The sequence below is a fragment of the Epinephelus moara genome, chromosome 7 (assembly GCF_006386435.1).
Source record: "Epinephelus moara isolate mb chromosome 7, YSFRI_EMoa_1.0, whole genome shotgun sequence".
Lineage (NCBI taxonomy): Eukaryota > Metazoa > Chordata > Actinopteri > Perciformes > Serranidae > Epinephelus > Epinephelus moara.
Window position 1 is genome coordinate 19002490 of NC_065512.1, and position 144179 is coordinate 19146668.

The window sequence follows — 144179 nt, forward strand, 5'->3', positions numbered from 1 at the left end:
GAAACAGACAGTTTGTTTACAGTCACACAACTCATTTCCCCCCTTTGCACAATCTAATTTCCAGGTTCCACGATTGTTTCGTATTCCCAGGACCCAATGAAGTTTGAACAATGCGGCTTTCTTTGAAGTCTGGTTTGCATTCAGTGCTGATATTTCTTGGTTTGAACCAGCGAGAATCCATATCAGGCTTATATTCAGTGTATCTCTATGTTAACTTTTATTAGAAATGAAAAATAATTATATCTATTGTGTTTTTATTTACAAATTGTACATGGTCTGAATGCTAAAACTTTTCTAATTGCATAAATGAAAGCTCACTGCATCCATTCAGTTGTAAAGAATCTGTCCTATGAATTAAATTGATTAAATTAATAATGATTTATAAATAAAACAGATAAAGAAAGACAGACATAATCGTTTATTTATTCAATATATTTTAATCAGTCCACCAAATGTGACATATATCAGTGGTCAAAATCAACAATCAATCAGTATAAGTCATCATTCCTTTTATGGATGTATCTCCACTCTGCCCATCTCATTACAGCCGGCCCTCGCTCACTCTCAACCAATAGTCTTCTCTCTCCTAGGTGACATCACTGGGCTGGTGAACTATAGAAAGTCCACCTCTTGATGTCTGCTCCCTGATCTGTTGGTTAGTGGCAGATTTGGCCTCCACACTGAGCTTCACTGATCCCACAGCTTTTCACAAATGGATGATGTAATCTTAGAGCGATAAAGAAAAAAAAAAAGTGTGAAGCACTATCTCGTTAAATGTCCCCAAATCATTTGTGTCTCTCTGAATGACATCCAGGAGCATCAGTGTGTGTTAGCTGATTGGATAACTAGTCTCCACATATCCAGGAGCAGTGATATATTCTCATATTAAAAAAAAAAAATGTCCTCAACAAAAAGCGTAAATGCTCGCTCTCCTCTGGGCCCTGGATGGCACATGGGCTCAGCCCCGTTGGGTCGGAGGATAGAAGCCATGTTCAGAGCTCTGTGGAGGCATCAGGGTGTATCCACTGAGGTGGGGGACCAGGGGACTCCCTTTAAAGAGCTGTGTGTTGGTATAGTGGACGCTTGCATGCTAAGCCCTACAGTGGGCCCGTGAATGGCACCGGGATTTCACACAAAGACATGATGTCATGATGCAGGGTGCGGACTCTATTGAGCACGTGCAGTGAGGCGTGAGGCCAGATTAGACCTCCGAAGCAGGGCACCAACTGGCCGTTAATCAGAATGCTAACACGCTAACAAACATATCGTACGGCGATCTGCCTACGGCGCGATGGTGCCACGCGCTTCCTGCTCGCAGGGCCTTTGAAAGACAGGAAGTAACTGAAATCTTACTGTTGTAGCGACCTTATCAACGTGATGCAATTTAAGACACGTATTTCATCGAACAATATGCATTATGTGATTCTGACACGTGGTTTGTTTTGGCCTCCTGGTAACCTCTCACACAATGAACATCTCCCATCACTCCCTGAGGATAAGTACTTACAGGATGAGTAGCCGTTTTGTCGCTCGTGTGCTTTATTTTGAGTGTGTAACAATGTCCCCCTCAGAGCAGATGTAAACCTCATGATCTATACTGAGGGCACAAGGTAGTTGTGATAGTTTGAGGGTTTGTATTCACCCCGCTGCAGCGGTAAATCTGGTTTGACCACATCAAACAATCATGTCTTTGTTGCAACACATGCTCAGCCTGCCTCCTTCCATCTGCACTCCACTCAGGCCAACAGCAGGAGTTATCAGCAATGAGGACTGCAGCACAAGGGGAGCTGGCTGTTCCAAACTGCAAGCAAGCACAGGCATAGATTTGGGGGGGGGGGGACACATCCCCCTCACTATTTATGACATTGAAGTAGGAAAGGACTTTTATTTTGATGAAAATAAGGACATTTCCTTTATGAAGTGATGCAGAAAAGGCAAAAAATGGTGCATAAAAATTCACCAGAATGCAGGAAATTAGTGTTTGATGCTCAAAATTTTCTATCAAAGGACCCCCAAACCCACCGCCTCATATGTGTCCCTCCCAGTGTTGAAACAAAACTTACCACTCACAAGCAAGCATACAACTTTATTTATGAAGCACATTTTGAAAGAGAGGTTACAAAGTCACATGTGATAATTTGCACTGCTATGCTGGCATTTATTCAGTTGCAGCTGATCGTGTGTGCTGTGGGCTCTTTCTCTCAGCTCAGCTCTGAGGATGACGGTCAATGCATGCTTTAGTGACAGGCGAGGAATCACTCTGACTTCTCAGTCTTTTCAGCTGATGCTTACAATCAACCAGTACTAACTCTCATTTTGAGACAGCTCAAAATAACTGTTTTAAGTGTCTGAACGTCCTTTGAATTTGTGGACAGGCTCAAATCTGCTGGTTTTAAGTCCTCTATTGAGTAAAGGATGCCCCCTATCAGCTTCAACAGATAATTTAAATCAAGTTTAAAGTGTGTAATGCATGAAGACAGCAGTATCTCATGACCTCAGCATTTTTAGCTCACAGGAAAATCTCAGACAGACTCTACTAACACTCATTTTTCTAACTGCTGACAAATGCCATGAAAAGACCAAAACTAACAATACCTTGGTCATCCTCGCAGTACAGCACTCAGCTCTGAGCCCATTAACTCCCACTGAAAGTGCAAATCTTAAAATACCTGCTCACAATATATAGTTTAATTTCTGGAAGGGTTAATTTCGTGAAATAGCTGGGAGCTGTAGTTTTTCCTGCAAATCATTTAAACCCCTTTATTTGCATGCACCTGATCCACCACCTCTGTTCTGGTACCCACCAGCCTCTGAGGGAATTATCTGGCTTATAGGTGACTAAATGCTCCACTATGTTCCCCAGCTAGTTGCTATAATCAGAGCAGCATCTTTGACCCAGCACTGTATGTATCAGACAAACACACATAAAAAAAAGATACTTTTAAAAAGCCTCAGAGAGTTGGGGTAATGATACAAAATAAAAGCACAGTAGAATTTGGCCTCATTGCTTTGCTTTGATTGTCTTGTGTTTGGCTTGCTAGTCAAAATTTTGGAGATTTAGGGACAGGGAAATTAGGTTAGGTTAGGTTATATTCACTGGCTTTTAGCAGTGGTGGAAAAAGTATTCACAATATGTTGTTTTTTGCCACCAGGGGTCTCTCATTTAAAACAATAACAAAAGACTGAACAGTGCCATCACTGTTAGTTTGTCTCCTGGTAAGGATTGCATCAGTGTTCATCATGCAAGAGGTTTTTATTGGGAGCCAAAATATCTGCAGAGGTCTCTTTCTCTCTAAAACAAACTAAGTGATCAAACTTCATCTACTGAGAAATATTCACGATTAAAATCATCAAATTTGGAGATACATGATTTTCACTTGACAGGAAATGTATGAAAAATTGTAATCTCAAATGTAACTAGCATGCAGTGCTTTTACATTGAGGTATTGCTACTTCTACCTGAGTTTAATATATATATATATATATATATGTGTGTGTATATATATATGTAGCACCATCAAATGGTTTTGTATTTAAGTATACTGTTTAAAACAAAGATGCCCACACAGCATTTTAAGGAAAAGTCTGACGTCTCCAAGCTCATGATGTTTCTGTGTCTTTGTCCTCTCACTATTTTAATTATCAGTGTCATTCATAGTTACACATACACAGAAAGGAGGCATTCACAGCGGGTTTAAAGAGATGGTATCAGCGATGCCCTTCACAGATACAACATGACCTGGGGGCAGTGCTGAGTCCCATGACATAGCACAACACTAAGACCTCAATGGCATAAGGCTTACGGTTAAAGACAGAGATCCACTTGTTTCTAAACACTTGTTTGTTCAGCGAGCAAACATGAGACCATACACATCTGTGCACATATGTGTGCCATCATTTCTCTTTGTGTTTTAGTGACCTACTGCCTCAGTGACAAAGCCTTCATTTTTTTCCCCCACTTTGTAAGTTTTTTTTTTCATGCGTCATCTGTTCGGAGCCGCTTCTTTTGTTTTGAATGGAGCTATAATATACGTCAAGATCATTTACTAGGCAACTTTCTTTGTTATTTGTCCACTTTTACACAAACATTTCTCACTTTCGCAAGTGTGAACATTCTCCTCCAGCAATTTCTCATTTCCTCTGAGAACCGAGCAGTCGTATGTTTCCTGAGATGGTGAGAAAGTTTGAAACTAATCACAAAGGCATCCAAAAGTCACTGAGTAAACAGCAGTGACACTGCAGCCACTTACTTCAGCATTAGCCAACGGAAACTGGGGAACAGATTGATAAAAGCTGCAGTGACTTTGAATACATGCTTCTGTGTACTCACACGTATGCACAGGCATACACGCAAATGAATGTGCGCACACACAGGCCCTAAAACGTGTCACATTTGATCCCAGGCCACAGCATTGTGTTTCTGAGGGCAGAGTTCTTGCTGCCCAGCTGGGCTTGGGTTTGACCATTGTGTTCAGGAGGTCACATTTGTTGAATTTGGATCAGCTCACTGTCCCTCCTGTGCTCAACCGCTCAGACAGACGATAGTCTCATGGGGCAGGGTCGTTTGGAGCTAGGATGTGCATAACCAGGCCTGTTAAACACACTTTACTACAGGAACCGGTGCACAAAAACACGTACATAAAATGTTTTAGAGCTCATAAAGTAAAATGCGTCATTACGGAGGAAAAGTGGTGCTCGAAAATTAAAGTTTGCTCCTCCGTAAATATTTTTCACCGGCTATTGTATGACAGTTTGTTGGAGAGTTAAATACAGATTGATTGTTGGTAAGATTACGAAAGAAAGCGGTGCGTTTAAATGGTGAGAAGACTGGACTGTTTGGACTCACTACCTGCATTTGTGCTTAAGGTTTCCCCTTCAATGTCCTGTTACAACACCAGTGCACACCCCCCCCCCCCCCCCCCCCTTGTCTGTGAGGGGACTCGGTTGTTAAAAGGGGGCCACTATTGTCTTGTGCGTACGTTTGGGTGCTTCAGTCTGGTGTTTAGATCTCCACTGCTGTGACATATGTTTTGATTTGGTGTGTGCTTACTGGGTCACCGAGCAAGATTTGATACGAACAAATAGTAACTTTAGATGGTCACAAAAACCTAGTAGAGTTTAAATGATACCTGGCTGGTAGCTGTTCCCTCATTGTAATAGTTACCAGCTGTGACAACATGTCTCATGACTTTGTGTGTGTGTTATCATGGCAAACTGTGGTCCTGGTGACACCTATGGTAGCAGGAACTACCACAGAAGCTGTTTATTTTTGCCAGTTGTCTGTCTGTCTGTGGACAGATTTTTGTCAATGCGATTATGTCACAACAGTTCAAACTTTATAGGTGTGTAGCTGAGATCAAAATGAAGGTCGAGCTCGAAGATGGGTGTGGTCCGAGCAAGGGAGGCTGGAATTGTGGTGAAGGAAAAGTGAGTTCCATTTGCACTGTGTCGAAATTTACAAGTTCTTAATTGGGAATTTCAAGTGTAATGGTTTCCGAGGTCAGATTTCCAACTCAGAAAGTCAGAGGAACCACTCCAACCCTGACCTCAAAGCCAATATGGCTGCTCCGGGCATAGTTAGAGCTGTAGTAATTAACTGTTTATCAGCACTTCTGTCTCATTATAACAGTCGTTCACACAGTCCTCTCAACTTCCATCTGTGGACATGTTGCTGCGGTGTATTTATGTGCAAAATACATTGCAATGCTTTGGTGTGAACTGGCATAGCTAACGACAGCTTACCTGTTTTCCAACTTGTTGTGGTGGAACGTGGTCAACTCAAGTGTGACGCCATTACCAGCTACTACCTCCAAATTCTGGAGTAAATGGAGGACAGCAGAAGTAGGAAAGGGGACATTTCCCAGAACCTGTTATAGACTCTGTGCACCAGCTCCACAGGCATGAGTATTTCCTGTCCAATACTATTGGATTAAGTGATTAATCAGGTGTGCGGCACACCTGATTAATCACTTAATCCAATAGTATTGGACAGGAAATACTCATGCCTGTTACAACAGACAAGGGGGGGGGGGGGGGGGGGGGTGTGCACTGGTGTTGTAACAGGACATTGAAGGGGAAACCTTAAGCACAAATGCAGGTAGTGAGTCCAAACAGTCCAGTCTTCTCACCATTTAAACGCACCGCTTTCTTTTGTAATCTTACCAACAATCAATCTGTATTTAACTCTCCAACAAACTGTCATACAATAGCCGGTGAAAAATATTTACGGAGGAGCAAACTTTAATTTAATTTAATTTAATTAGAATTATTGCACATCAAATATTTTCAATATAAGTAATAGTGTGCAGATTTTTTGAGTTGCCTTCTGTGGCAGTTTGAGGGACTCTAAAATCTTGGCATTTCACCAGGGGGCAGTGCCGTATGTCCTGCATTACTCAAACTCATCTAACTAACTCGTCACTTTTTGGATAAGCTAGAAAAACTGTAACCTAAACAGTTTTTTATCAAACTAAGCTTCACCTTAACCCCAAGATTAAACCTACAGGAGACCTCACACCCAACTGTAACTTCAAACAGAGATGATTTTTGATCTTTTTTTGTGATCATTGATTGATGAAGATACACCAGATTGTTGCTCCTGTCACTGCTGGCACGGCTGCAATCACAACTAGACTTTCCTGCAGATGGCTGGGCTCAGCCTTAGAGATAGGGTAAGGAGCTCGGACATCCGGAGGAAGCTCGGAGTAGAGCCGCTGCTCCTTCGCGTCGAAAGCGGTCAGTTGAGGTGGTTCGGGCATCTGATCAGGATGCTTCCTGGGCGCCTCTTGTCGGAGATGTTCCCAGCATGGGCAGAAAAATACAAATTATAATAAACTGTATATGCCTTCATACTTGTAGTGTGTTATTCAGGCTATTTTGACAAATTTTCCAAGCTTTAAAAATAAAACTAGCCCAAACTTTGTCACTCAGTCCAATGTCTCATTTTTATCAAACTTTTTCTTCATTTTTCTTCTTCTCTCTTTCTTCTTTGTACAAATATGCATGCAGATTATTATATAAAGCATAATGTGCCCTCAGAGCACAGACGGAGATGGTCACGGAGCTCATCAAAGTGTGCAGTGTTGTTTTTCGGGATTCCCCTCCATCACCAGTGAAGAAATGAGTGGAGCATGATCATCACCTGCTATTTGCAACAATCCCAACATTTATGATAGTGCCCCTTTCTCCTTAAATGTCACTGTGCTCAGCTCACTGTGGGACGACATTTGGGATTTGGGGGCACTTTGGAGCACCGTAATTGAAACCAAAGAAAAGTAACAGAAACTCAAAGAGAGTTCACATTTTGGATTAGTTTGGAGCACCATTTTGGGGATGAGGAGCCCATATAACTGCTCACATTACACCTGTTTTGAATTCCCTGTTCATTTCAGAATTGTTTTTAAAATTGTATTGCTCACTAAGCATTGCATGGAGTGGTACCTAGCTACTTTACCAAACTGTTCCCATGTTACACTCGAGGCCAAACATCAGAACTGACCACAAGACTCTTATTCAAAACAATATTCCTATCACATAGTCATCCCTAACTACTTTTGATTTGAAGAGTGTGACGTTTTGACTCTGTTTGTGGGCAGTGTTTTTATGTGGTAAAAACAATTTTATTAGATTGTGGTCGCCCCAAGGAAGCTCTAAGGAACCAAATAGGGTGCAACAACAGCTGTCAAAACACACTACTCTCACATATTATAACACTAAAAAGGCATTTGCACTCTCTTTCCCAGAACTATTTCATCTCCTCTGGAGTCATAGTGGCTGTACATGTCACACAGACTGAGGCTTTTAAATAAATCCCTCTACAGTTTTACAGAAGCAGACCCTGCATCAGGAAACCAAGTAACCTGGCAGCTTCATGTAGTCTGGGTTTAAGAGAGAGAGAGAGAGAGAGAGAGACGGGGGTGAGAGACGAGACATGAATTGTTCTCACCAGTCAAAAAGGAAGTGGAAGGGCAGCTTCCTCTCTGTGTAACGCCGGGCACCATGGGACGGAGAGGAGAATCGACGTGTACACAATGGAGAAGGGCTGGGTGGAGGGCAGACAGGAGGCGTTAATGGAGGATGTAAGTGCTGCCTGGATATGAGAGGCTGGATGAGAGAGAGTGAAGTTCAGGGTGACTACAGAGGGGTTGAGATGATGGTTGGAGACAGGCAGGAAATCAAAGGACCACCTCACTTGGGCTCCTGTATATCAGCATTGTGTTGCGTTTCTTTGTGTTGTTTGTTGTTCCCACTTTCCCACAGCTTGACTCATCAACTAAGTGATTTCCTTAATGTTTCCCATTACAGTATGACCCATGCCCTTACTTCAAATGCAAAACAACTTAGGCTGTAGTCCTCTCAGCCTCTTCAGTGATGAATTCAACATATTTCTCCTTGTATAATTAACAAAAAACAGAAGAATGAATAAAATGATGATCCTAGAAGAAATCCATGATTTTGATGCTGCTGGATTGACACTAATATCTGACATTTAGTTTACCGCCAGTGAGATATGAGTGTTAATTCTTAATGGGTTCAACACTGCTGGAGACAGTCACCACAGAGGAATTAGCCTAGATTCATTGTTTAAGACCCTGAAAACATTTTTTCAGTTATCGTTTTACTATGAGTAATATGGCCCCATATGAACACACTATTTTCAACCACAAGGTAGAAAGATTTTGATTATTTAACGTGAGGTTTTTCTGTTTCCCTTTGTGCTCTTCTGTCTGGTTTAAAGTGTTGATGTCAGTAATGCCCCAATCAAAATTAGTTTAGGCACTTTTGCTACAATGGTTAAGAGGAACATTTCTTGAATAAACCAACAGGTGACAAATCATTCAAGTACAGCAGCTTGTATCTGGACAACATTTAACTTCCTCAGGATGTCTGGCACACATTAAACCCAAACCAGTACGTAATCCACGACAATTCCTCACGTCTGTGTTAATGTGAACCCAGTGGATGTGTAGGGAAGTACGCTGGCTGGCAACAGCAAACACACTGCAATGGCCCAAAACATTACCATCAGGAGTAACGTGCTGCAGCTTCAGGAACAATTCCACTTCATAAACAAATACAACAGAAACATACTGCAAATGTAAAAAACGAATGCAGAAAGCCATAATAAGTACATTTTGCAATAAGTACACAAGGGATGTTCTCAAGGCCTCAAGGGGGAGCTCTAAGAGCCCTAGCTTAGTTTTTCGACCTGGGTGATGGAGAGAGACAGATAGAGAGTCTGCTTGTTTTTGCAGTGGTAAAAAACTGGAGTAAAGACACAACATAAAAAGGTATGTATTCTTTTTTACAGTCGGCCTTTGCCTCCGAAAGAGCTGCTCCACATGGTGCTCCCCCTCTGGTTAACCGATGGTTAGCTGAGGCTAAAGAGACTTGCTAAGTGTTCAGCCTGCTCTCACTCCCAAATCGTTTAATACAGCCACTTGTCAGTGACATTGCCATCAGACACTGACGCATAGAGGCACTCTTCACAGCGGTATAGTAGGCACCAGACGATGGCAGTTTGTAACACCACCTAGTGCAACTACCATAATATAAAGAGCGAGAAAGTCCATATAGGGAGGTGAACGGGTCAAACAAACCCCAGACTTTTACCCGAGAGCCTGCTGTTTGTTTCCCATGTGAATTTTAAGCTAAACCATGATGTTTTTTCTAAACCTAGCCATGGACTTTTGTTGCCTCAACCTAAGGAAATAAACCTAAAAACAAAGTGTTTTACCTACGTTGTAAGTTTATTTTGAAAAAGACTGTGAGCATGTAACAAGCAGAAACTATAAGTGTCCTGAAGTTTAATCCTTCAGTACAACCTGTAAACACGTATTAGATTTTTAAGAGTAGTTTTGGGGTGATTTGCTTATTATAAGTCAGATCAAAATATACCTAAAGATGCTTTTGTTTTTGAGTGTTAAATTCCAATTTTTTAGGTTATTACTTGAAGTGGTTTTTTTTTCTTAATTTAACATTGATTGTTGTGAAGAGTGGCACAGAAAGGATCAACCAGAGGGAGGAGGAGCCTTTTTCACTGTAGAAATTTTGACTTCTCACTGCACAGGTGAAGCAAATTTTATTAACGATGACTCAGCTTCCTTAAATGTCCCAGTAATCCAGACCACACAGCCAACATGCACAATGGACCTTTAAGTAGCTCGCCTCAATGTAGAGGAATTGTTTTTTTTAATGTTATCAGTAACACCTATGCTCTTCCTGCTGAAGCATGCCAAAATGTCTGCTGTGAATGAGGTCAGTTGGTTGATCGATGGACGTCTAATAAAAGGCAAGGTAAGGCAGCTGTATTTATAGAGCACTTTTCAAAAGGAAATAATTCAAAGTGCTTTACACAGGCGACATAAATATATAAGAGCGACATTTAGAAACAATAAGTAATAAAAAAAATCAAGATAGTATAAAATTAGATATGCAGGTGAAGTGCAGTTTAATGTGTTGGTGGTTGTTTGCACGGTAATGTGAGTTAATGTGTTCTTTATTCATTATGTTAAACTCTGGGGCAACAGAAACAAGCTATAAAACAATGCTGACATTTTTTCATCTTTTTAGATTGATATGGCGAGCCTGTTAGCAGGTAGCATAAGCTGTTGCTTATTTACACATGCAGCAGATGCAGAGCAGCATTAGTATTGAGTTGGAGCTCTGTTTTGGTCTCCACCAACTCGTAAGGCAAATATTTGGCTCTTAAGCTGCTAAATGCCCCACAATGTTCACCAACTATTCACTAATGCCTCATTTCTACTGCATTGTCTGGCTCAACTCGGCTCAACTCGACTCAACTCACATTTGGTACCAGGTACTTTTCTTGACTATCCAATACCAAACAGAGAACCGTCTGGGCCTTATCAATTGACCACTACCTTGACCATTACTTACACATTTTGGTTGAGTGAATTAAACAATTGCGATCACTATTGACGGTAGCCTGGCTAATTAAAGATGTAGGGTTTGTGCAGTGATGATTCTGTTGATGATTTTAATCAGCTAGACTAGACTAGACTAATCAGCTGTCTGCAATGTTTTAACTCAATTTTCAAGCACTGGCTCAGCTCGCTTGGATCCTCGACTGAGGTGGTACCAAAAAAATGACCAGGTACTGTCCACATTTTTTGCCAATGGACGACCAAAAAAATAACCGTTCCAAGTGAGTTGAGTTGAGACAAGCTGTGCCGGTACCATGCAGTGGAAATGAAGCGTGACTTGGTCTGTCGATAGGTGCCGGACAGGTACCGTACAGTTGGTTTTTAGAGCTTTTTTGCTATGAATGACTGAAAATAAGGCTGATGAGAGCAGTAAGAGTAAATCAAAACAGTAAAGTTGCTAAAAAATACTTCACGGCACCATGAGGGAACTGCACTCATTACTATAAGTGACTCTTTACACATACAAAAAGTGACGTTAGTAAAGGAGTATTACCTAGAACAGATTCAAGATGTGAGAGGAAATTTTTGGTTGCTATAATACAATAAACAATAAACTTTATTACTTATTGGTGCTCAGTACCCTGGCCCTGGGAAGCAGTCAAGTGTCGTCAACAGACTTATACACTTTTGAGGAAACAAAACAAAAGACGGATAAAAGAACCTGGAAGATTTTTAATATAAAAGCAGCATAAAGCAAGTGACTAAGTTCTTGAGAAAATGCAGTGTAAGAGGGACCACTGTGGGTGTGCATATTGCTCAGGACAGGAAGAGCTGCCTGAAGGGTTGGAGGTAGATTTCAGAGGAGGGTAACACCCTCTTTGTCTCTATCAGGGGAACACATGGCCCGACACAGGATGATTTCATGCCTCCAGGTCCCCAAAGTCAGCCAGCCGCCCAACACAATGTTATCTACGGATAGGAGTGCCGGCACACACGGTCAGCCATCCACCAGCAAACACCCACAAGAGTTTCTCACACACGTTCAGTGGGTGAGAGAAATGATTTATTATTTAATGTTGTTTCCTCAACTGAAGCAGAGTCACTCTAACAATGACCAGGACTGATAGGAAGCCGTAAAGCATTGCCAAAGCAAATTGTATACGACAATGAACATGCTAAGCTCCCCCAAAAAATACAAAATGACCATTCATGATTTCATTTAATTTGTCAGATCAGCTGTAAAAGTGCCCCCTTGTCTTTTAATTGTTTGATTTAGAATAATTCCAGTCAAAGGTTCAGCAGGGAGGAAGAGGCTGTATTGAAAGCCTGAATGACCTGTTCGTTACTCTTGGCCCGTGACTGCATGTCGCATATCTGCCGGACCTAAAGAACAATACCGTCCTTTCATTCACTGTTTGTTTTCAGGGATGTATGGTGGCCACATAAACATACATACACCCCTCGTCTGTCTTTAATCATACACATAAAACATATATGCTGGACAAAGTCAATCTGTTCACACACACACATGTACGCACACACACAGCACCCATCTGTCCTCAGGTCTGAGTTAGTTGGTTTTCTTGGTTGAGGGGACTTGTCGATATCCCTCTTCCTGCATTTGTTTTGGCCGCTCCTTCTCCTCGGCTGCACACTGGGATGCTATAACTCCACAGGGGTGACTGGGTGAAAATACGGCATTAAGAATCCATGTTTCCTCGGCTCTCTCCACATCTTGATAGCCTTGTTCCAAGTAGGGCGGAGGAGGAACTAACAGGCTTTTGTTTGCTTTCATTTTGTTAAACCATCAGTTAGTGACTCGGCACAAAGAAACACAGTAATCTTATAAAAACTTTTGGAATAAAAATGTTGATAGAAGCTTTCAGCTACAGTGACCTATACTGGATGTGAGTGAGCCGGTATGCACGATACCAGGACCCTGAGACTGCAGATGTATATCACCAGGACAGGCCTCAATGTACACTCAGTCGTCACTTAATTAAGATCACCTGTACAAGTCAATGCAACAGCTCTGCCATAGAGTTTTTAAAATCAGTTTTTGTTGACATTGTTGGTAACATGTAAATCACTGAGGTCAGAATTAGAGGTCAACTGATCTGGATTTTATCAGCGCCGTTTATCTGGCGTGATTATCTGTGGTTATAAGCCTCACAGATGTGGGTCAGTAGGGCCCTACTGCATCTGCTGGTAGGTTTAGAAGGCCATTATCAGCCCATTCAATGGCTGTTACCATTTTTTTAGGTTTCACTTTCATTGTCCTGAGGTTAAGGTGCCAAAAAGATGCACATGATTTAGAAGAACATCATGGTTTGGTGGTTCTCATGGGACTCAAACCCCTCAACCCATTGACCCCCCCTCTCTATATGGTTTTCTTGCACATGGGATAAGTCCTATGAAAGCCCCGTCTGGCAGAAAGTTTCATTTCATTCCATGATAATGGCCTTCTCAACTTAGGTGTGGCAGGATCCTACTATATCTATAATGCTTGTCACCACTAATAAAAGTCCCTTAAAGACGTATTTCACCAGTGGAAAGATGGTCTTTTCATATACTTTCAAAATTAGTGCAACCCAACCGGAAAAAACAGATAAAAAAAGGCTTTGGCATTTATTTTTGCTCAAGAGGTAAAAAAAAAACCTTACAACTACCAGACCTGCACTGTTCCACAACGGACCAATCACCGCTCCTGCTGGTAATGGTGATGTAATGCAAACATGTCCATTTGACCCAATGGCAGCTGGCTAGACAAATTATCTCATATTACAGTTAAACAGTGAAAACATGTCTCTGAAAACATATGAGGCAAGAAATAGGCAACGCAGAAACAGAATCTTATATTTGATCAGTGCTGCTTACTTTTACTATTTAATCTCAGTGTTTTCAGGAAACAGTATGGTGGCCACTTCCTGTTCAAAAACTCCTGCTATTACAGCTAAACAGTGCACTAAAATGAGGTAATACAGTAACATAATCTTGGTTTATATTCCATGATATTTTGATTGGAGTTTGGTGTGAGTTTGAGAGAGAGAGGGGGGTGGTTCTCTCTCTTGATCCACTTCTATACTCTGTGTCCATGGTGGAGAAATAGGTGACGGCCAATATGAAAATGCATGCAAAGTACAGCCTGTAGTTCGAGCAACAGCCTGAGAGCCAGCGAAAATGCGTTGTCTGACTGAGTTTCACTGGGAGGGGAGCAGAGTCTAGGCACTGGTTAGATTGAGGGAAGTTTACCACAGTTCATTTACACACACTATCCACACTGAGTGAAGAGATAGAATTTATAGCCAACAAAAAAGCAATAACAAGGAAAGAGAGTAAATCTGACCCTAAGGGAAAAGAGCAATGGTTTGATGTTAGAGCTGCAACAATTAGGCCTATATAACCAATTAGTTTTCAACTATTAAATAAGTCGCCAACTAATTTGATAATTGTTCAATTGCCTTGTAATCTTCTTAAGAAAAAAAATTGAATGATCTCTGGTTTCTTCACTTCTATACGACAGTAAACTGAATATCTTTGGGTTGTAGACAAAGCAAGACATTTGAAGACTTCATCTTGGACTTTGGTCAAATATTTACACCATTTTCTGATATTTTATTGACATAACAGCTAATCAGTTACTCAAAAATTAATCAACAGAGTAATCGACAATGAAAATAATCCTCAGATTGTTTGGGATGTTTCTTCAGTGGACAAATTGATGTACATGTTGGGAGTTAAAGGAAATATTTTTGACAAGAATTGGGAAAAGTGGATCATTCACATTAAAGTAGTTGGTCATTGTTATATATTTTATGTGTGCTCATGTTTGCAGGTCTAAAAACCTAATAGGAATTAGTATAAAAGAAAATTGTGTCACTTAGTATACATGTCAAAAAACAAAAACACACCCTGCTGCAGTCTTATTTGCTCTGGTATGCCCAGTAGCTTATGGTGTTGACACACATAATATTGCGTGTGTGACCCATATATGCCCTCGTAAACTCTTCATCATCAATGGCTCCAGTGTGGTGTTTCAGTCAGGGTCACGGATCAGCTGGTAAGAATAGCATCAGTCTAAATCTATAGACAGTGTTGGGAACAGAGTCTTAAGTGACTGAAGTCTAAAATACACAACCAATGAGTGACCATCCCTCACAATCCCTCACCTGTTGCCTCCAAGCTTTGGCACCCTATAATGAGCAAATGGCACCAATAATCATTTGCTGCCTGTCACCACGTGCTCTCGTCTCTGGGTCGGCTTTTCAACAGAGCAGCACTGATTTAATAATAACCTAGTTTAACTGTAAAGATGATGATGAGAGTGAGGACTGATGGTGTTGTATGTTTAAATTAAACACTCGTATAGTTTGTGCCACTTGTTCTGCACCAACCTGAGAGACAGTAGGAAACAGTCTGCCTCTTAAAAGATTTATAAATGCTAACAAATGGATTTATTAATTGTTAAATCAATTATTCATACATTACGGATTAATGTATGAAATACATTTCTAAGAGCAGCATTAAATTTAAAGCAGCTACAAGGTGGTTATGAAGCAGTCTCAATTTAATACTGATGCCTCAATATGACTTACACAGATGGCAAGAATCTATGGTTACATTTCCCAGGCAAGTTTTACAATGTGAAGTACATGGGCCACTTAATAGATTTTTGGAGAATTTTCCTTGGAGAATTTTGACTTTTTATTTTGTGGTTATGGCTGATACTGGAGCAGGATTTGCCAAAAGAAAAAGAAAAGAATATACCAAAGGAGAATTGCAGGATTTAAAAGGATTCAAAGCAGATCCCGAATTGGCCCTCTTTCTCCTAGACAGGCATGTAAATAATATGATTATGTAATATGAAATATCTCAAGAACACCTTAAGGGAATCCCTACAGATTTTGCACACATTTCCGGTTTGACTTAACGCTGCAGTAGGTAGAAAGCCTGAAAACGGTTGATTTTTGAGTCTCATCTGAGTTAGGTTTCGTTCGTCTCCGCCCTGAGCCCCTCCTACCAGACGAGCACGCAAGTATTTTATCCTACTTGGTTCTATTTCTCCCTCTCTGGGAGCTTTGGCTCTCCCTCACCGCGCAGCAGCCCTCCTCATCCCTCCCTCGCGGACCCGCACATACCCCCGAGGCTCGGCTCTCCCTCTCCGCGGAGAGCCCTCGGCTCTGCTCCCACGGCCGACCCTCGTGCCCTCCGGCCAGGCCCGGCCCCACCTCACCCTTCCCCTCCCTCCGGGGCTCCGGGGAACCGAGTTCTGTCTTCCTTTTTTTGGGTTGTTTAGCCATGTAGGCAGTTGCTGTGCTGGAATAGCTATTTTCTGGAAGTCTGCCTCAACAACATGCCATTGCTGTGGACCATTCCTGTCAGTGACGTCAGCGTAGTTTGTGCTGACGTATACCAATGACTATGTGCGCTCAACATAAACAACTTTGAGTTTCTCTCCTCCTTTTATTGTCATATCAGTTGTCATGAGTTAGAGGGTGTTCATGAGTTCATGATAACTGTTCAGGAGCACATGTCCATCAAGCCTGGCTTCCTTTGGACACGGGTGAGGCAGGGCTGAAATGGGTTTGTGTCAGTCGTGAGCAGAATAGCAGGCAGGGGTCAGGCTGTTGGGTGGGCGGGGTGGGTTACACTAATGCATACTGGCAGTGTGGGCTTTTTCCATCACTCAAGTACACATGCACTACCTTCACACAGTCGCACACATAAACACACAGTTGTCTCCCTTCTCTTGATCTCTACGTTACACACACACACACACATTCAGACCTCATCCTGGCACCGCCGAGAAGCTGTAAGTGATGAGATTAAGTGAAGTCGTGGAACATTGCTTTTTTTTTTTTATTACAAATTACTTCACGCTGTTATTCTGCGTGAATGGTGTTCCACTTCTAAATCCACCCTGATGAGCAGCACAATGGAAACGTCAGAGTAGACTTTAAACTGAGGAAGGCTACGTAATTAGGAATTAGCAACAGCTTTCCATCCCTTCAAACACTCCATTAAATGGTGTCGCTGACTGAGAGGCCTGAGGGGATGTTAGGTGCTCCGTGGGCTTTTGTTTAAGGAAACTCAGAAATCACAGGAAATTCTTACAGACGACTGCAGACCTTTTTAGGATGCTAAAGGAAAGAAGGTGTTTTAGCGTTTGTCCCTGACACAGTTTTCACAAAGAGGCTCTGTCTTGTCAGAGCAATAAAGACCAAAAGATAACCAGATTAAATGTTTTTGCAGCAATACAGCAGAGATGAGGTGGTAGCGTCACAGCTCCTGGCCTTAGATCTGGTAAGGTTTGTCATGAGATACTGACTGGTTTGGTCTCTAATGCTATTTATGCATGCTAAAACATTTGCTCTGCTCCATGGTCAAAGGCGCAGTTGTTGGAGAGGAGAATTTAGCCATTCAGATCGCACATTAAGCCATGACATCTGAAAAGATCAAGAATAAGGGGTATCTTTGATTTGCCGAGAGCATTAATCAGTGTTCCCTAAACTGACATCATCACGAAATAAATAGTTTGGGGTTTCATTTGGGACGAAACACTTAATCACTGTCTTGCTTAGAGTTAAATAAGAAGTCCGACACCACTCTCATGTATGTTCATAAATTTATAGCTGGGAGCCGATTAGGTTAGCTTAGCATAAAGACTAGAAACAGGTTGAAACAGCTCGCATGGCTCTGATACAAGGTGAAAAAACAACAACAAGCTTTTGAGTCAAACGATGAAATACATCCTTGGTCCATGCTGGCCAGAAGATGGCCGTTCAAAAATAAAACCATTTCCTGATATTAGTGGCAGCTCAGTCACCAGAGGAAAATGTTGGCATTGTGCGTCTCTGCAAACCACGAATATGTTGCATTTGTACGTTTCATGCGTATCATATCAACACTTCTAAAGTGAGGTAGTATATGAGCTGATAATGTCATAGGGAGTCATGCCAAGCTGCAGACCACCATTTGAGAACAACAAACAACAAAACTGGTTGTTTTTTTTAGCATTTAAGACACCAAACATGAGTGTTTTTTAGCAACCTGCTGCTGTTTTCCCCTGGGGATTAGGGTTAGAGTCATTACTCAAAGTAATGACACATACATAATCAGTCAGACTCACTGGCTCACCAGAGCAGTGGCTTTATGGTAGATTCATCCAGTTTGTTTGACAAGTTCATCTCTAAAGCAGCTGTCATACTACATGAGAGGAGATCCTGAAATCAATTTTCAGGCAACCTGACGGCACAACAGCACTAACACATCCCAACAAAGGGAATACAGCAACTTCTCTTCACTGTTAAGCAAGAGGCATTCTCAGAACCTATCGACTGTATTCAGCGTCTGACTTCGGCGATACAGCCTCTGGGGCCAGACCCCGATTTTTTGGCATTCCGGTTTGATTTTGGCGGAGGAGGCTAATTTCCGTTTCCGACTTCCGTTTATATATAAGTAATTATGCTGAACCATTGCAATGGATTCAGAGTGTACAGTGACGCCAATTATGTTCACCACACGGAGCGTTTAACCTGGCAACAACTGCAGCCGGCTCAAACGTGATTGGTCAATATCACGCGGACTACAAACAGCCTACAACCGGAAGCCAGGGCTCTTCCGCTGTTCTTCCAGAGGCAAGATCTCCGGGGTTTGCCTACAGACTCTACATTCACTGAATGTAGAGTCTGTATATAGAGACTAAACAAGAGGCAGTCACTCTTGTGTATCACTCATATCTGTCCCCAAAACAAGGGCAGGTAGGAACCAATGAGCTCATAACCAAGGGAACACAATGACTCCACGTAAACACCACATGAAAATACAGATGAAACAATATACAAAGTGCCATAAATGACAGTGAAATAATAATTTACCAGTAACTCTATGATGCTCAATCTATTACTACTTAAATGTAAGTACTAAACCAGGTATTTTAAGTCAAAATATGATGTTTTTCTAACCAAGTGTTTTTTGTGCCTAAACCTAACTGTTGATGAAACAGAAAGAAGCGTAAAGCTTTAGCGCATCTGCTACATAAAAACATACAAACTTGACATATCTGTAGTTTGCAGAGACATACAATGCCAACATTTCTTCTGACGACTGGGTTGATGGTGAATCTTTGTTTTAGTTTAGACACAAAAACAACTTAGTTATGGCTTAAAGTAGCTACTTGGTAAAATTAGGGAAACATTGTGTTGAGCTGAGCGAACCAGCTTCTGGTGGCACCTTCCCTTTGACTAGGCGAGCATGAGAATGAGTCATTTCTCTCATCTAGCTCGTGGCAAGAAAGCCAACAAGCTTATTTTCCAAAATATTAAATCATACCTTTAGAGTGAAACCTGGATGGGAACAAAATCCAGAGGTTAAATCTAACACAGTTTAAGGAGAAGATAGATGTAATGTTGGACAAATCAAGGATGGATGCAAACATAGCATTAAAGTCACATCATTTGTGAACATACATCGTCCATGTGTGAGTGCTCATACATACTGTGTGCCCCCACCACATAATTACAGCCATTTGAATGCACGTTGGCCCTTCGGCAAGGAGAAATCAAACCTAAAAGATTCCCATTATATAATGCAGCATGTATCTGCAGGCACGCTGCGGAGCAGAGAGATTGACCTGGGTTCAACTTACACCTTATGTGGCACGAGAAAAAGAGGAGGAAGGAGGGAAGGTGGGAAGGAGGGAAGGAAGGAAGGAAGGAAGGAAGGAAGGAAGGAAGGAAGGAAGGAAAGAGGAGTAAGATGAGCTCTTTGATTTTTGTCTGTGACTCTTTGTTCACATCCCAGACTTTAGCAAGTGGTTTCAGACCTCGTGCACGAGGCCAGAGAGACGAACAGATAAACAAAGCAGGTACAGTATTTTGATGAAAGCCGTTAATGTAACCCCTGACTTCATGAATGTTTCTTTGTGTTGATGCTTGAGTCTCAAAAACAAGCTGAAATCACATTTTTTAGATAGATAGATTAAAATATGGATAAAAATTATAGAATTGTGTAATAAACTTTTTTAAATCTAGTACTATAGGACTTTCATTGTGAAACCTGGCAACACAGACAAGAGCACAGTAAACCTGAAGGACCACACAGTAAATAAGAGCACTCTGGAAGTTTACTCTGAGCGGAATTGCCATTGATCCCAGAAAACAATTCCACTTCCCCTCCCGTTGCCGAAGAATGCTTCCCAGCAAAAAATAGAGCACCAGGGATGTAAGAAGAAAGGGGGGGTGATGGGGAGGAAGAGGAGGAGATGGAGGAGGAGAGACAGAAGGGAGGGCCGTGGGGGGGAAACACTCTCTTGTGATGCCCCTGCTTTTCTTCTTGTGCCCCCTGCGTGAACTAACAGTGTGGTGTTGGGACGACACTGAGCTCAGATGCCGTCCTCCAGAGCCAGCTCCTGTTGATGTTCAAAAGAAGAAGAAGAAGGTAGTCCCACCATCGCACTGAGCCTGTGGTGGTCTGCTCACATCTCACATCGCATCATCACCTGCCATTTGTCCACTGAGTTAAAGGAAGACTTGTCTCATCAGGGGACAGATAAGGAGCCTATACTCGATCCTTCCAGACGTCCTGTCCTACAGCAGAAAAGCAGGTAAGCTTTCACAAACTCATGCTCAGACGAAGGACTAAAAGGATGCAGACATTTAAGTAAACATTGTGAGCATCCTACTGCAGAACAACTATAAGCCTCTTAGCGATGAAGTCTCCTAGAGGGAGATGATATCTTCAGGGCTTGGACGATGGAACAGGTTGCCTGATGTGTGTTAGAGAGAGGTACATCTGTCACCCTGCTCACTCTCACTCCTTTCATCTCGCTCTGTCTGTCTCCTTCTCCCTCCTCTCTGCTCATAACTCTCATAAGAGACAAATACATTCAAACAAAGTGCAGCACTGGAGACCTTAAAAACAGAGAGCCACCAGCAAAGTGTGCACACTGTTTGAGGAGTTGTGAACTCTGCTGTTCATACAGAAGTTCATTAATCTGAATTGACAAACTGTGTAAGCAAAAATGTGTCAGCAAAATGGAAATGAACACTAGAAAATGCATCAAACAGCAGAAGTAAGATGCATGCTAAAGAGGGTGAAAGCCACACACTGATAAGTCCGAGGCAATCTTTTTATCTTAAATTATATAAAGCCTTATCTCAGCAGTGGTGGGAGAGATATTCAGAGTCTTTGCTTAAGTAAAAGTGTCAGTATCACAGTGTCAAAGTCTTGCAACTGGAATGCTTAAGAAGTTGTAATATCAGCAATAAGTAGGGTATTTTAAGTATAACAAAAAACTACTTAGTATGCAGGTAATATGGCTGTGATCAGTCTTAAATTATTATATATTTTACCACTTGATTATTATTACCTATGCACCAATATGTGAGAAGCATTTGCATGTTGTAGCTGGCCGTCATGAAGCTGATTCTACTTACTATATACTGATGGGTAATTTAATTTAATGTGCATAGCTGACAGTGTGTCTTTTATGTGCTCATGTGGGTTTTTTACTTCTTAATTTGAAAAATAAGAGGTAACAAATAAATGTAGTGTAGTAAAAAGCATTATTTTCTCTAGAAATGCAGATAAGTGCAAGTAAAATGTGGCTGAAATTAAAAATATTCATGTAAAGTACAAGTACCTTGAAATTAACTTACTTTCCTCCTGCAGCCCTCTTCAGAAAACAGATATATATGACTCTAGACAAGATTACAAAAACTCAAATCTCAGACAAAGCAACCTCAATATTTTTGAGTCTTTATCAGTGACATCGGCACTGACAAATAACCAGAGCTGTGACATTAGCGTGAATCCCAACTCCCGGCTCAGTCGTAGAAAAGACTTTATGTCAGTTCATAAACTATAACATGCTAAACAATGGCTGAGATTTGTGTGCAGACGCCTCCCAGCTGAAGATATAAGATTAGAGGCTGACTAATCGAATGATGTTGTGTTCCTGCTAAGGATGAATTTACGTCACTGACAATGAAAATAGTCTTCAAAATAAAAAAAGATCTAAACAAGCCATGCATAAACTCTGTCACCCTCCAGAAATAGCAGCCATCCAGGAATTTCAGTCGGGAGTGTGTTAGTGAGAATTTTCCTCCATGAAACACCTTGCAGCTGTCTGGCCTGAGGACTCCAGTGTAATGCCATATGCAGCTAAACAATAGATCATAACAGGGCTGTGGGTCTGTGTACAGTAGTGGGCAGATGAAGAGCCAGACAGCCATGTAAGGTAGCAGGCAGCACATCGGCCCGCAGGCTTCTGCTGCTGTGACTGATATATGGCAGCCCAGATCCATTCTGGCCTGGAAGCAGAGGCAACAGGTGACTCACATGAGTGGGAAACTCTCCCCCCTGCTCATCCCGCTTCAGAGCCACTTTGTAGGTCACACTAACTGACCCCTCCACCACGCCAACACTACTAAACTTAAACACACTCAGCTTTGATCGTAATCCCGGCACACTTGGGAGAGATAGGCGCGCCACTCCTGCAGTCCAGTTGCTGCAGTGCATGCTGGGATTAACCGCACGTGTTGAAGTTCAAGTTTAAAAGCCATGCTTCGTAAATAATGCGTGCCTTTTAAGCTTTGACACGTATGAGCAAATAAATACACCTCACCTATTTCCATTACTCACTCCATTATTCCCTAAATAACCTCATGAAATGGCTCCAATCACCCAGAGAGCAAAAATAACAATCACCGAGCTGAATAACCGCAGCCTGGGTATGTTTGGCATCCTGCATGCAGGTCTGTTGATGTCAGCTGAGACTGATGCAACAAGTGTATAAATGTGTTAGCGCAGAGCAATGGTGTGGCTGGTTTGACATTTTCCTCATGCTCCGCTGTGAGCACCAACGTTGCTGAGCTGTCACAACACTGCAAAGTGAACTGTTACCGGCAAATATATTTTGGTTGTGGAGCTCCTGGCAGGAGGTTTTTGTTTGGGGTCATTTAATATCAGCTGTGATGTTGAGTTTATCTCCCGTAGAGCTTGGTTAGAGAGCCTCTTTTTCAGGAGAGAAAAAACATTTATAGAGTCAGATAACTAACAATTTGAGCCAAAAACCTTACAGAAATCACACAAGACTTCATATAATAAATCTTTAGTATCTCCAAGGGAAGTAAATGATTCTTGCTTGAGGGAAATTTGCAGTTCATATGCTCAATACCTGAAACTATTTCTTCCGAGATCAGTGCGTACATACAGTATGGAATATCTAAGGTTACATAGTTATCATATATTGTCCAAGATTTAAATGAGAGAACATAATAATGATAATAATTATCATGAAATAAAAATACATTTTATTTTTGATAAAGCAGAACCCGATTCTCAGATGAAACTGCTCACTAGCCATTGAAATTCTGGTTAAATCAATGTGTGTCAAGTAAATTAAGGCAGTTATTCATGAATTTAATTGTGATTGTTCAGTGAACTGGCTGTGAAAAATATGAACTTAGATGGATTGAAATTTATGGACTTGGGGGTGCAGGGGTCTGGATAGTATATCAATGTTTTTATTTAGTCACTTTTTATTATTTCTGATATAATATTTGCTGCCTCGTTGAGGGTTTTCGTGTGAGTGTTTTGTTTTTCATTTATTTGCACTGTCTTTATTAATTTGCATAGTGCATTATTAGTTATTTACCTAGGTTACATGTCACAATGGTGTCTCACATCTTGGAAAAAAAATTGTTAAAACGTTTTATAAGAAAAAAAAGAAGAAAGTTGGTGAAACATGATTAAGAGTTTTTAGTATAGTCAAACACTTAATTTTGAAAAACCAAAAAGTGCAAAACTTTTGGGGTCGACAGGTGCATAGGAGAAGACCATGGGCCAGCTATCATTGAACAAATAATTTCTGCACTCTCTCTGCTACACATGCAAGAGAAGGAAATGTATTTGGAATAAGAACAATGTTTCAGTAAGGACTGGGAGAGACGAGGCAACCTGCGGCTCCGAAAAATTCTATGGAAATGAATAGTGTTTTTTTTTTTGTTTTTTTTTTTAAATCCATTGTTGTAGGCCCAAAGAAATTCTTACATTCTCTAAATGTAAAAATGTGAAGCCTATACACAGAATTAAAATGTTGCTTGGGTCATGTTTAAATGAGCCTCAGTAGTGGTGGCTAGTCTTGAATCTCTGTAGTGAGGCTAGCTATGAACTCCAAATCCAAAAATGTAAAAGTCTCGTACAAAAATAGAGACATTAAAAATTGGTGGACAGATTCATTTGCTTTCACCACCAACTCTTACCAAATGTGACGAGCCACCTTGTGCTAAAACATATCAATGAATGCCTATTTAGACCTATTAGTAATGTTGATAGGCTTTTTTAGTCTGTGTTACCTTCATAATAAGACTCAAATATGTTTTGCGGCTCCAGATATATATTTTTTTAATTTTTATTTTTGGTTGAAAATGGCTCTTTTGATAGTAAAGGTTGCTGACCCCTGACCTGTGAGAGCCAGTCAGGTCCCACTGCAGATTTACATCACTCATTAAGTCAAGTACCATAGTGATCACAGCTTGGCACCATATGCCCACAATTAAAAGTACAGGTAATATTGTACACAAAATGCACTTTATACTGGCTAAAATGCATTTAGTAATAATAAAGAAAACTACCATACGCAGATAATAATATACAATACACAGATAGGTGTTTATAATATATGAAAAAAAAAGAAAAATCGGGTTGGAGTTTCGAATTAGAAAGAAAATGTAATTGTATAAATATGAAGAAGCCAATAAAGAAGAAATACAGCCACAAACATCGCCTGTATTCAAATTGTCTAAAATAGATGGTGTATCAGAGAAATCACAGACAAAAAATCATAGCACCACCCTTTTAAGGAGCTTACAATCCAAACCTTTGGATGACAAGGTCAAAACCTTAAAAGAAAAACAGCACCAGACACGAATATTTAGATATTAATCATGTAATAAATTTCTTAAAAGTGCATTTTTTGCTATTCTAATCCACTCACAGCAGAGATAATGCAGCCATACAGTTCAAATACACATCATTTATTCTGATGTGGAACACATATGGGGCCATGTAGCTATTAAAATACCCTACACCAGAATCTCCTGAGGCCAGCCGCCCAAATTTGGCTCTCCACAATTTTTTTTAGAATCTAACTTCGGGCCCCTCCAATGTGAGCCTGTGTGGCCAAATGTGTCCCTCTACAATATGTCAAATAGAATTTTCTAGGAAATAAATGACTTCTCTAACTGTGTTTTACTTTCCAATGTAACGATAAATTAGTACGTCAGGTAATGCAGTTTTTAAGCCGGCATGTTGAGATCATTTGTGAGATTGCTGAGAAATTTACTCCTCTCACACACACATAATAACACTATTGTACTTAATGCCCAACACCGCTGCAACACTTTTCCCTCCACCAATGTAAACATGTTCCATTAAAGAAAAACAGGCCGAGAAAATGTATACCTCACCATCTAATCGTCTTTGTGTTTATGGGGACAGTGCAGGGCGGGCAGTGTATCCTGGTCCTCGATGAGGATCTAGAGTCTGTCAAACAGGGCTTAGCGCTGAAAGGTGCAGATCACTGGAGGAATGTTTAAATCAACCCTGCCCCCTGTTGTTCCTGGCCCGTGGATACACTGCAGGCTGAGGGGAACCAGCTCGTGTTTAAACTAAAGGACTCAAATAGAGAAGAGAGATTTAATCATCAGTGCTTTGTCTGAGATTTAAAACTAAAGACTACATTGATCTATCTCTGCACTCTTATGACTCAGTTAAAACTATACTCAATGATTCTGCGAGATACATAAATCTGACACCGTTACTCCATACGCCAGCAATAAAAACACAACTTAATGATCCTATAAAACTTCATCCACGGGTTTTCTCCAGCTCAAGGCGCTGCCATAGTCCCGGCTGATTCTTGAACCAGAGTCACTGCCCTCTAAGGCAACACTGAGGCGGGCCCAACACACTGGAGGATTAATTGTTGTGTTGCAGGGGAGAGAAAACACACAGCATTTATTCCTGTTGCTCGGCAGCGAGTCGCAGCAGCAGCTGTCACTTCACAGTGATGCAGTTTAGTAGCTGCTATTTCTCTCTTCACGTCTCTGAGCTGCCTGGCTGCTATCCAGTCCGACTCAGTTTCAGTTCTTGCTCTGGAAAGCTAAATACAACCACGTTCAGTTAGTGCGGTTTAAAGGAATACTTCACCCCAAAATGATAATTTGTGTATCAACTACTCGCCCTGTGTTACCTTGAATTCATGATTGTTTTCCTTGCATGCCTCCGTGGTGAATGTAAGAATCCAGTACCTTCCAAATACATTCATTTTTAGTAAAACCTTACAGTTTAAATATCTTGGTTGTTCATTGGCCAGAGGTTTTGCTGTCGCTCACACGCGCCTGTCACTTCCTGGCCAATGAATGAGCTGTAAGGCGGAAAGCCCAGTTCAGACCAAAGAGTTCAGACCAAAGATTCACAACGAGACAAGTTGAAACATGCACCTACTTGCAATGCACCATTTTGCGAAGTTCTAAAAACCTGCCGGTTCATGCCGATTCAACTAGATGAGATGGTGTATCATCTCTATGCAACAACTTTCTGTACTTCTGTTCTGATTTTCAGCTTTTCAGGCTTATTTTGGGCTGAATATAATTTGTAGCTTCTTGAAATATGAATGAGGATAGTGATAGTGAGATACTGGCTACAGCTGCATTTGTAGGAGTGACAAAACGGCGAAAACCATAAACAAAACTGGCATCAGATACAGAGGGCTCGGAGGGGACGGAGCAACTACCGCAGCAAGCAAACATGCCAACCATGGCCATTTTGAATTGATCCTGAAACTTCACTACAAACCCATTGGCTAATAGGTGACGTGCGTTACATTCCAAAACCAGACACTGAAGTGGTGAAATGACTGTAGCTCTTGGCTGCAATTCATACGGACTCTACTTTCCTGCTTAGTTTATCATAATATCTCTCTAACACTTAACACTTTGTTTCCATGGAACTCTCCCCAACACTCCTCCTCTGTGCAGGACACACACACACAAACACACACAAACACACTCACAGACTCAGATATAACGTCAAAGAGAAATAACTCAGAGGTGCATAATACCCCACTTGCGCAGTTCACCGTTCTGAATACCTTCTAACCAGATTGTCCATTACTCTGCCACAGAGATTATAAACAAATATGACAGCCATGATGGTCTACAGGCAAACCAGACCGCTCAGCAAAGGGCACAATGTATCCTAGTAAATCCATGGTTATTGCCAGAGAGCCAACAGGAGCACAGGTATGATAGACAGCCAATAGCAAAAGGTGCTTTCACAGTCAGAGAGGTTCATTGGAATATGTGGGCTGTAACCTATCTGCCTCCCACTGCCTTTAATACCTTGTTCCTTTTGTCCTTCGGAAATCATATTGTTTGAGATTGCTTCCTCTGAGAACAGGAAAGCAGTCGAGGGAAGGAGAAAGAGACTGAGACCGTTGCCTGTCCCCAGCTGATCTGGAGTCCACTTTGTCTTTTGTCTAAAGCTCCCATTCCCACAACTGTGAATGGATACTTGTGTGTGTACTGCTTTACTTTGAGAATTTCTACTTTATATCACTTTGTACTTTTAATCCTACACATGTGAGAGATAAATGTAGTACAATTTTCAACTTTACATACAAAGCATCATCTTCTAAAATCAGATTTTTAGCCTTGATAGCAGCATGATTTGGTCCATCCACTTTGGCTCGGACTAAAATATCGCAACGACTGTTGAGGTCTTTAAATCTTGTGTAGACATTCATGGTGCCCAGAGGATGAATCCTACCAATGTTGGTGATCTACTAAACTTTCATCTAGCGCAAAACTTTGCAAAGGGGTTTGAGACAATTGTTTCAACAATAGGCCATGAAATTTGATGCAGACATTCAAGTTAAGTCAGTTTTATTTATATAGCTCAATTTCACAAATCACAAACTAGCTTCAAGGGGCATTCATGCTCCCCTCAGGATGAATTGTAATAACTTTGGTGATTCCTTGACTTGTCACCTAGCCATTTTTTTCCCCGAATACTTTATTATTATATAAGAAGAGGAGGTACTTTATTGATTTCCAAGGGGAAATTCAGTCTTTTCACTCTATAGTATATACACGCACACAATCTCAAAATACACACACATTCACAAACAGGACCTGTACATGCATTAAATGGGGGGATGTCAGAGCAGGGGGGCTACCTCAGGCGGGTGCCTCGGGCAGTTGGGGGTTTGGTGCCTTGCTCAGTTGCACTTCGGCAGTGCCTTCAGCTACCACTTCACGCTCCATTCTTGGTCCGTACAGGGACTTGAACCAGCAACCCTCCCGTTCCCAAGCCCCTATGGACTAAGTTACTGCTGCCCCAAATAATATTCTTTATATTAAGACCAAATACCTGCAAAAGCTAATGACATTCCCGTCAACCTCCACTGTACTGTTACAGTATTTAGCAAATGTTATCATGCTTGTACACTGGACTGTAAATGTAATAAGCATTGTGCCAATCTGACATTAGCATGGTAGCACTTTCAAAAGACACAGCAGTGCTTTGAGTTAAATGCTACACAGAGCCACCTGCACACTGTAAACTCTTTGTCTTGTTTATAGATCAAGCTAACAAAAGCTGTGTGAAGCTGACCAGCTACGACATTAAAATGCTGATGACATGTTAAAGGTAAAGACCACTATGCAGGCGACTGTAAGCAGGATTGCCAGCAAAAGTGAAAGTCAACCACAGCCTTGACACTTTGCCTTGCTATGTTTGTGTTTGCATCCGCAGTTTTTTGTAGCTTGGAGCTCTTGGATGCCTGCTGCTTACGGTCTGACACCTGGTAGCTACCTTTCACCTGTGCACTGTACCCAACAACACAGCAAAATAAGAAGAAAAAAGCAAAATACACCGCCACGCAGTTCTAGTGGGTCATAAGTGATAATCGAGCGGGTTTACGTTTAAATCTATATATTGTTGTTGGTTTTTTTTGTTTGTTTGTTTTTTAGGAAAATCCTGCATAGCATACTGTTAGTGCATCATTGACTGTTTTACCTTTGACACATTGTAAGGGAGTAAAAATTGAAAAGATTTCTGGGGGGGAAGGAGCATGGAGGCCAGCAATAAACATTTTTTTCCTAAATATAAGCATAATAACAATTTTTTTTTCACCATTACTAATAAAAACAACAAAAATAAACATTGTACTCACTGTTGCTTTTGTAAAATGTAGCATGTTTCATCATGAAAATCCCCTCTGCTGAAAATGGTATGAGTGTACATGACAGTGGGGGGAAAAAATGCACCATTTCTGTGAGCAGGCCTGAGTACGTTTACTTGAATTATGAAAATTTTGAATGTAGCAGAATATTTTTACATGGTGATATTGCTGCTAAAGGATCTGGATATGGCACACCCTCACTTCTTTTTAAGTTTTCATATTTAACGAGTCAAGGAAAAGATTAAAAATAAAGACATTGTTTTACAAAAGTAGTTTTGTCATCACATTGATTTAATGACCATATTATGTACTTGATGGAAACATTTAGAGCCGTGTCATTATTCAAATAATGACACTGTCACAAAGGTTGACTCTGAATTAGTCCAGGGGGAGATGTATTGTTAGTGGGGTCTGCACAGGTGAGGAAAGCCTGTTGTCAGTGTTCGCTGATAAGAACATGGCCGTTCAGTAACGTGTACCTCCTGCTATTGTGCTGGCTGGACTCTCACTCCCTTCCTCCTCCAGCTCTCTGCCTGTTTGTGATTTACTTCCAGTAAAGATCATCAGCCTTATCCAAGGAGGGCTTAGAGCCAGTTCCCTGAGTGGGACGAGGACCCGCTTCACTTACTCATGATCCAACTGGTCTCCAACTGTGACCGGTCTGACGTTAGCGGGAATTAGATGGTGCATGCTGGAAAGCAAGTGTCACACCAAACTTTCCTGCACTATGCATCGGAGTATGAGCCTTGTGTGTGGACAGAGGTCGAGCGTTTCCTCTCCCACATGTTCTCATAGGGGTGTTTTGCTTCCCGCCTCTTCATGCTTCACAGATAAAGAGCACAACGCTCTGATTTTCCATCTTATTGCCATATATATACTTCATAGAGTCACTGAGGGAGGGAGAGAGACAGACTGAGGGTCATTTAGACCGTCTCTCTCTCACACATAACTAGTGTCAGTGTCAGCCAGTCAAGTCACAGCCTTCCACAGTGGACTACACAATGGGAGTAACTTATTATGGAAGCAACTGCTCATGGATTAGACTTGGAAGGAGATGAAAGGTGGTAAGAGAGAATATTATCTCCCTGTTTGGCTTTTTTAATACTCTGTGATTGTAGTGATTATTCTGTATATCCTACCTGGCTCACCATTAAAATAACAGTTTGTCTTAACACACAGCTTTTGAGGAATGTGTACCATGTTTTCTATACGCTTGCCAAGTAGGGCAGTAACTTTAGACGTGTGACGTGTTGGAAAAACCTGTCAAACTGTTACTTTCAGCCCTCCTTCCTTACAGTATGTTATAAATCGTTTGTCTCTGATGTCTAATTGCATAGTAAAAGCTGCCAGCAGGCAAAGGGACACAGTGCATTTAGATGTCGGAGGTCGCCCCTCGATAGAGCTTGATGGGTTTTCTTAACCCCTCAATGATGGAGGTCAGTTATTGCACTCATAAAGCTGTCTGGTGAACTGCCTTATAGGGTCATTCTCGGCGGAGACTCGCCAGCTTGTCACTGCCATGTTTGGGTCTCACCCAACTCTCACTAATGCTGCAGGTGAAACCACACACACACACACACACACACACACACAGAGGAGGATAGATGGGGAGATCTGATTGACGCTCACAGATAGATCCAGATCGCAGCCTGTGGGAGGTTTTCATTACCGCAGAGAGGACAGGGGACATGCTGTGCTGTCGTTGTGAGTGAGGTCTGCTGGTCATGATCCAGAGGCAAGATAGTGTCCGTGCAGGTCACAGCATTAAAAGGACAAAGTCTCCCAGCTTTGACTTACCCAGTGGTGGCCTGTTACCCTCTCTGACTGTCTGTCATACGTAATTTGGAGCTGGACACGAGGAATGCAAACACACATAGCATATTATTGAATCATTTTTCTTTAAACAACCCTCTTATTTACTTTTACATGACTCCCAAACTTCCTCTCCCTCTAACTCACCCTCTCATGGGAAAATGGTTGTTCTCATGCCATGGCGTCCAGTCCTCAAGCAATTCACAAGCTATTTTTACACACATGATGCCACACACATGCCCAGGTCATTTCATCTGTCAGAAAATCCTCCTGAGACCCAGCAATTCATATTTGTGCGCTGTGGGGAACATGCCACTGAGGCCTTTATTTCAAACACAATACATGCAGGCAGTTTGAGCCCTGGTGTGCTGTGAAACAGACTTCCTGGGCCTTCTAGTGATGTAGCACACATGGAGGTAATGGCAGTAAGGGAGATAAGTGATGAAGATATACTGTTTTTGTTCCTCATAATGATGTTGCTTTTTATTTATGAGAGTTTTAACTATATTACAATAAGTTTTCCAAAGTGTATTTTAATGTTAGGCCTTTCAAAATACACATTTTAACACATGTCCTTTGTTGGGGACAGTTGCTTTTCTCATTTCAACCATTACAGGAAACAGAGCACTGAAGGAGGCGGAAAAGATTTTGTAAATATTACCGAGGAAGGGTCAGACATGTAGATTACTTGCCTTGATAACACACACCAACATGCACACATATGCACACACACACTAAGTAAAACCAGTGAAAAGCATGTACAATAGTGTGTTACAGGGATGTCGTTTATTTGGAGGCCAACACAGAAGTTAACATTGAAAAGCCAATGGGATTTTTTTTTTCCATTGGATTTTGGGTTATTGCAAAGAATAATTTAATTTGATCTGATTTGATTTGATTTGATTTGATTTGATTTGATTTGATTTGATTTAATTTAATTTAATTTAATTTAATTTAATCTTGTTTTATTTTTCATTCATTTTTATTTTATTTTATTTTATTTTATTTTATTTTTTTATTTTTCATTCATTTTTATTTTATTTTATTTTATTTTATTTTATTTTAATTTAATTCATTTCATTTAACCAGGAAGTCCCATTGGGATTGAATATCTCTTTTACAAGGCAGACCTGGCCGAGGTAGCAGCCAGTCAGAACACATTTAAAATGCAACATATAATACAAAAATCCACAATAAAACAACAACTATTAAAACATAGTGGCCTCTCAAGAAAAACGCACACATGTCTCTATCACCATATTTTCTTTATAATGCCCTTAAAATTCATTCATCAATGGTTGCAGTGTTTCCAATTTTAAATCTTTTTGAAGATTGTTCCATGTCCAAGGTGCAGAGTAGGAGAACGCAGTTTTCCCCAGATCTGTTAAAACCCAGGGTACATAAGCTCTGTGGCAAACAAAAGCTTGTGATACTTTCACTTTCTGTTCAGCAAGATAATCTTAACAAATAAACACACTTTTTTTTTAAAAAAAAAAGCCTGAATGCAATCGCCAGAAGTGAAAAGCTAACATTAGACTATAAACAAACAGCATCACAGTTGCATGACTCCAACGTCACCACCAAATTGAGGCTGTAAATCGATGTTCAGCATGGAGACATTCTGGAGTCCTTTTTAGCCACTTAATAGCAATGGCGTTGCCACGTTATGGCTTCAGAATTTATGGGTGGGCTTTTTACTGACCTATTTTATGTAAACAAAAACAAAAAAAAACAAAGCATGAAAGACCTTAGTTAAGGCATCTAACCAAAAACCCATTCAAAAAACCCATTGACGTCAAGACACGGGAACCAGGAGTGCTAAAATGCTAACTCATATCTAGGTTTTAGGACTCATCCCTGCAGCACTCTTTACCTTTAATATTACATTTCTTAGATGAGAATTTATTCATGTAATGTATTGTACCCTTTTGTGGAGAAGACTGACCTGATGTCCTCCAGAAGGGACGTTTGAAAACAAAAATACATTTCTGAGAAAAAAAATCTTTGTGATGTTTCTTACACCCCAATTACTCAGATTACATAAAAATATAGAAACCTTATTTATTCCATGTCAGAGGAACTGCAACTGTCTATGACTGATTGTCTGTATTTCTCTTTTTTCCTTTACCCCCCTCTGTGCTCCGTCTGTTCTCCCCCTCAGTAACTTCATCTTTCCACCTCTAGTGCACCCTCCATCCGCCCTTCCTTTCCTCCCTCTCCACTCTTTGTTTCTCAGGTGTGTGTTTGTCCTGTGAGCAGTGATGGGGGACTGGAGTCTCCTGGGAAATTTCCTAGAGGAGGTCCAGGAACACTCCACCTCAGTCGGGAAGGTCTGGCTCACCGTCCTCTTCATCTTCCGCATCCTGGTGCTGGGCACAGCAGCCGAGTCCTCGTGGGGCGACGAGCAGAGCGACTTCCTGTGCGACACTCAGCAACCCGGTTGCACCAACGTTTGTTATGATAGCGCCTTCCCCATCGCCCACATCCGCTACTGGGTGCTGCAGATCGTTTTTGTCTCCACGCCATCCCTCATCTACATGGGTCACGCCATGCACATTGTGCGCAGGGAGGAGAAACTGCGCAAGAAGGAGCAGGAAGAGAGGGAGGAGAGAGGGGAAGGCGGAGGAGACCTGGAGGAGGAGAAGGAGTACCTCCAGCAGAAGGAGAGTGGAAAAACAATGATGTCTAATGGGACTGGCCGTGTTCGCCTAAAAGGAGCTCTGCTGCAGACTTATATCCTGAGCATCCTGATCCGCACAGTGATGGAGGTGACGTTTATTGTGGTGCAGTACATGATCTATGGGGTGTTCCTCAGGGCCTTGTACCTGTGCAAGGCCTGGCCCTGCCCCAACCCTGTCAACTGCTACATGTCCCGGCCCACAGAGAAGAACGTCTTCATCATCTTCATGCTGGTGGTGGCCGGTGTGTCTCTGCTGCTGTCTGTGTTGGAGCTCTACCACCTTGGCTGGAAGAGCGCCAGGAAGTGTCGCCAAAAGATGATGCAGAAAAGCAAACACAGAGCTGTGACGGTGGCCGTGTCCACAGACTTGGAGCCAAACAGCCCACCTCGGCCCTCGGCCTCCTGCACCCCACCTCCTGACTTCAGCCAGTGCCTGGCAGCCCCGAGCTCCATGAACCCCATGACCTCTATGGCCTCTCATCCCTTCAACAACAGGATGGCGCTGCAGCAGAACTCGGTCAACTTGGCCACCGAGCGGCATCACAGCTGCGACAACCTAGAGGACGAGGAAGACTTCCTGAGGATGAGATATGACCAAGCGCCCACAGAGCTGCCCAACAGCTGCTCCCCATCACCTCTGCTGCACTCCGGCTACATGAAGGACAAACGCCGCCTGAGCAAGACCAGCGGGAGCAGCAGCCGGGCTCGCCAGGATGACCTGGCAGTATAGACTCACAACCAGAAAGAGTAGCTGGCGAGGGGAGACGAGGAGGAACTGAACCTTCAGGACCAACAGTAGGAACAGAAAGATCAGTTTAGGAAGAAGTTGAAGTGGTCAGAATGTGAGCCAAGATAATTATGCAAACTCTGGCACTGAAGCTTGACACATAACTACAGAGGATGAACTAAATGAGACACTGAGATGTGTGAGTGGACCACGTAAGCTTGACATACATGAGCTCTGTGAGCAGATAGTGTTTGTGAACCAGTCTGTCCGCCGAGCTCAAAAAACCAAACTGCAAAAGAAAAATAATTTTGAAATGAGAACAGGGTAACAGGTGAGACACCTGGCTATTGCACATTTTATGTTAGAGTTGAACCGTTAAAGCCAAAAACTATTCAATTAACTAGATTAATCATATGATCAAGTTGTGACTACAGTAGAACCAACTGTTTTCTCTCTCCCGCTGCAAAAAATGAGATACATTTAGAGAAAACAGGAACTTAAAGGTACAGTGAGTAGGATTTAGTGGCATCTAGTGGTGAGAACTGCAGATTGCAGCCAGGTAAAACTTCTCCCATGTGCCAAGCATGAACTCCAAGTTAAGGACTTTGCACACTGAGTCCATTTTTTTTAATCCAAGACTTAGCGTTGTGTAAATCACGTTTGCACACTGAGTCTGAAACTATTGTCCGTCATTAAAATTTTCGGATCAGGTTCGATTTTCTGTATTTTTCACATCCATCAGAAGCCTTTAGAGATGTTTGACCAAGAATCAGTGAAGAAAATGTGGGGGCTGGAAGCAGACACGACAAGACAGAGAAACAGGGGGCGCACAGATTCATTTAATAACTCAGACAGCTCACTTTCAACAGGTCAGATAGTTATATTCAGGTGAATGATGATGAGGAGGAGGAGGATGTGGACCGCACACAGAATGTGGGGGGCAGAGAGGGAGGACAGCTCTGCCCCTTCATGTAGCTGCAATACCTAATGAAAGACAGGGAAGGTGTGGTGACAGCCAGATAGGTAACTCCAGTGGAGAGAGGCAAAGGAGGAAATGTTTTAATTTTGTAACATATTGCAAATTTTCACAACTAATAGCAGGATAAAACGCACCATAATCAGTGTGCAAGGTTTCTGTGCATAATGATTTTATTTTTTGGATGATGGATTTAAAAAAACAGACTGAGTGTGCAAAGGCCTTTAGGATTTCTTCAGTGTTAATATTTGGGAGGTTTTTACCAGGAGCCCAATTATCCGTAGAGGTCTCTTCCTGTCCAACAAACAGACCCGGCAATTTAAAACGATAAATACACTGAATAAAACACATTATAAAATCTGTTTTCCGATGCTGTTAAGCTCGTTGAAGAGAGGCTGCTTATTATGGTGGCTGACATGAAAATGCAAATGGCCCTATCTAGAGCCAGTGTTTGGTTTGTCCATTCTGTGCTACTGTAGAAACAACATGGCTGACTTCATGGAAAAGGACTGGCTCTGTATGTAGATATAAATGGTTCATTATAAGGTAACGAAAACACAATGATTCTTATTTTCAGGTGATTATACACTAAAGAAAACATAATCATTATATTATATCTCAAGTCTGCCAATTAATCCCCCATAATCCTACACACTGGACCTTTAATATGCAAAAAACTGTGAAGCTTGCCGGTTTATAAATTGGAAGTTTTCATGCAGTGCATTTACAGTGAATTTCGGTAAAGTGCCTTAACAACTGTGGAAGATATATCTCTTTCCATTTAATATGTTTTCTATGTATATTTTTCCAAAAGCCATGTCAGAGACTGTAAACCTATATAAAGCCATCTGTTGACTTGCTTACCTGATTGCACTACACCTGCAAGTCAACAAACATAAAATGTAACTCAAGAATAATCACTTCACAATCACATCTGAATAAAAAGAAGTGTGAGTAAAACTGTATTCATTAGTTATATATCTGACGGGAGTCTTTGTGTACAGATCGAGAGAATGTAGCTTGTTTTAGGATTTTTCCCTTTGGAAGGGATTCAAGGGAAAAGAGAAAAGAGGTCCTGCTTGGATGCTGTTATGAGGAGATCCGGCCACTGGGTGGCAGCATTGCACTTAAGTTTTTCAGTTTCTCTCCTGGAGCCTTGTGCAACAAATTGTGAATTTGTCCCTATGCAATGTATGTTTCCGTTGATGTCTTTGAATGTATTATATTTGATTTTTTTGGTGTCTTGTTCTTACTATATGCAGGATAATTGTACAGGTTGTGTCATCCTACAGACTTTCTCCTACAGCGAATTTAAAACACAAAAATCTTGTCTATGTTTTTGGTTCTTTCACACAAACCTTTATGCAATAAATGTCATCACTAATCCATCACAAATAATAAACCATCATCTCTACAATATGCTCTATTGTCCTCAAGGTGTGTGATTGATTCTAGCACTCATTGGATCATTCTGATCATTCAGTTTACATTTAGACCAACAGATCAAAACTGTGAAGTGCTGTAAACTAAAGCATAAGTGGAAATGAGGAAGATGAGATAAAGAAGGGCACAAATAGATGAAGGGTTTCCTGCATTTTTAGATCAGTATCCTACCACTTGCATCTCCCAGTCTGTTCTCACCAGAGAGGACCTGCAGGAGACAGACTGGAGAGGATGTGCAGTATTTACACAAACAAAGACTGTCTCGCCATCTCTGCCAGGAAGCTCAGCGCTAATATCCAACTTGGTCTGTCACAAGCTGAGTGGGAAAGTGTGTTAGATGCTGCCATTTTGTTTGCTGCAAATCAGATTCACCCCTTTGCAAAGTTACCCTCATTTCATCATCACTGTATAAGATTATGCTACGGCATAATGTATGGCATATATTTAGGAGCAGTGTGATGACTCCACATATCTGCTCAGTAAAATCTTTTCTCTGTAAATCACCCAGGAGCAAAGCTGAGATGTTTTTATGCACTTGGAGGGATACTTGCTGCCTGTTCTCCTTATTGATTTAAAAATGTAGCCAAGATGAACATTCAAGATGGAAAATGCTTCTCAGATTTCAGTTTCCAGTCTCTTAGCTTTTTGTTTTGGAAAAAGAAAATGCATAAACCTGTATGAGATTTGATTTAATCGACAGACACCACATGGCTTACAAATTAGAAGAATCTGCATTCAGGGTGAGAGGTGGGAATCATTCAGTGGTGAAATCTCCCTATCATTCCTGATACATTGACCCGTAGCAGCTATTTTGTTACTGTTTTAAGCATATAATAAACAAAAATAAAAGATAGAATAAATTCAAAATAATATATAAAGTGCAAAATGCATCATTATGGAAACCCTGAGAGGTAAGTGACAACATTTGTTTCTGGTGACTTATTTTCTAAGTTTGATCTATTTTTTTTCTCCTGTGTTTATGACTTAATCAAAAGGTGGAAAAATGTGTGCCAGGGTAAATTTTCTAAGTTCCTTAAACAGTAATCTTGATACAGGAGGGAACAGGTTTTACCAGAATATTTTTTTCTTAAAAAAAAAGGAACATTTATAAGAAAATCCGATTAGCAACAATTAAAAAATATTCTAAACCAAAAGAAAGACATGACTTTAATATTGTATAACTTGCTAACACACAATATGCCATGTGTTTAGAGGGCATGGAGAAATTAATATTAACTAAAATGCTTTTAGTCCTATGTAGAACATGGGGTAGTGTTGCACTTCAGCCTCTTGTGGCCAAAATTAGTATTACAACAACAAACACTTAAGAAAAGAATAATCTGCCCCAAAAAAAAACAACTAAAAAACAAACAAACAAAAACTGCCAAAACTTTTCTTTAACTTAATTTTAGACATTTAAAAAAAGAAATTAAGGAATTTAGAAAGGGTCTTTATTAAAGTTAGTCTAGTGTATAGGATTAAGTGGTATCTAGCAGTGAGGTTGCAGAACCTAAACTTCCCCATGTGCCAAGCGTTTAGGAGAAAATGAGAGAAAATGCAAAAAAGCAAATGGCCCTATTTAGGCCAATATTTGATTTGTCTGTTCTGGGCTACTGTGGAAACAACAGGGCAGACTCTATATGATGGCTCACTGTAAGATGATGAAAACAGTTGTTATTTTCAGGTCATTATAAACTAATGAAAACATAATTGTGAATATTATATATAATTTTTGCCTATGATGCCCCTAAATCCTAAATGTACAAATGTAAAACAAAGGTAGGATAAATTTCAAAATAATAAATAAAGTCCAAAAGGCAAAGTTTGAGATGTTGTTTCCTCTCTTGTCTTTATAACTTTAGAACAGTTGAAACAAAAAAAAACTGTTTTGCCAGGTTAGGTTTTCTAAGTTTCTTCTTATAAAATAAAATAAAATAAATGTTAAAAAGAGGGGACAATATGGAAAAAGTAACATTTTTCAAAGTAACTTCTTAAAAATCTGATTAGTGGCGATAAAAATACATTTGTAGCCAAATGCCTCTTCGATTTCGTGTACACATCTTTTATTATGGCTGTGACAGATTCAATGTTATTTATAAATTCTATGATAAATAATTTGATAAAAATAGAATATTTAGTAAATTAAAATGACAGCAAATCGTGTATTTTCTGGTGATGGGAATATTCTTGGCTTCCAATTTATAAAAAAAAAACACTTGTGCGCAGAGTCATTAAAGCAGATGTTATATTTTGACTTTTTTTATTGTCACAAAAACCACTGTATTTGTTTGAGATTTACTTTATCATTGTGGCATGCAGATACACTTTTGTCCAGTAGGCGGCAGCAATACACGTTGATGCATCTTTTGCCCCACAACTATTTTAACGAGGAAGAAGAAGGTGGTGGAATGATGTATTGTAGGGAAATGTAGTTTTAAGTGTGTAGCTATCACCTTTACTTTCATTACCGAGTGGCATCTGCTGCCCTACAGTTCCCGACATGATCTCTGGCACGAACTGGTGTCAAGTTACCGACTGAGAGTTGAATTTATCATTTATTACACGCTGTTTCTTCCACCGAGACAAGGAGAAGAACTTCATTACATCATTACATAAAGTAAGTAACGTTAGCTAGTTAGCGGTTAGCTTGACTGACCGTTGAGACGGAGGTCAAACTCCATGTTATCGTGTTGTGTTGCAACTTGCTAGCTTTGAAAGAGTTAACGTTAGCCTGGTGCCGAGCGGTGTTTTCTTAACGTGCTTCGGGTAGCAACGAGTCTGTGTTGAAACGAGTGAAGCAATGTTTATCTGCTAACAGTTAGCTTAGGATATCAGCTGTATCAATAGACCCAATCTCACAATACTGGGGAGTTTTGTGGCATAGTTGGGTCACTCGTGGGGAAAAATTTGACTAGTAGTAACGTTAGCTCTACTGCAACATCATCTTCATCCTTGACATCATTGGACTTAACAGGAAGTTACATTTTATTAGGTAACTCAGGTAAGTGGAGCTAAAACCATTAACCTGAGTATTTCTATCTGCTTTTTATTATGTAAACTGAATTTGAGAAATTGTAATGAGCATTTCCCACATTGTTAACACTTCATATACCAATTTAAAAAATCTGCAAATTAATTAATAATGTAAAAATAGTTTGTTGCAGCTCATCCTAGCTGAAATGGTTAGTCCAGTGGTTCCCAGCCTCATTTCTAAAGGGACCCCTATCACTGATTGAGCTGAGGACCCCTGACTAAGTTACGTATTTTATGGATATATTATATTATAATTATTGCAGAACAATAAAAGAACAGAACAACTGATAAACTGTACAATTAACTCAAAAAGTACATACAGTAACTGCAAGAAGTGTGTGTTCTGTGAGCCATTTGGAAGAATTTTTGTCAGGGATAAGTTTTCCTGATATTTTTAGGTACTTTTTATACAATTATATATTATAAATCTATTGTATGAAATATTATGTATATTATGTACTATACATTTTTATATTTGTAATAATAACACATACTTATGAGGAGGAGGTTTTGTGAATATAGCTTGTTTTCCAGGTCATCACTGTGCCTCTACTCTATGAGATTGTTTTAAGTTTATATCTTGAATACAGGGTGTCTACAGGTCCTTAAAAAGTCTTAAAATGTCTAAAAAGTTTTAAAATGTCTTAAATTTTCATAATTCAAGGCCTTAAAAAGTCTTAAATTGTCTTAAAATCAGATTGGATGGGTCTTACATATTTTCAGTCACCTAACTTTGAAAATTTCTCCAGCCTGACAGACCCAATGACTGTTAACAATCATTGGACAGACCGAAGAAATGCAGTAATAAATAGCATTTATGACAGCAATGAGATTTTGTTTTGTTTTTACATAAAACATGTTAAACTTAAACTCACCCAATTGTTGTCATTTTTCCTTCTTAAGTCGTAAATTTAACTGGGTTATATCTGTAGACACCCTGGAATAATAACCTAAAAAAAAAATAAAAATAACAATTTAATTTAGTTTTCTTCACAGAAATGAATATAATACAGAGAAATTGGCGTACGTCATAATTTAAAAAAAGAAAAATCATACACCCCTTAAAATCAAGAAGGCTTCGAGACCCCCGGTGAAGCTTTGACGACCCTAAATAGGGGTTGGGACCCCCACATTGGGAACCAGTGGGTTAGTCAATTAATCAGTGATCTTAATAATCAACTCGACTGATCATTTATGTCAATTCTGTTAAGCAACAAAACTAAAAGTTCTTCTAAAATGTGAACATGTTGCTGTTTTTGTAGTTTTCTGTGATGATAAACTTACTATCTTCGGGTTTTGGAGTGTTGTTCAGACCAAACAAGCATTATGAATATGCCAGCTGCTGTTTACAGAATTGTAATGGGTCACACTTACTATTTCCTGGCATGTTTTACACCAAGATGAATTGGTAGTGAAACTTGCTGTTGCTGCTGTCTTACTACAGAATACAGAACAAACTTGAGCTGGTTTGTTGCAAGACTGTTGTGTAACAGTAGGAAGCCTGAAAGCCTTTCTTAAAGCCACCAGTAAAATCAGAATCTGCTTTATTATCCAAGTATGCAAACACATACAAGGAATTTGACTCCAGTTTTTGTTGCTCTCAATGTACATACGAATGAAGGCCTAGACATAGAGCTAAAAAGAAGGACGAACATAATACACAAACATTAATGTATGCAAGAAGTATATACTTATGTATATAAACAACTATAACATTTGTAGACAGTAAGATAACAGTGCAGTGTTGCAGAGTAAAGCTGCAATGATAGTCAGTTGATAGATTTGTTAACTGGAAAAAAAATAATTGCCTATTTTGATTGTCGATTAATTATTTAGGTTATTTTTCATTTGCTGGTAGCTTTTTAAATGTGACGATTTGCTGCTTTTCTTTGTCATTTATGATCGTCAATAAGGAGGTCTTTGGGTTTTGGACTGTTGGTTGGACAAAAGAAGCAGTAGGAAGACGTCATTTAGGGCCGTGGGAACTTGTGATTGCATTTTGACTTTTTTTTTTTTTTGCAGAGTGCAAAGGGTACTGGGATAAATGTGGAATAATTCGTGTAACTGGTTGCCTTACACATTAAGTTGGATGGTAATGACTTTACATCTAGTTTGCTTAGCTTTGTATTTGACAGTTATGATATTTACATGTTAAAAAAAAAAAACTGCACAGGGGGTGTTAGTGTTAGAAGGTTACTGCACAGGGTTTGTTCCTGAAAATGATTATTTCTGTTAACGTTACTGTCATCATAATAAAGTTCTTCTTGATCTTCCTCTTGTATTAACCCTAATGTGTGTAGTAGTAGTTAATTCAGACACTAAAACAATTTGTTTTGTTCACAGCGCAGCCATGAGGAAGGTTTGGACCAAAGCAGGTGTGTTCGGCTCGGCGTCAGTGGTCTTTGGTTCGATGTTGTGGTCGCAGAAGAAGACTAAACCAGACCACCCCGCTTCCGGTTCCTCTCCTGCTGACACAAACACCAGATCTCCCTACGAACTGAAACTGGTCCAAGTCGTGTTCCGACACGGTGCTCGAACACCGCTGAAGTCAATACCTGATGTGATGGAGGTAAAACTTTTCATCAGCTCATTAAGTGCTTGTGTCTATACAAAAAAAGATGTCTGTATATAACAACTTTGGACATGTTTGTCTTGTCAAAGGCCCAGTGGGTGCCGACTCTCTTGGAGCCTCCGGCACACACCCACATCAACTATAAAGTGACAGATCTTGATGGTGGCCCCAGGCCCCCGGCTCTTGTGGAAGAGAGCTACCGGAAAAACACGCTGACCGTGAGTAGGTGTGTTGTGTGGTGTTGAATGCATTGAGATAAGAAGGTGTGGACAGAACGAATTCAGGTGCAGGAACTTGTGGAGTTGGTTCTTGGTAAGAGGCTTTGTGGAATGATAATGGCCAAATAGCTGGATAATGGCAGATGTGAAGACATGTAGCAGCTAGAAAAGTGTCATTAGATATTGATGTGCATGTGCCAGGGCCTTGTGCAATCTGGCACAGTGACAGGTTAATACCTGCTGCGATGAAGGCCTGCTGTTTTATATGTAAAGCAGGTTGTGACAAGAGATTCTGGATTTAATACTTTTTATAGATCTGCATATGGATGTTCTTGCCCGTCATAGTTTTGCAGCATCGTGTGGATTCAGCAGCCTTTCTCCCTCTAGTGGCCACTAGGATTCATTACACAGCCTTACAGATGACATTAAAGTGCATTCATTCATTCACCTCCTCTCTGTAATGCTGCTGAACTGTGTGTAGAGCCTCCCAGTGAGACATGTCTGCCAGCCACTGTGTCCATGGAAATGATAGTTTCCTGTGCTGAGTTAGCTGCTTTGCTAAAGAGCTTTACTGCACTGGATTTAGCTTAGAAAACTAAATCCCACAACGTGGACTCCTGCCATCCTTGTCTCACGTTCACTCTGGCTTCCTGCATGCCGTGGCAGGTGTGTGTGTGTCTGTTTAGGCCACATCTGTGAGTAAAACCTGATCCTGTTTGTTGCACTTGGCAGGGTGGCACGTACCCCGGTCAGCTGACCACAGTGGGCATGCAGCAGCTGTATGAGCTGGGCAAGAGGCTGAGGAGGAGATACATTGAGGAGAGTCCTTTCCTCAGCTCCACCTTTAGCCCGATGGAGGTCTAGTAGGTGTTGTTATTGTACTTTTCCGTGCACTACAGCTTTGATACATTGTGTTTACGAGCGCAGTACAAAGGACATCAGCCCTAAATGCTTTACTATTTTGAAGCTGGCTGCCTTCCATGACCTGTTTTTCCATTTTTAGTGTTCGCTCCACTAACATTGTGAGGACCATTGAATCTGCCAAGTGCCTGGTAGCAGGGCTCTTCCAGCAAAAACAAAAAGGTAGGGTAGAATTCCATACAAGCATGATGTTATTTATTATATTCTGAATGCTCCTCTAATCAGTTTCTGTAATTTTCTACTTAAAGAAATTGTGCCTATAGTAACAACGGATGCAGAATCTGAAATCCTGTATCCTAACTACCACGGATGCAAGCTGCTCAAATCCCTCGGCAGGTACGTGGAGTGTATTTTCATACCAGGCCTCAAACATCCCATGCACTCTCTACCCCAAAAACAGGAATCCAGAATAATGTGTGGTGCAAAATTATTAGCAGAGTTGAGATGCCTCTGACAGCTTGTCATGGTGTGTCTGTGTTTCGCGGCTGACACTGTTTGTGTTCTGTGCAGCCACCGCTGGGCAGAGTCGGCCACTCTGCCAGACATTGCAGCAGACCTGCAGAGCATCCAGAACGCACTGGGCATCGCTGCTCACCAGCGCATCGACTTCATCCTCATTAGGGACGACATGGTTGCCAGAGAGGTGACACCGCCGCATCATGATTCATATGACTTTTATTCAGTCTCACCACAAGCTTTCAGAATACATACGATTATTATGAAGACTTGGCCTGGCTGGAGGCAGCAACCCAGCAAGCCGCTCATTATGTAAGATGAAACTCCACAACAGGGTTCATCAAGTTTTTAACAAGCTAAAATAACAGATTCAGCATGATTTGAGTTTAAACATTGACAGTATTTACACATAGCTGCAGTTGAAGATATCCTAAAATAAGTTCTAATTCAGTCAATGACAGAAATACATTACTGGAACCAGAGACTGCGTTTCACATATTAGACTTTAGGGCCATGTTTTGTAGGTGTTCAAATAACCATATTGTACTGTAAATGTGCACACTGGAGCGACCAGTAGATCTGAAACAAGACTGAAGGTGTGTCTTTATTGGCCTTTCCTGAATTTTCCCACGCTGTGCAAAGCCAAATACTGAAATCTTACCTAACATTCTGGCTGAGCATGTTCGGATTCAACTTTCAAACTAACAGACCAATTAAAGCAAAGTCAATGCATCTATAAAGGGTGCATTTAGAAATGCACCCTCCTCCCACTCTGCTCCTGCAGCTCACCTCTCTCTCCTCTCTGTCCTAAGCTCCTCCCACAACCACAGGCATATGCACGCGTTTCATACAGTAACACTGATTTATTTATTCCTATTTCACTGTAGAGTTGCATGCTGGTCTTCCGCTCAGCCCCTTCTTGCCCCGCTTTCTCTGCCTTTCTGTTTCTCACAGCACAAATGGGATAAGAATTTGCAAGCTAACGTTAGCCACCCCACCATCCCTCCATCTCACTCCCTGCAACTGTGGTCTGCTTTAGCGGGAGTAGAGCTAGCAGCAGCTCAGGAGCCGGACCTTTGGTCAGCAGCTGAAGCAGTTTGAATTCCGCCAGCCCCTTAGCACCAGGTGTCACAGTGGGTAACGGCAGCCACAGAAAGTTTGCTAATCCAGCAGGGAGTCAGGGATGTAAGCTCCCCTGTAGCTGGCGTTTGCGCGGTTGTATTGCGGTCGCTGCAGCTGCTGACTGGGGGTTCATCTCAGGAGCTGCTGCCTTGCTCTCCTCCCGATAGGTGGGGAGTGAGATGGAGTACACACTGTGGTTTGTGGCTCGAGCTGACATTAGCTAGGCCCACAAAAACATGAATATGAGCCGCAGCTGTGAGCCTTTAGCTCTGGTTAGCAGAAGGCTAAACTATTAGCAACATTTTCTGTCCATTACTGAAACGCCTTAATATTGAGACGTGTTTTGTTTCCTTTATCGTCAGACTCTCTTTTCTTTTTGAGAAGTGGGTCTTCCTTTTTTGGGTTGCTTTGCGGTGTAGGCAGTCGTTGTAAATGCTGGAATAGCAACTTTCTCTGCAGGACTGTCCTGCATTGAATCAGGCTTTTACCAAAGCGACGTACACACACATCTGCAACTCTCCAATCACGAGTTACATTTTCCAAAGCCTGAAAACAGAGCCAAGAGGAGGTGCAGAATTCTATTTTATTCCCAGAACAACTGAATCACAATATACTTGAAGTTTATTGTGGACTTTTTGCCCCATTAAGCCAAAATTAAACTGCCAACCCGAGCTTTAAATAGAAAATAAAGCTTCTGGTGCATTTTTCTCTCACGGCTAAAAATTGACACCCTGTCTATTGTAAGTCGTCCACAGTAGACACCACTTTGTAAAATGACTATGATGAAGGGGAAACTGGGTTAAAAAAAAATCACATAATAACACGACAACTCTGGAAAACGTTAGCAAACCTTCAGTCATGTTGGAAGTTTCCTTTCTGAGGCTTGTGTTGCTTTGCAGCATCGCTGATACTGACTGTGTCAAGTCTCTGCACATTAACAGACGCATGGCCTGCCCTGCCCATCAGTGCTGGACACCTGGAGGAATACAGTGGAACAGAGAGCAGTTGACATGATCTGCCATGTGTATGAACCCAGCAAGAGGTCAGATTAAGTCAGCCAGAGGAGGGGCTTTTGAATTTAGACCATTTGTTTCATGTGCAACAGACCACCATTAATTCTCGTGCTCTTTTTTTTCCAGGGAGAACTTGCAGCTGTGTGTTGGACGCCTCCTGCACACACTTTTAACCAACATAGATGAGAAAGTACAGGGCACCTCATCAGAGCCAAACAGGTTGGACACCTCTGGACAGACACACCCGTTTGTTGGACAAACTTGATTGTGTTTGTTCTTTATATGTCCCTCTGTTTAAATCCTCCCTACAACAGGAAGCTATTTTTGTACTCTGCACACGACACTACTTTGATTCCCTGTCTGATGGCTCTGGGGGTGTTTGACATGAGATGGCCACCGTATGCCGCTGACATGACTCTGGAGCTGCACCAACAGCAGCAGACCAACAAGTCCTTCGTTAAAGTGTCATACGTGGGCGAGGTAAGGGGTGAGAATATGTTTATTGATAAGCTGCTGCATTTTTCCCCGTTGTGTTTCACTCTAAGTTGCTTGTCTCTCTGTAGGATCTACTTATACCAGGTTGTAGTGGAGTCTACTGCCCTCTGGAGGAGTTCAAACAGGTCCTCTCAGCATACTCACTGAGCTCTGACCTCTACCAGTCACTTTGTAACAGCACAGAGGACCTGACCGATCCCTGAACCCTCAGCAAACGGTCACGTCTCAACACAGTGCTACTCATGACATTACACTCTAACAGGTATCACGCATCATGTTTTTTTACGTCCTCCGTTTCTCACTCCATCCAGCCAGCATCACCAGGGGAAACTTGTTAGGTGTAATAGTCCTGGATCACAGCCTGAAGTTTTTTCAGTTCATATCACTTTTAACTTCAATGATAATTGCTAATCTTGATGAAACCGTTGCAGTAGAATGTTCCACTAAGGTATTAATTTAATGATTATGGCATATTGACAAGTGTAAGTGCAGAATTATTAAGCTATACAGTGTTTACGTGATATCAGATGCTTTAGTTATTAAGCTATACAGTGTTTACGTGATATCAGATGCTTTAGTGCACAGGTGTCAGTTTGCATGCACTTAATCTGTTTGGCTTGATGATGAAGGATCCGTGTTTTTCTTATTGTCAACAAAACCCAAAAGACTAAAACCAACAATGTCTCCCAGTGCCGTCACAAATCTTTTAAAGCAAATGACAAATACATACTGAGTTTTTTTAAAAGTCTAAGTAATTTGTTAAAACAGCTAGATGCTACTTTTAAACTGGAGTAAATTGTGCGCTTGTTGGAGACTATTTTCAGCTGTGGATTGATAAACATTTGGTGATCTAGAGAGTGTTTATTGCATTAGGATCGTGGATGTGTAAAGAGAACTGGACACAGCGCTGGAGGCAGGGCTGCGTTCATTCCTATAGAAGTCGCTCAGTGGTGCATGCAGCAAAAAAGTTTGACTTCTTAGGTGTAAAATTACCCAGGTAGTCCGCTTTGTTGGACCCATAGTGCACACATCCTAGTGTTTAATTTAATCCCGCCTCCTAAATGGTCATTTTCAGGCTTACTATGTCAGTTCACAATAACTCTGGATCCTACTATGAGTGAATTTTACAAGTTTTAAGACATAATGATTTAAATAAAGGCTGTTTTTGCATTTGTACTAGGAAATTGATGTACCTTAAAACATGTCTGCTGATTTACTACAGATTTCTCTTTGTCAAATAAGCTTCAAAGCCTGGCACTGTTCCTGGGGGCTTCATCAGGGTAGTGTGCGGTATCTGTGATTGACTCAACAGAAACCTCTGTGCCATGTTATTTGCAGTAAAGGAACATACTCCTGCATGTATCTCCATTGCAAGGAGGGTTTGCCAACTCATGTAATACCCAATAGTAGGATGAATTAATTGTTGGTTTTACTCTTTTGGGGATCTGCTGAAAAGAAAAATAGAGATTATCAGCCTTTTCTTCAGAATTTCAAACCACTGCTGCTGTTTATGCTTACGCTAAAATATGGACGTCAAAGGTTGACTACTGTGGCATCATCAATGCTGGTAACTGCAAGTATTCTGCTTATTTGGTCGTCTTCATGAATCATGATCAGATCTTTCATTTTCCATAATTTCATTCCTCAGGGGAATACTAAGCAGCTCATGTACTGTATCTAATTTGGGGAATGTACATTAGTGTGTAGGTGAATGTCCTCATAACCATGTTGAATCTACAGAAAATGGAATAATTCTGCTATGGTATATTTCAAGAGTGACACATTATATCGCCTTCTTGTAGGGGTTTGTTGGTACCATCAAACCCAAGTATAATGTACGCGTGATTACATGCCCATTATACAGACCTGTGATACTACTGTGTTACAATAACACACATTGTACCTCATCAGCGGGAGTTTCCTGTGCCCTGCTACTTAAAGTGTAAAGGTTTGGATTAGTGAGTCATAAATAAAGGTTTTGATCACTGTTAAGTTTCTTTTTCTTCTTTGGGGCTTTTTTACTTTTCCTACCAGCAGAGTGAAACTTCAACATAGGTTAGTAAAGCACTAGTTTAGTAGAGTTGAAGTGCATCAACATGCTTGCATCTATTTTGGAAGTGTGGTGTCCTCTCAAAGTAGCTCAGAGTCGCTAAGTACCTGCTGATAAAATGTTAACTTGACAATGCTGCTTCTCGGTATGACTTGCTCTCTTTGTCCCAGCTCAATGTTGGGAAGGTGGTTTGACGTGTAGAATGACAAAGACACCACCTGGTCCACATGACTGACTAGATGTGAATAGTCAGGAGCCACGTGGACCCATACATGCACACACACACACACACACACACTCCATAGACAACATGTATATACCAAAACAATATCTTTTATTTGTAGTCCATCACCACAGCCCTGGTAGGCTATTCTGCACCAAAGCCAATGGAGAAACACATGACAAGCTTATACAATAGAGAAAAGAGAGGAAGTCAACTGGATGGTAAGCAGTACGTGTTTACATTTCTGCGTGTCTCGCTCCGGACACCACACCTGCCTTGCTAAATTTTTTACCAGATCTACCTAGCTCTAGTTCTATAATACCTGGCATACCTGCTTGTGGCATTCAGCCACTCCTGTCCCATTCTGCTGACCATTGGGGGGGATTATTGCTGTGGGAATGATTATTACCCAGAGTCAACAAGAGAGTCAAAACAAAACAGGAACACAACAGGAACAAGAAGAACACACATAGCACATCTGGGTATTAGCAGTTATTCACGCTGGCGAAAGTTGAGTCCTGAAAGTTTTGGAGCACCAAGTCAAAATGTCATCGACAACTTGAAATGGACTGGGGATTATCGTTGTGCTGCAAAGCTGCCAGGATCCTCACACTTAATGTGTTGCTCTCAATGGTAAAAATAGAGAAAGAAGACGCTTTCTGCAGACGGTCCATGTTTGTGCTTTTTTAATAATACTATTATCTTAATGAGGTCATAGTTTGGTTTGTTATACACTGGAGTTACAAAGGAAATTAAAATAGACTAAAATTCGAATAGCCCACCAATGGTAAACAGTACAGTATTTTTAGGGGGCGTTCCTCCCCCAATGAAAGTTGGGTAAGAGGAGTTGAGAGGTCACTGATAGAATGCCTATACATACAGACACATACATACATACCACACAAACATACAGCCTGTCAAGCACGCACACGCACTCCCACACGTATATACTGTACAGAAACAGTCAAAACAATGGAGCGAGAGACAAGATGGAGTTCCACTAAAGTCTTCACAAAGCACAAATTCTTCTTATTCCTTTCTCTTGTTCCATACCATTTCATGACAAATTTTGTTTTTTTAAATTTGAAAAAAGTAGACATATACTGTAGCATCTCCACGCTGACTTTGAGTTAGGTTGATTCCTCTTTGATGTTGAAATTCATCTTTATAGTCAGATAATCAAAAAACACAAGAACAGTTTTTGCGAAATTGATGCACAACAATCCCATACATTCTGAAGTTCATGAGTTAAAATTAAATGTTCTTGTGGCAAAAGTACTCCAATCTGGGCCTGTCCGAGTCTCCACTGGAATAGTTCCCACAGGACATTACTAGGTGACTGGTTAGCTCCATTCTGTTCGTTTCTAGGTACATCCTCTCTCTCGTATTATACTTCCTTTACTTGAGTCCATCAGAGTTTTCTGAACACTCTCCACACAACATCACCTTTACTCCATCCTTGTGTATTGTCCAAGAACATTCTACATACAAGGTTTCTGTTGGATTAGAACATTCCAGGGCCCGGACTGAACCCCATGTCCATGTCACGTGGCCTCATCTGACCCCCCATCATCATTGTCTGCTGTGGGGGGCCGCCCATGCCCTGCAGTGACATCATCATGTTAGGTGAGCCGCCAGGGCCTGGGTGGGCCATTTGTCTCCCCTGCATCATCCCTCCCGGACCCCCAGGAGACATCATCCGGTGCTGGGGGCCCATCATGCCTTGGCCCATGAATCCTGGTGGCCGCATCGAGTTGTGGCCAGGGTTGCCCATTGGCATGTCTTGGGGGCCCATTCCCCCACCAGGCCCCCCTGGCATCCCCCCCATCCCCTGCATGGACATCCCCATCCTCGGTGGACCGTCGCCCATCATGCCCTGCATGGGGAAGCCAGAGGGGTGTGGTGGTTTCCCCCCAGGGTTGTCTCCCCCACCTCGGGGGAAGTAAGACAGAGTCTGGCTGGGCTTCTCTGATGGGATTATCCTGGACAGGTCAAACTCAGGAATGCCAGATGCTCCTGGTCGCATCACCTCATGAAGATCTGCTTCACTGAATCCACCTTGCATGTTGTTGAACTCTGGCCCTCCAGGGGTATTAGGCTTGCACATACCCCCATCACCCCCTCCCCCATGAGGCATGTTCCCCATTCGTCCTCCCATAGGTCCTCCTTCTCCCTGGAAGCCCATGGGATGGCCAGGGAAACCTTGGGGGCCAGGACCGTTGTGCGGGGAGAAAGGGCCTTGCTGGGAGGGGGACTGGGTGAGGGGGTATGCCTGGCTTCGGTGAGGGTAACCCATGCGCCCCTGGGGCATCATTTGGGGGTTCCCCATACCAGGGTCTTGGGGATTTGGTGGTATCATCATGCCATGAGGCATCATGCCTGGGCCCATATTAGGGGCATTGGGAGAGGGCATCTGTGGGGGCATACCATGGGAGAGGGGCTGGGATCCCATTGGATTCATACCCAGAGGGCTGAGGGCAGACATGGGTCCGGCGTTTCCAGGTCCCATCATACGTGGATTGCCTTGATGATTCATTGCCATACCTGTGTGTGCAAGACAAAAAAGAGTGAATATATATTCAGTACACACACTTGTGAAGCAGATCAAATGAGGATTAATATAAATATGGCCCGAGGTGGGTGGAATTGGAAATAAAAATTAAACAACAAACAAAAGATATTTCAGATGGCTTACCATTATTGTTTACTGACGGCAGGTTAGGGGAGCGGGCAGGGGGCGAGTCGTCATCAGAACTGGCAACAGTCTTTATGGCATCATGGTAGAGTGGGGTGGAACTGGGCATTGCAAACTTGGACATGCGTGACATCATGATGGAGAGAGGGTTCTGGGATAGAGTTGGCTCAGGGGGTATGGTGTACGGACTGCCAGACGGGACGTTGCCTGGGAGGGACATGGAGCCAGATGGAGCCCCTGATGAAGGAGGAGCTGAGGGAGGGCCGTTACCACCTAGAGGACGGCGTGATGAGAAAGAGAGGACATGACAAAGAGATGATGAATCTTACCAGTTGAGACTTTTAATTCTCTGGCAGATTGTTTTTTATCTGTGAAGTTATGCAGCAACAGTGTGTGGTACTTGGGGCTCATGAGATCTAAATTCTGTGGCCACAAGAGGGAGCCACTGAACCATCACCCACACAACCCCACCCCTCACACAGATGTGTTAACTTGAATGAGACATGCACTTGATAAACAGCCTCCAGATCTATTTTATTTGCATTTTTCAATTTTGTGACTATTCCTATTTCAAAAGGAGAGTGAAGTTAGATATTTAACATGTGATATTAATGATCAATAACTAAAAATGCAAATAAAATTCAACACCAAACCATTTACAAAAAACAGCCTGCTATTCACTGATCTGATTTATAATATATAACGATACACTGAAAAAAAGGGGATGGGAAATAAAGCAAACCAGGTGCTGTTGAACACAAAAAGTAGAAGAGACTGTTTTACCTTGCTCCATGCTCCCCATCATGTTTGGTGAAGTGATACTAAGCGGAGGCTTGCCACCCTGAGGTGGTACTCCAGGACTCTGCATGGGTGGTTTTGGTGAGGATGCCCATCCTGGAGAGGGGTTTGGAAGAGAAGGAGACCTCATATGAACAGGAGAGGCACCAGCTGATCCCATCATGGAGTGGGGAGACTTCATTGGTGCTGAAGCTGGCGGAGGTGGAGGGGCACTGGGGCCTGTGGGACCAGTGAGCATACCAGCCAGCTGGGACGGTGTCTGAGGGGATTTAAGGTTTCCAGAGGGCGAACCCATCATGGGGGACTGCACTTGTCTCAGAGGTGGGGACTTAAGTGGGTTGATACTGGGAGAGTTCCCCCCTCCTGCTTGGACATTCAGATCTGCTGGCTTGCGGCCCCTCTGACCTTGTGAAGGGCCACCAGAAGGGGGGAGGTGGTTCATACGGCCGTTACCTCCTGTCGGTGTAGATCTGTGCTCTGGACCAAAAGCTTGGTCTGCATGTGGACCCCTCATTCCTCCAGGACCCCCTGGGAAGGGCCGCCCAGGCCCCATAGGAAAGTCTCCTGGCTGTGCCTGGTCAGGGAAAGGGGGACCCTGCATGGGCCGGCCTTGTGGACCCATGTTCTCCATTGGAGGTCCTCCACCTCCTCTCATTCTCATGATCTCGTCAGGACTCATATTCATGGAGGGATCTCGTAGCTTTGAAGGGTGCATATGAGGTCCTGGTCCAGGGCCGGGTCCCATGCCAAACTCAGGCCCCATTTCCCTTCCCCCCATTCCCTGGAGCCTAGAGGATGGACTCATAGGACCATCACCAGGCATTCTGGGAAACATGCCCATGCCATTACCAGGTTCCATTCCACCTCTTTGGTGCCCCATCATCCTTTGCATGTCCATCATCATCCCTGGAGGGAGGCCCTTCTCTCCACCCATACCTTGGTGAAACATCGCTTCTTGAACTGACTGAGGATTTGGAAAACGCTCACCACGACCCCCTGGACCAGCAAACATTCCCCCAGGTCCACCAGGGAAGCCACGTGCATCCCCCATCCTGGGAGGCATGTCGTCAGGCCAGCCCATTCCAGGCCTTGGGGGTCCCTCCATCTCAGGATTCATCATACCAGAGAAGCCAGGCATCCTCTGCATATGTGGCGGCATACCCCTGGGGCCAGGGCCCATACCCATGCGCTCCTGGTAGTGCTCTGGTGGACCACCTGGTCCTCCCCACATCTCTCCTGGGCCCATCTGGTAGGGAGGCGGTGGCCCTCGCATCATGCCCCGTGGACCATGGGGATGCATCATCATGTCTGGAGGAAGTGGCCGATGTTGCATTTCTTGTTTCTTCCTCTTCTCTTCGTAAAACTCTTGCTGTAGCTTCAACCAAGCCACCTGTTCTGGGGTCATCTGATCTCCATCTCCACAGCCCCCTGGACCCCCCATGTGTGCACCCATTTCATCTTGTGGAAACGGGGGCATGTCCCTGGGACCGTGAGGAGGGCCAAAGGGTGGACCTTGTGGACGAGGTCCTCCTGGCCCACCGGGTGGTCCGAGGCTCTGAGACTGCGCCATCATAGCCTGTAGGGGGCCCTGCTCAGACCTACGGGGTGCACCATCAGGGCCTCCATCATGAGGTCCACTATGAGACTGCGGGGGCCCAGCTGGTGGAGCATCACGGTCATCAGGGAAAAGCATGCGCTGAATATCTCGCAAGGTCTGCAGGGAGCGCTGGCGATGCTCCAACTGTTCTTGGGACAGACCCTCTGTGTTGGCCTCCATGTTCAACAGCTCCTGGGCCAGCTGCTGCTGTTGTTGCTGCTGCTGGGGTGTCAGACCTGCTCCACCAGAACCTCCACCCTGCCCTCCTTCACCTGCTGGTGGAGGGTTGAGGCCTGCCTCAGGTTGGGTGACAGGGGCCTGGTCAACTGGAGCTGTAGTGTTACTGGGGCTACTGCCGGGAAGATTTTTGGATTCCATGCCTGCAGAGGATGACCCTTCCTGTGGAAGAACACCAGATTGGGTCCCTTGGTTTGAAGGCTGGGATGGGGCTGGCTCTGCCATGCCAGGTAAGGACGGCTTGGATCCAGGCTGGTGGCTCTGATCTTGGGCGTGGGACGGGGGTTGCGGGGGAGGCTTGGAGTCATTTCGAAGGGTGCTTGCTGCATTGTTCTTTAACAGAGAGTGACACAAATAAAATTAAGTTGTGACACTCTTATGCAGGATGTTGATATATGAAAGCATATATGTGCATGTGTGTTACAAAAGGGCCTGTGTGTGTCTTTACCAGGAGGAGGTGAGCTTTGTCCTTGCTGTTGGAGATGTTTTTCATGTGGAAGGCAATGATGTTTTCTGTATGGCCAGTTAGGACTGCATCAGCTGCCCTGAGGACAAGAAGGCAGACAGTCAGATATCAGTCATCAGACACAATAAATATATATGTGAGTGTGAGTGTGTGTGTTTGCCCATTTGAGAGACGGTGAGCCGGATGAATGAGTACTAGATGGGACCATGAAGGTAAAACCAAGGTCAACAGACTAAGCAACCTATTGCACACACGCGCACACACACACACCTTCCACTGAGCATCCACATCTTTGATCTGTAATTCCCAACAGAGTGTCGATCTAAGTGTACATTCCCACTGAGAAACACACACGCTTGTGCAGATACACACAATGGATTTAGGCTATAACTGGGAAAGTTGGGGGAAGGAAGAGAAGGCTGGGGAAGCAAGTATCTCATTGCCATACACACAAACAGCTGCAACAAACATCAAAGACAACAACAACCACTGATGACACGGGCACAGTGATATACTTCAGGCAATTGACATTGTTAGTAATTCCATTTAATTCTGAACTGCAATTCCACAAAGGGTTTGACTGTGGGTGTATGTTTTGCTTATGTAAAAAAGGGGTTTAAGTATTGAGATGATGATTTCATTAGCCTGTCTACACATATTAATAGTTAAAACATGATGAGATAAACTTTAAATACTTATCACTTAACTGAGTTACAATAGTAAGGACGATACAAACTGCAACAGATACAAATGTGAACGCTCAGCTTCCTTACTTGTTGGCCATCTCTGTGGTGAAGACATAGACGAGTTTTGTGCCTGGTTTCTGGCCACTTGCAGGTTCTGTTGTGGAGCCCTGGCCTCCCAGTGTATTGTGGGAGGGCGTGGAGGAGCGACTGAGTCCAGCATTGGAGGTAGAATGTGTGACGGAGTCCTGGGGCTTCACGTCGCTGGAGTTACAGTCTACAGGGAGACAAAAGGGAAGACTTTAGGACCGGCACAGGCTTATGGGCAATGTAGTTCTACTGAGGAGTTGTCATGAGTCAAGTTGATCAGCGGAGGGACTGCTATGCATGCTTGGATGCACACGTTAACACACTTACTGAAGAATCCTTTGTCATCTTCGTCACTTTCTCCCCCAGAGCACCAGTCAGCTCCACTGTACGGCTGCCTCCTCTCTGCCACACACATCCTCTTCACCCTGCTGCTGTCTGTATACACACACACATACACACACACAATTATCAGAGGACTTGGGTTTATCTGTGCGAGTGAAATTGAGGGACTACAAAGTATATTTTCCAACATGTCCAACTGTTGCCTTCTCTAGATGAAGAGAAAATAAATATATGTGAAGCACTTTTCTAAATTAAGTTATGCAGTGGGAAAGGATAAAAGAAACATAAACCAACCATGGGCAGTAATTAGAGTTTGTGCCATTTCTGTCATTAATCACCACTAAATAAATCCTCTACAGGAAATAATATGTGTAGATAATCTGGTGAGAGTAAAAATATTTAAAATTGTCTCAGATATTTAAATTCACACCATCAAACTTCAAGACTCCTAGACTTTCTCGTAAGACAGGGTTGAAAAAATCCCATCACAATCTGATGTTACCCGTTTTTTTTATCTAAGATGTGATTCAAGCCATGGAGGTGTTCCTGAACATCACATCACAAATGTTTACAATTTAAAATGCATGCAGTGTATTGATGACCCCGGTCCTTGCCCCACTCTAACCCTGTTTATCCTGAGATTGCTGCAGGAGTGTGAGCTCTGGGCTAGCGACAGTTTGTGAGAGTCCGCCTTCACACACACACACACACAGTGACAGGGCTAACTGTTAGCAACACATGGCTAACACTACCTAACAGTTATTAACGGACTTTGCGACAGAGTCAAGCCTTTTTGTTGTCACTTCGTTGAAACAGCTTGGAATTGGATGTTAGCCGCTGCTCCTGTGTTAGCTTGTGCTAACCGGGCAGATGTTGAACTGACAAGCTCTGCTTTTTTCACCTTGTTTATCGATGCCATCACAATTATTTGGCTTTTTAAAATACGTCAGAAACTCAGCTGCCATGGCATTGTGTAGCAATATAGCTTACTGATGCAATGGCTACTGCAAAGAGGTAACCTCGTATGTGAGATCAAAGACAAGACTAGACAATAGCAGTTACTATACACATGCCATTAACTGGATGGGGGTTTGAATTAAAGTTACTATAGATCGCCTTCAGTGTTCTAATCTGTCAAAACAACAGACGGCCTTCAGATTTTTTACATCACTGTTAAAAAAACAATCACCCAGTGACAGGAAACACTGTTATTATCCTCTGCATTGAAAAACAATGGGTAGTGACTACGATGACACTTACCTTTTTCCTCACTTGTGGGTGTGCCACTCTCCGGCTGTTCAAACGACTCCACCGAGGTGCTTCTCTCCCTTTTGACTTTAACCTTGGAACTTGGGCCTGAGGTCAGGCCCTGGCCATTCTTCAGCCCCATGCCCCCTGCCACGTTCTGAGCCCCTTTGGAACCCAGGGTCTTGGGGTCGCAGGGTGAGGGCTGTGATTGGCTACCAGTGCTCCCTGGTTTACCCTGATTGGGCATTTTAGAGTCCATCTGGGTGGCAGTGGAGGGGGACATGACGGGAGGTGAGCGTACCATGGCCTCCGTCTTAGGTTTAGGGCTGAGACAGAGAGAAGGGGGGAAAAAAATCACAAGCATAATTAAATGCATCTTTTTTTTCCTTTGTTACTGTTTAACACTACGTCATCATGGCATCCAGCAGTTGGTATGGATGTTTATGAACTCTATATTAGGTTACTGGTATCAGGAATTTCTTGTGCACAGTTAAACCTGAACAAACAAACTGTAGAGACTAGGGCCATGTACAAATGACTGTTGCTTACTAGTTGTGAGAGCAGTTCAGTTCAGGCAAGCAGGACACATCCAACTGGCAGAGAACTCCCTTACCACACCCTAATCTCTTTCTCTGTCTCTCTCTCTCTCTCTCTCCCTCACTCACACACACACACACACACACACACACACACACACTCACACACACACGCACACCACATACACACTTGTACAAGTAGCATGAAACAAATGCCAACATGTCCAAAAAGCACAGTCGCATCCTAGCACACTTTACGTACGTTCACACAGACACACAGCTAGTAGAAAAAGAGGGCAAAGCCAGAATTTTGGCAGTCCAGACAGCTGTTTCCAGAGGCTCCAGAACCATGAGTCAGCAGGGAAAACTTCCAACCTCAGTGTACTCCCTGACCCTAAAACAGCTCTGGATCATGCATCAAGACCTTTCAGGTTAGCGGAGAAGCTGATCTTAGATCTGCGTGACACCTGACCTACACTTGATGTCTAAACAGCTCAGGTTTGCGCGCAATAAGACTCAGTTTCACTCCTGATCACATATCATGTACACCACAAGCCTTCTTGTTAAAACACGAAGATCTCAACCTCAGACCTTTGTGTGCGGAGATTGCGCATCCTCCCCAAACTTACATGGGTCCAGACCAGCATGCTATGAAATATGAAGCCTTCAGCTACTGACCAAGCCACTGGCCACAGAGATGGTTGCTCACTTTACTTCAGTAGTTGGGATGGGTAACATTTCCCCACAGGGATTAATAAAGTATAACAAAAAAATGCTGCTTTAGGGCCTTGGCTGAGGTTTTCTGTACACTTGCTCCTGTTCAGCTTTTTCAAAATTCAGACCTCAGCACATTATGCACCTTGCAACTGGTAAGATATGAGAGTTTCACAACATACCAAAGACTGGGATGAGGGATGCACTGATCACTTTGCAACTAATCATATCGGCCAAAAGACTGCTTAAACTGGCATCTGTACTTGGCTGAACGGCACTAAATATTTTATTTTTACAGAAAATGGCTCCATACATTACAAGTAACCTCAGTGTTTCTGTTTGTACAAAAAGACCTGTTTTTTTCCCACTTCATTCTGTTTTGAACAGAGGGTTGAGTGTTTGTATTTGTTCTCTCTTCCCAACTGTTAATAAACACTGACAGCTAATGTTTATTCATTTTTTGATATTGTGTGATGTTTTTTTTTAATTACTTGAAACAGGTTTATGTACTGGACAGAAGCTTGTGCGTCTCCAGTGAAGCCCGTTTATGTTTTATTGATGTGGGAAGACATGACGGAGTACTTCAGTCGTCAGCTGTTAGCGGTACATAACAATGCCTGGGATGAAAAACTTGATTTAGTGTCACTGACGACAACAATGTTGTGCAGCCATAAAAACAATCTGCTTAACATGGAGCAGTTGAAATTTTACTTCTGCTTGCTCTGCAGTTGTGCTGCTGTTCACACAAAGTCTAGATTAAATGCGTAATTTTAATCAACATTCAGATCAGTGTTTGGCTGATTAGGCTGTTAAAACAATCATCAGGATCTTACACACTTATACATACACACACACACACACACACACACACACACACAATAACAAACACCAGCGACTGCTTATTAATACCATCACTGCATCACAGCTCTAGACCCACAGGTGGTCAGTGTGAGAGTCCACTCACCTCTGCGTGTTGGTGGACGGGGAGTTCTTTAGCCTATTGGAGTGCATTGATGGGGCTCCCAGGACTACAGAACAGGGTGAAGTGATGAGCTGGTGAGGACTGCCGGTGTGCGTGAGCGGCGCTTTTGCGCGCACGTTCCTGGAGCCAGGAACAGGATTCCCAATGTTGGAGAGGTTTCCCCGACCGTCCTTGGCCTCCTCTCGCTCTTTCTTCCCTCGCTCCTTCTTATTGAAATGTGTCGCTGCTGTACCTGCCGCCGCTGGCCTCTCCTCTTGGACCTCCAACATTCTCTCTATGTCCTTGTCTGTGTGGATGTGTGTGCACGTGTGTATGTGTGGGTGTGTGTGTGTGTGTGTGTGTGTGTGTGTGTGTGTGGGAAAGTGTGTAAAAACAATAACAATAGTCCAGGAGTCTTTTCTTGTTCGGTGTGTATTTATGAAACTCCCCCAAGGGGGCTTTCAACGGCCCTTGGGCACACTGTTGAGAGAGAAGAGAGAGAAAAAGAACAGTTAACAAAACTAAAAAGAGAGGGCAGCAGGCTGAAAAAAAAAACAAAAAAAAACCTTACAGTGACACCCAAAATCTTTTTAGTATTAATCTACTCGTGTAGGCTTGAAAGGTGGTCGTTAAAATCTGGTCATTTTCTCTTTCACAGTGGCTTTAGTCAGCTTTAATTCATGTCAGTGAGAATGCACTCACATTTTGACATGTCCCAGTAGGGAAAGCACTGGTTTTAATAATAAAATCTGTGACTGAGACACTTGAATAGAACATAGTTAGTTAGTTTTTAGCAAAACCATTGCTTTTCTGGCTTTGACAAGTAAAAATGTCTGCTATAACCAAAAAAACAAATCCTACAGTGCTAGGTTTCACAGTATATAAGAACTATCAGGCCTAGTACACATGTACACACGAGTTTTTCCTCCTTTGTTACAGAAATATAATAGTACAAATATTAGTACACAGAAGCATACCAACCAAACACAAGGAGATATAACCCCAACTCTAAAGCCGTGTTGGTCAATCACGCAAAAAAGAAGATGATGTTGGCCAATCAGCAGCCTCAAAAATGACCTCCATGGTAATTCTGACGCCTCTGTTTCTCAATATAGTGGTAGAATATCTGTACATTTATATGTAAGCATGAAAAATGTCCTGTTAGTAAGATTAAAGCCAGCACTATTTTGAGCATGTCCTCCAGTACACATCAATCGTGACACCTAACAAAGAATATAACGGCGCACAATCTGACACTCCAAGCCCAAAACTCCATTTTCCCACTCTAAACGTTAACACTAGAAATCTTCACCATCCTGGAAGGAGTTTGACAAATGATCTGTTTTCAGTGATCAAAAATGCAGTTTGCGTGTGTACCTAAGGCCAAAAAAACACAGAAAAAGCTACGTTTTAAATCAGTGTTTCCCAACTGGTCCAGCCACAGGGTCCAGATCCCTCCTAAGTTATTAGTTTAAGGTCCACACAGTTTAATACATTCAGCATCATACTTGAATTTGGCCATGTCATCAAGCTAGTTTGCTGTATCTGTGGAGTAGCTGTCTGTTAGTCACTCACTCCACAGCAGGAAATGGGCCTTGACACATTAGCGAGTCACTTGCGCTCCATTCAGAATGGACCCACGACCCACTTTTCAGCCGCAACCCACCAGTTGGGGACCACTGTTTTAAATAATACCTGTATGATGTGGACTAGGCCTCAAAATGCTCACAGAAACTTCTCTCCTGCCTCACAATCTCAATCTGGACTGGTTATCTGTGTGCTTAGTATCACAAGTGGTCAACGTCAACAGCTAAAGGCACAAACCAAAGAAGCGTATTGAAACATATTAAGGCAAACATATGAGTATTTAAAACATACTGCCACCTTTAAACACTACAGTAAGACTTTTATGAAGCTAGACCGAAAGAATGGCCGTCAAATAAGTGTGTATGTCTGCTGTATATGTCTCACCATTACATAGTTCATCCACCAGAGAGCACTGACAAGTTTATTTTTCAACTGTAAATTGTCTCGCACAGTAGATATCATAAATTTTCTTTTAAAAAAGAAACAAAAAAAATGTGTTCATGTTTTGTGTTTATGTAAAAACATGACTACTGGCAAGATAATTTTAGATCTATCAATATTGGTGTTGGCCTCAAAAACACAAAATCAGTCAGGTTAGTCTCTGATACTGTAAAGATTTTGGGTGGAGTATCATTTTAACTATATAAATACCAGCACAAAGTTGTAACTGTAGCCAACAGTGCAGTGTGGTGGTGGTGGAGTGGGAGAGGTAGTGTTGTGGTCCAAACTAACCGCTGTGTGTTTCTGTTTGCGTGTGTTTGTGTGTGTGCCGAACACGAGAATCGCATGAGAATCCTGTTCGAGAGAGCGGCCCAGTCAGTCAGATTACATTGTCATCCTGAAAATATTTAGGAGCTCTTCCAAAACACTCAACATTGTAACTGGCTCCAGAGTTCCCCTGGGGAGAAGGAGGTGGAGTGTTTAGGGGGGTTTGGAGGGGGTGGGGGTGTCACTGGGAACCAGACAAATACACCGACTCCTGCAACAGCAGCAACACTCATCTCTCGCTGGTCTACAGGAGAAGTGATTTACAGCTATCAGGGGCCACAGATCACTGCTGCACACGAGCAGAGGCTGGCTCCTCCACAGGGACAGAGAGGGGGGAACACAGAGGCGCCTTGTGTGTCCAAATTACACTGATTCGGCTAACCTTTAAATGTAAAAATACACTTTCTGACACAGAACTGGGGGCTCCTCAGGGTCCAGTTGTTCAGAGGAATGGATTTCACTCAACCAAATGTTCAACATTGGTTGTTCACAAGATAAACGGATTCTGAAATTGTATTAGATGGTGTGATCTCGTTTTGATTCTGATCTGGATCAAACCTCCTGATCCCAGCAGAAGGGCGGACTCCTTTTACTACAAAACAGATGTGGTAGACATTAGGCCACTTATTAGGCCTTTAAAGGAATACTTAACCTACAAAATTACCATCTGTATATCAATTACTCGCTGTGTTACCTTAAACTTGTGAAGAAAACTTTGTTTTTCCCACATGTCTCCACAGTGAACGGAGAATCCAAAAAGGTGGACACTGTTTGTGAAGTAAAATTAAAGGGGGACCATGTTTAATAAAAGCAAAACTACATCGAAACATTAGTTCGCAAACTATCTAACAACTTCTGCAGTGTAGTCCAAATCTCATTCATCCAGTTGTATGCTCACTACTTTCCAAACACATGTATTTTTGCTATATCGTTACAACATGTGCATGCAAATAGTGTCATGCACAGTCTAGTATCATGCCCGGGCACATGCATGGGTTTGAACTCAAGCAGATCTCCTACACACGCGATAGTTCAAACACGCTCAGGGCGCGGTACTGGTAGGCGGAAGTGTTTTATACTGTAATGTTTTAACAAAAATTGTGTGTTTGTAAACAGATGTTTTGATATCTGATTTAACGGTGACAAACACATCGAGGTTTGCACTGATGCTGACTCTATAATGATGTTTTATACCAAGTTTTTTATCACTAATAATTTTGTACGGTTATTTTTATTAACTTATTTCTGTATAATACTGATTTGTTCAACTTTATGATCTATGGATACATTGCTGCATGTTTTTAGCAGCGTCTTATAAGGTGTCTTTGAGTGCTTTGAAAGGTGCCTATGAATAAAATGTCTTATTCTTATGATAGTTTCGCAGTTTTTTTTCCTTTTTTGGATTCTTCGTTCACCATGGAGGCATGCGAGACAAACAAAGATTTCTTCTTGAATTCAAGACCCGTGGTGAGTAACTGATGTACAATTGGTCATTTTGCTCTTTGAAGAACAATACAGTTAAAAAACAAAATAAAATAATGAAGGATTTTGTATCTGTATCTGTATCTGAATCAGGGTGATCAAATCCAATGAAACCGGCACAAAAGTAAAATTGATGAGCTGAAATACTGGATAGAAAAACATGGGATTTCCAAATCTAGATCATTCTGATCCAGATTTTATTTTTTTTAACAACTGGGCCCAGAGAAGTATTTGGGCTTATTATTTATTGCTGAACTTGTGACTTGACTCTGTGTTTATTTACAACAGAACTGCCTGAAAGACCTCTGCTCTGGTGAAATGACATGTTTCTATTTTGCAACACAATGTGCTTTGATACATAACTGTGGAAACAAGGACCGCAACACACAATTACACGAGTAATTCTGCAGACGTGAGGTGTAGCACACAGGGCTTTGGCTCAAACTACGGACTCGGTTTAAAAACATTCACAGTTTAAACTGTGTGTCTAAATAATGTCACACTATCAGCAGATCATATATTTTCAACAAGCATCAGATCAGTAGCTGTTTCTGGTGTTGTGGCTTTGTTAAAGCAGAGTCTGGATTAAGGGAAAGAGGACAATGTTTAAGGGAGGATGAGACAAAAAAGTGGCAAAGCAGAGATGCAGTTTTATTCTGCTGTTGGCTGTAATTTGCTCATCAAAGTGAAGCACTGATTTGCGTACGTCATAGTGGAAAAGACAATTTCAATATTAACTTTCAGGATTTAATGCTTTTTCCAAACGCAGGAATGCAAAACTCTTAACTACTTACAAGACAAATTTGACAAGTGGGGATTAATTATAATCATATGTTACATCCATTTGTCCAAAGCAACTTAACAATAAATGCTTTCAGTCTTGGTAGAGACAATAGGAAGATATCAAACATTTTAAGAGTGAGCCTCCCTCCACAACAACTAAGAGCGTGTTCAGTGCTTTTACACAAGTGCTGAGTAGTTGTTTTTTACTTGAAAAGTAAGTGTGTGTGCTAAATGCTTCAAACGTACTAGCTCATACAACATGCTGTTTAAAAACACCTGAGGACAAAAGTGTTCATGGCTACTCTGACTGGCTACATTAAAAGGCAGGTCCAGAAAGCTTGCTGTCATAGACAGGGGGAGGGCGCGATAATAACTCAAATAGGGGGATAAGGATGCACACTTTCAGAAAGATATTCCTCAGTCAGTGTCATTCAAGATGTTTCACTCACCAAAAAATGGTGTATTAGTTGTGTGAAGATCGAAGGAACGGAGCTTGAGAGAGAAATTTAAACCCTGCTCACTTTCTCAGCTCTGCACAACTGGCCGACCACCGTGTGAAGTGGGCGTGAATGTTGGATTTTTTTTTTTTTAAATTGTTGGACCACAGTCTCCTCTATTCCAACATCAGAAACAAGGTGGTCAGACAGCAACAGCGTTTAGATCCTCTATGTCCTCAACATTTGGCAGAATTGGCAATAAACCTAAAGTTAACTTTAGCTCCTTTCACACTGCCTGGAATCTTGTACCGTTACTCCTCCTCGCCATTCTGTGTAAAAGGTACAATAACAGAATCGGAGGACAACCATAAAATGACCATTGTTTAATCAGTTAATCATGCTTGGTTACATTAAATACATAAAGAACATGTTTTTCTCACATGCCTCAATGGAAAATGGAGAATAAATTTACAAACTCTCACACAACACAGTGTAATCCAAGTCTCGTTATCCAGTCGTATGCTCAGTACTTCCCATACACATGTATTTTTGCTCAAAACCTCAGTACTGGAGTCTGGCTTTGAAGAGAGCACAGGTAAGTTTCACTTTCAGTTCAGTTTTAAAAGGTTTTTTTGAAAACAAATGTGTTTGTTAGGCGCTGAGCATACAACTGAATGAATGAAGCTTGGATTATGCTGCACAAGTTGTGTGAGAGTTTGTGAACAGATTGTTTTGCTGTTTTTAAAATGGTCCCCAACCAGTCTTAGTGCTGCACGATTAATCTAATCACAATCGCGATGTCAGGCTGTGCGATTACATAACCGCATAAAAGGCTGCGATTTGCGTTGTAATGTAAATAAATGTTAACGTGTGTTCCTGTGAGCATGACTACCTCTCCTGTAGTGTGTGGAGTTTGTTGACATCACGCCCACAAGCTATCCTGGTGTGTGCAGCACGTATGGTCAGGTGACCACCCGGCGTGCAGCAGTAACCAACAGACGCTGAAGAAGAGCATGAGCACGACCAAGAACAGCCTGAGTTGGTGGCGGAAAAAACGCAACGTCTATTATATGGCGATACTTTGGATTCAGGTACGGTGACGTTGAACAGAAAGACATGCTGTGTAAAAGTTTAAGTCGCCACGTCCCGCAGCAACATGACCAATCTATGTCAGCATTTGAGACAGCACAGAGAAAAGTACAAAGCATGCATGTGAGAGAAAGCCGAGCCCTGTAACGTTTAAGATGAAAAGACAATTGAAAGCCGCCAGAGCCTCAAAACAACAAAGCACAATTACGCAAACATTTTCAAGCGTCACAGGGAAATCACGACTCCGTAACAAACTATATAATAACAAATGAAAAACTGAGCAATTTTGCTTGGTTTCGGCCCACTTGACATGCTGCTGTGTTGTGCTATGGCGTGCTGGAATTTGTCATTTACGTGACAACGCCTGAACGCAACACAGTGCCAGGCTGCGCTGCTGTGTGAGCATCGTGTTTGACTGTGCTCTGTCTGTTGATGGTTATTTACACTGTCCATAATAATAACTATGTCAGGTCAGGTCAGTGCCCCCCTAATATAATGTAGAGGAAACACTGAATCAAGCAAGAAGACTAATGATACCATTTATGTATTATATTGTAATCGTAATTGCAAATCGCGATATTGTCCATTCAAATCACAATCGTACATTTTTATCAAATCGTGCAGCACTACAGTCAATAAATCAATATGTTAACCATGGAGGCATGCGAGAAAAACAAAGTTTTCTTCACAAATTCAGGTAACATAGCATCGCTAACTGAAATCCAAATGGTCATTTAGTGAATTAAGTATTTAAGTTGGCTATGGAGGTAGCAACAGTGTTAAATCAATGTCTGTGTAATAAGTGTGAACCAGCAGGACAAGATGAGTGTGACATTTTGAGAACGTGTTATGTGTGTGACCCACCACCGGGAGATTTATAGAGCAGGTAGCAGCAGTTAGCAGCTAACTCAAAGATGAAGAACAGCCACCTTAAATGTCCGCAGAAGAGGGAGACAATGGAAGCTCCTTGCCTTCTAAGCAGAGATCAACTGTTGTTTAACAGGGATGGTAAATAATTGTTGTTGCATCTTATGTCATTGTTATTGTTTAAAAAGCACTGCCCAACAAGTGCTCTATGTTACACTAGTCGCTGGCCAAGTTGTGTTACATGTCATGCCACTTTTGCTTCTGGAACGCCAGCATGCTATCTAAAATCACACACTGGAGCAGCATTATGATGGTGTTGTTTGGTTCTGTATGAAAAAAGGAATGGTGGTGTAATGAAGGGTCTTCATCGCAGCAGTGCTGCTGAATCTCTGTGTAAAAAGGGCTACTGACTTTTAGAAAGGTGGGGGGGGTGGTTCAGAAGGTGTTTGACCATCTGAAAAGCGCTTTGTCAGAAGCATAACAGGGTGTCTAGGTACAGTTAAAAAGTGCAAGTGGCTGAATGTGGATGAGCAGCTGCTCTGCTGTCCAGACTCAAGTGGAGAGATTACTCCCTCACTGTGGTGCGAGGACAGAGACCAGCCTTGACCGAGATGCTGTACCAGAAGGGCCTTGAGACAGGGCGTCCCGTTGAAGTCCATTGAAAAATGTGTTCATTTTGCTAAGGGAGATTTCATTTTACTATATCAAAGAACCAGCCCCCTGCCTCACTCAGCCCTAACTAGCCTGCATGCCCTCGAGGGGTGTTATTTAAACCTAAACCCCAATCATACACCAATGCGTGTAATGTGAGTATATGCATGTATACAGACGCAAACAGCAGGACCTGTCAATCACCCCTTCCCTCCAATCGCACGCTAACGAGACACTAATTGGGGAGCTTGCTGACATGACTGTCATAGGGAACGCGTTATGACACACGTACACACACATCAGGCATGCACACTGCAGCCCACTGCGCGCGCACATAACAAAAACACCGTAGAGGTAATCACAGAGATTTCTCTTCCTCTTTCTCCGGTAAAGACGCTGAACTGTCTATCACAGCACACACGGGGAGCTGCAGTGCATGCAAGTTAATGGGAAAACAGTATAATGAGGCTCTAAAAATGAGCTTCTTGCCTCTGATATAAATATGAGGTTCCACATGAAAAGAGGGCAGAAAATAGTTCAATTCAATTAGATTTGGGTTTTCCAATGCGGGTGGCACTAAAAGGGAGCATTTCATTTCATGCTTATGTAACAGTGATCGTACGCTGGCTGAGCGCAGTGTAGAGAGTAGACCTTCCCTGCTACGTCACCCAAATTCCTCTGAAGGGGAAATGGGAGGCTTTATACTAGTAGAGTATCCACTGGTACGGTGGGGATTTAAAGGTGTGCGAATGAGGAGAGGAGCCTTGACCTTGCTGCCAACCCAAGCTTAAATTTTAAACACAGCAATACCACAAAGACATTATTTTTAAAAAGATGGGGAAAAAAACACACAAGTACAAACACACACACACACACACACACACACACACACACACCCCAACTCTCTTCTCCTCATCTCAGCCCTGCTGTTGGCTGTAAAAGGGCCTGCTGATGTTTCAGCCTTATTTATGCAAATCCCATTTTGCAGTTCAGTCACAATGGAGTATTGCTCTCTCTCTCTCTTTCTCGCTCTCGAGCTCCCCTACGCGCTCTCCGTCTGCTCTGCCTCCATCTCAAGAATTTCTTTCGTCCATTATTTGTTTAGGCCAATATCAGACACATTATTTTCACCTCTCCTCGCAGTTTTTCTGCGAGAATATAAAAAAAACGCACAGCCATCAGCGAGGAAGCGTGCAGTCTGAAGCAGCAGCAGCAGCCAGCTCTCTCAAACAGAAAAGCCTCTCCATCTCTTTACACGAGGGCGCAACTTGCATGCACCAAATAATCATTCACATCAAATGACACGTATGAACTATTACGCCAAAGCTTTGCGACAAAAGCCCAATCAGGTATGGAAGTCTAATAGCAGCCAGTCTGAAATTATGCATCAATTTCATGTCTGAAAATGCATTTCAGGTCAAACTACTTAAGAAACTGCTTTAAAAACAATGAAATAAATACAAATTTTAAAGTCAGCCAAGTTTCTTTGGTTGAAAAGCAGGCACAGATGGTAATTATGAGATAATGGCACATTGAAATTTAGTACATATCCAAAAAATCCTCCTGAGTCAACGCTTTATTGCCGTCATCAGTGTCTTGAGAGCAGGTGTAACGGGATCAAAAGCAGGAAACAAACAGACAAGTCTTCCCGCGAGGTACTACGTTGTGTTCCTGTTTTACTCCTGTGATATGAATCATGCTTTTTACTAGGTATGTTCCCAATGACTAATTTCCCTGACACTAAAATGGAACTTTGACTCTTTGACTTCCGAGTCTAAAAGTAAGAAAATACTGCATATATTACAAGAGCAATTTAAAATCACTGATCACATTTTTCAATAAGTGAACCATGTTATAAATGCAGCTGAGATGTGCGGCACTTTGCACCATGCTTTATTAACACTATATCAAAATCAAAATACTGCCAAACTGAGCTGGTGTTAGATAATGTCATCTTTGTCCCACTTTTCACCTCGCTACTTGTGGGGCAGGATGAACAGGCCAATTGGGTTTTGTGTTTTTTTACGCGTTGTTAACATTAGAAATTAAATTAATTAAAAGTAGAAAGACATGTGTAGGTAGTGTATATAAATTTGTGTATATAGATTTTATATAATTTTATTTTCAATTCATCTAATTTGTACTTTTTTCCCTTTGTTCTGGTGCTTCTAAATCTTGAGCTGCTCTCACGTAAATTTACACTTTACACAATTAACAAAGTCTTATCTTATGACATTTCAGTGCATAAAGTTAATCGACTAGGTACCAAATGGCGAGGGTATCAACGTTTAACTTATCGACTGATTGCACACATCCCTACATTTTGCCTGATGAGGATCTAAAGACTGAAACGTCATGAATAAAGTGAGTACAACAGTGAGCTGGATATAATTGTTCTTTCACACTGGGTTTTATTCGACACACCTGTATATAAAACTTTCTGGTGTGCAGAATTTAGTACTAACTCTTGATAAAACAACTAAATGTGTTTGTGTTTTTAGAGAGCAGGGTCATAAAGTCAGTAAAATGACTCATGAAGTTAACAAACATTGGTGACTGGTTGTACCCGAACACACACAAAGACTGTAACAACAAAGCCAGAGTCTATTGAATTGAGGCAGTGTGCCTTTTATTGTTGATAAATTAAACTTAACTTGTGTGAAACTGAATGTGGTACATCTTTATTCTTAAGTGGCAGAGGTTAGCTTTAACTTGGATAGTATCAACAGAACCAGCTTCCTTACTACAGCTAGTTCCCACACATACCTGTCTGGTGAAGCAGTAACTGACTACACACACAACAAACTGCAAGGATAGTAACAGAAAACAAGGTTTCTGCTGCCCTGCACATAAAGATCTGTTGGACATCCAAACGTGGCTGAGGAAACACCTGCATGCTCACCTGTTGAGGTGGCTTCCTGAGAACACTATCCCAACATGCCACACCCTGCAGATAAAACACGACTCACGCTTGATACACACAGAATGTTAGGAATGCTAAGTGTCTCTAAAGATAGAGCTATGACGCCACGGACGTAACATTTGACATAATGCATCTACCATGACAGGAACAAGGGCGCTCACACATGAACTGCACTCGCACAAGAATGACTGAGCTCAGAGCCATGCAAATATTTACAATGAACCTTTCCGCATTCTCCAAACTCTTAACTGCTCCCAGAGTACAATAGCTTCATATCTCCGTCCGTCTCCACCCAGGTTTTCTCTTCTGCTCACGTAAGTGTGTGTTAGTATTTCACCAACACTACCCCCTGTATCAGCTGTCTCTCCACTTGTCTGTGTGTCCTGCATTTGTACAACAACTCTCACTCCCCCATCCTCGGGTTCATCCTCTCCTGTGGTCTGCAGACGATGCCCCTCCATCCCCAGGGAGGTGACATGTGTGTAATGTCACATTTTGTCATATCATATCGTGGTGACAGAAGCCTCGCCGTGTCCATCACAATGATGGAAGTGGCAATGAAAGCAGGAGGATGGGAAAGGGGTGTGATACAGATTTACCCGTAGGAGGAGGAGGGGGGGGTTATTACACAAGTCGCTCTCTTCAGAGTGTGCGGGTGGGTGTTTGTGTCTGAGATACACACACACACACGCACACACACACACACACATACACAGCTGACTCACTAGTGACACATCTGCTGGCGTAGCCTGGGCATGGTGCCATGTGTGGCGGCCAGCTCCAGCAGCAGGACTGGCACTCAGCACTCCGGCCTGCTCTGATCTCCGTCTAACACACTTCACCCTGCACTTCCATCTCTGTCCATCTGCCCTGCGTCTCTGGATCTCTGGCTAAGTGGGTGTGTCTTTCTTACACACACACACACACACACACACACACACACACACACACACTCACCTTCCTATTCAATATGAGACAAAGAGACTGAGTATCCGGCAACAATGTGCCATTATTTCTCTAACACAACAAGCGTGGGTGCAAATTAGGGATGTGCTGATATCAAATGCTCACTGTCTGATTAATGTCGCCAAAAATTTAATGTAAAAAAATACAAGATTAATATCACATTTACCTTGGATTTTATTTACCATAAAAACTAAACCGTAAGGCATATATTTAAAGTTTTGGACTCTACAAAGGCATTAACATAAAAAAACATTTTAAAACAGCATTTGTACCAGAAGGTTGATTGTAAAACGTTTCAACTGACTGGACGTTGCTATAAATTCTCTCCTCTGCTAGCAGCATATGTGCTAGCAATAAAAGAGAGGGTGAAAAAATATAAGCAAAGTTGAGGCTGACTTGTGAAGAGAAGTACCCACACAATGTGCACAATCTTGAGGATGTAAGATTCCGTCTATAGATAGATAAATCACGCTGTCTTTTGCTTAACATTTTAACTGCTAACCCACAAACTGGTTGTATGCCAGTAGGTTGCAAATGTTAGCATAGCAAGCCATGGCCACGGTAGCTACAGAAAGATAGACAAGGAGTCATTAGCCTCATCAACAACGATGGCATAACATCAGTTACAATTATTTACCCTCTCTGTAATATGGCAGCTAATCTCGTCCTCTACTCGGGAGGTAAGGAGCTCCCAAATCTCACTGATTTGCAGACAGTTACGGCCATTGTTTCTTTTTTTAATTAGCCGCTAACTGCTAACAGCTGCTTTTTAACTCTCCCGCTGTGGGTTGCCAGCATAATACGTAATCAAAACCTCACACCTGTTCCACCCATGGTCACGTCCTTCCAGCTTTACAATTCACAAAGACCTCATTTCAAGGCTGTTACTACCTCAGTTTCAGGCACAGAGACGAGATAACTCTGTCCCCTCCTTTCTGCGATCGTACCTTATATACAAAACAATGTGGTGAAATACTGGCGCAATATTCCCGCCTTACACAGGCAGTGTAAATGTGGCTACTGTGAAGCACCAGGGTTTTCTGCCTGAGATTCATCAGTAGTAAGCGGAGCACTTCATTGGTCTACTCAGATACTGACCCTGTCCTTGGACCCAAGTTGAGCGAGGTTCAGATTATATTACATCTAATTGGGTTCAGATACAGTAGGGTCCTGGGTTTATAAATCAATATGTCTAATACACGAATGGATCCTAGCCAATTTGCAATCTGCTCTGATTATCCGGTGTGTCAGACTGCAGAGGAAAATGTTTTTTAGGTGAGAGAAAAACTGTTTAGACTACAGCTACTTGTTGACTTGTGGCCCATCATGCTGCAACACCAATTAATTGCCTGTGGTCTCTATTTGGGTCTGTTTAGGTCAACCACAATTTAGATACGGTCCTAATCATCCTCAGGTCTACTTCAGACTCGGTCTGAATCTTTTTGGATCCCTTTTGGATTGGGTGGCTTTTTTACATTGATTTATGCAGGGGTCAACAAAAAAGACTGCTGATTGCGCAAGGCAAGTAAAATACTATGTTTGGCTAATAGAGCTAGCAACTCAATTGCCCAATCAGGCAAAAGGTAAAAAAGAATTTAATACATTCTGGAGTCGATGACGGAAATAGCCAAGAAGTAGTGAGCCATCCTGCTTCCTTTTCACCTCTGATGAGAGTTGCATATGCACACCACAACTCGGGCATGTGCGAGACAATGGCAGGTAGTTATGGCAAAGTTTGAACTGATACACAAGCGTTTCAGTTATCCTGGAAACAGGAATCTAGTTGGACAGAGTTAAGAGGATGTGGGTGAAGTAACTCAGTACTGTGCAGCTTGCAAGTTCGAAAGCAAGGCAGATAAAACAGGGTTGTTTTTCATGATAGTTAACTTTAAACTTTGGTGTAACCTCTAATAAATAAAACAATCTGTGCAGGGGCGAGTAAAAATTGACTATGGGCAAGTGGATTTCTGACCAAAAACATTAACGTTGTGTTGGGGAAGGTTTTCTTCTGGATCCAAATTTTGAACACATTAAAACCTCCAGCAGAGCGACACTTCCTTTCTCTGATTTGTTGCTAAAAATGAGAAGCCAAACAGAAACTCCATTTGCTTAAGAGAAACTCTGCTGCCCTCTGTGCATACCCCTTCTTTCCTCCCTTCCCTTGACCATGCTCTCTGGTCCGTGACTCCCTCCCTCCATCCTGACGGTCGCTCCCACACTCGGGCCACATTCCTCCCTTGTTCATGCTGGGAGGACGTCTCCCTGTGGCTAAAAGCATTGTGGGAAATCCCAACGGCCAGCCCCTTCAGAGGCCGAGCAGACCATTGCGGTAAAGCGTAAAGGAGGCTTGCGTTCCTCGCTCGCTGGTCAAAAGGCCCTTCTTGCAAGCCACTTGCCAATATATTACACTCTTACACATGAGTGTCATTAATGTCTTGATACCGAAGCTCACAACAAACAGCACAGAAACATCAAATACCCACATTAGAGGCAGCAGTCAATACAGCCCACGCTGTGCAAAACCCCAATTTATAGCACTAAGAGCATTAAGCAAGAAAGGAATGAAATTTTAAGATGTGCAGCCCAAAATATTTTTTTCCATAGATTCTTTTTTGTACATTACAAATCACTACGCAACAGAAACAAAGTGACTTCTCAGCCTGTCAGACCATGTGACACAGTTCAGGCATCTCCACTGACCTGGCATGACATCAAACGAGCACAGATATATTTTACTCAAAGCAGAACACTCACAAACACGCGGCGTACACAATACGCGCTCCGTCTCCTCTTCTATCTTACAACAAAATTAGCACTCTAGAGAGAATACGAGCCAGATTGTGTCCCTGAATTACCCCAGTTTGCACTTGTGTGTCATTCCCGTGGAATTTTAAACACACTGGCTAAGACCTGGCGAATTAGATATACAAGCACAGAGCAATATACGTGCACATACCCATAGTATTGCACATGGAAATACCCACATGCGGCAGTTGTTAGCTGTCCTAATAATGTCTGAGATGCACTGAAAACTGCTCTACAAGTTTATGGCATCTGCTGTTCCCACGAGACTGAGCTTGCGTGCCTCTGAAACTATGAATGCTCTGCAACGAGACATGTCTACCCCGCCATTACCCACATGCTGTATGTTGAAAGCATACAGTATATTACCCATGCAACCCAACTATTGTGGCTTAAAATGCAATCAGTCAACTAATCCTGATGTTAGAGACACACTGGACTTTCTCCTTTACTCTTAACACCTTATCTACTCAGGAAAGATGATAATGTTGTTACACTTTGTTTATTGTACTACTCTTGTACAGTTGTTTAGCTCTCGTAGTTGCTCAAAACTTTCAATGGTGGCAGGAATAAGACAAGGAATGTGACAATTTTGTATTGCTATAAGGACTAAAATCTTTGCACTGAATATATGAGGCATATCATGGTTTTTCGTTACGTTCAAGTAAAGTAAAAGTGATTGAGCGGCGCAGAAAATACATTCACTTCCTCTGTTTATGAGCATAAGCACATGGCTCAAATTACTACACAGTGAGCGAAAACAAACATGGAGGATAACGATTTTAGCTGTTCAAATCTAAGGTGTGGCACTACTTTGGAAGTCACAAATTTAAAAAAAAGACCTGAATCGTGATAAGACTACAGTTGTTTGTAAGCAAAATAAAATAAGGGAGTAAAACACCCAACATGCAGGCACATTCAGCTCACCACTATCCATAATTAAACACTGTGGAAGCAGAAAGGAGGGCTTCTGTTGATTTGCCTGCCCAACAGTCTCCTCCTGACACATCCCAGTAACTTTGACAACACACTGCCTCCAATTATCTGCTCCACATAATCCAATATTAAAAAAGGCAACCAGGAAAACATCAAAAAAACTCATCAAACCACAACATTACAGGATTTTAGCACTCTAGAAATCACAATACATGTTTGAATGTTTGTGGCACTGGTACCTCATGGATCATAACATGCCTTATTGGGAGGTTCCTGCTGATTGCCACCCATAGTGATGGACTAATACTGTGAAAATAACTACTACATGTATTGTATGGCTTGTTCACGCCATATTGATCAGACTGTAATCACAAGCAGCTGAGTGGTAGGGTTGGGTGATATGTCTGTATATGTGGCAGTAGGGATTTGGCAGTAGCGTTTTTACCATGGCAGGCTATGTAGCAAATCAGGGCAGGAGTCGCGCATGATCTCATGACTGTCACGTGATCTTGTGATTCTTGTGAATGTAGCTGCCTCACAGGGTAACGCAATTTAGGCAGACATGGAGAGGGAGAGTGTTGTTGTAAGGACAGTAGCCTGACAAAGCCAAAACCTTTTTCATGCTGTGCCAGTACTGGAGAAAGTGCTAGCTGAACGCCTCATAATTTCGCACACTGTTTTGTTTGTATTTCTTTTAACCAATCAGTCATCTTGGGTGGCGCTAAGCCCATGATGTAGGGACGATACCCGCTTAAAATAATGTCAGAAAAGCACTTTTAATTTTGTATTGGTGGAGAGGTTACTGCTGGCATTAAAATGGCTAAATCCCTGCAAAAGAAAACGCCACATAAAACACTGAAAGACATCTTAGCGTGTAGATTGCTAGCTTGGAAGTTGTTGTTTCATGCGCAGCCCTAAAATGAAGTGTGGCTAAGCGAACTAAATTTTACATAGTGACGGATATCACGCAGGAAGAGTGTTATCATCTGAGATAGACGGAAAATGAGGTTTTATACCCACAATCTATATTCTATTCCATTTCTTCAAATTGAATATACGGAAATATACCATAACTGTTTGATAAAATGACATATACTAGGGTTGCGCCATATAATCTCCTTCACAAAAATTCATATTGTGATACTCACGATATTTAGACTTGTTGACACTGACGTCATACTGTTACCCATGGCAACAACAAGCATGGCTGAAAGCGAAATTAATAGCGACTACACAGTGGTTCCAAAAAGAGGAGCAGCTTCAGTAGTGTGGAATAAACTGTGGCGTCCCGAATGTTTTATGAACAGCCCCGGACTTCTCAGACTCTTTTATTGAGATATGAGGGAACTCATTCAGCGGCTCCTCTGGCAGCAGCACAGTGTCTCTCTCTCTCTCTCCTCTCTCGCTGTGCGCACACGGTAGTCGGTGTCGTCAAATGATTTTGTCATTAACCTTTTGTAATGTAAACCTACGAGACTCGCAGCTTGACAGCAAACTACATACATGTGAATGTGCGATAGTTCTGGCATCATAACAGCCTGCCACAGGTTACAGCGTGATGATTAGAGGAGAAATCTCAGAGCATAAAGGTGCTGGTGGGAAAAAGAAACCAACTCGATCACTTAGGATTTTGCTAAAAGAAGGAAATCACCTGTTGGTTTATATATATATATATAGATCCCAGGGGACATTTTTTGTATTTGGAAGCTGTTTAAATGTGTAAATTGTGGTACATGTTATTTCGTTTACCTATAAGTATTGTATACAGAATAAGAGTCTCACTCTGAGTTACTGTTGTTGTTTAAAAACTAATGATATGAGAGATCATTTTTGTTTAGTTGTAACTGAGTATCTGAAGGCAAACTGTTTGGTTAACATGTAAAACTATCACTTATTTTGTTGCTATTCTATGTTCTTTAATTAATAATAAAACAATTTTTTAAACTAATTTCGTTATCGCAAAAATACCCTGAAATATTGTGTTATTACTTTAGGGCCATATCGCCTACTCCTAACATATATCATGATACATATCACGGCCATATCACCCACCCCTACGCAGCTTCATACAGTTTTTTAGTTCTCTTTGCAAAACGCAAAGACGTGTCAACAAACTGGCGGCAAAATCAGAATCACTGGTTGTTACACATAAATAAAATCCAATATTAACCAGTTAACCACGACAATGTTTGCAGTTTTATTTGTTAACAAACAACTTTTAATATGCAACAACATAAAAGCTGCAAATTAAGGCTATTCAAATTAAGCCATCATCTAGTGTTTAACTAATTTCAAAGTTCCAAAAATCTTGTTGTGATATCGTTTAAAACATCAAAGTCTATGATAAACAGACAGCGTGTTTAAAAACATTCAGCCCAGCAAAACTTTGCTTGTTTTCTCACATACTGATGTGAAGACTTCCTACAAAGCACTGTCACATACACAGCATCACTTATCAGGCACTCAACCAAAGAACATAAAGGATTTAACATAGCAGAAGCTTCTGCTCATTTACACTGACAGTGTCGTCAAAGAACACTTGATAATGAAGATTTGACACAGTTGATGCTTATCACTGCTTCATAAAATTAGCAAACTCAGTCAAATTAAAACCAAGCTCTTTGAACCTTCTCACATGCACCAGATTTTACGGTAAATTGACAAATGGCAGAATATACAAGAACCTAATAGTTTGGGATCAACAAAGTAGGTCAGGAATCTCATCTTCTACCTGTTGCATAGCCACATGAACAAAAAACATTTTAAAATAAATCCCAGGAGGTGTAGTGGCCAAAATCTCAACTCAAACACTTCAGCCTGAGCAGTTTTCTCTCTAAGCGCCTGCTGGTTAACATGGAGTCATGGTGCTACGTTAAAACACTCTAACTAGTGACAACACGCAATCTGGTAGTTGTAGTGGACCTGGCTGGCTGATCTCAGCACAGATATCCGGGGTGATTGCAGGTCACCGTGGCCCCCAGGTTGCACCTGAGAGCAGCTCTGTTTGAGCGGACCACTCCCCTCGAGGCGGGAGGAGCAGCATGTCTGCGCAGTAACTGTCAATCACGGCAGAGAAACATGAAAGCAGAATTATAGGTACATTCTGACTCAGCCAGACACGTCCCTGTGGGTCCTGTATGGGCAACAATCCCACCACACATCCACATAGACGGAGACCTCCTACACTAAAAAAGATATGAAATGCAGCGAGTAGAAAAACACATTCATATTTATAGCTGCAACTGTTTGGAAAGCCACACTGAGCTGTAAAGACTTACTACGAGAAACTGGTCCTTGGAGTCCTAAAAGATTTGTTTTAAAATGACGTCCTGCAGCCTTGTGTAGCCAATTTCCTTTATTATTATAATTTATCTTTATAACATTTCTAAGAGATGACTGCTCTATATTGGTCAGCCCCGAATGTGAACAAATGAATAAATAAAGAAAATAACTGATGCACTTATTCTTCTACTCACTGAGAATGCTGCGTGGAATGAACGGCTATATATTAAGAATGGATATTTATGTCATTTGATCTATGTATAACATTTAACACTAGTTTTGGATTTGAATAACTGGCATTCTTGCTCCTAAAACAACACGGTCTTATTTATTAAACAATGATTTTTGTGTTATTTTAGTACCTCCATAATAATATCCATCCATCCATTATCTCTCTCTGCATATGCTTTCTATATTGTAATCACATTTTTACTTTATTGTCACCCATTTGTCTCCCATTTTATCTTCTTTTACATTTTATTGTTATTGGTGCCCTCTTTCTTGTGCAATTTGCAGCCTGGTCTTTCAATTATTTTATTTAGGATACATCGATTCTACTTTTTCTCCCTCTGAATTCCAATTCTAATACCCAAACTCTGGGTACAAGTTTATGCAGAGTACCCATCCAATACCAGTTTACTTTTTTCCTGTCTCAAAAGTGATTAGCTGACTTAAATTATATTGTTTTTAGGAGTAGGGGTGTAAATCATTAGTTTCATGCTATACGATATTATATACGATTATTGATGATATTGCCAAGTCTGCCATGATTGATTTGATTCAATTCAGTAGGCTGCTAGTACTGTTTGAAGGTTTAGGAAGGAGGTGTGCTTGGACAGAATTGGTGACACAGATGTACCACGGGAATTTCAAATAAAAGTGTATCTTTAAGACGATATGTAGCAATTTTTATCTTTGTATTGATAATATTGGGTCGTTGATCACTAAATAGATTTATCCATGCAGATCTATGTATTGTTACACATATATAGGAGGTCACATTTCTTCTTTCCCTCTGGTAGGGTCACATCTGGCCGATGTCCCCATTCATTTAATAAAGTCAATATCAGCGCAAATACCAATTCAATGCATCAGATCAAATCACTTCTTATTTGACTGACAAGGCAGATATGACAGCTGCTCATTATGACTATTGGCGGGGCAAAATGGACGATATTTGCAGCAATCAATAAATCAATAGAAATTGACATCCAATGTTTGTTTTAAGCCTCATTTGCCATTAACTTTAAATCTCACATTTCGTCCTCAAACATTAAGTTAAAGATATACTGTGTGGGATTTTCCTAAAAAACAATGTGTAGACTGATATAAAAGTAGTCTGCCTCAGACTACTCAGACTCAGTTATGAGCCACTAGAAGTGTGTGGTGGTGTATTTATCTGCAGAGATCCCGCCCTCTGCATGTATTTTCTTGTTTTTTTGCTGTGTCTGGGACGTTCCTGGGCTCAGCGCGCAGGTGAGGTAGGGACTTTATAGCTTGGTAGCTACCAGGTGCCAGACAGTAAGCAGTAGCAGTGAATCTGGGGTTGGCTTTCACTTTCACTTTCGCTGCTGATACCATTTGCAAACAGTAACCAAGAATTCGTGCATAGCATACCTTTATATCTAACAGTTCTTAAATATCTTCTACAAACTGACTGCAAAAGTCAAGGCAGACTTTCTCAGGACTGGGAAACAAATGTAAATTTTATTTTAAAAAAAAAGTGTCTGTAAATAAAATTTGTGAATTCTTCTTTTGTGTATTATAATAACATATTTTTAGGGCTGCTGCTTAAAAGTCAGACATTTGATTCAAATCTGAGACCCCTCAGTCAACTGAGATTGCTTCTAGCCAACCAGTCTTTTTATTTATTTGCTAGTCAGTGTGCTGTGCAGGTTTTGGTCGCTGATTTTGCTGCGGAGTAAGTGCTCTCAACTTTCGCGATAATCTTTGGTACAGACAACTGCAGACACGATGCAGCAGCACAGAGGAGGAGAAACTTTCCACAGTAAGGCCGGGAGATAACGTTATCTTCTCTCTTCTGCTTGGAAGTGGTGAATTTACAGCTCACAGCAACTTAATACGACATAGTCTCTGTTTTTGTTTCCTACCTAGTGTTCGCAAAAAATGTAGGTGCAGATTTCTGATCTGTCGCTAGCGATGTTAGCTTGTGTACTATATTAAGTGAATGCCGCTGTCATATTGAACGTCCTGCTGGGCCCTATTGAAACTTTAAAACAAATCAACAAATATTCATATTAAACAGACTTATCTGATTCAACTGAAATAATTCAGAGTCGGGTACAGCCCTACATATTTTCATGTTCTGTCATTAATGTCATAGTAGACGATACATCAGTGATGCTCCTTCGCCCGGGGGCCCCTTTTGCAAAATGACAGGAGGCCAGGGGCCTGTCACAGCAGCTCTGCACAGCTCAGGTCTACGCAGGGGCATTTCTAGGATTTAAGGACATTCAGGGTTTAGCCTGTACCTCTGGCATGGGGTGCAGGAGATCCTACCCTGGCACTATTTTGATTAACAAGCTCTAATTTGATGCTTTTTTATGCACTCTGACACCCTAAAGTACTTGAAAGTACTAAAAAAATCTCCACTGTAAATCTATTTACTGACATTGTGAATTGAAAAACGGTTCAGAGGGCCGTCTGGTATCCTTTCTGACCTGCAGGCCGCAAGTTATGTCCAGTAGTTTAGTAGTGTTGAAGTGTTGAAATTCCCTTGCAATACCAAAATAATTCAGCATCACTCGAAGCTTCAAAGCAAGCTGAATGTAAACTTGCAGACCAGCGATGGTTAAAAACCAAATTGTATTTTTCCTGCTCCATGGGGAACACTACATAATTACAGTACCATGGAGGCCTGACTATTGTAGGAGTCATTCAGCATTCCTTACTTGTGAATGGACGTCTTACTCATAACAGCAGGTAAAAGGGAAGTTGATTCTCTTTTTGCTAAATATAAACACTTCTTAGTTTATAAGCAAACCAATACACACAAAAAAGATTATAATGAAGCAACAACGTGAAAATAAACATTTCAAGCAACAGAAAAAAAATACGGACACACTTGGGTCTAATCTAGCGTATGAGCGGGGAGAGGAGCCACCTGCCACCCACTACACAGGCGATGAGACAAACCACCTCTCCAACACATCCCTCCACGTCATACACAACACAAGCCTTGCGAGTTTTAATTAGAAAACCCATGAAGCAAACAAATGCACGGAAACATGAGAAACCAATACACAAGAGGAGAAAATAAATCCTTTGCCGCTTTACATCAATATCCATTTCCCTGCGTCCTTCACCTCACTGTGGTTTTTGGTTAACACGCTTCGGATTAGATAGCAGATAAATAAACAGTGTGGACAGCGTTCTCAGGAAGAGCACCCTGACCGTGTTGTGTCCTCAGCATGTGCAGATCAGAGAATGAGACCAAACATCGCACTGATAGACCAAAGCAGCGAGGTCCTTTTCCTCAAGCCGCTTCCCCGAGCATCAAGAGTGGTTGCACAGGGGTAACCGCTCTACAATTCAAGGCCTCTCTCATCAGACTGCAGCTATCAATGTGGGCACATCCATAGATAAATGTCAAAGAGATAGTGACTGATGTTAGGAAGAGCCTGTGCCTGGCTTGTTACTGTTGCATCAGAGCAGTGTTAAGCTTTCAAGTTATGGCACCAGTTAAGTCTTTGAGTGCAAGAAAGAAGTGTTTGCTGCCACGTTTGATAATGTCAGAAAAGTTGGGTCTTAGTTTGAAAAACAGTAACAACATTATAGTGAGGGAAAATGCATTTAATGTGACTGAGGGAAAGATAGCAGACAGACATATTTCTTTCCGCTTCAGTGATTCCTGCGTATAATAAATAACTGCTTTACAAAATCCAAAATCACGACCTTATTCTCTCATTCACGACTCACAATAGAAACACAGCGGTTTACTCCATAGTAGGCGGTAAATTGAGATTTCGGACACTAATTAATCATCATCATTTTGCATCCACGCTGACAAGTATGGTGCTGCATGACTGATTTTTTCTCATATCTATAAATGTGATGCAATGCACTGTGGGATTCCCGGCAGATAGTATTGCTTTCTTTCTATTGTGGGGATTTGTGAGGACACAATATAGTAAATTCAACACTCAAATAAAATAGCTCACAGTAAATATCCGTGGTGTAACAGTACGAGTATTCGTCCTGAACCATTTGGTGCTGGGCATTCGGTTTGGTATGCGACATACGTTCGGTGCACCCTGTGACCTTAATAGTCGAAATCGTCTATCTATGTCTACGACTCGCACATGTAAAACAGAAATTCTGAGTTTTCCCTGGCAAGTTTTAGCAGTACACTAGTTGCTGTCTATCAGCTGTTGTATGCTAGTCACCTTAGCCCACTTAGTAATGCTCAATGGACTACGATAAGTGTCTAAACGTATGTCGGGTATATCTGTAGAAACACTTAGGACAGAATCATGTAGCCTCACTGCAGACGTAGACCACACCAGAGTAAAAACTAATACTATGGAGAATTTATCGCTGCATATATGTGACCAAACTCGCATTTAAACTGTAGCTTATGTCATAGAGAACACCATACTGAAGTATATGGTAGAAGTGCATGAGCTCTGCAACCATGTGCCTTCACAAGTGCATTGAAATCAGTCTGTTACGCCTGCTGTGTAAACAACTGCAAGCTGCAGTTCAGGAATTATCAATGGAAAATGTACCAAGCAATGACCCGAAAACCGAGGCGCACAAAACTGTGAATTTTGTGCACCGTCACACCCCTAAAAATGTACTGCAATACATGGCATACAGGTAGTGATTGGGGATATGGCCCTGACGTGTCATGTGGTGCTTGCTTCTTGTCATTTCTACAGTTATGAAGACTAAAGCAATGAAAAATGGGACTAAGAGCACAGCATTTATTCGCAGTCAGTCCCAAAACAAGGGGAGATGTGTATGCATGAAAGAAAACTCTGTGATAAAGTGTGGAAAAAAAAAAAAAAAAAAACAGAGAGAGCAAGAGTTGAGCTGGGTTACCTCAGAAGCCCCCCTGCCCTTTCAGCAGGGCCTCATATGGAGAACCAGGCCTCAGGTCCCCTGGGCACTGATGTCTGCTCTCCACTCGACTCCTCCCAGCAGTCAGCCGCGGAGGCTGTGCAGGAACCTGGCCCACTCACGACACCTTACAGCCACAAGTCATTCACACCTGGAACAGAGGGGAGACAACTTTGCTCATCGGGTGAAGCACCAACAAGCGGATGGCAAGGAAAAGCACTCAGTCGCTCGTGTTGACAAGGCCGACATGTAGCGAACACATAACCAGCGCAAAGCTTAGGTCATTAGGGGCTACAGCAACAGTGTATGCTCGCCTTTTTAACCCAGACACTCATTTATACTTCAGCTATCGACCGGTGTACACATGAGGGACTACAAAACAGCGTATGATACTCCACCAAGAGCTCCGTTGCATCTTTGCATCCTCCTTCTGCAGACTACAACTGTGGGGGCGAAATGTGACTTTTTTTACATCTCAGTAATGCAAAGAAAATAAGGTAGAAGTGGTGACAGTAGACGAGATAAATATGAAACCGCCGGAGGACTGTGCAGACAGCAGTGTTGCCTAGCAATTGATGAGACCAGAGTCCTGTAACAGGAAGGTCTGTGGTTCAATCTCAGCGACTGGCAGGTATGCTTCAAGATACTGAACCCCTACCTCCAGACTCAGAGGTCACCCTGGAGAACAGCATCAAGGAGGCAAAGCACAGAAGCAGCTCTTTGCAATTACGAGAAAGAAGTCGGGGAAATCTATTTTTGAGTCCACGCAAAATGACTTAGGGGCACTTACTAGAACTCATGAAAGGTAACAAGACTTTATTCATAAGGGGGGAGTGAATTCACAAAATTCCCAGGTATCAGATGTCTCTCACTAAAAAATTTTTACACTGTGGGACCTGTGGATTTTTTTCACTCACAAGCTAAAAAAAAAAGATTGGTAAAACTAAAAACACTGAACACATTCTTTGCCATGTTTAGCTGCCTTGGTCTTGCCAAGGTAACACAGCACAATGCCACACAAGTTACTCACAAACGGGCCTACTCGAGGAAGTCGTCCCTAAAATACACACACACACACATCTACAAACCCTAAAACTCCGCAAATAAACGTAAAGCACACAACAGCCACACAGACTACACTTCCCCCCTGAAATCTCAGCGCCTCACTGGACAACTCTTGGCGGACAAAGTAATTCCATGGCGCTTGAAACTCCAGGAACTTTTTTTTTTTCTTTTTCCTAAAAGAAGTTGTTCCTGTTTCGCCAGAGAACTGGGGGGGAAGGGAGGACTTCAGCACTTGCATTCATGGAGCGTCGGCCAGCGCAAACAAAGTCTTCCCCGAAGAGGGAGGCACTGGACGGCGGCTGAGAGCGAGAACAACGACGTCGGGCCACAAGCACACGAAAAACACACACGAAACGTTTCATTTCAAAGGCTTTGTGTGCCAATAAAACAATTCAGGCCCTCCTTAGGCAAACGTTCATTTTCAAGTTGTGCTAGCTCCGTTAACAATGTAACAATTAAATCGCTCGGCAGATGATAGGGCTGGCCGACACAATCAAGCAGCCGAGGCCTATAATCTCGCTACGCGTTTATAAATCATATCAAACACATTTTTAATAAAGCAAATACAATACCAGCGGTGTGGTACTCCCGAAGAATGCAGAACATGCATGCTGCATTGTATCCTTTTTTCATTTTCACGAAGCACGGGCGGTCCTCCAGTATAATGGGGTAAAAACCAATATTTCTCCGCGGGTTTTACACCACGCTGAAAACATCGTGAATAATCCGCTACTGGTGCGCTGGAGAAATCGGCATTTACGGTTGAAAGGGCGCTCGCTGTCTGCCAGGCCAGACACGACGTGGGTTTGCTAGCCAGCCTTCGGGGACAGAGGCAGAGAAGAACGGATACCGGAGTGAGATGTCCCCGGGAGGAGGACCCGCGTGTGCCCGTTGCCAGGAGGCGAGCTGTGGTACCGACACTTTCCACCTGGATTTGAGAAAAGGAGCACTCACCTGGAATGTCGGGTTAATTTCCGTTTTCCTCGCACGACGGATTCATATTGTACAACAATCAAATCACAACATTATCAGGGGAACATTATAAAATAGAAATATGTCTCCCCCCTTTCGCCCGAGCTTTCCAGTGGTCCTACTCCATTACATCCCAGTCAAGATTTCCTGTCGTCTCTCCCCCCTCCGCTCCGGCGCGATGGTTTCGCCCGAATTCTAAGTAGCAATTCTAGGTCAGGTCTGTGTGCCAGTGAGAATGTTACTGTCGGACAACAGCGAGACGCCAACGTCCACTCCATGTTACACACTAAACACTAAATAAAAACACTAATATACACAGCAGGACAAACACATGAAACGATAGTTTATAAACTGTTGCTGTATTGTGCGGAGTTGCAGCCTTGCCTTTGTGGAGGCATCGAACTTCCTCATATGAAAGAACTTGGGAGTACTAGCATCAGACTTGAGGAAGTTCTCACAGGATAATGATTTTAAGTTAAAGGAAAAAAAGAAAGTGTGGTGTTAAGACCTAAAATCATAAGTCGATTAACTGATTAGTTGACTAACTTAAAATTAATCAGCAACTAGCCTGTTTAATAATCAATTAGCCTAATCACTGGAAACTATTTACAAACACCTGCATCTCCATAATAAGACTTTGTAGATGTTTTTGTCTTAGGCTAAGTTTTGGACTGTTTGTAAAGACACTTGAGGAATTTGTCACGGGCATTTTTCAGTATGTTATAATAATATAGATTAAATTATTAATCAATTAAAAAAGAAAATAATTGTTGCACTGTCACTGCTGACATTTATCTATTGGTGTAAATACAATTCTGGTCTTTTTTTTTACTATCCAGATGTTTTCTCCATTAATGAAGCTGTCAATTTAGTAGCAGCTGTATCAAAGCTGTTGTCTTTATAAGATGCACTAACTTTGCTGCATCTGTATTTGTGTTAAAGGAATACAGTGATTCAATAGTGCACTTGTGTGAAGCTTTGTCAGTCACAGAAGAAAAGTAGCAAAGGTTTCAATATCTAGGGTGTTTTTTGGGGGGCCTGTATTATGGGTTCATCAAACCCTCCATCCTACGTTTCCCACAATGCAACCATCTTGCCTATTAAAACATGGTGGGGTTTGGGGTTTTTTTTTTGTTTTGTTTGTAAGTTTGTTGTTTTGTTTGCTTGTTGTAGTTTTAAGGAATCCCACAAAATGACCATTATGAATTAGTCTTGCCGTGTTACCTAAAATTTGTGAAGGAAACTTTGTAAACAGTAAACATATTGATTGATTTATTGACCGGGGACCACCTTTAACAATGGCAAAACAATAACAAAACGTCTGTTTACAAATTCTCACACCACTCATGCAGTGTAATACAAGATTTATTTATCCAGCTAGTGTTTTTTTGTTTGTTTGTTTTAGTGTAAAGGAATCCTTCACCCATATAATGATCATTATCGATCAGTCATGCCATGTTACCTTAAATTCGTGAAGAAAACTTTGTTAGAAATCCATCTTCAACTGCAAAACAATAACAAAACATCTGTTTACAAACTCTCACACCACTCAGGCAGTATAATGCAAGTCTCGTTTATCCAGTTGTATGCTCAGTACTTCCCAAACACATGCATTTTTACAAAAAAAAAAAAGCAACTTCGTATAGAGTCTGGCTTTGAAGAGAGCATAGTTAAGTAGTTAAGTTTCACTATCAGTTCAGTTTTATATACTAAGGTTTAAGCAAAAATGCATGCGTTTGTGAAGTACTGAGCATACGACTGGATATATAAGCTTCTGTATTAGACAGCCTGTGAATGAGACTCAACAGCCAACAATCTTTGTCAAGGGTTATACTGCACCTTTAAGGTTTTAGACTGATTATTAAGACATTTGAGGGTGTCACTTTGGGCTGTAGGAATCTGAGATGGGCATTTCTCAGTATCTCCATACCGGGGATACTGAGAAATGCCCATCACAAATTCCGTGACCTTGGTTTGCAGCCAGCTATAAAGCGGTCGGGATGAGAGTCAGCACCTTCAAATCTGAGGCCATGGTTCTCTGCTGGAAACAGGTGGATTGCCCCCTCTGGGTTAGGAGAGGGTTACTGCCTCAAGCGAGGGAGTTCAAGTATCTCAGGGTCATGTTCACAGGTGAAGGTAGAATGGAGCGTGAGATAGATCGGCAGTTTGGTGCGGCTTCTGCGGTGATTCAGGCACTGTGCCAGACCATTGTGGTGAAGAGGGAGCTTTTGATTTACTGGTCCATCTTCATCCCAACCCTCACCTATGGTCATGAGCTCTGGGTAATGACCGAAAGAATGAGATCACAGATGCAAGCGGCTGAAATGAGTTTCCTTTGTGGGGTGGCTGGGCTCAGCCTTAGAGATAGGGTGAGGAGCTCGGACATCCAGAGGGAGCTCGGAGTAGAGCCGCTGCTCCTTCGCGTCGAAAGGGGTCAGTTGAGGTGGTGCGGGCATCTGATCAGAATGTCTCCTGGGCGTCTCCTATTAGAGGTGTTACGGGAATGCCCCACTGGTAGGAGGCCCCGGGGCAGACCCAGAACACGCTGGAGGGAGTACATATCTCATCTGGCCTGGGAGCGCCTTGGGGTCCCCCAGGAGGAGCTGGAAAGCATTGCTGGGGAGAGAGACGTCTGGGGTGCTTTGCTTGGCCTGCTGCCCCCGTGACCCAGCCCTGGATAAGTGGATGAAAATAGATGGATGGATTTCTCAGTATCTAATGATAACAGAGATTAAATTGTTGATTAATAAATCAAGAATTTGGCAAATGAATCTTGAATCATGTGTTGCAGCCAGGTGTTACTGTCACTAGGATACTGACATTTAGCCATTTGTGGAATTAACATTCTGGTTATTTTTTTGTCCAGATGTTTGTCTCCATTAATGAAGCTGTCAGTTTAGCAGCAGCTGTATTAAAGTGTCTTGGTTTCTCCTTTTTTTAAAGATGCACTTACTTAACTACATCTGTATTTGTTTTAAAAGAATACAGCGCATCTATGAAGTTTTGAGAGTCACAATAGAAAAAGGAAAAATTAAAGCAGCAAAGGCGACAGTATCTAGGGTTTTATTGAATTTTTTGGCCCATAGTATGAGTTCATAAAATCCTCAATCCTACATTTCCCACAATGCAACCTTGTTTACATCCAATCCTCCCTGTCTGGCAAATGGCCATGTCTTTCAAACTCCAATGCCACCTCCTGACTCATGTTTTCTGTAATAAATGTGTAGCCTTCAAGCTCACACTGAGTTAACCTTGATGTCCTTTAATGTATGTGTAACATTAGAGAAACTGTAAGACACCTAGAAACATATCAGTTTCGGGTTTTGTACTTTAAGACATCAAGTTACTTTATTAATCATATAATTCATGAGTTCATAACCCTCAAAATCATCATTGCTTTATAATGAGGGCTGTATATAATAATGTATAATAATTTGTCCACCCAATTTATTTTACCCATTTAACGTTACAAGAGGAAAGAGGCTTAAAAGACTTAGTTATTATATTATATATTATATATTATTACATTAGATCGTCCTTCATTCCTTCTCTTTAAGCAGTATTACTCAGTGGCATCCAGTTTTATTAGTGTTCATGATGTGCAAAGTAGCTAATGACATTAAAATATAGACTGATACTGCTTGATAAATAAAATTATGTTCAGCTACAGCACACACACACACACACGCGTACACACTTATCAGACTATGGCAAGCCTCAGAGGATGAGTGAAACATTAAGAACATGCAATGTGAGAGTGGTCCTTCTCAATATTTAATCAAGATACATTTCAAATCTAACCCAAATGTATAATCACGACAACTGGGGATTGAATGAATTGGTGTTTAAGTGCACACAATATTAGCTGGCCTGAATATATGTGTGTGTGTGTGTGTGTGTGTGTGTGTGTGTGTGTGTGTGTGTTCCCGTTCTTCACTGAGAACTGATTTAGTCTCTCAAAGTGAAGACGTCTTTTCAAACTGAGACGCTCTTCTTCAAGTGGCTGTTTGAGGGCTCGGTTTTATGTGTGCACGGCAGTTTAAATGTACAAGGACAAAATCACGAGTGTATTATATCTTTTCAGTTATTGAGAGGAGTTGCGTCACGAAATTTGAGTTAGCAACAGGGCAGTTTTTCCTTTCAATCTTCAAAATGCTTAAACAGGCCAATGGTAGCAGCAGAATTCAACTATACATACAGAATAAAGAGATGCCGTGCTGAAAAGTCGTGTGGGCCGCAGCTCACGATTTTCTCTCAGTTAATCATTTGGTTAATAAAATGTCAGAAAGCAGTGTGAAATGTCCGTCACAGTTTCCCAAAGCCCAAGGTGACTTATTTGAATTGCTTGTTATGCCACAGCAATGGTCCAAATCCGAAAGGGTTGACAGCCATAGACAACTAAGGAAACTAACAGTATTCGCATTTTAGAGACTGGGCTCGCTGGATTTTTGGAACTTTTGCTTGAATATTACTTCAAACTAGTTCTTTAAAGGAATTTGTGGCATCTTTGTCTGCAGATTGCAACCAACTGAAACTTCTCCCTGGTTAAGATTCCTTCAACGTTCATTGTTCAGGAGGTTTTTACTGGGAGCTAAATTACCCACATAGGTCTCTGCCTCTCCAAAACAAACGGTAAATACCAGGTAAATAAAAGCGATAAAAACACTTCACATTTCAAATCAGTGTTTCTCTAATGCTGTTTGGCTCGACGCAGACAGGTCGCTAGCCCAGCACTTGCTAATGTGTGCCAACCTCTTTTCTCTGATAACTTAAGATCAAGATGTTCAGAGGGTTTTTACCAGGAGCTGAATTATCCACTGAGTTCTGTGAATCAGCAAAGCACTGAACAAAGCAGTTTCACGTTACAAAAATAAGTGTTTGTCCTACGCTGTTTGTCGTGGAGGGGCTGCTAACTACAGGGGCCGAGGCGAAAACGTGAACATCCCTATCCAGACCCAGTGTTTGGTTTGTCGTTCTGGGCTACTGTAGAAACATGTCGGTGCAACATGGCGGACTCCGTGGACGAGGACCAGACCCTTAGGAACAGTGTGCCACCTTGCAGACAGTTTTTTCAGTGGCCACTCATGGTATTACAGCAAAAAATCCCTTGCGGCCCGAAAAGCATTCTCCCCATAGAATCAGAATCAGAATCAGAGATACTTTATTGATCCCCGGGGGGAAATCGTTGGCGTTACAGGTGCTCCTTACAAGAGTAGAAAGATATATTGTAGTGGGCATTCCAATTGGACCACTTTTATAAAAGACACATCTGTAAAACTGTTGACAGGACACCTCGAACTTCAAGCAAGGTCAGTTATGACTCTTTTTATTTGGAATTTTTGATCCATGGAGGTTTTATATTTGTAAAACTTTTCTTGGTTTGATAATCTGTGACGTCATCACAATGTAGAAGTCTACGTTTCAAGTGCACTCATGGGTGGGGCCAGCAGGAGAAACACTACTGCTGTTTTTCAGTGGGCCACATACTGTGGAAGTAAACCCGGAAGCTAAAAACTTTTTTGGCATATGTGCCAGGTGAGCAACTCTATTGGAATGAATGGATGCCATCTTGGCATCCCTTATGTACTGTAGGTATTATGATGAGAACATGCCCCCTATGTAGATATAAATGGCTCATTCTATGGTAAAAAAACCCACATTGATTCTTAATTTCAGGTGATTATACACTAATGAAAACATCTTATCTTATTATATTCCATTTCTGCACTGGGCCTTTAAGAAGCTCTTTAACACTGTGTACACCCAATCAGTTATTTGGTTTCTTTTAAACTCGTCTTTCCGTCTTTCTCTCTTTCTTTCTTGTTAACATACCTTAAGTTTCCTGCATATTTTGCACATGGCTGTAGAGCATCAGCAACCTTGAAGCCTTTTACGGCAGTGAGCACTGCGGGATGACACACGGTACGTAGGACACAAAATCACGGGATGAGAGCTGCATATTTGTGACTTTTGACAAGCAGGCCATGGCTACGTTGGACATGTTTGTGCACGCTAGCAGAGATCAGTGACACACCACAAAGCTCTGTCTCTCTTTCTGTCTTACACTCCCTCCCTCTCTCTCTGGTTTTTGTGTGTGTAAGTGTGTGGGTGTGTGCATGTGTGTATGATAAACCCCACTGGTGGAGTAACAGTAGACTGGCAGTATTCCCAGACTGGGTTGCATTAGACATGCACACTAGCAAAGCTCTTCAGGTCGATGTTCTGGCTCTCTCCAGCACTGCAACTCTCTGGCATGACTAACCCAGAATACTTTGGGAACGGGAAAACAAAATCCAGATTCTGCCCGATGTTACATTAAAACAACTGGAGAAAAACTGAATCATATTCATTGCACTTTGAGCACTGTGTGTGAGTGTGTGTTTGCCCATCTGTCTGCCTGCATGCGTGGGTGTGTGTGCATCATCTGTGTGTGTATGTGTTTAAGCAGGACACCAACATTGACTGTTCACTTATCATATTACCATCTGCATTATTTAAAGCTTCGATAAACAGTCTTATGCTGAGGAGACACACACTGTAGACGCAGAGAGCAGAGATGAGGTGGTGGGCCGGAGGTGTGATACATTTTATTGATACAGACAGTAACTCTTATAAATGAACATACAGAATAATAATAAATTACAGTAATACAGACCAGTAGCTGTGTGGAAACTAGGATATAGGGTGTGTTTAGTGTATCTTTGGGGCTCCCATGTTGGCCTGCAGTTTGCTCATTAACACATTTCGGTGGCGTTGCTGCGATGAACGCCAGGACTGGCTGGGTTATCAAAATACTGAGACAGTGAGCTCACTCACACAGCGGTGAGGTCACTTACCAGAGTGTGGCAGCCTGACCAATCATCAGTCAGCCTATTATCATGGTATGCAGTGTTGCTATGAGTAACAGAGACAAGCACTGCCTCGCGGAGCCCTAACGATGGTTGATGCACTGAGATGCTACCACTTGGCCTATTCTCTTCTTTTGTGTTCTCCACACTTCCCCCCACCAGTCTCACGTTTCTCTTTGTGCTGGTCTCGCTCAAGTTGATTTTCAAACATAAAGATTGAGTTCAATTCTAAGTGTCAACATCATTTCACTGCCCTGCCGTCTCTTTTCCCCCCTCCTCTCCTTGTTTACTGTCCCCTGCAGCAGTGTTTTCTGACTCTTCCCCGTGGCAGGTGAGTGTAAACAAGCCGGAGGACTGAAACAATGTTAATTAACCAATCATTAACGAGTTGAGGCAGACCCCGGAGATCTAAGCAGTTGCCCACCCACCTGCGTCTCACCATTTCACTAACTGGACTGTTAATGACTAATCAGAGGCGAGAGCGATTAGATCGCCTCCTAACGAGAAGGATTTATGATTGCAGGAGTCTATTACGCTTATACGGCTGAGCCTTTACAGCATTTACAGCTTTACAGGAGCTGAGCTCAGGTCCAGGGATGACAGAAGTATTCAGGTCCTTCTTTTAAGTAAAAGTACTCATGTAACAATGCAAATATATTCCTGTAAGTAAAAGTCCTGCCTCTAAGCTAAGTGTTTCCTGCTAAATGTACTTGAAGTGTCAAAACTCAAAGTGGACAGACTGATATATTGCATTATTAAATTGTTAAATATGGTCGAGGTGGAGCCAGTTTCAACTTCTTTATGAAGATAGTTTAGTCCAGTGTTTCCCAACCTAGGGGTCGGGTCCCTCCAGATGGTCACAAGATAAATCTGAGGGGTCATGTGATGATTGGTGCAGAGGAGAGAAGAAGCAAAAAGTCCTGTTACACACATTTGTATTGATTTTTGGGACTATCCTGCTGTGTCCGCGACCTCCTTGGGCCTCAAACCATTTGAGAAGTTTAGTAGGAACATGTCTTTTCAGTGGAACTGCTAGTAACTTGTAGACATCTGAATTGGAAAACCCTAAATACATTTACATACTCATAATTTGCAAATATGTGAATGAAATATAATGCTGGTTGGATTACATTTTCTGTTAACATGATTTGTTTTCTGCCAAAATATCTGATCCAGCATTGCAATGCCTGCCTTTAGTGACTACAGCATTATTAAACTTTTTAATGGTTAAGTGCTCACAGCACTTGGTTAAGGTGAGGAAAAGGTTGTGGTCTACTTGATACAGAGAACAGTGATTAAAGTCACCAGACCCAATGTGACTGTTAACATTTAACCAAAACCACAATCTTCCCCTAACCTTAACCAGAGTGCTTTTGTTTCCCTAAACCTAACCACAGATGCAAAACACAGATGCTGGTGTCCCAGTCTACACCTTAACCCCAACCTTCTCAATCACCTCCCTGTAGGGTTGCAACGGTAGGAGATTTTCATGGTATGATAACCGCCTCAGAAAATATCACAGTTCAAATCAACTCAAATCAAGTTTATTAATATAGCACATTTAAAAATGACTGTAGTTGACCAAAGTGCTGTACAAATTAAAAGAATGACACACAGATATATAGCAATATAACATGTACACCAATATAAAACAGAATAATACCGATAAGAACAATTCGTACATAAAAAAGATTATAAAATATTAAAATCACCACAAACAACCAAAAGTCATTGAAAACAAGTATGTTTTAAGATTTGCCTTAAATTGTCAATGGAGGGGGAGCATTTGATTGAGAGCAGAGGGCTATTTGAGTGCTTTGGAGCAGCTACTGCAAAGGCACGAGTTTTACAGTGTCACAGTATACGGTCTAACAAAATTGTCATTAGTATTCGTATTAGTATTAAAATAGTTACAATGACCCTTAAAGGAATGAAATAAGAAGGGTTTTTTGGTTTAATAAACACTTTATCACTGACCTGACACTATTTTCCTTATAAAGTATGTGTAAAAAAGGTCTGACAGGCAGTCGAGGACACACACGTGCAGGTGACTGTCCAGTTGCATATATTTACAACACCATAGACTAGCAAATGGACACAGTATAATAACCATCAACTTTTATACCACGGTATACAATATCACAATGTACCACTGAAACCCTACCTCCCTGTGACTCCAGCGATTCATAAACATAAATTCTGCTCTTGTTTTTCTGAATTAACGAGATTATTCTCTTGTTAATTGAGAAAAACAAGGGCAGATTTTTCATATGAAAACCTTTCTATAATTCTGAGGAAATAATCTCATAACGTCAGAAAAATTAGCAGATTTTTTGCTGAAAAGGTGTTCTCAGAATTCTGAGATAATAATCTTGTTAATTCACAAAATAGACCCAATTGTATTTATTTTTTTCTCAAGTTAAAACATTACACTCATGTAGAAGCTTAACAAGTAAACACAATTGTTTGTAAGAGGTCACAAGCCAGAACAACCACTGGTTTAAAATATAAAATTGCATTGTATACCGTAAAGCCTAGTCCCAATTAAACACCCAGTCTCTTTTACTAGCCCAGTGTGGCTACACATTTTGACGAATAAACGCCTGTCTCAATTAGAGGCCTGGCCTGGTCACCAAGCAGCTCGTTTTTTTTATGGAAGTTCTTCAGATGAATAAAAGCAGGTTGTTGGCTACCTCAAATTATTTGTTCAGTCCTGTAACTTACCCTGTAAGTTATTCATACTCCTTTAGTCTGTAATGGTCCTCAGATCAATGCCGGGTGTTGTAATCCTCGAGTGCTGTAACACTCTCTCTCTGATGCGCTGTCTGTCAGAGCTAGATCAACTGAATGATTCATAATTGATAAACTATCTGATGCCTAATTTTATACAAGTAATATTCATGCTGGTTTAAACAGACAGTTTGATTGTATTTCCTGATCTTTGCTGTGAAACAGTTCTGCATGAAAGGAATTAGAGGCCTGTCACAAATATAGGCCTGTTGAGTTCAGTGATTTAAGCTAATAATAGCCTGAGCATTTATTTGAAGTTTTACGGTATTTTCTAACCGTATCATATGTGTTATATCCTACTCTGAAAGGCATCATGTAACAAACTGTTGAACAAATGTGGTGAAGTGACACGTACGATATTTCAGTATAAAGTAGTAGAAAATAAAAATAATTGTACTTGAGCACAGTAAATCTACTTAGTTACTTTCCACCCCTGCTGGGGGCCTCACAGGGGCTCTCAGACATCGGGGACATAGATGACGACAGTTGCGAGTGTGTGCACCCACCCTCAAACGCCACCCAAACAGAAGGACACCCTGACTCACTGAGCGTATTCTCTCCCCCTCTCCTATCTTTGTGTATGAATGCTTACAGAGAGGAAACGATAGATGCAGACATTCCACAACCCATATTCCCCCTCACTCTATCTTGTTGCCATGGGAACCAAAGCAGACGGGAGACAGGTTCATATCGGCCTCCCTCAGGTCTCCAGTCACAGTCTCCTTCTTTCTCTCCCTCCCTCTCTCTCTCTCTCTCTCCCTCTCTCTCTGTGTGTGCTGTCAGAGCCGGCTGCTCCTGTGTGGGCCACTGATACTCGCTGATTAAAGGAAGTTATAATTTGATTTTCTCAGCAGGCGCCGTTTAATAGAGCAGTTTAACTAAAGCTGTGCCATCCCCAGGGCTTATAGAAGGAGAGGGAGAGAAAGAAAGAGGGATATATATATATATATATATATATGGAGGGAGAGGGAGAGTGGGTGAGAGGGAGAGAAAGAGTCATGCTAATCCCAAACACTGAGCAATCACCCCACCACTAAACTCTCCCACTCACTCTCCCATTCTAATTCTGTTTGCCTATTTTACCGTCTCTCTCTCTCTCTCCCCCCTCCGTGCCTCTCTGTCTTTCTCCCTGTTTCTCTTGCTCTTCCTCCGCCTATTAATCTGTGCTTCCCTCTCCTCTCCCTCCCTCCCTCCTCCCCTATTTCTTCCTCCCTCTTTTTAGTGAGGCAAACATGGGAGGGCTGGCTTCTCTATGTACAAGCTAGCTGTATTACTGGCCCATTGTGATAATAGCGTTTAATTATCCTCTCAGCTAAAATCAGCCCCATCACTCTGCTTCTCTTTCCCTTACCCCGCTTCCCCTCCCCTTCCCCTCCCACTCCTCCCCCCCAACCACCACCACCACCCGTCTGTGATGTGTCTAATACTTCCCCTTACCGCCCTCTCCCCCCTCCGTGCATCTCTCTTCTTCTCTACCCTGCCGCCACCACCGCTCCCCCGCCCTGTTCTCCAGCTATTTCAGACCCATTTAGTGGGATAAGCATCTTGAGACAGACAGAGGGGTTTTTGCTCTCTTTCAGAGAGAAGCGAGGAGAGGATATGGAGACTGGCATCCTGGTGCCCGCCTCAGAATACCAAACAGGGGCCCGGGCATCTTAATATGCAGTGTGGGACAGAGGCTGAGATCAAAGAGAGGCACAGACAGACAGAGAGATGGGTTGGGGGTGGGAGGGTGGATGTGGTGGTGGTGATGGTGGTGTTGGTGAGGTGGGGTGGGGGGGTGGATACGGAGACAGAGGAGAGAGAGAGACAGAGATGGAGAGAGGTGAGAAAGGGAGGGAGTGAGTCCTCTCTCATTTCTCCTCATCTGAGCATCCTTTCCTTCACATCATCATTTCTGCTCTGCTCTCCTGCGTCACTCCCTTGACCCTAAGAAGAAAAAAAATCGACAGCTTAATTACCACAGCGTGCAAATCTGCATGCCTGCTCATGCATTGGTGTGTTTTTGTGTGTCCAAATGTGTGGGGAGAGTGTATCCGTTTCACCCTCGCATGTGTACGTTTCCGTACAGTGGGGGGTTGGATGGTGGCTCTACCTCTGCCACCTACCCAGCCCCTCTATCTCCTCAGTCAATTAAGATCGTGAGTAGCTGTCCCTGAAGCGGTGTAGACAGGCTAAATGAAAAGGCAGTGGATGTGAAATATGAATCATTAGAATACTGCAAGGACGGGCTGGGGAAAAGGGGGGGCAGGGAGGGAGGGAGGGTCTGGTAGAGAGATAAGGAGGAAAAGGAATGGAAGAGAAAGGGAGAGGAAGAATGAGAGAGCAGATAATAAAAGATTAACGTCACGCCTCTCAGAGTGGTGGAATTTCAAAACCCTCCAGATCAAATTATTTATCCCTGTCTATAAAGGCAGAGGAAGAGAGGGAAAAGAGCGGAAGATCAGGGAAAAGAGAGCTGGTAGAGGGGAACAGAAGGGGGGGAAAAACGAGTGAGGAGAGGGAAATGGAGTAGAATGGAGTAGAATGGAAGAATGGCGCGAAGATCTCTCTCACTCTCTTTGATGACGGTGCTGACAGCAAAACAAATACGCCGAGCGTGTGTGTGTGTGTGTGTGTGTGTGTTTGTGTGTTGGTTCTAAAACAGAAAAAAGAGGGAGAGACAGAGAGAGAGAGAGAGAGAAAGTGCAGGCAGATGTCTGCATTCACTCTGTGGGAGGCTCAAGGCTGTTTGCCGAGGACGGAGAGACAAGAGAGGGAAAAAGAGAGAAAGAAAGAAAGACGGAGGGAGACAGAGAGGGTAGGATTAAATGAAAACCTGTTTCCCTTTGATTCTTCACTAATTTGCAGCGAGATGAAGAGCACAGAGAACAAACCACCTACGCAGCACAGCGACACACCAAACCACACACACGCATCACTTGCCTAAGTCTCAATAGAGTTCACTCGGGCACGCTGACACACACACACACACACAGTTACATTCATCTGTAGTTCACTGCCTCGCCGCCCTTCTCGCCAATGACATTGACATTTCTCTACATGGGCTGTGTAACCCCTGCTTGACTTCAGCTCTCCTCTATTTTTAATTCCCCACTCATCCCTCCGCTCGCCGCTGCATTTTCCACTATCAGCTTTTATATTTTTCCTTTTATATTTCCTGAAGTGAGAACCATTATACCACCAGTGCTCAAGAATACCAGCAGACCGTGTTGCCCAGATACACATTGACTAAACACAGGCACGCACACGTGCACGCGCAGGCGCAAAGTCCTTCCTCATTAGCCCTGATTCCCCCTGAGTGACATCTTTAACAAAAGGATGCAGCCTCTGCCGCCATGGCAACAGCCTCCTCCATCTCTATGCGGTGCTTCAGACTGTTTACATGATGGGATCTCACTCTCTTCTTCCCTCTCACTCCATCAGCTCCCTGCACTCTATCACTCCTCTTTTTTTTCCATTCTCTCTTTTTCTATTTGTCTCTCTCTTGTCACAATTTCTCTCCTCCTCTGTCTCAAGCTCCCTTTTTCTTTTCTCTGGCTTCTCTCGCCTGCTGCCTTGCTGTTGGTGTTATCTTTACTAGGCTAAGTTTTTTTTCCCCCCTCTCTCCGAACCCTTAAGGACATTCGGTTGAGACCACCTGCTTGCCAATCAGAAAGTGATATGTAGGTCTAAGAGAGAGAGAGAGAGAGAGAGAGAGAGAGGGGAAAGAGGGGGGCAAAAAGAGAGAGAAAGAAAAAGCAACTGACACAGATGAGTGTGTGCATGTGATTAAGTGTGTGTGTTTGCGTGTGTGGCCATGCATGTGTGTGTGTGTGTGTGTGTGTGTGTGTGTGTGTGTGTGAAATAGAGTGCGAGGGGCTTCCAGGAGACTCTGATATCTAGGCCACGGGAGTCCAAGGCAGCCAGTGTGTCTGGTGTCACAGCAAATCAACTGTCAGCTGTACACCACCTGCCTGCCCACACATGCCCGCGCGCACACACACACACACACACACACACACACACATACACACACGTACACCCAAAGTCTGAGGAGAAGAGACTAAGAATAGAACACCCGGAGAGTGTTGCTGTTCCTTCCCTCTCCCTCTCTCTCTCTGCTCTCCTCCTGCCACCGTCAGCGGTGTTTTGCAAGTGGCCTCCACCGCGATACGAATCTTTCCTGTCTTCCACCTTTTCCCCAGAGCTCAGCCCAGCCCTCCTCTCCCACAGTGAAATGAGTCACCTGCACTCCTTCGCTCCTCTCCCCGCTTCTGTAAGGTGTACAGTAGCTCGTCGAGGTCTTCTCATTCTCGAAAGGGGAGAAAAGCAAATCATCTAACAGCCCTCCGGTGTGTTCTGCTTTTTATTGACAGAGCAGGGAGGGAGGTAAAGGGATGCGAAGCGGTGAAAACACGGGAGAGGCGCTTCTGAAGCGGGATTCGATCCGAGGCCAGCAGGGGTGTGCGTGCGGTTTTGGAGGCCTCAACCACTGAGCCATCTCCAGGGAGGGTTTTCAGATCCTGTGTGCACATTAATGTGTGCGACCTGGAGATATTAGACACAAGATGGAGTGCAATTGTCTCTGCCTTCAGCAGAAGGAATGGTTAGGCCCTCTGTAGCATCTAAATCCACATAATACATACGCTGTGTGTGTGCGGGCACGTACGCAGAGAGGTGTGTGAGCGCTTGCTTACATGCAGTGTGGAGTGTATTTATGTGTGTGTGTGTGTTTGTGTGTGTGGTATGCTGCTCTCAGTCTGGTCCCTCTGTTTCTCTGCTGTCTGTGGCCTCCTCTTCCCCATGAATACTAATGTGCTTCAAACCCCAGAGATCAACCCTCCTCCCTTTCCCTTCACTCCCTCCCTCCCTCCACCGCCAGCCTCCCTCCCTCCTTCCCTCCATCCCTGCCTTCCTCCACCACAGTCTTCATTCATTTCTCTGCCCCCTTTACCTTTCAACTTTCCCTCTCTTTCATCTATCCTTTTTGCACTCCATCTTTTTCTCCTCCCCGAGCGCCCTCCCTCGCTTCCTCTCTCCCTGCCTTATTTCCTCACCCTTCCCTCCCTCTTCCTTTAGCCTTTCCTCCCCTTCGTTTTCATCTCTCGCTCTTCCTCTTTTCATCCTTTCCTCTCTCGTTTCCTCACCTCAACTCTCCTCTCCTCGCGTCTCAGCCCCCCCCCCCCCTTCATTTCACGTTACATTGCACAACTCTTCTTTTATCATCACCTTTTCGGTAACCTTTCTCTCCTCTCCTTGCCTCTCCTCTCTCGTTTCGTTTCCTCTCCTCTCTTAAACTCTCCTCTCTTCTCCTTTCCTCCCTTCACTCGTCTCATTGAATCCCTTTTCTTCTTCTCTCCTGTTTCCTCTTCCTCTCGTCTTTCCTCTCCTTGCCTCTCATCTCTCATTTCATTTCCTCTCCCCTCTCCTTTCCTTTCCTCCTCTATCTCCTTATTTCATCAAGTCTCATTTTGTCTTTTCTGTCTTCTACTTCCCTTTTTCTTTCCTCTCGTCTTTTCCTCTCCTACCCTCTCTTTCCTCTCCTCACCTTTTCACATCTTTTCTCCACCCTTCTCTCTTTCCTCTCGTCTCCTTCTCTACTCTCTTTTCCTCTTTCCATCCTTTCCTCTCCTCTTCCCTTATCACAGTCCCCTTTCTTCTCCTCCTTTTCTTTCCTATCCTCTCTTTTTTCTCTTCTACCCTCTCTATCCTCTCCATTTGTCTCCTATCCTCTTTTTTCTTTCCTCTCGTCTTCCTTTCTTTTACTCTCCATTTATCTATCCTCTTTTTCTTCTCCTTTCCTCCTCTCCTCTCTGTTCCTCTCCTTTTGCATCCTGTACTTTCTTTCCTCTCCCCACCTTCTCTCATCTCCGTTTCCCTCCCCTTCTCTCCTCTCCTTTCCTCTCCATTTGTCTCCTATCCTCTTTTTCCTCTCCTTTCCTTCTCTCCTTTCCCTTTCTTTCCTCTTCTCTCCTCTTCTTTTGCATCCTATCCTCTCCTTGTCCTTTCCTCTTCTCTTCTTCCCTCCCTTCTCCTTCTCTCCCTTCTCCTTTCCTCACCTCTCCTCCTTTCTTCTCCCTTTGTCCCCTATATCCTCTCTTTTCCTCTCCTTTTACATCCTATCCTCTTTCCTCTCCTCACATTTTCTCAACTCCTTTCCCCCCCTTCTCCCCTTCTCTTTTTCTCCCCGCTCCTCTCTTTTCCTCCTCCTTTAGTCTTCTATACTCTCTCTCCTCTCCTTCCCATTTCCTCTCCTCCTCCTCTTCTCTCCCCTCCTCTCCTCCTCCTTCTCCCTTCCTCTTCTTCCCTCCCATCTCCACTCCTCTATTCCCTTCCCCTGTCCTTCTCACTCCTCATCTCTCCTTTCCTCTCCTCTCCTCCTTTCCTTTGTCTCCTACATCCTCCTTTTCCTCTCGTCCCCTCCGTTCTTTACAGTACATCTCCTCAAGAGGACATGTAAATGAGGTCAGCACAGTCGAGCACATCCACCGCATCACTCAGGTGTGTGTGCGTAGGTGTGCACCGACGCATACATGCACATATCAAACATGTAAGTCCACAAATTTGTGTGTGTGTGTGTGTGTGTTCATTACGGGCTGCGTGTGTGTGTGTGCGTGATGCGTTCCAGTCCTAATAAAGAATTTCCTCTCTTAAGCTGTATACCAGTGAACCAAGTGCTCCAATTACATAAACGCCTTCACCCCAATACATTTTGACATCCTGAAAATTATTCACGGCCTAATTCATTTAAAATTGCATCCCGTTTCTTGGCCTCCTTTTTTTTTATACCACAAGTCCTGGAAACAGATGATGAGCAGGGGTGAAGGGATGAGAGGAGCTTTCAGTTCCTTGTGTAATATAAAGGCTGCTGCTCTTTTTGGTATAGCCTGCTGCTGCTGCTGCTGACTGGACGCTCTCAAACTTTACTGCTTTTCCACACACACACACACACAAAGGATGAGTGTGGAAATAAAACCCTGAGACTGCCAACAGCAGCGTGTGCATTTGTGAGAATATGAGAGAGATGTGGAGGGGAGTGAGTGAAGGGGAGGAAAATGAGAGGAGATGAGGAGGAGAGTTTGTAGTTCAGTTATTTAGAGAAGAAAGTTTTTGGAGGGGGGGAGTGTGTTCATCATTAAGACCAGTCGGTTTAGGTTGTAAGATATTCCTGTGTGTGTCAGCAAAGTGGTAGAAATGTGTGTGTGCGTGTTTGTTCAGCGGCAGCACTGGGAATAATGAAGCCAGAGAAGAGGAATCCTGCAGGAATCCATCTCAGTCTGCATTCCTCCTGATGCAGAGCTGAGAGCAGTCAGAAGCAGAAAGCAACAGGCTACTGGAGATTGACCCTGTGCACGTATACACACACACACACACACACACACACATGCATGTACGCATGCACACACACACATTCTTAGGACAATAACAGCCTCTACTGGGGAGAAAACACATAACATGACCACACTCAAATACACAGAGACAATTGCATGCAGAAAAAAAACCCACCCACAGACTGGGCTCGACACACACATAAATAGCACAAACAGGATACACACAGATTGTTAGTAAACAGATTAAATTGGAGAAGCTATTCACACTGGCATGCATGCAGAGACACACACACACACGCATAGACACAAATATGCAGATACACATATGAGCATCTGTGTGTGTACGGCTCGCACACATGCAATTCACACTGCAGGACCACTTCAGGTTTCATCATCTTCTTTTCCTTTTTTTTTTTTTTTTGCTTTCTTTCTCTTGAGAGCCGGGGAGGAGGGGGGTGTCTCATTCCCTCTCTTTTGTTGCTGCTGGGGAGAGAGAGCACATATCCATACAGAACGCTCTCTCCAGCCCCATTCACACCCACACACACCGCTCCCTCCCTCCCCTCTCTCCTCTCCTCTCCCCACACACACTCACACACACACACACATCCACAAAGATACAACATCAAAGAGCCGCCACCGCCGAAGGATTACTTCAGCCACACACTGGCTCCTCAATCCGGGTCTGTTCCTCTCGTGGAACCCCCCTCTTGCCTCGCTGCACTTGGTACAGCCCAAGCATTCCTGCCAAGTAGCTTTCACACATGGAGGGGAAGCTTGTCTCAAGCAATTGCTGACAAGCTACAAACAAGACAGCCTCCCTTTCCCTCTCTCTCCCCTCTTTTTCGCTCCTCTCACCCCTTCAACCCAGGTCTGCACTGCCTCTTACCCTCTTCATTCCCCCTTCTTTTTCCTCCTCTCTCCTTCCCTTCTTTTTCCTCCTCTCTCCTTCTCCCCCAGTCCTCCCCCCCCCCCTCTCCTCTCTCTCCCTCTCTCTGAGAATGTGGGGGCCCCACTAGCATAAATTGTCAGCTGTTCCTGGGCGTACTCTCCATGGCTCCCTAAACTCACATAAGCCTACATATGCACTCGCTGGTGGGACAAGGGTAACCCAAGTAAGCCCTGTTGGTTATGAGTCTGAAAAAGTATACCGTGGCCCCCGAATAATGCTGCAGTGTGAAGGCACTGAGAGTTTTACTCTATAATAAGCTGCAACAGATACTCGGCCTAATGGTATTTCAGGGTTAACGTCAACATACCATCTTTTTTGTACCATCGCTCTCCTTTCCTGCAATCAAAGACAGTTTAGTCAAAGCCATAGCTCACAAACAGGGTCACTCACACTGACCTTTTGGGAGATACAAGTGCTCAAACCACAATCATTAACCTTTTTTTCTTTTTCACGGTTTTTATAATTATCACTTTGACGCCTGCTTTTAGGGAAGGTAATTCATATTTTTATGCTCGGCCAGAAGTCATGAAGGGGTGTCCGCTCACAAAATAATCACATATTTCTAGAACTTTGGTCAATGTTTGTTGTTTTTAAATGCTTTATGTAAAAAACAGTGCTACTTTTTTTCCCTTTGCTCTCACATACTACACACTGGGGGTGTCTGGAGGTTTCCAGAGGTAGGGGTTGATCTGGCTGGAACCATTTTGCATTGTAGTCTTATTGTTACTGAGCTGCCATTGTTATTCACTAGTTTAGGCTGTCATCTAGTGTCAGGATTGGGTACTGTTGGGTTCATGAAGCAACATGTTTTTCTCCCTTTCTTTCCAGAGAGGCACCAAAGCAGAAAGCTGTAGTTGGTAATTTTATTGAAATTAAAAGGGGGCACACAGTGGCTCAGTAGGTGGAGCAGGGGCCACATGCACAGGGGCAGTGTCCGGCCCACGGCCCTTCACTGCATGCCATCCCCGCCCTCTCTCTCTCTTCCCTTCCACGCTTCCAAACTATCCTATCATTGAAGGCAAAAAAGCCCCAGAAATAATCTTAAACATGTAAAGTGAGAACTAATGTAAAATACAGATGTGTTTTAGTTTTGGGAGTCAAGTTTATAGAATAGACTGATGAATGCTGAGTTTCAAAAAGCCTTAAAATGTAAAATGATCAAAATGTAAAGAACTAATTTAAAGTATAATTTAATGTGTTTAATTATTAATTTATTTATCTCCTTCCTTTGGTATTGATGATATTCTAGGTTATCCTTTAATTCCTTCAGGCAGTTCCTTTTTCGGTTATTGAGAGTGACGAAATTTGTGGATACATACACATACAAGGAATTTGACTTCGGTAAACTTTGCTCTCAGTGTTGACATTAAGTACTCACAATTAGACAAAGAAAGAGAAAGTGGAAGTAGAAAGTAGAAAAACTAAACTAAATTCAAAATTAGATTAAGTTATTCATTCAACTGACACTAAAACCCTGTCAACAGGGTCTTAGTTTTGAAACACATATTAGAAGTATAACCAAAACTGTATTTTATTTTATCATCATCAATGCATGCTTTTATAACCTGCAGAATTGATTACGATAATGTTCTACTTTCTGGTCTGCCTAAGAAAAACATTGCTCAGCTTCAGTTATTACAAAACTTAGCTGCACGTGTGCTGATGAGGACCAGAAAGAGAGGACACATTACACCAATTTTTGTGTGCTTCAGGACTGATTTTAAGATATTTTTTTTGGTTTATAAAGATCTAATGGTCTTAGTCCTACCTATTTATCGGATTTGCTTTTATTGTATGAACCCTCTAGAACTCTCAGGTCTTCTGGTGGGGGCCTTTTAACCATCCCCAGTGCTAGAGCAAAAACCCACTGTGAGGCATCATTTCATTACTATGGTCCACGTCTGTGGAGCAGCCTTCCTGAAGACCTGAGGGCCGCAGAGAGTGTTGATGTCTTTAAAAGCAAACTCAAGACTTACCCTTTTAAACCATCTTTTATTTTATTTTGTTTTATTTTATTGTTGTTTTATGATTATTGTGTATTTATATATTTTTATTAATCTGCTTTTAAGCTGGCATATTCTTCTATTTCGTTACTTATCTGGTGGATGGATGGAAAAAAAATGTTTTTCATATTTGCGGAAACAATACAATATTCACACAGCACTAAATGAGGCTGATAATCTGTGGCAAAAATAATATTCCTCTGCCCACTCTATTGCCTTGAAGTGCTTCTAATGATTAATTACTGCATGTCAATGAAAGCAACCACTCAGAGCCGAGGAGTCTCTAACGCAGCTGTCAATCATGTCAATCACTGCTCATTAACTGTGGTCAAACTGTCAAACTAGGCAGTGCTTATCAAATATGAATCAGGATTATGTTACTGCATCACATATTTCTCTCCTCAGATGTTATCAGACACGTTTTTTAGTGTACTGTTTAGCTGTAAAATGAGAGAGTTGGTCCAGCTGGTGGGTGTTGCTGGTACTTAAATCGACTGTGTTCAACATGGTGGCTGAGTTACGAACTTTCTCATTTTACAGCTAAACAGTACACTAAAATATGTTTCTGAAAACATTGCAGGCAAAATATAGGCAATGCAGTAACAGAATCTTGATTCATATTTGAACAGCCATGCCTAGTTTGGCAGTTTGACTGCAGTTTATGAGCAGCTGCATTAGAGTTTCCGTGTCTCTGACTGGTTGTTTTTGGTGCACAATGGTTGGAGCTAATGCCATTGGAAGCAGTAGAAAGACGAGGAGAGACATGTTTTTTTTTTTCACAGGCTTTCTGTATTGTGACTCTTTCAGAATAAAGCGACAGTTGCAGCAAATGTTTAAGATATTTTCATGAAAGTTACCAACTGTAGTTTTAAGTTAGAAAAGCCAGTTTAAAATGCGTGAAATATTACATCAAATGGACTGTTCATTCACTTCAGTCAGAGATAGACTATGATACAGTTGTTTTAGGTGACGCTTACACTGTCACTAAAACCTGAATAATCACAGAAATGGGAAGTGATGCACTAAGAGGAAATATGAACATGAATGTGACTGAATTTTTGCTGAGCGTTACATACAGTGAACAAAGAAGTCTCTGCTTCCTCTGTCTGTCTGGTTTGATGAGCATTCTCATTACAGCAAATACACAAGTGAGATTTCTTTGCTGAAATATTCTCTTTTGACTCGTCCTCTTCACAGCTTGTGAGAGCTCAGTTCAGCTGAAGAGCGGTTCGGATTTCTGCAACTTGCCTCAAAAACACTGAAGTTTGCAAACGCTAAAGTTTCACTGTGTCCTTAGTGCTGTGCTCAAATTAGGTTGGGGGGGGGGGGGGGGGGGGGCATGGAGAGAAATTACTACAAATGTGTAAGTGAATACATTTTCATATCATACTCAACCAAATATCAAATATTTCATGTACACTGTATGTCTAGCCTGAAGCAAGAATATCAAATAACATTTTCCAGTTCTTCTTGTGCATGTAAATGTCTGAAAAGCTTCTAAAGATTTATCAGCAATTAATTATAGAAATGCATATTCATCTTCCTTAAAAATGTATTCCTTAGTGCACCATGCTGCTCTGCCATTTGTCTCTGATTTAAGAAACTTGATTTGTCTTCTTAATACAACCGTAGAATGGAACATTGGTACATTTTTGTTTATAAGGCAATGTCTCCTTATTGTTCTTTACTGACTCAGTAGATGCAACCTTCGGTCACACAGACAACTTTTTTACGTCGTTCCTCAAACCCGCACTATCTTTGGTGAAAGTGCTTTTAAAGTTTTTGCTCTGTCATCTTGGTGTCAGCTACAGAGTCACCTTAAAATACCATAAAGCTTCAATTAAAAGCCCAGTCCCAATTAAGCACCCAGTCCCTTTTACTAGCCTGATGAAGCTACACATTTTGACAAATAAAGGCCTGTCTCAATTAGAGGCTTGGTCTGGTTGCCAAGCAATTCATTTTTATAAAAGTTCTTTGGATGTATAAAACCAGGTTGTTTGCGACCCCCTTGAGCTAGTTGTTTAGATCGCACATTCAGATAGAAATGTTTGAACTTTTGTCAACATGGAGATGCTACACATCGTTAGCTCCGTTAAGTTCATTTTCCTGAAACCATGAGCACCAGAGAAAGTCAGAATACAGGCCTACAGCCATTTCTTGATTACTCTGTAAGTTATTTATATTCCATAAGTCTGAAAGTGTTTTTCATAAAAAAAATTAATCAAGTTATGAATATTGTTTTAACAGGATGAAGTGGTGTTGTGTCAGTATGCTTGGTACTGTGAAACAAGTGTCATAACATAAAATGTATATGTTATTCAAAGCCTAATTTTTAAACAAGTAATATTCATACTGGTTCAAATGAACAATTTGATCGTGTTTCCATCTTTGCTGAGCAACATTTTTGTGTAAAAGGAATCAAAGGCCTGTCCCATATAGACGACTGTCCCTAATATAGGCATGTTGAGTTCAGGGATATAAGCAAATTAAAGCCTGGGCTATTATTTGAAGTTTTATGGTAGTTTATATCATAAGGATGAGAGATAAACAGGATTGCGAACTATTTGACCACCAAATTCACATGTCTGAACATGTCCAGTTACTGAACGCTGCTAATTCTATTGCTTGCTGTAAATTGGCTGTTTGTTTTTTGTTTGCAGTTTAACCTTTTGCTGTTGTGTTTTTAGTTTGTTTGTTCCTTTATATGAAATAGTTAATTCTGCAGTCTAAAGCAGAACTCTCTTGCAAAAGAGATTTTGATTCTCATCGGGAATATTGGCAAAATAAAGGTTACTGTAAAACTTCAATTAACAGCCCGGGCTATTATTTGCTTAAATCACTGAACTCAACAGGCCTATATTTGGGACAGGCCTTTAATTCCTATAATGTTTATAAAATAGGCTTCAGATAATATGTCAGTTATATATCATTCATTTGATCTATAGCTCCGACCGACAGCACATCAGACAGAGAGTTACGGCATTTGAAAATTACGGCACCTGGCATACCAACACAACATCATCCTGTTAAAACAATACTCACAACTTGGATTCATTTTTACGAAAATCCCTTTTGATTCTTTTAATCTGAGGACCCTTATGGACCAAAGGAATATCAATAACTTACAGGGTGATCAAAGAATGGACACATAATTTGAGGTAGCCAAAAACCTGCTTCTATACATCCATAGAACTTCTATTAAAAAACAGAACTGCTTGGCAACCAGACCAGGCCTCTAATTGAGACAGGTGCTTCTGTGTCAAAATGTGTAGCCACACTGGGCTAGTAAAAGGGACTGGGCGTTTAATTTAAGTTTTAAGGTAAATAAAATGAATAATAAACTTTTGTTTACATGTATTTAAAGAGCCACCTTATCGCAACATGTTTTTGTAGATCACAGGATGTTAAGAGTTTTAAAACTCCACATACAACTGTAACTGTGATTTGTGCATGCAGATCTGTAAATAAATGCAAAAATAAAAATAAATAAATCATCAACAGGCAAACATGGTGGCAAAAGTGTAATTTTTACATTTCTTTTTAATGCACTGTTACTATTGTGAATCTGAGATCTCCTTAGCAACAGTGCATTAAAACGATCATGGGAGCAAAGAGCAGTGTGCAGATTCTACTTATGCACAAGACGCATTATAAAAAGGAAATGCTGTTAGATTAATGAACTTCACATTGCAAATAGAATCCACACAGAATACTTGACATTTATTCATGTATTTATTCATGACTCATCTGTCATTATTGAAACTAATTTCACTCCGTGGAGAGGCAGATGGGATAAACAAATGAGTAAAGACTGCAGAGTGCACAGACAGTCAGTGAGGGAGGATGAGATTTAACTTGAACTCCATCTGCACCACCCACCGTCTATAAAGAGCTTTTACTCTTTGCAGCACCTCCAGCCTCCAGCTCACCCCTGCTTTAGATGCTCTTTTGTGCTGACAGCACATCAAAACGTCCCCAAACACACACCTGTGTCTACTTTTCTCATGTTTGGATTTATCTGAAGTATATTTTTGCACTATTTCTGATCTGTTCTAATCTGCATGGTCTTTTTATTTAAGCAGCATATGCCCTCTGTCCTTCCATGTTTTATTATTATGCTAATATTAATGAGAGCAGGAAAAAATGCAAATGTGCCTTGTCACTTTCTGTTCTGTACATATGATTTACATCTGCAATTTGAATACATTTGATTTAGATGAGTAATACTGCACACCTACGCGTTCCCCCCAAATTCATGCATATTTTTGTACATCCAGTTTACTTCATTTCATTTATTAGATAGCTTATTTTTGATGTTTTATTTCCATATTTCCTTTTCATGCTGATGTGTTGCTATTTTTCCTTCCTTGTATCCTCATACTATTAATCATTGTTGTACCATTCCTGTTCATATTCATCGCTGTAATGGTCATACCTCATTCAGAGGGATCATCAAAGTTTTATCTTTTAGATTAATTGAGCGTGAGTCTGTATTTCATCTTGTGTTGCTGCACCTGTGAGAACACAAAGACCTCCAGTTTTGCTGCAGATGAGTCAGTCAGAAAGGGTGCAAAAAAGTGATTCATGCCTAAAGCTTTTCCTCATTCATCCTGGATCACGACCTCCACAGACAGACTTCCTAATCCTCCTCCTGACTGGATAAACGCAGGACTGAACCCACATTAGTTAATACTTTTGGATGGACATCTTGTCTCTCCAGATAAACAATATCCTCTGTATATGGCTGCATGTAACATTTTTTTTTGTTATGATTGCTTGATCTATAAAAGGTGAGGTAATGGGGGGAAAAAAATTAAAGGGACGGTACACCCCAAATCAAAAATGCATATTTTTCCTCTTCCCTGTAGTGCTGTTTATCAGTCTAGATTGTTTTGGTGTGAGTTGTTGAGTGTTGGAGATATCAGCCATAGAGATGTCTGCCTTCTTTTGAATATAATGGAACTAGATGACACTCGGCTTGTGGTGCTCAAAGCACCAAAAAAAAAAAAACATTTTAAAACTCAACAGCAATGTCTCTTTCCAGAAATCACGACCCGAGGCCTGTACTACAAAACAGGAACTGGAGTTAGAGGTAACTTCAGGGTTAACTTTGGGTTTTCAGTATTACAAAGCTGGTTTTCTTTTTACTGGGATAAATCACTGTGGTAACTTATGTTGATGAACTGGTTGACTAGCATTGGATCACACCCTGACGTCTGACCAATGAGATCACCGAAGAAAGAAGTATCCATAGACAAAAGTCCAGAGTCTCAGGTTAAAAAAGAGGAGCCTATATATTGTTATAGGTCAGTAGAATCATTTCATTCTACATCCACCCTTAGGAACAGCTTATTCCTCTTGAGGGTCGCAGGATAGTGCACAGCTGACACTGGGTGAGAGGCAGGGAACACCCTGGACTATTGCCAGACTATCACAGGGCTACCAGCAATTTAGAGTCACCAATTAACCTATCCCCAACCTGCATGTCTTTGGACTGTGGGAGGAAGCCGGAGTATCCATAGAAAACCCACACATGCAAACTCCGTAAGGGCTCCCTCCTGGGATTGAACTAGAAACCCTCTTGCTGTGAGGCCACAGTGCTAACCACTATACCATAAAGCCCCCATTTCATTGGCCCAGGGCTCTATTTCCACAGATCTGAAACAGAGCAAACAAACGGAGAGATTGTTTACAACACTAAACACGATTTTAGTACTGTTTAAACTTTAGTCAGCAGTGATCGCTGACATTGCTGCTACTTTTACACTCTGATTCATCACTGCAGCTCAAAATAAAATGAGACACCTGTGTGATAAGAACTAGGAAATAAATATTTCATTAGAAAAATAATCCACACACAGTTAATTGGCTGCTGTTATTATAAATGCCACATTTCCGTCGGATAGACCTCATCAGTCATTAACTAGGCTACTTTTCTACCCTTTACTTGAGCAGCAGAAACAGTCTGGTGTTACTTTAATGTGTTTCATGTGACTATTCATCATCATCATAGCTCAGTGATACCTTCACGTAATTTAAGTCACAGCCGATGGTAACTGTTTGGATAGTATTTTCAAGGTTTCTACATTTTCCCTTCTAAGATTACAGAGTATCATTTACATCCCACTCCACTGACGTTACTGTCTCACAGTCTAAGACACTTTTGGTACAGTTTCATCTCATACGAAGCAGCCGACTTTATTCATGGTTCTGATGATGTCGCTCGTACTAAACACCCCCGCCTCTTTCACATGAATGCGCTCGCGGCTGGATAGGAAAACCCAGAGCTGACTGAACTAACCGATAACCAGCTTTGTAGTACCGGTCATCCAGACGGCCAATGTTAGGGTTAGTCAAACGAGATAATGAAAAGACATCCTGGGTAAGTTGAACTGGCTTCGTAGTACAGGCCTCTGATCCCTCAAGATAATCCACAGACGTTGTTGTGAGCAGTTTCATGTAGGAACTATTTTCAGTCTACCAAACTACACAGAAGGAAGCGTGCATCTACTCATGGACGAGAGGCTTGTGCTCAGGACAGTGCGAGATGTAAACATTGATGGCGTCCTCCTCTGCTGAGCTATAAGGTTAGCTAGCTTAATAGTGCTAGGTGAGCTAGCAGTAGATGCATGCTTCCTTCTGCATGGTGATACAGTTGTCAGGTGTAGTTTGGTAGAAAGAAAATAGTTCCTATATGAAACTGCTCACCAAAAGGTCTGTGGATCTTGAATACAGGGTCGTGATTTCTGAAAAGATACATTGCTGTTGAGCTTTGAGCACCACAAGACGAGTGCCAACTTGTTCCATTATATTCAAGAAACAGGAGACATCTCTACAGCCGATATCTCCAACACTCTGCGACTCATACCAAAACAATACAGACTGATAAAGAGCACTACAGCTAAGAGGAATAATGTGTACTTCTGATTGTGGGGTGTACTGTCCCTTTAATGCTGGTTTTGTCCAACCTACAGTCCAAAACCCAAAGGTTTTTTAATTAATATTACACAAGACAAAGAAAAGCAGCAAACACTCATTTGAGAGGCTGTAACCAGGTAATGTTTTGCATTTTTGCTTTGAATCAACGATCAAAAAAGCTGATTAATAGTAGTTAATCGTCTAAATGTTTCAGTTCTACTTGTGTATATGATTTATGTAAAACAACTCAGGAGAAAATGTGACACCTACTGTTACAAATTAATCAATGGTATAAAATAAAAACAAGTTAAGGAGAAAGTTGTGGTGATTTCTGGCAGCAAAGCAATTTAATATTTAACTAAATGGACCCTCTTCAACTTGTATGGGGAAATAACTCCCCCGAACTCTATATAATTTATCTCTATAGTTTGAATCCTTAAAATAATCCTGATTTAATAGTCAAGAAATGTGACCCACTGCTGAACCTGCCCTTTGTTTCTTTCAGTCAGAGAGTACAGTATGTATAAAACATAAAACATGTAATTAAAACACGAATACCAAGACATAAAAGGCAAAAATTTATTCAGTCTTTTAACAGCGATAGACAGCTCAGTTATTTCTAAAATCAATTTGTGAAACAAACATCTCTTTATGTGAACACATTGCATTTATTCAGTAGGAGGGGGATTTGAAGTCGAACGAGTCGAAGTCGGATCAAAGTGGAACAGGAGATCAATAAAACATCTGTAATGACACAGCTGTGTTGATTACTATTCAGAAATTCACATTAAAAACGAGACACATTTTCCCTTTTCAAAATTGGCAGTCTTAGAAAAGACACGGACCACAAACGGCCTGCAGACACACATGCAGTGGTGAACAGCCCCGAGTCGAACCCCAGACTCACAGGCTGTGAGAGACTAGCAGATCGATACGAAAGGAGGGACAGACTGGTAGAGTCGTTTAAAAGTTAGCACACCGAAGGACAAAGACCCACTGAAACACCCAAAGGACAGTCTCTCTCCTAAGACCCCCCGCCAACTTCAAGTATTCCCTCCAGCGCTTGCATCACTTCAAGTATTCCCGCCGTGAACTCCAAACCTTCAAAATCATCACCACTTCTTAGGTTTACAACATAAGCTATGATATAAGTGCACTCAAAAGTCATCTATACATAGAAAAATAATAACAATACGTAGCAGTAATAGTTATAACAATCACTTTCATTTTATACACAACCGTGACGTTAAATCACTTTATACCGTGGCATCACATTCCCCGCCCCCTGAGTGTAATGTTCAAGTTTAACCTTCTGTAGCTACGGAAACGCAAAAGGACCAGCAACCTCGGTTTGGTTATTTAAATAACATTAGCGATCATTGACGACGGCGATAATTAGAATCTGAGTAATTATGCCTTTCCACAGACCGTTGTGCTTGTGTGTGACGGATGCGTTATATACAAGCTGCTGATCGATCATGTGCCTCTGGCTTCAGTCTGTTCGCTGGTGTCAGACACTGACAGCCTTCATCCTGCAAAATAAACACCAGTGTTAAGAAACAGACATGGTAAAAAAAACAAAACAGTGCAGTGTGATGTATTGACAGCTCTGTCTGCGACAAGTTTGAGGAGTGACAACAGAACACACGCTCAACAATTAAAACTTCACTTGTAGACAGCATCACAAAAAACAATGGATGAGCAAGCCAAGCATTAAGCACATTAGCGATTCAGTTAAGTTTAGCTCAGCTCTGAAAAGGTGTCACTTTCACCCACCTCAGTATCGCTCCTTGGGCAGACCCTCTAGCTGCCTCAGGAACCGGCAGCGATGCAGCTCCGGCATTTGTACAACTTGGGGTCATGGGTGCGGATGTGGCTCCGTACATTCCTCAGTCGAAAGAACGTCTTACTGCAGAGCTACACGGCGGAGAGAGGGAAGGACAAAGGGAGGCAACGGAGAGACTTTGAGTTATACTGGCAATACAAACGTGGCACAAATGTGACACAATTGTGGTTTGACATTCTGAGAAATCTGCTTTTGTGGCAAGGGTTAGATGAGAAGACTGATAAAGCTCTCAGGTCGGTGGTATAACGCTACTGGCAGACGTACAATACAGTTTATTGCATCGATTTCAAGACTTTGCTTCTCACCTTTAAAGCCCTTCATAATCAAGCCCCTTCCTACCTGTCTAAGCTCGTATCTACACACCCTCCTGTACTCTTAGATCATCTTCTGAAGTCCAACTCACATCACCATCTGCCCCTTTGGCTACCACGGGTTTTAGAGCCTTCAGCCATTCTGGAACTGTCTCTCCCATGACATTCGCAGTATTGACTCCCTTTCCACTTTCAAATCCCGTCTGAAAACACACCTTTTCAAGCTGGTATATTCGGTCTGATTTAATGGCAACACACATTTTGAGACTCACACTGATGATGATTTTATACCTACTATTTATAATTACGATTTCTGTCAAGTCATTTAAATAAGTTTTATTGTATATTGCAGAATTGTTTGATTTTATGATCTATGGATACGTTGCTGCTTCTTTTTTTTTTACTGTCTTGTAAGGTGTCTTTGAGTGCTTTGAAAGGTGCCTATAAATAAAATGCATTATTATTATTATACCTCTGGCACTGTGACCCTGGAGTAAGTATAAAGTGGAATAAAAAAAGAAATACTAAACTCAAATACAAGTACTTCATAAATGATCGACCCTAACTTCCTCCACCCCTTAGCTACTGTTGCTAGCTTGGAAAAGCTTCACAAAAACGAAACACAACGATGCCAGTTCCAGTTAGCTGGGCGCCGCTTCAAGAAGCCAACAGCAAGGACTACAGTATGAGCTGGAAGGATATACTCATGTGGATGACTTTTATGAACAAGTCAAAACAACGCAAACTGAAGCAGTCATTCAGATCTCAACGAGAAAGGAGAAGCCACATGCTCTTTGCGTAACATTAGAGACTGAGGATAACAAGACTATCAGGCAACATCTCTCCTGCAATGCGTGACATGTGTCTCCTGACTGAGGCCATGGTGCTGACCTAAGCTCCATTCACACGGGACTAACATTACAAGGGGATGTCATGTGATTTAGAAATTAGCTCCCCATGATTGTGTTTCATGTGTCGTATTTGCACAGGACAAGTGATGCATGTGTTTTACTCAAATTTACTGACATTATCTTCGGTGCACAGTCATTTGTAACTCCACTTTACACAATACAGAAACTCTACACAGTACCACAAGCAGTGATGTACAGTATTAACTTCCATAAAATCAAAAAAAGTGGGGTGAAACAAAACCAAATATGCCACACATTATCATCCACCTCATCAGCTTTCAAGATTTTGCTATTCTGATAGATTTGAGCTTGTTTTTTCTCTGAATGGGTCTCTGTGCTAATTGCCAGCGCAGCCTGCATAATTTGTGACTGGAAAAGAAAACAAAAAAACACACAACACAAATACGACCTGAGATCACCGAGATGCCGATTAGCATGGGATTAATATTATCACATGACCTTTGTGCTTGGCAAATGCAGTGGGATTTTGCAGTGAATTTTACCTTGAAATTAAGGACATGGCAGACTCTCACGGGATTACGATCACAGACGACCTCCGCCATTATTACAAATCACTAGGGGTCCCCAAGTAACTGTCGAACATTATATTACTTCAGGGTGGCATAAAGCCTTACAGAAATAAAAGAAACAAAAGGATGTAATCCAGAAGGCCAACGATAAATCATGTCATCTGTCCTTTTTTTAAATCCCTTTAACGTTACCACAGATATAAGAAGGAAGCAAACCTGTCTGACACTGGTGATCTGACATTAGACCAACATTAACTCCTCTTCGCTAGCTAGTAAGCTAGCATTTTGCTAACATTAGCTAACATAAGGTGTCACTATATACAATGTAATGTTTCCATGAAGACTGAGGCACATCTTTTAACCAATCTTCAAAATTTGTTATTTGTTTTTTAACGCAGACGAACCTAGCACATAGTAAATCTAAGTATAATCGTAAAGGCGAAAGTTGACCGAGGTTCTGCAGAAGCTTGCTCAACTCTTGTTGAAGCACAGAGTAAAAAGAGGACGGACTTAGGAAGAGCTAATTGTGCTCAGACTCATCACTTAAGTAAATTTACTCCAAGTTTCAAAAGTCTGCTCTTCTGAGCACCAAGTTTACTCAGAAGAGACATATTAACTGTCTTGAATCTCACGACACGATTACATTTCACTCTAAATCACGTTAGATTGCTTAACCGGAATAAAATCTGCAGATTATTGGTGCTCCAGGTCATGATTTTCTATCCTCCAAATAGTGTGGATGCAGGTTGTTAAGGTTCAAAAAAGCCAGTGCTTACCGGACATGGCCAGTGCTTGCCCTCGATGTGCCTGAGGCGATGCATGATTAGAGCGTCGCAGTCCTTGTAGGAGGCTGAGCACTGTACACAGGCATGGGGGGCTTTTGGGGCATTGGGGACTTGACTACGAGGTCCTCGGAGCTGCTTTAGCCTTGCCCGACGTACGGCGTCCATCATAACACAGCTCCTGCCGCTTAGAGGGAGTTTACCTTGCTGCTGGAGATGCAAAAAAAAAGATGGGGGACAGACAAATATGGAGGTTACACAAATTTTGCAGACACAAGATACATGATATTCCTGCAAAATCAAATGATGGAAGTGAGCAATGACGAGCTAAGCAGTGATGAATGAATGACTCCAACTGTTTTTACAGACTTTCAATTATACTATAGCAACAGCTAGAAGGCGACATCAGTGATTTTCTACCCTAAATATTTCGTAGCCATCATCATAAATCACTACTCTCCCTTTCATCTACCTTTGGTATGGTCCGTTTGGCTTTTGACCCAGCAGATTTGGCCAGGTGAAGGGTGCCGTTTCGGGAGTTTGGCCTGGGTCTCTTAACCTTGCTTTGGCTCACGCTCCTCTCCTTCCTCTCCTTCTTCACCACAGGCAGGGTGGGTGGCCCTCTGGCTCTCAGTGCCCTGTGGGGGGAGTCCTCCGCTCCAAATTTCTCCCCAACTTGTGACACAGAACGAGTTAAGCATATATCAACGCTCTCCTCCTCTTTCTTCAGTCCCGCCATCGGCCCTCCTGCTGGTCGACAGAAGCTGAACAGAAAGCCTGAGTCCAGTAATTTGATGGGGGGCTTGCTCTGGCGCTTGCCCAGGTCTGGGGAGGGAGGATCAGAGAAATGTGCAACTGGCACGGGATCTGCTGGCTCCTCTTTGATGACTTTGTACAGGGGGTGGTTGTAGATGGACGGTGGAGGTGCGTGCTCTGCAAACTGAAGCCCACCAGGTTCATTAACCTTCACTCTGGGTCTAGTGTCCATGACCCCTACTTTCCTCCCCTCCTCTCTGGGCTTACACTTTGTCTTCTCCACCTCCCTCGTAGAGCCCTGCCTGAGCTTGGCCTTCGCCGCTGGTCGGCTTTTGTTGTAGCGCAGTGTTTTTACAGTCTCTACGGTGACCTTATTTCTGGCCTGTGTCCTGTGCGGAGGTGGTGATTTGAGAGGTGTGTGACTGCAGCGATTGTTTGATGAAAGAGGGAAACCTGAGATAGAGTATTGACTTGGTTCTGACTTGATCCTGACTGTGTTTCTCACTAGAGTTTTGTTGGTGTTACGTCGCAAAGGCTGCTGGGCAGCAAGGTGGGCGCTGTCACCATTCCTCACTGACCGTCTGAGTTCCCTCCCCCCGAAGGAAGGCCTGGACGCAGGCTGGAACATGTCTGGTAACACGCCTTTACTCCGCATGCTCCTGTCACTTGGAGGAACAGGTCGCTGTACGCTCTTTGGCCTCTTTGCTGTCATCTGCTCCGTGCTGACTGGGCCCACAGGCTTGCCCTTTACTGACTTGCTGAGGAGGTGACTGTTGACGGGGTTACAGAGGGGAAGTGCCAGTGTCACAGCCCCAAATGCTAGTCCTGGGGAGGTGGAGCGTGGTTTTCGGCGCTTTGTCAGTGAATAGTTGTTGGCCTTCAGCTTCCTCAGTCGTTTCTTTTGTCTCCAACCAATCAGATCCTCTGGTCTGGGGAGGAGGGCAGTCCTTTGTAATCCAAGAACATTCATCAGCTTGTACTTCTCCTGTGCTCTTGCATAATCCTGTTCATCCTCTCCAACCTCATCTACTTCCTGCTTTACCCTAGCAGGACTACACCCACCAATCTTTGTAACCCTTGATCTGGAGGTGCGGGAGAGCTGGGTGATAGGGTGAGGTTTTCTGTTTCGTCGAGGGCTCTCTGGCATGGGTAGCAATCTCTGAACCTTCTTGGCAGCCCCCGGAGTGGAGCGGAGAAGACGGGTGTTTGATGGTGATATACGCAAGTAGTTCTGTGATTGTGGGGTGCCCATGGCGTCTCGAGGTGTGGAAGCTTTCTTAGAAGAGGGAGATTTAAAGTCCATGAGCTTCATCCTGTGCGATGGGCTCAGAGGGAGTCCATTATGGCCTTGGGATTTCGGTGTCCTGCGCAAATTGTGCCTTGGACTTCCCTGTAAAGACTCATCAGATGCATCCAGCGTTAGGCTGAAACCGTCGTTCATACTGTCCTCGAATCCCAAACCTCTTTTCCTTTTGCCTTCCCTCTGTTGGTGGTGCCGCTCGTGACATGCTGAGGAAAAGCCCTTGCCAGGATGGAGCCGTTGTTCCTGCTCTTTAATGAGAGCGGAGCAGGCTTCCACTGCAGGCCACATGCCCAGGTGGCGGGCCATGGCGATGACTTCAGGTAGGTCCTCTTGGCGGACGCACAGAGTGGAGGAGTAGGAGAAATCCAGCAGGGACAGTAGGCTGTCCTCACTAAAACCTGAGAGGAAAGAAAAGGAACGTTAATTAGATATGCTGAACTCCGGTCAATCAGTGAGTGAGATGAAAGTGACTGTGTAAACAGAGGATCAGAGAGACAGCAGGCAGAGTGGGAGCAAAGTGTAAACACAATGGTGGAGACAATATAACAACTGCTTTAATCAGGGCCACTGCTACTCCTGTCTGACGACACACATCAAAGACATACGTTAATGAAAAGGGGGACTATAGCTGTGTCCCAATTCAGGATCTGGATCCTCCAACGCAGAATTTCTAGATTAAAAACGTCATACCAAACTAACGAGTCAGACCTGTTTCAAAGGCCTCCTTTTGTATCTACAGCTCTCAGTTTCCTACAACCCATTGTTTGAATGCTAATGATAGATGAACCTTGTCATCTCAAGTCATGAACTGTCACGTGACTGCATTTATACAATGTCTTTGCATTCAGTTGGTAATCAGTCACTGATAAATGTATCACATGAGCTACTAGGTTGATTGGAAAGCCTCTAGATAACTCCTCTGTTTGTTCTGATATGGGCATGTTAATCACAGGAAAATTACAGAAACAATCTTGACTACAATTAAATGTATCATTACCTAGAGCTGCAAAGATCAGTCAAGTACTGGATAAATCAATTTTCTGCAATTTTCTGTCAATCAACAGAAAACTAATCAGCAACTATGTTAATGATCAGATAATTAACTCAATCAATTTTTGGCTGTTCAATACTATGTGTTCCCTTTTCATACAGACTGTAATCAACGCTTTATTGAACTGCCGGATTCTGCACGGGTTTTGGTGGGACATTCAGGGCGACAGCGACATTAACCCTTTGAGCTAATGTGTGCTAAATATGCTAACAACGGATCAGAAATGCATGATGACATTTTTTGCCAACACTAAATATCAAAGGCAACAGACTATAAGTTCTAAGCGGAGGGAGGAAGATAACATTATCTCGGAGCCTGACCAGGCAAAGCCTCTCACTCCGGGCAGCTGCCTCCGTCTAACTCAGACTTTTATTTTTTCATGACATTTTGCAGAGAAATTGATGATAAAATATTCTGGAGATGAATTAATAACAATTTAGTATTGTGAGGCGCTTCGATTAACAATTTTCCTGGTGACAAGCTGGCAAATATTGACTTAGAAGTTAAAGAGGAACAGTTTAATGACCAATGCATCATTTTTGGGGCATTTAAGGACATGGTTCAGACTGAGTCAGGTCTTAACATCCAGATTCAGACCCAACACTAAGACACCGCTCAAGCAGTGATGTATTCTGTATCAGTTTGGCCTGTAATCTTACCAGTGAGATCTATGTCTGCCTTCATGCTCGAGTCCATTTCTGTGAAGATTTCTTGGAAGTGATCGCTGACGGCCGCCAGGACAGCTCTGTGGGCCGAGTACGATCGCCCGTTCGTCCGCAGTGTAATGTCACAGAAGAGCCCCGCCTCACGCTGACTCCTCAGCTTGCTCAGCATGTCAGCGCTGTGTGACACTATCGTCTTTGTGACACATCCTCTGCCACCCAGCTCCTGAGAGGCACACGACGGCAAGACAGAAGCAGACAGAGAGGCATCATTATAGGAATACAACGTGTGAGAAAGCACTTGCAGGAGACATCCAAGTGCGAGAGAAGGATTAAGTGAGAATGAGAGCGAGAAAGTGTGGATTAAAATGTGTGAGATACAGAAATATGAGACACTGATAAAAATGAAGAGAAGCTTCAAGTTTGATAGAAGCAAAAATTAAAACGACATCTAGACAGTATTGTATACCTCTGTTTTCTTGGTGCGCTGGCTTTGACACTCTGGACAGCTCAGGACGAAGTCTCTGATCTGGAAGTACATCCCTGTGAAGAAAATACAGACAATAATATTATTTGATCAGATGAAATGTCTGTTGAGGGTAGAGAGATCATACAAGAGAAAGGGCTTTCATGTTTTGTTAAATCTTTTAAACGGATCCTCTAAATGTGTGCTTGATTTCTTCTTAGTGGAGAAAATACATTAAATCTTTTAGCTAAAAAGTTGTTCCGGGGGGGATTGGACTCTTGGTCAGTTTGATATTTGGTAAACCTTGCTTTCAGGAAGATATCAATTAAAAGGGATAGTTGGGACACCCCTAGTTTGGAGACACAGGCTGGAGTCCAACAGAGGCTATGTAATGTACTGCTGTGTATGGGGTTAGCAACAAAACATATTTTAGCCACCTGAAAAAAACAATATCAGTTTAAGTGTACGCTATATTGAAGGTATTTTCACCGCTTTACCTTTCCATCAGAGAGCCGTTCCAACGGGGAAGCTGTTAACAGCTTCAGTTCCTTATCTATGCTCTCATTAAAGCCACCAGACTCCATAGAAAAAAACAGGAATTATAGCTTGCTGAACATGGGAGCTACTGGTTTACCACTGCCTCAATCAGTTACTTAGTTTGTGTTATTGTGTAACTTTGGTGAACCCGACTAAGGGAACTAACCAAGGCAAACACCGAAGTCACACAATATCACACACACACAAAAGTAATCAAGGCAGCAGTAGACCAGCAGAATCGCTGCTTTTCTCAATAAAGTCTGGCTTTGAAGAGAGTGATATATAGCCTTCATTTTCCTGTTAGATATCACTGACCACAAGGTAAAGTGAAAATATTCTTAATACAGTACACACTTAAACTGTTTTTTATGACTTCTTTTAGGTGGCTATAACACATTTTTTTTCAGACCCCTCCACAGCAGTACATTGCTTAACTTCCTTCTCAGACTCCAGGTTGCCTCTCCAAAGTGGGGGGTGTGCCGACTGACATCTACTCTAATAAATATCCTGTCTTTAGATAAGTACCCCATACAACTACCCTTCAGAAAATCTGAACTATCCCTTTAAGGGGTATAGGCTTCAAGAAGTGTCATAACATATGGGAGGGTGTCAAAAAACATCCAAGAAGATTAAAGCTTTGGGTAAGAGAGAAATGTGTGTGTGGTCTGTTGGGAAGGGGGAGCACCTGATACAAGAATCATCTGTACCAGGAAGAAATTTCTTCAGCCTGGCCCTGAAATAGTGGATCCTGTAAACCACTTTAAACTGAATATGGCTTGATAATAATATTAATGGGTCAAACTCCAGCAACACTGGCTTTAGAGTCTGATGAAAGCCACAAGCTTGATTAGAAAAGTCTGGACCATAATTAACAGCTGTCAATCATGTGTAAGTTACTTGATCATTGATTGATTCAATCACCACTGTATAGCTGTTCCACTTCCTTACAGTAAGACATGGATACACTCAAGATAACCAGTAAGAAGTTGGTTTACAGAGTCGTGAGCCACATGCTGATCTGTGAAGTCACATGAAAGGCAGCCAGTGATGTTAATACCTTCCCACCAGTAGTTTTCAGCCACGCATTTGTAGGTCTCCTCCATGGAGAGGTGGCGCTGGCCAAGCCGCCGCCGGTGAAAGGTAGAGACGGCCTCATGCCTCCGGTCCTCATCCAACACCTCCCTGTAGTTGATGAAGCCCCTTTCCAGCTTCTTGCGGTACAGAAGCCCGTCTATCATCTCAAAGTTGGGCGAACACCGTGCGGGAAGTCCACGCCCTTTTGAGTTCCCGGCTGGCTCCATCTCTCCAGCTGTCTCTCTGTCTCCATCCAACCAGGGTTTGGACGGACAAAATGACTTTGTGTTGGTGTAATGAGAATTGGTGTGTGTGCAGTCGCTTGCCATTTTTAGACGCTTTTTTTATAGTCTGGTGTGAAACTTTGTCCAGGCTGAGAGGTGCAGCAGCCGCTTCCTCTCTGGAGCAATCAGTCCGGTGCTGTGTGCCAAACTTTACGCACCGACCTGAAACAAAGTCCACGTGGATACGGTGACAGCAGACAACAGAGCCCCTAAAAGTCCCAACAAAACACTCTGACACCCTGCTAACAGTCTAACATATCCGATTTAACGGCTACAAATTAGCTTATTAGCTAAAAATGAACCGTTACGTCGCTCATAATGGTTTACAAAAGCTTGTTTATGTCTTTTATAACAACAAAAGAAAGTCGCCAGCAGATGGGAGTCAGCAGCATTTCACAGGAGGGTCCTGCTTTGTAACCTAGCTGTCAGTGAGGGCATCACTTCTCAACGGGCAAACAGTTGTGGCTAACATCCCTAAAATATCAATACACTTCCACTTTCTGTTTGGGGGAGCATTTGGTCGTATCTCTGCACACGTTTGCGGTTTCTATCGCTACGCAACATCAACAGAAATGTTTCCCTGTCCATCCGAGTGCGGATACTAAATGCAGCCAGGAGACTCTCGCGCCAACAACGCCGAGCCAAGTGATGTAAAGTCACCAGTTACACCGCGACCACGTAAACAGGCTTTCACCGCCAACCGCTCACCAGCAGCCCGTCTTCCATCTATTTCAGGCGTCGGGAGTGGCCTCCGGAGCTGGATGACGGCGGGCAGCCTCACCTCTGGCGTTAACTTGAGATTTCTTTTCGCCAACTCGAGTCGGAAGCAACATGATGACGCAGCTATCAGCGCAGCATCGCCACTTGAACGACCTAAAAGCGAGGTTGTCTCCGCGAGCTGCCAGAAATGTTGCAAATCACCACGAGGTCCTCTCAAAAGCGGCCCAACAAGCTCCGGTTACACACCCGACATAGTTCATACCGCTCTCGTTGCCTCAAAGCCAGTCCGGCGGCCGAATTATCCAATTTTTTAAACTCGTAACCTTCTGTTTGTTGCTAATCAGCAGCCTAACCGAGCCAAGTGTTCCCCGCCTTCACACAAAGGCCATTAGCAGAAGCTTTAAAGAACTTCTGCCAGACGGCCTGTGATTGGCTGAACGAGCTGTCACTCAAGGTAGTTTTCGTCCCCTCGCAGCAAGGTAGGTTGTTAGCGCACGCTATACTAGTATTTGCTTCACTTGCTGCACAGTCAAGTTAAACATGATACAACCAGTGTATTTTACTCACTTCTGGCACACAGATACTATTAAATAAACGTTACCCAGTGTTTTATCTCATGAAAAATGACCTGACGTTATTTAATCAAACAAATACCATCAGATGATTTCACATTTTAAAATGTTAGCCCTCACTATCATCTCAATGTCATATTGAAATACAGTATTCATTTTACAATCGCTTTGGCTCAGTTTTCACAAAATAATTTACATTTAAATCATTTTTACATTCATTCAAAAAAGATTAATAGCTAATGCTGCTATCAAACATTAACTAATAGTCATCAAAACAAAGCAATGACATTACCCACAATTATACAGATATGAATGAGGAAATCAAGTAATTTATGTTTGAAATTATTTACAGTAACAATGACTTAATAAATCATTCATTTTATTAACCCTACTGCTTTGTATCTTGTTATTTAATGTTGTGTTCCTGGTCCAAAATGACTGCCCCATAATAGCTGGTTATAAATACATAGAAATACATATATTTTCACCTTTTTATTAGATCTTATATCACTTTCATCACTACGCTCATTTTCAAAACTCATACATGTTATTCCTGTGCTCTAAGACAGTGCAAAAATATTACTAACCATGCACAATTCTTCCCGAAATCCAAAATCTAGAGTGCTAAAACTCTAATTTGTGATGTCATGGAGTATCAAGTCTGGAGTCGCTCCATAGACAGTGCATTGGGAAGGATGTTATAGATGACGCTGTGAGCACCCAGGGGGATGTTCTGGGTATATGGGTACATTTACTGATCATAACTAAGAAGACTACAACGTAGTAAAGCTCATTTGGTTATAAAAAGAAAAACATTTTGTTGGTTCACAATATCAGGCTCCCATTTATTGTCTATAGAGCAGCTCCAGACTTTAGACTTGATGATATCACAAGTTTGAACGTTCTTTCCTGGTTCCTGCCTTTGAGAGGTATGTTCACAAGTATTGATTGAACGTTCCTAGGCCGTGTCCCCCTTTAAGTTCTTGTAAACATTACAAGTTCTGAATTATTTATGGCATGTAGTCCATATTGACCTGATTTCAAAGTTACAAAGCAAAACTTACTTTATGAATTGACTATAACAAAGCCTACTTTGTGTCAGAGTTTAACATGGACATTTGTTTTTAAACTGTTTCATATTTTGAATAGTGGCACGAAATCTTTTGTCACAGTCAAAACTGGTATGATATCTGGATTTCTCCACATCTGTTGTCTCTTGGTCCGGATCATATTCTGCTGTCTTCAGCTTCTCACACTTCCTCCTCCAATTAATCTTTACTGTCAGCATCCTGGCCTCTCTCCTCCTCTCCATTGTCACCATCAAAGATATATTCAAGAACCTCACATTGTATGTTTGATCATTGTGCTGCCTGCCACAGAATCAATCATAAGGAAAGCCCTCAAATAGCTTTACATGCTAGAGCTGCTACTAGAGAAAAGTTCTGCATACAATGCTGTGATTGTTTGTGAGAATTGCCAACAGGTGTGGTTCCCGTAGGGGATGGATCATTCTGGGCAAATGTTCTCATGGGGGAAGGGGATGGCTCAACTCAGTTTGATACACTAACTGTAGTCAATTCATTTCTAATGACCTGCTATTTTTGATCAGGAACACCACAGGGGAACAAAAGTTAAATGTATTTTTTAGGTGTTCAGATGCCCCGTATGGACACAATCATGGAACCTTGTGACAGCTGGATTAAATGAACATTTCTTTCAGACAAACTTGTAAATTTGGTCCAATTTGATGTAAAAAACAACAACAGTTAATTGAATAGGCTGTGTACTTTTGTCAATACAGATGAAGTCTACACTCTGCCTTTACATCACAGTAAATCCTACGTTCATGCAAGACAAAATGTCTGTTCACTGAATCGGTTTGGTGTTTTTGTCCTGTATTGATCACCATTTTCTTTTTTTAATTTAAGACACCAAACCTTGCCTACACTGCAGTCACTTGTAGCTCATACATAATAATCTAAAATATAAAAGCTATACCTATTCTGGGAGGCATACATCATTTAAACAATTCACATAATATATGCTACTGAATGGACATGCAGTATTTCCTTTTCTCATCTTCTTAAAAGTAAGAATTTAGCACACAAAAGCATCATAAAACACTGTGATACACTGAGGACAAGGCTGTCTTCTGTATTTTGGGGGTGAATTTGGGAGTTTTATCAACTTCAGAGTGGTTTAAAGTCTACAAAACAAATGTGCTTGGTAATAAACTCGACAATCCCTGTATTTTTTAAGACTCACTGTGTTTAAATTTGCTGTCTTTGGGACAATAAAGACAATCCGATTCCTTATTTCTCCACCAGTGTTTTAAAGCCAGTGTGGAGAACATTCAGACCAGGGGGGTCAAGCATACAGCCCTCAAGCCAGAACCGGCCTGCCAAAGGGTCAAATCCAGCCCACTAGATGACTTTGCACACATAATATTAATGCACCAGGGTGTCTACAAGTATAAGACAGTTAAATTTAATGCTTTTTAAGATCCTTTCAAGATACCTTTTAACCAAATTTAGGACAAATCATGTTTTAGTTTACTTTGCAGGTAAGTAGTATGTATGTGGTATTGTGCAGAGGTAAGTGTTATGTAGGAATATGATTATTAAAGTTAAGTCAATCTACATTTTGCCAACAGGTACGTGCAAGTATGAAATAAAATGACAGTATTGTAGTTTTTAGAGATTGCAACATTATAAATGTGGACTTTTACATAGGCTTCACTCATTTTCACAAAAAGAAATTAAAAATGAACAAACTGACACCCAGCTGTGCTGCTGGAGGGAACGTGGGGAAGTCATGGTTTACCATGCCCATATTTTTTGGACTTGCCCTTCTATTCAGACTCTCTGGAAGGAAGTAGCAACAATCATTTCAAAAACTTCAGGTTTTAGTGTTAGTATAACCTTCACATCTCTTTTCCTTGGACATATCCCTGATGGACTAAGTAAAGATGTCATCTACCTACTGAAGATCCTGCTGGCAGCAACTAAAAAAGGCCATTACAAAACACTGGCTCCAGAGAAATGGTCCTACTACTTACCTCTTTATTAACCCATTTAAGCCCACCGGCAACAATAGTTGCCAAAGTGTATGCTTGTCATTTTCCACTTAAAAATACATTTCTAAATACTATACATGTTTTATATATCAATGATATGTGAGTAGACACCTTAGAAAATCATATTAAGAAAAAAAATAAAGTTTCCACATACTTCCTGTCACATGGCGTTGTTGAGTTCCTGACCCATCTTACTGAGGGCATGGCAACGACAAACCCCCACAAGTAAAGTTGAGTTTCATATTATAATAATATTTTTTTTGTTGACATATATATATCTACTTAATCATGGAAGTCTCTAGAATCATCCAAACAACAAAAATATTACATTGGATATATAATTTTTTCTGTATGCAATCATTTGTCCAAGCGGCAACTATTGTTGCCGGTGGGCACATACCTTGTCAGTAGATAATAATGTTAGCTAACATTACCAACATTACAAAGGACTAATATTTGGTAACAATACAGTTTTTGATAGTGTTAGCTTTAACATTTGGTAACCAACATTACTAGTGTTTGGTAGCTAGCGCTAGCTAACTACCTAGCTAACTAACTAGCTAGCTATTAGCGCTGCCAATGTTAGCGCTGACTATGTTGCACTGTGTGGTAGATTAGAAGGACTGAATGAGTCAAATACAGGGAGAACATCTTTAACACTATTGTACATGAACAGGGATATAGAATTGGAATTGTTTGGTAAAAAATATCCATTTCAAATTGCATTAATTTCACAAAATGGTGGCCCCCAGTGGCCATGGGAGCAAACGCTTTCGTCTTTTCCAGAGATAAACCAGGAGGATTAGAGAGGTATACTTTGGCAGAGGTTTTGGACATTCTTGATGCAGACAATTCCTCTGCAAAAATCACAAGCATTTCAGTTGTGCCAGAGTCTGAGAATAATGCCCACGAAACAGACTGACAGCGATTTTTCTGATGATAATGATGTGACCTCTGATCCCAAACGCCTACCATCTAGGCTGCTCAAAGGAGACTGCTTTGTGTCTGATGGTGACATGCAGCTACCCATCACTGATGATGGACAAGAACCTGCGTAGCTATGTTTCCATCCAAAAGTGATTCGAATCATTGGGAAATGCGCATTAAAAGAAATACGAATCCTGTGTGTTTCCATTAAATGTACAGACTTTGGTGAAAACTACGAACTCGCACGAGTTTTCTACAGAACCAAAAACAAAACAAGTCTTGCATTCTTCTTCTTCTACGTTTTCTGGTGGTTGGCAACCAGCTTGTAAATGCATTACCACCGTATTAAGGCTAGAAATGTTCTTATTTTGTCCTCCGTCCACACAAGTCTTGTGTTGTTGTTGTCTGATGCCGCAATGTTTTTGCCTTGTGAGTGAACCAGAAACATCGGAAGCAGTTGGGGTGAAAGTGCGCTACGTCAGACTTAATTCGAACATAACTTTTTCCATCCCCCGTTTTGCGAATCAAAATTTTTTTCTCATCAACCAAAACACGGCTATAGTGAGTGTATTTTAGTTTGTGCAAATCAGGGGATTTTAATTCGAATTTTGGTGTTTCCAATTTTTTTGATGACAAAATTTATGAATTAAATTGTTCTCACACTTGTTTTAAATAAAAAAAGTCTTTCTCAATAAAGACAGCTGAATTACATGTTGTTTTTTGTGCTCTAATTCACTTTTCACCATTAGAGGGGTAGATACAAGGTATGTGCCCACCGGCAACTATAGTTGCCGAACATTCAAATGAGATTTTCTAGAACAGAGAGCACAAAATGGAGGAAATAACTTTAGAACATGTTCATATGGGACTCAGTTAACATGATTATATGCATAAAAACACTGACAAAAATTTGGGCACAAATGGGTTAATATTGGCGGCAGTAGCTCAGTCCATAGGGACTTGGGTTGGGAACCGGAGGGTCACCGGTTCGAGTCCCCGTCCGGTCCAAATTATGGAGCGTGGCTGGAGAGGTGCCAGTTCACCTCCTGGGCACTGCCGAGTGCCCTTGAGCAAGGCACCGAACCCCCAATCGCTCGGGGTGCCTGACCAAGGCAGCCCCCTCACTCTGATATCCCTCCACTTTGTGCATGTATAGGTCCTGTTTGTGCATGTGTGTTAATGACAAAAAGAGTGAAAAAACTGATTAATAAATAGGGGGATTAATAAAGTATATACAAATTAAAAATTACACCTTCTGGAACAAATGTCACACTTTATATGACTTCAGAAAGAACTTGGTGGAGAAAACGGTGTACCTACTTAGCCAATGAGACAGATGCTACATAATTATTGTATGCGTCATGTATGAAACTCTATTTTAAATGAGCATAATTAGTCTTGTCTTTGTAAACATCCCATGACCTCATATCTGCTATTTTTTCTGTACAGTTTTTCTTTTTTCCCGTTTGTTCCTAAACATAAAATGTTCATAAATAGAAAGTACCAAAAAAAGAATGGAAAATGAAATTAGTTAAAATGTCTACTAGCAGGTTGTAAGAAAGCAATAACCAGGAAATGGTTGAGTGAAGAGTCTCCAACAGCCTCTGGATGGACCGAAATAATTAAGGAAATTTACATTATGGAACAAATTTTCCCCTGAGACATGCCACTAAAAATATGAACAATATTGGGAAAAAATGGAAATCTTATTTGACTTTGAGGTGATCTTGTATTTGTGCATTTGTTTTGTTAGGTGGACTTTGTTTTGTCCCCTTTGGTGTTGGGACGTGCAGGATGGACAGTGGCTCATGGATGACTGGAAGACGGTGAGATGACTGGAGGGGAGAAGATGGAGATCATGGAGACCTTTGTGGTCTTGAGAGACGATCATGGACATGGAGGACCCGTTGTCAGTGACACTACAGTGGAGCCTTGCCTTCTTTTTATTGCTGCTCAATGCTGGGCATTTCACTTTTGCCTATGATGTCTCTGCCCGTTGTTGGTTTTTGTCTGCTTTTTTCTTTTTGTAAAACTAATACAAATTAAATAATAAAAAAAGAAATTAGTTTAAATGTCTGTTAAGACCTCACAAATTCAAATTTAAGACTATTTTATGACTTTTAAGACCTTATTGTAACATTGAATTTACGACATGTGGCCCATGAACTAAACTGAGTTGGACCCCCCCGATTTAAACCTTCATGTAGCAGATTAAAATCTACAGCAGAATATTATATAAAATGGTTATAGTTGAACTAAAAAAGGCCAAAAAAAAGAGATCAGTCACGCTCATCTGACTACATATTGTTTTAAATCCTGGCTAGAGTCCTGACAATCATCATGGATAAACTTTGCAGCATGAATTAAACACTAGACCTCGCTTCAACTGTAAAGATGTCTTTCAGTACAGTCGAGGTTTAATACAAAGGCAGCCCATGAATGACGATTTTTGTAATAGAAAATAACGCATCAGCATCAGCATAACAGTCTTAAAGTCAAAGCATGAATCATCCCACATCCATTCACTGAAAACTACTTAAACATACAGCGAATATGAAACGTCCTTTATTAGACAATGAGAAAAAGACTTTACAATTTGGAGCTTTTCGCTCACCTTGCTGGCCTGCAGTCTGAAGCAAATAAAGACCCAGGCTGTATATTCAAAGCTCTCACAAGGCACTAAACCTTGAGGTGCTTCTGTTTCTTTCTTTTCAGGTTTTGAATTCAGTTTTAGAGTCACAATCACGACACAACTTTCCTTTTTACAATAGCACTCAGCCACCTAAATGTTACACAAATCATTCATAACACCATTATCTGATTGCCATTTGATACAGAAAAACACACGACTAAAATAGGTATTAAATCAAAGGGCATCTACTGCAATGCAGTTTGTTTACAACCGAGTACATTCTGTGAGGTTAAAGATTCAGCTAGTTAAATCAAGTACACACAATATCAGACCACACACATGCTGTTGCACTGTGGTGTCGCATCCGTGGGGAGCCCTAGTTGTTTTGTACCGAAGCTTCTTTAACTGTCGTCCTCTGCAGTTTGTGCTCTTTTCTGATATCACAGCACCACACTGTTCCCAGTGGACACTAAGACTGTTTGGCACCGGTCTTCGACTTGGGCTCACTGGTCTTGGGCCTTTTGGACTCTGGAGGCTGGCACACTGGATCAGTGGGAGGAGACGGACGCTCTGGGGAAATACAAGAGAAGGGATCAGTGACACAAGGGTTACATATTTTTCTGTCTGCTGGTGCGATGTCACAAACACTTGGTTAGACAGAAGCAGTAGCAGACCAACAGGTTGATATGTATGGTGAAATACACTGACTATTTAAAGGGTAAGTTTGGTATTTTTCAACCTGAACCCTTTTCTGCATGTTTTTGTGTCTAAGGGTGCTTTCACACCTGCCCTGTTCGGTTCAGTTCAATCGAATTCATTTGCCCCCTAAGTGTTGTTTGTTTGGGCAGGTGTGAACACAGCAATTGAACCGAGACCTTCTTGAAGAGGTGGTCACGGTCCGGTTACAAACGAACTCTGGTGCGGTTCGTTTGTGGTAAGAACGTGTTCCGACCTTGATCTGAACCAACTGCAGTCACATGACACATTGTTTGGGTTAAACATGAGCATGTTACAGTCCTGGAGGATTATTAATGTGCGCCTCCTCCTGTACTGCCTTAATATGCACATTCAGCACATCCAATGCATCAAAACATTGTTTTCTAGTTGGAGCCGCGCCTCGTTTTCAAACTGTATGGTTTGCCTAAAATGAACAATGACAGCAATATAGTCCACGATGAGCAGCGCTAAAATCAACCTGCGTAGTTGTCCCTCCATTGTGACATTAGAAAGTGTCACATTTATCTTGCAAGTGTACTCTTCTTCAACGTTTTGTTTACTTCCTAGATTTTTCCCACATGGAAATTCTGACCAATCAAGAGCAGCTTTGTTGCACAAGGCACTTGATCTGTTCTGCTTGCAAATGCTGCCGTGAGAACATGAACCAACTCTAGGCAATTATGCAACTTTGGACCAAAATTAGTTCCTGATTCAGACCAAATGAGACAACTATAGGCTGAAAGCACCCTAAATGACTGATGGGAACAACTATTTTTAAAACTGGTCCAGTACTGAGACTGCAGTAGCCAGCAGTGGTCAAACAGGCTGCAATGTAAACACTTGGGTCATGTTTGCACCAACATTTTCTGTCCACTAAAACTGCTTGTTTTTACCACTGATATGTTCAGTCAGATTATTATTTTAAGTGTCTGACAACTTATGAAAAGGAGCCCTACACAGATAGACCTCTTTTGTTAAAGAGTAAAATCTTTTTTTTGTTTAACCAGAGACAGCCTTGAAATCGCTATCCATTTAAAGGAAGTAATTTTACCATTGAAAAATACTTCATTCAAAGCTGACGGACACAAAATAAAACTCACAAAACTGTCTTGGTTCAGCTGAAGTGAAAATATGCTGGCTTGATACACACTAATATTTCTGTTTATTTGAATGGAGTCTGATGTCAATTTTGGGGCTGTACAGAGGAAGGTTTAATGTGGGAATATAATGACAGAGTGAGTTACGTTCATCTACATTTCAAGAAAAACCAAAGTAGCTGCCCTCACTAACCATGTTTGGCCTTCTCAGTGGACGAGGGAGTGCGGAAGAGTGAACCGACAGCTGGAGATCGGGGTGCAACGGGAGTCAGAGATACTCTCCTGTAAACAAATAGAAAAAGCATGAATGATAGATGCTTTAAGCATGACAACAGAAAACACTCAAGCACAAAATATGACAATAAACTGTACCCGTCTACATTCACCAAAGTTAATCACTGTTCTTCTTCATGTATCATCTCTTTTGTTCTTCTGATTCGGACGTTGCCAACTAGTAAAACTAGTCAAGGAAAACGCTCCACGTTACAGATACAAGGCAAATACAAAAGCATGTGCAGACCTGCCATTGTCTACACGCAGTCTGTCAGAGTGATTATTATTTTATCGTCAGTGGGGGGTCCAACGGATCCCTCATACCAGACAGGGCTTTGTTCTCACTGCCAGCACTGAGAAGATGTAAACAGACGAAAACATCACAAGGCCATTACAGCTATTTATATATTGTTTCTCCATCTTTAAAACATTTATTTAAAACGACGTTTTAAAGAACAAGGTGCTTTCTTACTGCTGGTACTCATATGTAAACTGCATCTTTAGAGGTAATCAGCTTAGTTACTTTAACCATGAGGGGGAGGGAGGTGGATGCAGTTTGCTCCGTGTCGTCTCTTCCTCAGTCCGACTCCAGTCACAACACATTTGAATGGTTAAAGTATTTCCCTAAATTACTACACCCACTCTTGTATGAGGCATCACCGGCATTCACTCCATCTATAGTACATCTTAAGAGTTTAAATACCCTCAGTGGGTAAAAAACAAGCCTTGGAAGATGTTACGAGAACATAAGTTCAAAATACATTAATTCTGCTGCATGATTACTGACTAAAACTTTACAGCCTTCCCATATCACCCCGGTGAGAGCTTCTCTGACTGGATTCTTGTCAAAGTTAAATTCAAAATCCTCCTCATTAATTTCAGATCTTTAATATATCAGTGACTGCGCGCTAACAGTCTCCCTCTGGGGGTCAGATCAGAAAACTGCTGCATCTAAAAACCTACTTATTTGCAAAGGAATTTCATTTAGCTACTTGTTCTTCATCTTTTACAATTTTTTGTTCGTCTTTGATTAAAAAATGGATTCTTTTTCTATTTATTTATTTATTTAATTTTGGGGCTGTGAAGCACTTTGTAACCCTGCTATATGAATAAATGTTAAGTGTTATATGAATAAAGTTTTACTTGCTTGCTAATAATTATGTAAAGTATAAATATGATGCTCCAAACACAGGAAACATGTCTAAATTAAATAAAATACAAATAACAAGAGTGATTTTGGCAGTGTGGACTTATTCAAAGGTGTGAGTAACTGAAACATCCACATAATTTGGCTGAATACTGACAAACACATCCACAAACAGTGCACACAAATAGAGTATGATATGCACATGTGCTTAACGATTATTTGATTGGCAGTAAATTAGTCGCAACTAGTTTAATAACCGATAAATTGTTTTTAGTCAGTTATAGACAAAAATGTCGAGTATTCTGTTTCCAGGTTCTCAAATGTGAAGATATGCAGCTTTTCTCACTTTAACATCAGCGTTAAGATTTTGATTGTTACAAGCAGTTTGAAGACGCCACCTGAGTAAGGAACTGTGATGTGTGTTTCTTATTTCCACTTAGAGCTTCTGGCTCTGTAACACTGGAGCAGCCATTGGGAATTGTGAAGTTCTCCTCTGTGAATCCTCATTTGGACAAACAGCCTTTTCTGTCTGTGGAATTCTTTACCTACCAAACTCAAGCTGGATCCTGATTTCGATCAGTAATCAGTTATGTGGTCATGAATAATTTGGTGCTTCCTATTCTATGGTGCTAATTACGTATTGCAGTTTGTGTCTTGTTTTGTTACTGTTTGTACTCTGCACTGTTACTGGTGTTCTTGTTGCTGAGTCTTTTGTAACTCAAGGCCCAGCAAGGGACGGCCATTGCAAATTAGCTTAGGCTATAAATGCTGTGGTGTGTGGGGTTTGTGTATGCTACATAGTTGCCCCTTTACAAATAAACATTAAATAAATATCATATATTAATCAATAATGTATTAATCATGAGTTGCAGCCCTAACTTACTAACTGTAAACTCGTGAGCTCATCACTTGTCACTCTAACATTAAAACTGTCACTTAACCTTTATATATTTACTCTGTTACTGTCTTTACAAATTTATATAATTCCATTACCAGCCGCAACAGAGAGTACTTTTTTGTCGCAGCAATAGTGCCACAACTGTTCAAAATGCAGTCAGGAAGCTTCACGGGTGCGGTAGCTGAGATCAGAATAAACGCAGAGTTTAAAGATGGGTGTGATCTGAACGCTGCTGGCCCACATTCTTTTTAAGTTGCAGATCGCTGTATTGCAGCTGGAGTGAACCGATTGCATGATAGTCTCTAGCTTACATTTACATTAACCGGCACTATTTTCTGTATTAGATTCAGGTTTTGCATTTACTTGCGCAACTTTATCTATTTTTTGATATTTAATGAGTGTTGTTAGAGGGAGCCTGAGGCACAGATTTTCACTGCCAACAACTGCTCCTCTGTAATTGTTGCACATATGAATAAAGACCAAAATACACACACACGCCTGCCCTCATGTGCATTAAAAGCCTAAAGCATGTACAAAGGTTCACACTTTCAGAGGTATAATAATAATAATAATAATAATAAACTAATTGCCTTTCGCTCTGACAGAACCAAACTTAATAACCACTTTAACATTTACCTTGGGGTGGGCCCCTTTGGGGTGGCTGTGCCCTTAGGAGTAGTGGAAGACGCCTTATTAGGACTGTCGAGGTTTTTAGGGGTGGAGGGCGTGAGGGGGGCGACACGTGACTGGGTTTTGGAGGAGTTGGTTGGGGTGAGAGGGGTGATGCGAGGTTGCGGAGTAGAAGGTGCGCTTGTGCTTGCAGATGTTGGGGTCTGAGGTGCTGTGGTTTTAGGGGAAGAGGGCTTCCCCCATCCCTCCAGGGTGTTGAGGGTGATCCTACGGGGCTGAGGTTTAGGCTTGGCATTCGGCGTGCTCTTCTTCTCCTCTGGGGGAGTGACAGAGGGGGTGTCTTTCGTCTGGCTGGTTTGGGATGTGGGAGTCGGGGCTGAGCTTGGTGGCTGGGTCACAGGGGAGGTTTTGGCCGCTGACGACTTCTTGCCCTTTTTCTCAACGCCACTGCTTGGAGCAAAGATCTCCAGGGTGGGGGGCTCCTTCAGCGGAGTGCCCAGCTCCCCGGGAGAGAAGGACAGGAAGGAGCAGTAGCCGTCTGTGGAGGACACAGCCAGGAAGGAACCGTCACGAGACCTGAAGAGGATGTAACACAAAAACATGTCAGTGGGAGGAAGACTGAAACATGAGTGAAACACAGAGACAGATTTTAAATAATTATTCTTTAAGAATCCTGTGGTTATTGATACGTTTCAACGCCCATATGTACGCTGAAACATTTATTGGTCACTGTGATAATTCCTCTGGTCCATAAAAGCTACAAAGAGATTATTTTCTGACATGATTCCAACCCAAGATATGGGGGACAAGACAAGAGCCACAGCTCTCATTTTGTGGTAAAAATACATTCCAACATCAAACCAAAGTTATTATGAAATCTCAAATTACTCAAATTAAGTCATATCTTCCGGAGAAATTGCCTCTGCTGAAGTCTTGTGAACAAAACCTCATACAGAGCACAAACAAATTTGAAGATATGGTCAGCTTTAAAAACAGCTCAAACTAAGTTCAGAGCAAAAAATACAATTATTACCCTAAAGTATCCAAACGTTGTTTCAGAAGAGAGAGAGTCAACATGTTTTGAGAGGTGAGGACCAAAGCCAAACTACCTTGTATTTCAGTTAAAGGAGTGAGTTTAGAGAACAATTGTAGAGACGGACTGAAAACATGTAGAACATTAAGTGGGTTTAAACAAAAGTTAAAAAAAAAATAATGTATTGATGAACATGAAAATGGATGAGACTGTAATACTGACTTAGAGGAACAGGGTACAGGAACTTAAAAATGTGCATGTTGCCTTTTGTTAGTTGTTTTTTGTCTTTGGTGCCATTTCGCCTTGTTTGCCTGTTTCGTTTTGTTGTGTTGTTGATTTCTAAATATGATGTGCTGGTAAACGGGATAGGTAAAGTAGGTGTTATAAGCTGTAGCTTCAACCTACACCTTCTTCAGACGGCAATAGTGTCTAAGTTATGTTAAATTACTTCATTGTAATGTTATGCACTGTACTATTTAAGTATCTGCCATTTTCTGTGAGAGGCTGTGACTTAGTTTACATGAAATTGTAGATTAATACATGAAAAAAAAAAATCAAAATTCTAACTCTAATGACCAGAGAAAGGCTGAAATATGTGGATGACAAGACAAATCACCATGACAGAGGCTGTTGCATCAACATCTATTGCACGTGCTTAAAGAATCAAGGTGAGTTAGATCAAAATGCATTGTTAGTGGTAACATCAGTGTTGAATAAATCACACAAACGGTGAGCTGTTACTTTCACTGGAATAAGTTGCATTCAATTTTAAATGAATAATGCAAAAATAAAAATTGTGACCACTTTTCCAATTTTCACTTCATTCCCACAAAGGTGTTGCACTACACAAGAAAGCTCTCTGAAAGAAGAGTAGAAAAGAGCTGTAGTTCACCATGTAAGATCGCTGAGTGTGTGGTAGTGGATGTTGGACACCAGGCCGAAAGGAAGGGTCTGCTGTGTGTCGTACAAGAAGATGGAGTCCTCAGATGCTACAGCAAACACCATGCGGTACGGCAACTGGAATACGTTGGGAAGAACCTGAGTAGAACCATCTGTAGAGGAGAAATAGAGACAGAATGAGGAACATATTAAAAGGTGAAGACAATGTTATCAGTCTAGTTTGTTAACAAATAGAGCGTAAGTCCTTACCTTCTTCCTTCTTAGTCCTCAGTTCAAAGTAGACGGGGCAGCAGCGCACAGCCAGTGTCGCTTTAGTCGGACACGGTAGGTGGGCGATGGGCCTGAAACACACAGACGGAGATTCATACATCAACTACCAGCTTTAAAACAGCTGACACTGAGTCTGAAACACTACACAGCCACAGCATGTCACAAAGGTTACCTCTTGAGGCCCTTCCTGGAGAAAATGTAGGTGGTGTTTATGATGTTCTCTCCGATCTCCACACATCCAGCTGAGGGTTAAAAGGGTCACAGAAGAAGACAGAAATTAGTTTATATAAAAGGTAAAAAGAAAGGTTTTAGCAAAATTTGTGTGTTTGAATAATACTGAACATAAAAGTGGATAAATGAGACTTACATTATACTATTTTCCCAGATAAATGCAAGGAAAAAAACTAATTTTGAGAATGCTGTGTAGGTACCTGGGGCGAGCAGGAAAGACCCATCCGGTGTGAAGGAAAGACGTCGGAAAAACGACCTCATGCTGTCATCGTGGAACATTCTGTACTGCTTGACCTGCAAAGATAAAGAGATATGCAGCACTGAGTGTTTGCGTGTGACATGCTCCACTCACCTGGCAGCAGGGCAGAAAATCTCTTAAGATTTTATAGAGTAAATTTAATCATTTTAATCCCAAATATAGAGAAGACAAATATTCAGAGGGGTCATAAACATGTTGTCGTCAACAGGTGGCCAAAACTGGAGCATGAGTGTTTTTAATCTTTAAAAAAATCTACATAGAAAAGCTGATAACTAGATCAGGTTCAGTGGACATTTCTAATTTTGACAAAGCTCGTGAAAAAATGTTAAATGTCAGACTTTGGTCACATCTTGCTCAAAGGAGTGACCCAACTGAGCATCATCAAAAGCAACACTGACCTCTCCCTCTGCAAGTGGCCCAGAGCTCATTTTACTGATACAGGAGGCTTTCTTCTTGGTGTGAGTGCTATACACACGCATCACTCTGAAGGGAAGGAAAAGCAAAAACATCTTAAGCATGACACTGCTGAAACATCAGCAAATACATTTATTTAATGAAGATCAGACTCAGTTCAGACCAATGATTCACGACGAGACGAAACCGTGTTAGAATGTTGTGGAGAAAAGTTGCAGCGGTGTGAAAAGGGCCGGTCTCAACTCGACTCAAGCCGCCTGATGGTGTCACCTGTGACTCAGCTGGCTAAATAGCCGGCGGCTGGTTTTAGAACATAAAGCACATCCCCTGTTTCAACAGCCTATCATCCCCACTGAGCCCTCTGTTTCCATCCTCATGGTGTGCCGGTGTCGCTGCTCGCTGAATGTGCTTTGCTATTTCATCACTACTACAAATGCAGCTGTAGCCAGTATCGCACTATCACTATCCTCATTCGTATTTTAAGAAGCTACAAATTATATTCAGCCACAAAATAAGCCTGAATAGCTGGAAATCATAACAGAAATACAGAGAGTTGTTGCATAGAGATGATACACTGTCTCATCTAGTTGCATTAGTGTGAACTGGCACGTTTTTAAAAGGTTGCGGAGCGGCGCATTGCAAGCCTGTTTCAACTCATCTTGTCGTGAATCTTTGGTCTGAACCAGGATGTCTGAATCTGTTCTTCTACCTGTCACAGCTGAGAGTGGCCACATATTGCCCCAGAGGATCCCAGGTCACGCCCTGCACGTAGCTCTTGTGGTCATTCAAGATACACAGCTTCTGTCCTTAACACAAGAACAGTTGCAAACAACAAAATAAATACAGTGTACAAATATAACAGCTGAACCTTTATGGAACACACACACACACACACACACACACACACACACACACACACACACACACACACACACAGGTATCTATGAGTCAAAGCAAACCTTTGTTGATGTCCCACATAATAGCTGTGTTGTCGACGGACCCAGACACCATGAAGTTTCCATCCCGTGTCCAGCAGATGTCATACACGTCCTCTATGTGTCCTCTGAAGACAAAGGAAAATAAATCTCTTTTTATAACCACAACACTGCCACACATTTGCATTAGATAGCAAATTACAAAATGGACAAACAAGCAGATCTCCATACTCAGACTAATATTAATTCATTTTAATCAGCTCATAGCAAAGGAATGGTTCTGTTGACATCCTGAAATGTTGACTGTGTCATGTGTCTGACCTCAGTGATTTTGGGTGCTGCACAAGACACTGATATGACTGTCAGTTTTGTAAAGTAAGCAAAATTGAGTGAGGCAGACGCCAGTGAAAAGATAAGATATGATCCTTACAAAGCTCACTGCTCACAGTGCTTCATAACACAGCACGAAAGGATTTTACAACTCTGAAAAATCATCAAGGTGGGAATCATTTTATCCTGTCTCGACAATTATAAGATGAACAATAGAATCAATTCATTCTGGCTGTTTTTGACAGCTACACACTGTGCCAGCCAGCGGTGTTATCCACATGAATAAGGGACCTGCGTTCACACATTTTTCATTTCAAAACTCCAGACAGCTTGGTAGATTTTATTTAACATTTGACCACAAAATAATGTAAACAAATGATTTTAAAATCCAACTATATTATGGCTATGTATGTTATTATGTTGTCAAATAATTGCCAGAAGATTGTAGCTGGCTTAGCATATTAAATAAATAATATTATATTAGTGTTCCCCCCAATTCTTTTTAGTCTATTTTACAAATAAGAACCAAAAATGAGTTGGGAAATTTTATTTTCACTGCACCTGTACAGCCTTGTTTATGTACTGTGTCCATGGAAACTACATAACTCAAATGTTGACACAATCTTAATATTTGTGATGCTGTGCATATATGCAATTTAAAGATATTGCCGCATTTTCTTTCAAACTAATTTGATCATGGACGCCTGGATTTGGCACACTTACAAGGCACTTGGGGAGCTGACTTGCTGTGGTGCATGGGCATAGAGGGAGCTCTGCACAGGGCTTGGTTTTATGGACAAAAATTCATATCTCTGTATTTTCAGGCTGAACGGCGATACACTATATATATCTAGGTATTTTTTACGAAATGGGCTACGTGTTCAGTTGCAGGTCAAAGCCACATTTGAGATGTCAGAAGCACTTTTATGAAAACAGACCGATCAAAATAAAATGCAAAGACAGGTATTGAAAATATGTAGCTGCACAACATGTAAATGAAATATCATATAAAATAAAAAGCAGAGGTGTACGTTAACTTTGTGCACATAGCACTGGAGCTACAGAGGTTTAAAGGTTTGCAGCACAGGACACAAAACTATAACGTTACTATAAGAGTATTAAATCCATTATACTTGTGACTTGACCCGATATCGATATAAATGGTACTGTCATATATCGTACAGAGTTGTGATATTACCCAGCCCTAGCACTGCATAGAAGCTTATGTTTAGTCGCACACCATATTTCTTGCCTCACTTTCAACGACATCAAGCTCACTCTGGCATGCAAAGGATAGAATAGGGGCAATAGTCTGGAAACACATATTTATCTATACTCACTGTTTTTTCCACACTTATCCAGACCTGGAAATTACCTAACTCAAATTCCATACTTTTCCAAATAGTAGAGGAACCCTGTGCGTTTTCTGAAGCAGTGCTATTGTCGGCCTTGATACAGTCTGTGTTTATAGAATCGACTGGCATTAAATCACTGTAACTCGATGGGATCCAAACTGCCAGAGGTATGAACCAGACTTGTGTACCTTAATGTCTTGACCACAGACCAGCTCTCTTTGTTTAGCTGTGCATCTTCATCCTCCTGGAACACAGGCGCCTGCTCCGGCTCCTTAGAGTCATTGAGCTTCCACAGCAGAATCGCTGCATCTGTAACAAATAAAAACCCAACAATTACTAGAGGCCACTGTATTTTAAAATACTTGTTTTGTTTGAGAACGACAGCACCAATGCCTTTTAAATACTGCCTGTTAAAACTTTAGATTGAACATATTTCATCTTACATGTGAATTTTATGTGTGACATACCATCTCCTCCTGAAGCAAGCAGCTCTCCACTGGGGCTGAAGCGCACTACGTTCACAGCCTTGGTATGTCTGGCCAGATTAGACAGAAACTCCACCACCGCCTTCCCGTCTGGGCCCGTGTCTACCCGCCACAGCTGCATCAACATCAGGGCAAAAAGTCATTAAACACACACTCTATGACCTTTTATATCATAGCTGCAGGTAAATATGAACTCTTTAAAAAGAAAAACTATCTAATAGGGGTATAACAACACATCAATATGGATTGATATATCGATTCTGTGATCAGCAATCCAATACCATCGACAAAAATCAAAAACATAAATACATATCACCATCTTTGAGATACCCCTTTCGCTTGAAATTACCACGGCACTTAATTTAAAAACAAAACACATTTTCAAATAAATCAATTTCTTATTAATGTACATTTGGTGGAACAACGACCTATATATAGTGTGCGTTACCCTGACGTGACTTCAGCTAAATAATCTGCCGTTGGTTCAGGCCAAATTTGGTTATGTGAGGCAAACCAATTGCTCTCGGAGCTGGCTGTCTGAATAACATGAAAACAGTAGTTTAAATGACAGGAAGCACCTTTTAATGTGTATAGGAAAGCTGTAGGTGCGTCAACTGATACTGCTTGTTTGTTAGACACTTTAAATTGTCATGATTTACTATTTTTTTGGCTTTCTCATGAGTAAATGTGCAACTCCATGTCTGAGCCTCTCTTATTTTAAGTCTTGTTCATGCGAATTCTGTATGTGATAGTCACCCAGTTAAGATCAAGGAAAAACCCCAAATAACGTCCAACTAAGTGTGTCTATATGAAAATGTAAGATTATTTCATTCTGTAAAAAACTACAACTGTACTGATATTAAATGACATTTAACAGAAAGTGTGAACCCCACTTCTTTAGTGCTGCACATTTGCATTAGTGCAGCAACCATTATGTTTACTTCATGCTCACAGGTAAAGTAACATTTTCTTTGGCTTGTGTTACACTGTTCATTTCCTAGACACATGCATGTGCACAGTTTTACATCACATGGCCATTAAAGTAATCCCTTGTCAGACAAGCGTTGTCTTGGTTCACCACTGCATTAACCAGATATATTCATCCCTCTCGTCCTCTCCACTCACTCTGACTGTGGTGTCCACTCCAGCTGTTGCCAGCCGATGAATGCGTCCATCTGAGCTGTGCTGAAAGTCCAGACTGTAGATGGGCTCCTTGTTGTGCCACGCAATCTCACACGTTACCACCTTCATCTTAATTTATATCCAACACCGACCTCAGGAGGGAAAAACATTTAAATGTGATACTTCTGACAGTTTCAAACGGGCTGATATTTGCTAAGCAGTTAGCACAGACTGTTATCTCCACACGTTGGACAATATGAAGCCTGTGTGACGGGTTGCAGAGGAAACTAAACTCATAAAACAGCTACTTTAGTCATACAATCGTTGAAAGCGAATGCTACAACTAGCTAACACCGTTAGCTTAGCAACACATTTAGCGGGTTTGTTGGGATGATTGTAGTTAACGTAACGGACAAACGATAAAACCAAGAGCATGTTTACGTCAGTTATTGTCTTTAACGAGCATGTTTGTTACAAATAAAGCTGAGTTATAAGTTTATTCTTCGAAGTGAAATCATTTTGAACTAAGTTACAGTGTTTTACCTCCTCTGTTGTCCAGCTGAAGCGATTAATAGTTTCCCGCGTACGATTCGTTCAAAACTTCCGGTCGAGTGGGCTGCGGTGATTGGACGAGAAGGCGGAATGGGCGGTGACTGGTGGGTACAGTCATGCCGCATTCAGGTAGTCTCGGAAAAATCGGAAATTTGAGGTTTAACCCGGAAAAAGTAGAACATTATAAAAATAAAAGCAGGAGCAGGCATTGCGGGTAAGTTATATAACGTTAAGTTACTTATGTTGTCCTGAATAGACGTAGTTTACATGTAGGAATATGGTTATCATAGTGAATTAGGTTAGTATAGACTGTGCCAACATGTAGGTGTGAGAAGTCTAATAAAGAAGTGTGAAATTCAGTGGTCGGTTTAAAAAATTGTGAATTCGACTTTCACACAGAAGAGCTTGACTCATTTTGACAAAAATAGTTAAAAACATGGATAAATGAAATTAAATCAAATGTTTGTGCCAATTATTGTTATCATACACATGTGGTTATTGTTGTCAAATGCATATACTGTCATTTATGTTAATATATAACTAAAATCAGTGTTATTGTAGCTATTGACATTAGTCTGCCCCATCTCTCTCTCTCTGCCTCCCCGTTTATGGATCATTTTGTCACGTGGATTACTGTAAATTTATTATGTTGATCTGTTCCATACAGCATGTATTGCACGTCTGTCCGTCCTGGAAGAGGGATCCCTCCTGAGTTGCTCTTCCTGAGGTTTCTACCACTTTTTTCCCCTTAACGTTTTTTTCCTTAGCCGCTATGAGTGTCCAAGGACATGTTAAGGCAAACTGTGATTTGAAATAGTGGGCTTTATAAATAAAACTGAACTGAAAAAAAAATGAATTCACTTGAGACAGTCATTAATTTAAATAAGACTTTTTTTTATTGACTTTTAAAGCCTAGTATTTATAAAATTGAATTTAAGACATTCTGAAACATTCAAAGGACCTGCAGACACCCTGTTCCAATGAGTTACATGAATATGTAGAATAGTCATCAGTGACATCTAAAGTCTGCAATCGGTGAGACACCTTAAGGAACTTTTAAGTTCAACTTAAGTTTTAAATGAAATGTTTAAATCACTGCAAGCTGTGATTGACAAGCCTGTCTGATGTACTTTGATCTAGATACTGTATTGAAAGTGTAGCCTTCCAGTCCAGAGAGGAAGAAGCCTGCACGTACAACATGCAGGTTTTGACCCCTATCATGGTTGCGTATATAAAAAAATTGCTCAAGCAAGCAAAACCTGTTTTAGGACTTCAGCTCAGGAAGGTTCTTGATAACTTTTTCACTTAACTTTCACTTTGTGTCACCCAGA

General features: G+C 41.9%; 5 protein-coding genes across 8 annotated transcripts; 2 read left to right on the forward strand and 3 right to left on the reverse strand.

Annotated features, from left to right (window-relative positions):
* Window positions 1-20309: 20309 nt before the first annotated feature.
* On the forward strand, window positions 20310-36749 carry gja5a (gap junction protein, alpha 5a). The gene is made up of 2 exons (XM_050049902.1): window positions 20310-20490; window positions 33110-36749. The coding sequence occupies exon 2, from the start codon at window positions 33210-33212 to the stop codon at window positions 34356-34358; it is 1149 nt and encodes a 382-aa protein (XP_049905859.1). The 5' UTR covers window positions 20310-20490; window positions 33110-33209; the 3' UTR covers window positions 34359-36749.
* A 2480-nt stretch (window positions 36750-39229) lies between these two features.
* On the forward strand, window positions 39230-47135 carry acp6 (acid phosphatase 6, lysophosphatidic). 2 transcript variants are annotated; one of them, XM_050048194.1, is made up of 11 exons: window positions 39230-39391; window positions 42151-42376; window positions 42469-42597; window positions 43330-43460; window positions 43601-43680; window positions 43767-43854; window positions 44029-44161; window positions 46038-46138; window positions 46236-46328; window positions 46424-46589; window positions 46673-47135. In XM_050048194.1, the coding sequence occupies exons 2-11, from the start codon at window positions 42158-42160 to the stop codon at window positions 46805-46807; spliced, it is 1275 nt and encodes a 424-aa protein (XP_049904151.1). In that variant the 5' UTR covers window positions 39230-39391; window positions 42151-42157; the 3' UTR covers window positions 46808-47135. The 2 variants fall into 2 exon arrangements, with proteins under 2 accessions (XP_049904151.1, XP_049904153.1); XM_050048196.1 differs by lacking the exon at window positions 39230-39391 and adding an exon at window positions 39415-39775.
* Window positions 47136-48973: 1838 nt separating this feature from the next.
* Window positions 48974-85111, reverse strand: bcl9 (BCL9 transcription coactivator). 2 transcript variants are annotated; one of them, XM_050048192.1, is made up of 10 exons: window positions 84919-85111; window positions 82882-83050; window positions 59248-59724; window positions 57046-57359; window positions 55771-55878; window positions 55444-55630; window positions 54653-54749; window positions 52356-54537; window positions 51573-51845; window positions 48974-51421 (listed from the first exon to the last, which is right to left on the reverse strand). In XM_050048192.1, exons 3-10 carry the CDS (start codon window positions 59532-59534, stop codon window positions 50382-50384), a joined length of 4488 nt encoding a protein of 1495 aa, XP_049904149.1. In that variant the 5' UTR covers window positions 59535-59724; window positions 82882-83050; window positions 84919-85111; the 3' UTR covers window positions 48974-50381. The 2 variants fall into 2 exon arrangements, with proteins under 2 accessions (XP_049904149.1, XP_049904150.1); XM_050048193.1 differs by lacking the exon at window positions 84919-85111 and adding an exon at window positions 84537-84890.
* Window positions 85112-112325: 27214 nt separating this feature from the next.
* Window positions 112326-123359, reverse strand: si:dkey-229b18.3 (uncharacterized). Of its 2 annotated transcripts, none has more exons than XM_050048891.1 (7): window positions 121973-123359; window positions 120382-120455; window positions 119910-120138; window positions 116613-118597; window positions 116135-116347; window positions 113537-113677; window positions 112326-113292 (listed from the first exon to the last, which is right to left on the reverse strand). In XM_050048891.1, exons 1-6 carry the CDS (start codon window positions 122316-122318, stop codon window positions 113573-113575), a joined length of 2952 nt encoding a protein of 983 aa, XP_049904848.1. In that variant the 5' UTR covers window positions 122319-123359; the 3' UTR covers window positions 112326-113292; window positions 113537-113572. The 2 variants fall into 2 exon arrangements, with proteins under 2 accessions (XP_049904848.1, XP_049904847.1); XM_050048890.1 differs by having other exon boundaries at window positions 116135-116350.
* A 6755-nt stretch (window positions 123360-130114) lies between these two features.
* chaf1b (chromatin assembly factor 1, subunit B) lies at window positions 130115-142896 on the reverse strand. Its single transcript, XM_050049719.1, has 14 exons — window positions 142840-142896; window positions 142300-142448; window positions 141157-141289; window positions 140878-140998; window positions 139029-139132; window positions 138779-138875; window positions 138054-138138; window positions 137597-137690; window positions 137338-137407; window positions 137145-137236; window positions 136888-137047; window positions 134969-135538; window positions 132208-132296; window positions 130115-130770 (listed from the first exon to the last, which is right to left on the reverse strand). The coding sequence occupies exons 2-14, from the start codon at window positions 142423-142425 to the stop codon at window positions 130670-130672; spliced, it is 1842 nt and encodes a 613-aa protein (XP_049905676.1). The 5' UTR covers window positions 142426-142448; window positions 142840-142896; the 3' UTR covers window positions 130115-130669.
* Window positions 142897-144179: the final 1283 nt, after the last annotated feature.

What these genes read in the sequence shown, in the direction of transcription:
- gja5a (XM_050049902.1), top strand. Translation starts at nt 33,210, where the DNA reads ATGGGGGACTGGAGTCTCCTGGGAAATTTCCTAGAGGAGGTCCAGGAA.
- acp6 (XM_050048194.1), top strand. Translation starts at nt 42,158, where the DNA reads ATGAGGAAGGTTTGGACCAAAGCAGGTGTGTTCGGCTCGGCGTCAGTG. An exon ending in TTTAGCCCGATGGAGGTCTA is followed by an intron (nt 43,461 to 43,600) that starts GTAGGTGTTGTT and finishes TTCCATTTTTAG; the next exon opens with TGTTCGCTCCACTAACATTG. An exon ending in CTGCTCAAATCCCTCGGCAG is followed by an intron (nt 43,855 to 44,028) that starts GTACGTGGAGTG and finishes TGTTCTGTGCAG; the next exon opens with CCACCGCTGGGCAGAGTCGG.
- bcl9 (XM_050048192.1), bottom strand. Translation starts at nt 59,534, where the DNA reads ATGTTGGAGGTCCAAGAGGAGAGGCCAGCGGCGGCAGGTACAGCAGCG. An exon ending in CCGTCCACCAACACGCAGAG is followed by an intron (nt 57,360 to 59,247) that starts GTGAGTGGACTC and finishes TCTCTGTCTCAG; the next exon opens with CCCTAAACCTAAGACGGAGG. An exon ending in GCCGTCAGTAAACAATAATG is followed by an intron (nt 51,422 to 51,572) that starts GTAAGCCATCTG and finishes TTGCACACACAG; the next exon opens with GTATGGCAATGAATCATCAA.
- si:dkey-229b18.3 (XM_050048890.1), bottom strand. Translation starts at nt 122,318, where the DNA reads ATGGCAAGCGACTGCACACACACCAATTCTCATTACACCAACACAAAG. An exon ending in TGAAAACTACTGGTGGGAAG is followed by an intron (nt 120,456 to 121,972) that starts GTATTAACATCA and finishes TTTTCTTCACAG; the next exon opens with GGATGTACTTCCAGATCAGA. An exon ending in GGCAGACATAGATCTCACTG is followed by an intron (nt 118,598 to 119,909) that starts GTAAGATTACAG and finishes CTTTCCTCTCAG; the next exon opens with GTTTTAGTGAGGACAGCCTA.
- chaf1b (XM_050049719.1), bottom strand. Translation starts at nt 142,425, where the DNA reads ATGAAGGTGGTAACGTGTGAGATTGCGTGGCACAACAAGGAGCCCATC. An exon ending in GCTTGCTTCAGGAGGAGATG is followed by an intron (nt 140,999 to 141,156) that starts GTATGTCACACA and finishes TATTTGTTACAG; the next exon opens with ATGCAGCGATTCTGCTGTGG. An exon ending in TCTGTGGTCAAGACATTAAG is followed by an intron (nt 139,133 to 140,877) that starts GTACACAAGTCT and finishes CTTTGTCTTCAG; the next exon opens with AGGACACATAGAGGACGTGT.